This window comes from Pleurodeles waltl, chromosome 7 (genome assembly GCF_031143425.1).
Source record: "Pleurodeles waltl isolate 20211129_DDA chromosome 7, aPleWal1.hap1.20221129, whole genome shotgun sequence".
In the NCBI taxonomy this organism is placed as follows: domain Eukaryota; kingdom Metazoa; phylum Chordata; class Amphibia; order Caudata; family Salamandridae; genus Pleurodeles; species Pleurodeles waltl.
The window spans coordinates 34,923,830-35,068,008 of record NC_090446.1 but is presented as its reverse complement, the minus strand read 5'-3'; positions in this window follow the sequence as shown (position 1 = coordinate 35,068,008).

Below are 144,179 nucleotides of genomic sequence, written 5' to 3'. Positions count from 1 at the left end.
CAAATTTCCTTCCACCCAGCGTTCCCCCAAGTCTCCCAATAAAAATGATACCTGACTTGTGTGGGTAGGCCTAGTGCCCGCGACAGGAAACTCCCCAAAGCGCAACGTGGACACATCCAAAATCTTTGAAAGAAAACAGAGGTGTTTTTTGCAAAGTGCCTACCTGTAGATTTTGGCCTCTAGCTCAGCCGGCACCTAGGGAAAGCTACCAAACCTGTGCATTTCTGAAAACTAGAGACCTGAGGGAATCCAAGTTGGGGTGACTTGTGGGGCTCGGACCAGGTTCTGTTACCCAGAATCCTTTGCAAACCTCAAAATTTGGCTAAAAAAAACATGTTCCTCACATTTCTGTGTCAGAAAGTTCTGGAATCTGAGAGGAGCCACAAATTTTCGTTCCACCCAGCGTTCGCCCAAGTCTCCCGATAAAAATGATACCTCACTTGTGTGGGTAGGCCTAGCGCCTGCGACAGGAAACGCCCCAAAGCACATCGTGGGCACATCCAAATTTTTTAAAGAAAACAGAGGTGTTTTTTGCAAAGTGCCTACCTTTAGATTTTGGCCTCTAGCTCAGCCGGCACCTAGGGAAACCTACCAAACCTGTGCATTTCTGAAAACTAGAGACCTAGGGGAATCCAATTTGGGGTGACTTGTGGGGCTCGGACCAGGTTCTGTTACCCAGAATCCTTTGCAAACCTCAAAATTTGGCTAAAAAAGCACATGTTCCTCACATTTCTGTGGCAGAAAGTTCTGGAATCTGAGAGGAGCCACAAATTTCCTTCCACCCAGCGTTCCCCCAAGTCTCCCGATAAAAATGATACCTCACTTGTGTGGGTAGGCCTAGCGCCCGCGAAAGGAAACGCCCCAAAGCGCAACGTGGACACATCCAAATTTCTGAAAGAAAACAGAGGTGTTTTTTTGCAAAGTGCCTACCTGTAGATTTTGGCCTCTAGCTCAGCCGGCACCTAGGGAAACCTAGCAAACCTGTGCATTTCTGAAAACTAGAGACGCAGGGGAATCCAAGATTGGGTGACTTTGCGGGGCTCGGACCAGGTTCTGTTACCCAGAATCCTTTGCAAACCTCAAAATTTGGCTAAAAAAACACATGTTCCTCACATTTCTGTGGCAGAAAGTTCTGGAATCTGAGAGGAGCCACAAATTTCCTTCCACCCAGCGTTCTCCCAAGTCTCCCAATAAAAATGATACCTCACTTGTGTGGGTAGGCCTAGCGCCCGCGACAGGAAACTCCCCAAAGCGCAACGTGGACACATCCAAATTTTTTAAAGAAAGCAGAGGTGTTTTTTGCAAAGTGCCTACCTGTAGATTTTGGCCTCTAGCTCAGCCAGCACCTAGGGAAACCTACCAAACCTGTGCATTTCTGAAAACTAGAGACCTAGGGGAATCGAAGATGGGGTGACTTGTGGGGCTCGGACCAGGTTCTGTTACCCAGAATCCCTTTGCAAACCTCAAATTTTGGCTAAAAAAACACATGTTCCTCACATTTCTGTGGCAGAAAGTTCTGGAATCTGAGAGGAGCCACAAATTTCCTTCCACCCAGCGTTCCCCCAAGTCTCCCAATAAAAATGATACCTGACTTGTGTGGGTAGGCCTAGCGCCGAGACAGGAAAATCCCCAAAGCGCAACATGGACACATCCAAATTTTTTAAAGAAAACAGAGGTGTTTTTTGCAAAGTGCCTAACTGTAGATTTTGGCATCTAGCTCAGCCGGCACCTAGGGAAACCTACCAAACCTGTGCATTTCTGAAAACTAGAGACCTAGGGGAATCCAAGATGGGGTGACTTGTGGGGCTCGGACCAGGTTCTGTTACCCAGAATCCTTTGCAAACCTCAAAATTTGGCTAAAAAAACACATGTTCCTCACATTTCTGTGGCAGAAAGTTCTGGAATCTGAGAGGAGCCACAAATTTTCTTCCACCCAGCGTTCTCCTAAGTCTCCCGATAAATATGATACCTCACTTGTGTGGGTAGGCCTAGCGCCCGCGACAGGAAACGCCCCAAAGCGCAACGTGGACACATCCAAATTTCTGAAAGAAAACAGAGGTGTTTTTTTGCAAAGTGCCTACCTGTAGATTTTGGCCTCTAGTCAGCCGGCACCTAGGGAAACCTACCAATCCTGTGCATTTCTGAAAACTAGAGATGTAGGGGAATCCAAGATTGGGTGACTTTGCGGGGCTCGGACCAGGTTCTGTTACCCAGAATCCTTTGCAAACCTCAAAATTTGGCTAAAAAAACACATGTTCCTCACATTTCTGTGGTAGAAAGTTCTGGAATCTGAGAGGAGCCTCAAATTTCCTTCCACCCAGCGTTCCCCCAAGTCTCCCAATAAAAATGATACCTGACTTGTGTGGGTAGGCCTAGTGCCCGTGACAGGAAACTCCCCAAAGCGCAACGTGGACACATCCAAATTTTTGAAAGAAAACAGAGGTGTTTTTTGCAAAGTGCCTACCTGTAGATTTTGGCCTCTAGCTCAGCCAGCACCTAGGGAAAACTACCAAACCTGTGCATTTCTGAAAACTAGAGACCTAGGGGAATCCAAGATAGGGTGACTTGTGGGGCTCGGACCAGGTTCTGTTACCCAGAATCCCTTTGCAAACCTCAAATTTTGGCTAAAAAAACACATGTTCCTCACATTTCTGTGGCAGAAAGTTCTGGAATCTGAGAGGAGCCACAAATTTCCTTCCACCCAGCGTTCCCCCAAGTCTCCCAATAAAAATGATACCTGACTTGTGTGGGTAGGCCTAGCGCCCGCGACAGGAAACTCCCCAAAGCACAACGTGGACACATCCAAATTTTTGAAAGAAAACAGAGGTGTTTTTTGCAAAGTGCCTAACTGTAGATTTTGGCATCTAGCTCAGCCGGCACCTAGGGAAACCTACCAAACCTGTGCATTTCTGAAAACTAGAGACCTAGGGGAATCCAAGATGGGGTGACTTGTGGGGCTCGGACCAGGTTCTGTTACCCAGAATCCTTTGCAAACCTCAAAATTTGGCTAAAAAAACACATGTTCCTCACATTTCTGTGGCAGAAAGTTCTGGAATCTGAGAGGAGCCACACATTTTCTTCCACCCAGCGTTCCCCTAAGTCTCCCGATAAATATGATACCTCACTTGTGTGGGTAGGCCTAGCGCCCGCGACAGGAAGCGCCCCAAAGCGCAACGTGGACACATCCAAATTTCTGAAAGAAAACAGAGGTGTTTTTTTGCAAAGTGCCTACCTGTAGATTTTGGCCTCTAGTCAGCCGGCACCTAGGGAAACCTACCAATCCTGTGCATTTCTGAAAACTAGAGATGTAGGGGAATCCAAGATTAGGTGACTTTGCGGGGCTCGGACCAGGTTCTGTTACCCAGAATCCTTTGCAAACCTCAAAATTTGGCTAAAAAAACACATGTTCCTCACATTTCTGTGGCAGAAAGTTCTGGAATCTGAGAGGAGACACAAATTTCCTTCCACCCAGCGTTCCCCCAAGTCTCCCAATAAAAATGATACCTCACTTGTGTGGGTAGGCCTAGCGCCCGCGACAGGAAACTCCCCAAAGCGCAACGTGGACACATCAACATTTTTTAAAGAAAACAGAGGTTATTTTGCAAAGTGCCTACCTGTAGATTTTGGCCTCTAGCTCAGCCGGCACCTAGGGTAACCTACCAAACCTGTGCATTTCTGAAAACTAGAGACCTAGGGGAATCCAAGATAGGGTGACTTGTGGAGCTCGGACCAGGGTCTGTTACCCAGAATCCTTTGCAAACCTCAAAATTTGGCTAGAAAAACACATGGTGCTCACATTTCTGTGGCAGAAAGTTCTGGAATCTGAGAGGAGCCACAAATTTCCTTCCACCCAGCGCTCCCCCAAGTCTCCCGATATAAATGAAACCTCACTTGTTTGGGTAGGCCTAGCGCCCGCGACAGGAAATGCCCCAAAGCGCAACGTGGACACATCCAAATTTCTGAAAGAAAACAGAGGTGTTTTTTTGCAAAGTGCCTACCTGTAGATTTTGGCCTCTAGACAGCCGGCACCTAGGGAAACCTACCAATCCTGTGCATTTCTGAAAACTAGAGATGTAGGGGAATCCAAGATTGGGTGACTTTGCGGGGCTCGGACCAGGTTCTGTTACCCAGAATCCTTTGCAAACCTCAAAATTTGGCTAAAAAAACACATGTTCCTCACATTTCTGTGGTAGAAAGTTCTGGAATCTGAGAGGAGCCACAAATTTCCTTCCACCCAGCGTTCCCCCAAGTCTCCCAATAAAAATGATACCTGACTTGTGTGGGTAGGCCTAGTGCCCGTGACAGGAAACTCCCCAAAGCGCAACGTGGACACATCCAAATTTTTGAAAGAAAACAGAGGTGTTTTTTGCAAAGTGCCTACCTGTAGATTTTGGCCTCTAGCTCAGCCAGCAGCTAGGGAAACCTACCAAACCTGTGCATTTCTGAAAACTAGAGACCTAGGGGAATCCAAGATGGGGTGACTTGTGGGGCTCGGACCAGGTTCTGTTACCCAGAATCCCTTTGCAAACCTCAAATTTTGGCTAAATAAACACATGTTCCTCACATTTCTGTGGCAGAAAGTTCTGGAATCTGAGAGGAGCCACAAATTTCCTTCCACCCAGCGTTCCCCCAAGTCTCCCAATAAAAATGATACCTGACTTGTGTGGGTAGGCCTAGCGCCCGCGACAAGAAACTCCCCAAAGCTCAACGTGGACACATCCAAATTTTTTAAAGAAAACAGAGGTTATTTTGCAAAGTGCCTACCTGTAGATTTTGGCCTCTAGCTCAGCCGGCACCTAGGGTAACCTACCAAACCTGTGCATTTCTGAAAACTAGAGACCTAGGGGAATCCAAGATAGGATGACTTGTGGAGCTCGGACCAGGGTCTGTTACCCAGAATCCTTTGCAAACCTCAAAATTTGGCTAGAAAAACACATGGTGCTCACATTTCTGTGGCAGAAAGTTCTGGAATCTGAGAGGAGCCACAAATTTCCTTCCACCCAGCGCTCCCCCAAGTCTCCCGATATTAATGAAACCTCACTTGTTTGGGTAGGCCTAGCGCCCGCGACAGGAAATGCCCCAAAGCGCAACGTGGACACATCCAAATTTTTTAAAGAAAACAGAGGTGTTTTTTGCAAAGTGCCTAACTGTAGATTTTGGCCTCTAGCTCAGCCGGCACCTAGGGTAACCTACCAAACCTGTGCATTTCTGAAAACTAGAGACCTGGGGGAATCTAAGATGCGGTGACTTGTGGGGCTCAGACCAGGTTCTGTTACCCAGAATCCTTTGCAAACCTCAAAATTTGGCTAAAAAAACACATGTCCCTCATATTTCTATGGCAGAAAGTTCTGGAATCTGGGAGGAGCCACAAATTTCCTTCTACCCAGCGTTCCCCCAAGTCTCCCGATAAAAATGATACCTCACTTGTGTGGGTAGGCCTAGCGCCCGCGACAGGAAACGCTCCAGAGCACAACGTGGACACATCCAAATTTCTGAAAGAAAACAGAGGTGTTTTTTTGCAAAGTGCCTACCTGTAGATTTTGTCCTCTAGCTCAGCCGGCACCTAGGGAAACCTACCAAACCTGTGCATTTCTGAAAACTAGAGACGTAGGGGAATCCAAGATTGGGTGACTTGTGGGGCTCGGACCAGGTTCTGTTACCCACAATCCTTTGCAAACCTCAAAATTTGGCTAAAAAAACACATGTTCCTCACATTTCTGTGGCAGAAAGTTCTGGAATCTGAGAGGAGCCACAAATTTCCTTCCACCCAGCGTTCCCCCAAGTCTCCCGATATAAATGATACCTCACTTGTGTGGGTAGGCCTAGCGCCCGCGACAGGAAATGCCCCAAAGCGCAACGTGGACACATCCACATTTTTTAAAGAAAACAGAGGTGTTTCTTGCAAAGTGCCTACCTGTAGATTTTGGCCTCTAGCCAAGCCGGCACCTAGGGAAACCTACCAAACCTGTGCATTTCTGAAAACTAGAGACGTAGGGGAATCCAAGATGGGGTGACTTCTGGGGCTCGGACCAGGTTCTGTTACCCAGAATCCTTTGCAAACCTCAAAATTTGGCTAAAAAAGCACATGTTCCTCACATTTCTGTGGCAGAAAGTTCTGGAATCTGAGAGGAGCCACAAATTTTCTTCCACCCAGCATTCCCCTAAGTCTCCCGATAAAAATGATACCTCACTTGTGTGGGTAGGCCTAGAGCCCGCAACAAGAAACGCCCCAAAGCGCAACGTGGACACATCCAAATTTTTTAAAGAAAACAGAGGTTATTTTGCAAAGTGCCTACCTGTAGATTTTGGCCTCTAGCTCAGCCAGCACTTAGGGAAACCTACCAAACCTGTGCATTTCTGAAAACTAGAGACCTAGGGGAATCCAAGTTGGGGTGACTTGTGGGGCTCGGACCAGGTTCTGTTACCCAGAATCCTTTGCAAACCTCAAATTTTGGCTAAAAAAACACATGTTCCTCACATTTCTGTGGCAGAAAGTTCTGGAATCTGAGAGGAGCCACAAATTTCCTTCCACCCAGCGTTCCCCCAAGTCTCCCAATAAAAATGATTCCTGACTTGTTTGGGTAGGCCTAGTGCCCGCGACAGGAAACTCCCCAAAGCGCAACGTGGACACATCCAAATTTTTGAAAGAAAACAGAGGTGTTTTTTGCAAAGTGCCTAACTGTAGATTTTGGCCTCTAGCTCAGCCGGCACCTAGGGAAACCTACCATACCTGTGCATTTCTGAAAACTAGAGACCTGGGGGAATCCAAGTTGGGGTGACTTGTGGGGCTCGGACCAGGTTCTGTTACCCAGAATCCTTTGCAAACCTCAAAATTTGGCTAAAAAAAACATGTTCCTCACATTTCTGTGGCAGAAAGTTCTGGAATCTGAGAGGAGCCACAAATAATCGTTCCACCCAGCGTTCGCCCAAGTCTCCTGATAAAAATGATACCTCACTTCTGTGGGTAGGCCTAGCGCCTGCGACAGGAAACGCCCCAAAGCACAACGTGGGCACATCCAAATTTTTGAAAGAAAACAGAGGTGTTTTTTGCAAAGTGCCTACCTTTAGATTTTGGCCTCTAGCTCAGCCGGCACCTAGGGAAACCTACCAAACCTGTGCATTTCTGAAAACTAGAGACCTAGGGGAATCCAATTTGGGGTGACTTGTGGGGCTCGGACCAGGTTCTGTTACCCAGAATCCTTTGCAAACCTCAAAATTTGGCTAAAAAAACACATGTTCCTCACATTTCTGTGGCAGAAAGTTCTGGAATCTGAGAGGAGCCACAAATCTCCTTCCACCCAGCGTTCCCCCAAGTCTCCCGATAAAAATGATACCTCACTTGTGTGGGTAGGCCTAGCGCCCGCAACAGGAAACACCCCAAAGCGCAACGTGGACACATCCAAATTTCTGAGAGAAAACAGAGGTGTTTTTTTGCAAAGTGCCTACCTGTAGATTTTGGCCTCTAGCTCAGCCGGCACCTAGGGTAACCTACCAAACCTGTGCATTTCTGAAAACTAGAGACCTAGGGGAATCTAAGATGCGGTGACTTGTGGGGCTCAGACCAGGTTCTGTTACCCAGAATCCTTTGCAAACCTCAAAATTTGGCTAAAAAAACACATGTCCCTCATATTTCTATGGCAGAAAGTTCTGGAATCTGAGAGGAGCCACAAATTTCCTTCCACCCAGCGTTCCCCTAAGTCTCCCGATAAAAATGATACCTCACTTGTGTGGGTAGGCCTAGAGCCCGCAACAAGAAACGCCCCAAAGCGCAACGTGGACACATCCAAATTTTTGAAAGAAAACAGAGGTTATTTTGCAAAGTGCCTACCTGTAGATTTTGGCCTCTAGCTCAGCCAGCACCTAGGGAAACCTACCAAACCTGTGCATTTCTGAAAACTAGAGACCTAGGGGAATCCAAGTTGGGGTGACTTGTGGGGCTCGGACCAGGTTCTGTTACCCAGAATCCTTTGCAAACCTCAAATGTTGGCTAAAAAACACATGTTCCTCACATTTCTGTGGCAGAAAGTTCTGGAATCTGAGAGGAGCCACAAATTTCCTTCCACCCAGCGTTCCCCCAAGTCTCCCAATAAAAATGATTCCTGACTTGTGTGGGTAGGCCTAGTGCCCGCGACAGGAAACTCCCCAAAGCGCAACGTGGACACATCCAAATTTTTGAAAGAAAACAGAGGTGTTTTTTGCAAAGTGCCTACCTGTAGATTTTGGCCTCTAGCTCAGCCGGCACCTAGGGAAACCTACCAAACCTGTGCATTTCTGAAAACTAGAGACCTGGGGGAATCCAAGTTGGGGTGACTTGTGGGGCTCGGACCAGGTTCTGTTACCCAGAATCCTTTGCAAACCTCAAAATTTGGCTAAAAAAAACATGTTCCTCACATTTCTGTGGCAGAAAGTTCTGGAATCTGAGAGGAGCCACAAATTTTCGTTCCACCCAGCGTTCGCCCAAGTCTCCTGATAAAAATGATACCTCACTTGTGTGGGTAGGCCTAGCGCCTGCGACAGGAAACGCCCCAAAGCACAACGTGGGCACATCCAAATTTTTGAAAGAAAACAGAGGTGTTTTTTGCAAAGTGCCTACCTTTAGATTTTGGCCTCTAGCTCAGCCGGCACCTAGGGAAACCTACCAAACCTGTGCATTTCTGAAAACTAGAGACCTAGGGGAATCCAATTTGGGGTGACTTGTGGGGCTCGGACCAGGTTCTGTTACCCAGAATCCTTTGCAAACCTCAAAATTTGGCTAAAAAAACACATGTTCCTCACATTTCTGTGGCAGAAAGTTCTGGAATCTGAAAGGAGCCACAAATCTCCTTCCACCCAGCGTTCCCCCAAGTCTCCCGATAAAAATGATACCTCACTTGTGTGGGTAGGCCTAGCGCCCGCGACAGGAAACACCCCAAAGCGCAACGTGGACACATCCAAATTTCTGAGAGAAAACAGAGGTGTTTTTTTGCAAAGTGCCTACCTGTAGATTTTGGCCTCTAGCTCAGCCGGCACCTAGGGTAACCTACCAAACCTGTGCATTTCTGAAAACTAGAGACCTAGGGGAATCTAAGATGCGGTGACTTGTGGGGCTCAGACCAGGTTCTGTTACCCAGAATCCTTTGCAAACCTCAAAATTTGGCAAAAAAAACACATGTCCCTCATATTTCTATGGCAGAAAGTTCTGGAATCTGAGAGGAGCCACAAATTTCCTTCTACCCAGCGTTCCCCCAAGTCTCCCGATAAAAATGATACCTCACTTGTGTGGGTAGGCCTAGCGCCCGCGACAGGAAACGCTCCAGAGCGCAACGTGGACACATCCAAATTTCTGAAAGAAAACAGAGGTGTTTTTTTGCAAAGTGCCTACCTGTAGATTTTGGCCTCTAGCTCAGCCGGCACCTAGGGTAACCTACCAAACCTGTGCATTTCTGAAAACTAGAGACCTAGGGGAATCCAAGATAGGGTGACTTGTGGAGCTCGGACCAGGGTCTGTTACCCAGAATCCTTTGCAAACCTCAAAATTTGGCTAGAAAAACACATGGTGCTCACATTTCTGTGGCAGAAAGTTCTGGAATCTGAGAGGAGCCACAAATTTCCTTCCACCCAGCGCTCCCCCAAGTCTCCCGATATAAATGAAACCTCACTTGTTTGGGTAGGCCTAGCGCCCGCGACAGGAAATGCCCCAAAGCGCAACGTGGACACATCCACATTTTTTAAAGAAAACAGAGGTGTTTTTTGCAAAGTGCCTAACTGTAGATTTTGGCCTCTAGCTCAGCCGGCACCTAGGGTAACCTACCAAACCTGTGCATTTCTGAAAACTAGAGACCTAGGGGAATCTAAGATGCGGTGACTTGTGGGGCTCAGACCAGGTTCTGTTACCCAGAATCCTTTGCAAACCTCAAAATTTGCCTAAAAAAACACATGTCCCTCATATTTCTATGGCAGAAAGTTCTGGAATCTGAGAGGAGCCACAAATTTCCTTCTACCCAGCGTTCCCCCAAGTCTCCCGATAAAAATGATACCTCACTTGTGTGGGTAGGCCTAGCGCCCGCGACAGGAAACACTCCAGAGCGCAACGTGGACACATCCAAATTTCTGAAAGAAAACAGAGGTGTTTTTTTGCAAAGTGCCTACCTGTAGATTTTGGCCTCTAGCTCAGCCGGCACCTAGGGAAACCTACCAAACCTGTGCATTTCTGAAAACTAGAGACGTAGGGGAATCCAAGATTGGGTGACTTGTGGGGCTCGGACCAGGTTCTGTTACCCACAATCCTTTGCAAACCTCAAAATTTGGGTAAAAAAACACATGTTCCTCACATTTCTGTGGCAGAAAGTTCTGGAATCTGAGAGGTGCCACAAATTTCCTTCCACCCAGCGTTTCCCCAAGTCTCCCGATATAAATGATACCTCACTTGTGTGGGTAGGCCTAGCGCCCGCGACAGGAAATGCCCCAAAGCGCAACGTGGACACATCCACATTTTTTAAAGAAAACAGAGGTGTTTCTTGCAAAGTGCCTACCTGTAGATTTTGGCCTCTAGCCCAGCCGGCACCTAGGGAAACCTACCAAACCTGTGCATTTCTGAAAACTAGAGATCTAGGGGAATCCAAGATGGGGTGACTTGTGGGGCTCGGACCAGGTTCTGTTACCCAGAATCCTTTGCAAACCTCAAAATTTGGCTAAAAAAGCACATGTTCCTCACATTTCTGTGGCAGAAAGTTCTGGAATCTGAGAGGAGCCACAAATTTTCTTCCACCCAGCGTTCCCCTAAGTCTCCCGATAAAAATGATACCTCACTTGTGTGGGTAGGCCTAGAGCCCGCAACAAGAAACGCCCCAAAGCGCAACGTGGACACATCCAAATTTTTGAAAGAAAACAGAGGTTATGTTGCAAAGTGCCTACCTGTAGATTTTGGCCTCTAGCTCAGCCAGCACCTAGGGAAACCTACCAAACCTGAACATTTCTGAAAACTAGAGACCTAGGGGAATCCAAGTTGGGGTGACTTGTGGGGCTCGGACCAGGTTCTGTTACCCAGAATCCTTTGCAAACCTCAAATTTTGGCTAAAAAATCACATGTTCCTCACATTTCTGTGGCAGAAAGTTCTGGAATCTGAGAGGAGCCACAAATTTCCTTCCACCCAGCGTTCCCCCAAGTCTCCCAATAAAAATGATACCTGACTTGTGTGGGTAGGCCTAGCGCCCGCGACAGGAAACTCCCCAAAGCGCAACGTGGACACATCAAAAATTTTTCAAGAAAACAGAGGTTATTTTGCAAAGTGCCTACCTGTAGATTTTGGCCTCTAGCTCAGCCGGCACCTAGGGTAACCTACCAAACCTGTGCATTTCTGAAAACTAGAGACCTAGGGGAATCCAAGATAGGGTGACTTGTGGAGCTCGGACCAGGGTCTGTTACCCAGAATCCTTTGCAAACCTCAAAATTTGGCTAGAAAAACACATGGTGCTCACATTTCTGTGGCAGAAAGTTCTGGAATCTGAGAGGAGCCACAAATTTCCTTCCACCCAGCGCTCCCCCAAGTCTCCCGATATAAATGAAACCTCACTTGTTTGGGTAGGCCTAGCGCCCGCGACAGGAAATGCCCCAAAGCGCAACGTGGACACATCCACATTTTTTAAAGAAAACAGAGGTGTTTTTTGCAAAGTGCCTAACTGTAGATTTTGGCCTCTAGCTCAGCCGGCACCTAGGGTAACCTACCAAACCTGTGCATTTCTGAAAACTAGAGACCTAGGGGAATCTAAGATGCGGTGACTTGTGGGGCTCAGACCAGGTTCTGTTACCCAGAATCCTTTGCAAACCTCAAAATTTGCCTAAAAAAACACATGTCCCTCATATTTCTATGGCAGAAAGTTCTGGAATCTGAGAGGAGCCACAAATTTCCTTCTACCCAGCGTTCCCCCAAGTCTCCCGATAAAAATGATACCTCACTTGTGTGGGTAGGCCTAGCGCCCGCGACAGGAAACACTCCAGAGCGCAACGTGGACACATCCAAATTTCTGAAAGAAAACAGAGGTGTTTTTTTGCAAAGTGCCTACCTGTAGATTTTGGCCTCTAGCTCAGCCGGCACCTAGGGAAACCTACCAAACCTGTGCATTTCTGAAAACTAGAGACGTAGGGGAATCCAAGATTGGGTGACTTGTGGGGCTCGGACCAGGTTCTGTTACCCACAATCCTTTGCAAACCTCAAAATTTGGGTAAAAAAACACATGTTCCTCACATTTCTGTGGCAGAAAGTTCTGGAATCTGAGAGGTGCCACAAATTTCCTTCCACCCAGCGTTTCCCCAAGTCTCCCGATATAAATGATACCTCACTTGTGTGGGTAGGCCTAGCGCCCGCGACAGGAAATGCCCCAAAGCGCAACGTGGACACATCCACATTTTTTAAAGAAAACAGAGGTGTTTCTTGCAAAGTGCCTACCTGTAGATTTTGGCCTCTAGCCCAGCCGGCACCTAGGGAAACCTACCAAACCTGTGCATTTCTGAAAACTAGAGATCTAGGGGAATCCAAGATGGGGTGACTTGTGGGGCTCGGACCAGGTTCTGTTACCCAGAATCCTTTGCAAACCTCAAAATTTGGCTAAAAAAGCACATGTTCCTCACATTTCTGTGGCAGAAAGTTCTGGAATCTGAGAGGAGCCACAAATTTTCTTCCACCCAGCGTTCCCCTAAGTCTCCCGATAAAAATGATACCTCACTTGTGTGGGTAGGCCTAGAGCCCGCAACAAGAAACGCCCCAAAGCGCAACGTGGACACATCCAAATTTTTGAAAGAAAACAGAGGTTATGTTGCAAAGTGCCTACCTGTAGATTTTGGCCTCTAGCTCAGCCAGCACCTAGGGAAACCTACCAAACCTGAACATTTCTGAAAACTAGAGACCTAGGGGAATCCAAGTTGGGGTGACTTGTGGGGCTCGGACCAGGTTCTGTTACCCAGAATCCTTTGCAAACCTCAAATTTTGGCTAAAAAATCACATGTTCCTCACATTTCTGTGGCAGAAAGTTCTGGAATCTGAGAGGAGCCACAAATTTCCTTCCACCCAGCGTTCCCCCAAGTCTCCCAATAAAAATGATACCTGACTTGTGTGGGTAGGCCTAGCGCCCGCGACAGGAAACTCCCCAAAGCGCAACGTGGACACATCCAAATTTTTGAAAGAAAACAGAGGTGTTTTTTGCAAAGTGCCTACCTGTAGATTTTGGCCTCTAGCTCAGCCGGCACCTAGGGAAACCTTCCAAACCTGTGCATTTCTGAAAACTAGAGACCTGGGGGAATCCAAGTTGGGGTGACTTGTGGGGCTCGGACCAGGTTCTGTTACCCAGAATCCTTTGCAAACCTCAAAATTTGGCTAAAAAAACACATGTTCCTCACATTTCTGTGGCAGAAAGTTCTGGAATCTGAGAGGAGCCACAAATTTTCGTTCCACCCAGCGTTCGCCCAAGTCTCCTGATAAAAATGATACCTCACTTGTGTGGGTAGGCCTAGCGCCTGCGACAGGAAACGCCCCAAAGCACAACGTGGGCACATCCAAATTTTTGAAAGAAAACAGAGGTGTTTTTTGCAAAGTGCCTACCTTTAGATTTTGGCCTCTAGCTCAGCCGGCACCTAGGGAAACCTACCAAACCTGTGCATTTCTGAAAACTAGAGACCTAGGGGAATCCAATTTGGGGTGACTTGTGGGGCTCGGACCAGGTTCTGTTACCCAGAATCCTTTGCAAACCTCAAAATTTGGCTAAAAAAACACATGTTCCTCACATATCTGTGGCAGAAAGTTCTGTAATCTGAGAGGAGCCACAAATCTCCTTCCACCCAGCGTTCCCCCAAGTCTCCCGATAAAAATGATACCTCACTTGTGTGGGTAGGCCTAGCGCCCGCGACAGGAAACACCCCAAAGCGCAACGTGGACACATCCAAATTTCTGAAAGAAAACAGAGGTGTTTTTTTGCAAAGTGCCTACCTGTAGATTTTGGCCTCTAGCTCAGCCGGCACCTAGGGTAACCTACCAAACCTGTGCATTTCTGAAAACTAGAGACCTAGGGGAATCTAAGATGCGGTGACTTGTGGGGCTCAGACCAGGTTCTGTTACCCAGAATCCTTTGCAAACCTCAAAATTTGGCTAAAAAAACACATGTCCCTCATATTTCTATGGCAGAAAGTTCTGGAATCTGAGAGGAGCCACAAATTTCCTTCTACCCAGCGTTCCCCCAAGTCTCCCAATAAAACTGATACCTCACTTGTGTGGGTAGGCCTAGCGCCCGCGACAGGAAACGCTCCAGAGCGCAACGTGGACACATCCAAATTTCTGAAAGAAAACAGAGGTGTTTTTTTGCAAAGTGCCTACCTGTAGATTTTGGCCTCTAGCTCAGCCGGCACCTAGGGAAACCTACCAAACCTGTGCATTTCTGAAAACTAGAGACGTAGGGGAATCCAAGATTGGGTGACTTGTGGGGCTCGGACCAGGTTCTGTTACCCACAATCCTTTGCAAACCTCAAAATTTGGGTAAAAAAACACATGTTCCTCACATTTCTGTGGCAGAAAGTTCTGGAATCTGAGAGGAGCCACAAATTTCCTTCCACCCAGCGTTCCCCCAAGTCTCCCGATATAAATGATACCTCACTTGTGTGGGTAGGCCTAGCGCCCGCGACAGGAAATGCCCCAAAGCGCAACGTGGACACATCCACATTTTTTAAAGAAAACAGAGGTGTTTCTTGCAAAGTGCCTACCTGTAGATTTTGGCCTCTAGCCCAGCCGGCACCTAGGGAAACCTACCAAACCTGTGCATTTCTGAAAACTAGAGACCTAGGGGAATCCAAGATGGGGTGACTTGTGGGGCTCGGACCAGGTTCTGTTACCCAGAATCCTTTGCAAACCTCAACATTTGGCTAAAAAAGCACATGTTCCTCACATTTCTGTGGCAGAAAGTTCTGGAATCTGAGAGGAGCCACAAATTTTCTTCCACCCAGCGTTCCCCTAAGTCTCCCGATAAAAATGATACCTCACTTGTGTGGGTAGGCCTAGAGCCCGCAACAAGAAACGCCCCAAAGCGCAACGTGGACACATCCAAATTTTTGAAAGAAAACAGAGGTTATTTTGCAAAGTGCCTACCTGTAGATTTTGGCCTCTAGCTCAGCCAGCACCTAGGGAAACCTACCAAACCTGTGCATTTCTGAAAACTAGAGACCTAGGGGAATCCAAGTTGGGGTGACTTGTGGGGCTCGGACCAGGTTCTGTTACCCAGAATCCTTTGCAAACCTCAAATTTTGGCTAAAAAAACACATGTTCCTCACATTTCTGTGGCAGAAAGTTCTGGAATCTGAGAGGAGCCACAAATTTCCTTCCACCCAGCGTTCCCCCAAGTCTCCCAATAAAAATGATACCTGACTTGTGTGGGTAGGCCTAGCGCCCGCGACAGGAAACTCCCCAAAGCGCAACGTGGACACATCAAAATTTTTGAAAGAAAACAGAGGTGTTTTTTGCAAAGTGCCTACCTGTAGATTTTGGCCTCTAGCTCAGCCGGCACCTAGGGAAACCTTCCAAACCTGTGCATTTCTGAAAACTAGAGACCTGGGGGAATCCAAGTTGGGGTGACTTGTGGGTCTCGGACCAGGTTCTGTTACCCAGAATCCTTTGCAAACCTCAAAATTTGGTTAAAAAAACACATGTTCCTCACATTTCTGTGGCAGAAAGTTCTGGAATCTGAGAGGAGCCACAAATTTTCGTTCCTCCCAGCGATCGCCCAAGTCTCCTGATAAAAATGATACCTCACTTGTGTGGGTAGGCCTAGCGCCTGCGACAGGAAACGCCCCAAAGCACAACGTGGGCACATCCAAATTTTTGAAAGAAAACAGAGGTGTTTTTTGCAAAGTGCCTACCTTTAGATTTTGGCCTCTAGCTCAGCCGGCACCTAGGGAAACCTACCAAACCTGTGCATTTCTGAAAACTAGAGACCTAGGGGAATCCAATTTGGGGTGACTTGTGGGGCTCGGACCAGGTTCTGTTACCCAGAATCCTTTGCAAACCTCAAAATTTGGCTAAAAAAACACATGTTCCTCACATTTCTGTGGCAGAAAGTTCTGGAATCTGAGAGGAGCCACAAATCTCCTTCCACCCAGCGTTCCCCCAAGTCTCCCGATAAAAATGATACCTCACTTGTGTGGGTAGGCCTAGCGCCCGCGACAGGAAACACCCCAAAGCGCAACGTGGACACATCCAAATTTCTGAAAGAAAACAGAGGTGTTTTTTTGCAAAGTGCCTACCTGTAGATTTTGGCCTCTAGCTCAGCCGGCACCTAGGGTAACCTACCAAACCTGTGCATTTCTGAAAACTAGAGACCTAGGGGAATCCAAGATGTGGTGACTTGTGGGGCTCAGACCAGGTTCTGTTACCCAGAATCCTTTGCAAACCTCAAAATTTGGCTAAAAAAACACATGTTTCTCACATTTCTGTGGCAGAAAGTTCTGGAATCTGAGAGGAGCCACAAATTTCCTTCTACCCAGCGTTCCCCCAAGTCTCCCGATAAAAATGATACCTCACTTGTGTGAGTAGGCCTATCGCCCGCGTCAGGAAACGGCCCAAAGCGCAACGTGGACACATCCAAATTTTTGAAAGAAAACAGAGGAGTTTTTTGCAAAGTACCTACCTGTAGATTTTGGCCTCTAGCTCAGCCGGCACCTAGGGAAACCTACCAAACCTGTGCATTTCTGAAAACTAGAGACCTAGGGGAATCCAAGTTGGGGTGACTTGTGGGTTTCGGACCAGGTTCTGTTACCCAGAATCCTTTGCAAACCTCAAAATTTGGCTAAAAAAAACATGTTCCTCACATTTCTGTGGCAGAAAGTTCTGGAATCTGAGAGGAGCCACAAATTTTCGTTCCACCCAGCGTTCGCCCAAGTCTCCCGATAAAAATTATACCTCACTTGTGTGGGTAGGCCTAGCGCCTGCAACAGGAAACGCCCCAAAGCACAACGTGGGCACATCCAAATTTTTGAAAGAAAACAGAGGTGTTTTTTGCAAAGTGCCTACCTTTAGATTTTGGCCTCTAGCTCAGCCGGCACCTAGGGAAACCTACCAAACCTGTGCATTTCTGAAAACTAGAGACCTAGGGGAATCCAATTTGGGGTGACTTGTGGGGCTCGGACCAGGTTCTGTTACCCAGAATCCTTTGCAAACCTCAAAATTTGGCTAAAAAAACACATGTTCCTCACATTTCTGTGGCAGAAAGTTCTGGAATCTTAGAGGAGCCACAAATTTCCTTCTACCCAGCGTTCCCCCAAGTCTCCTGATAAAAATGATACCTCACTTGTGTGGGTAGGCCTAGCGCCCGCGACAGGAAACACCCCAAAGCGCAACGTGGACACATCCAAATTTCTGAAAGAAAACAGAGGTGTTTTTTGCAAAGTACCTACCTGTAGATTTTGGCCTCTAGCTCAGCCGGCACCTAGGGAAACCTACCAAACCTGTGCATTTCTGAAAACTAGAGACCTAGCGGAATCCAAGATGGGGTGACTTGTGGGGCTCGGACCAGGTTCTGTTACCCAGAATCCTTTGCAAACCTCAAAATTTGGCTAAAAAAACACATGTTTCTCACATTTCTGTGGCAGAAAGTTCTGGAATCTGAGAGGAGCCACAAATTTCCTTCTACCCAGCGTTCCCCCAAGTCTCCCGATAAAAATGATACCTCACTTGTGTGAGTAGGCCTATCGCCCGCGTCAGGAAACGGCCCAAAGCGCAACGTGGACACATCCAAATTTTTGAAAGAAAACAGAGGTGTTTTTTGCAAAGTACCTACCTGTAGATTTTGGCCTCTAGCTCAGCCGGCACCTAGGGAAACCTACCAAACCTGTGCATTTCTGAAAACTAGAGACCTAGGGGAATCCAAGTTGGGGTGACTTGTGGGGCTCGGACCAGGTTCTGTTACCCAGAATCCTTTGCAAACCTCAAAATTTGGCTAAAAAAAACATGTTCCTCACATTTCTGTGGCAGAAAGTTCTGGAATCTGAGAGGAGCCACACATTTTCGTTCCACCCAGCATTCGCCCAAGTCTCGCGATAAAAATGATACCTCACTTGTGTGGGTAGGCCTAGCGCCTGCGACAGGAAACGCCCCAAAGCACAACGTGGGGACATCCAAATTTTTGAAAGAAAACAGAGGTGTTTTTTGCAAAGTGCCTACCTTTAGATTTTGGCCTCTACCTCAGCCGGCACCTAGGGAAACCTACCAAACCTGTGCACTTCTGAAAACTAGAGACCTAGGGGAATCCAATTTGGGGTGACTTGTGGGGCTCGGACCAGGTTCTGTTACCCAGAATCCTTTGCAAACCTCACAATTTGGCTAAAAAAACACATGTTCCTCACATTTCTGTGGCAGAAAGTTCTGGAATCTTAGAGGAGCCACAAATTTCCTTCTACCCAGCGTTCCCCCAAGTCTCCCGATAAACATGATACCTCACTTGTGTGGGTAGGCCTAGCGCCCGCGACAGGAAACGCTCCAAAGTGCAACGTGGACACATCCAAATTTTTGAAAGAAAACAGAGGTGTTTTTTTGCAAAGTGCCTACCTGTAGATTTTGGCCTCTAGCTCAGCCGGCACCTAGGGAAACCTACCAAACCTGTGCATTTCTGAAAACTAGAGACGTAGGGGATTCCAAGATTGGGTGACTTGTGGGACTCGGACCAGGTTCTGTTACCCAGAATCCTTTGCAAACCTCAGAATTTGGCTAAAAAAACACATGTTCCTCACATTTCTGTGGCAGAAAGTTCTGGAATCTTAGAGGAGCCACAAATTTCCTTCTACCCAGCGTTCCCCCAAGTCTCCTGATAAAAATGATGCCTCACTTGTGTGGGTAGGCCTAGCGCCCGCGACAGGAAACGCTCCAAAGCGCAACGTGGACACATCCAAATTTTTGAAAGAAAACAGAGGTGTTTTTTTGCAAAGTGCCTACCTGTAGATTTTGGCCTCTAGCTGAGCCGGCACCTAGGGAAACCTACCAAACCTGTGCATTTCTGAAAACTAGAGACGTAGGGGAATCCAAGATTGGGTGACTTGTGGGACTCGGACCAGGTTCTGTTACCCAAAATCCTTTGCAAACCTCAAAATTTGGCTAAAAAAACACATGTTCCTCACATTTCTGTGGCAGAAAGTTCTGGAATCTGAGAGGAGCCACAAATCTCCTTCCACCCAGCGTTCCCCCAAGTCTCCCGATAAAAATGATACCTCACTTGTGTGGGTAGGCCTAGCGCCCGCAACAGGAAACACCCCAAAGCGCAACGTGGACACATCCAAATTTCTGAAAGAAAACAGAGGTGTTTTTTGCAAAGTACCTACCTGTAGATTTTGGCCTCTAGCTCAGCCGGCACCTATGGAAACCTACCAAACCTGTGCATTTCTGAAAACTAGAGACCTAGCGGAATCCAAGATGGGGTGACTTGTGGGGCTCGGACCAGGTTCTGTTACCCAGAATCCTTTGCAAACCTCAAAATTTGGCTAAAAAAACACATGTTTCTAACATTTCTGTGGCAGAAAGTTCTGGAATCTGGTAGGAGCCACAAATTTCCTTCTACCCAGCGTTCCCCCAAGTCTCCCGATAAAAATGATACCTCACTTCTGTGAGTAGGCCTATCGCCCGCGTCAGGAAACGGCCCAAAGCGCAACGTGGACACATCCAAATTTTTGAAAGAAAACAGAGGTGTTTTTTGCAAAGTACCTACCTGTAGATTTTGGCCTCTAGCTCAGCCGGCAGCTAGGGAAACCTACCAAACCTGTGCATTTCTGAAAACTAGAGACCTAGGGGAATCCAAGTTGGGGTGACTTGTGGGGCTCGGACCAGGTTCTGTTACCCAGAATCCTTTGCAAACCTCAAAATTTGGCTAAAAAAAACATGTTCCTCACATTTCTGTGGCAGAAAGTTCTGGAATCTGAGAGGAGCCACACATTTTCGTTCCACCCAGCGTTCGCCCAAGTCTCGCGATAAAAATGATACCTCACTTGTGTGGGTAGGCCTAGCGCCTGCGACAGGAAACGCCCCAAAGCACAACGTGGGCACATCCAAATTTTTGAAAGAAAACAGAGGTGTTTTTTGCAAAGTGCCTACCTTTAGATTTTGGCCTCTACCTCAGCCGGCACCTAGGGAAACCTACCAAACCTGTGCACTTCTGAAAACTAGAGACCTAGGGGAATCCAATTTGGGGTGACTTGTGGGGCTCGGACCAGGTTCTGTTACCCAGAATCCTTTGCAAACCTCACAATTTGGCTAAAAAAACACATGTTCCTCACATTTCTGTGGCAGAAAGTTCTGGAATCTTAGAGGAGCCACAAATTTCCTTCTACCCAGCGTTCCCCCAAGTCTCCCGATAAACATGATACCTCACTTGTGTGGGTAGGCCTAGCGCCCGCGACAGGAAACGCTCCAAAGCGCAACGTGGACACATCCAAATTTTTGAAAGAAAACAGAGGTGTTTTTTTGCAAAGTGCCTACCTGTAGATTTTGGCCTCTAGCTCAGCCGGCACCTAGGGAAACCTACCAAACCTGTGCATTTCTGAAAACTAGAGACGTAGGGGATTCCAAGATTGGGTGACTTGTGGGACTCGGACCAGGTTCTGTTACCCAGAATCCTTTGCAAACTTCAGAATTTGGCTAAAAAAACACATGTTCCTCACATTTCTGTGGCAGAAAGTTCTGGAATCTGAGAGGAGCCACAAATTTTCTTCCACCCAGCGTTCCCCCAAGTCTCCCGATAAAAATGATACCTCACTTGTGTGGGTAGGCCTAGCGCCCGCGACAGGAAACACCCCAAAGCGCAACGTGGACACATCCAAATTTCTGAAAGAAAACAGAGGTGTTTTTTGCAAAGTACCTACCTGTAGATTTTGGCCTCTAGCTCAGCCGGCACCTAGGGAAACCTACCAAACCTGTGCATTTCTGAAAACTAGAGACCTAGGGGAATCCAAGTTGGGGTGACTTGTGGGGCTCGGACCAGGTTCTGTTACCCAGAATCCTTTGCAAACCTCAAAATTTGGCTAAAAAAAACATGTTCCTCACATTTCTGTGGCAGAAAGTTCTGGAATCTGAGAGGAGCCACACATTTTCGTTCCACCCAGCGTTCGCCCAAGTCTCGCGATAAAAATGATACCTCACTTGTGTGGGTAGGCCTAGCGCCTGCGACAGGAAACGCCCCAAAGCACAACGTGGGCACATCCAAATTTTTGAAAGAAAACAGAGGTGTTTTTTGCAAAGTGCCTACCTTTAGATTTTGGCCTCTACCTCAGCCGGCACCTAGGGAAACCTACCAAACCTGTGCACTTCTGAAAACTAGAGACCTAGGGGAATCCAATTTGGGGTGACTTGTGGGGCTCGGACCAGGTTCTGTTACCCAGAATCCTTTGCAAACCTCACAATTTGGCTAAAAAAACACATGTTCCTCACATTTCTGTGGCAGAAAGTTCTGGAATCTTAGAGGAGCCACAAATTTCCTTCTACCCAGCGTTCCCCCAAGTCTCCCGATAAACATGATACCTCACTTGTGTGGGTAGGCCTAGCGCCCGCGACAGGAAACGCTCCAAAGCGCAACGTGGACACATCCAAATTTTTGAAAGAAAACAGAGGTGTTTTTTTGCAAAGTGCCTACCTGTAGATTTTGGCCTCTAGCTCAGCCGGCACCTAGGGAAACCTACCAAACCTGTGCATTTCTGAAAACTAGAGACGTAGGGGATTCCAAGATTGGGTGACTTGTGGGACTCGGACCAGGTTCTGTTACCCAGAATCCTTTGCAAACCTCAGAATTTGGCTAAAAAAACACATGTTCCTCACATTTCTGTGGCAGAAAGTTCTGGAATCTGAGAGGAGCCACAAATTTTCTTCCACCCAGCGTTCCCCCAAGTCTCCCGATAAAAATGATACCTCACTTGTGTGGGTAGGCCTAGCGCCCGCGACAGGAAACACCCCAAAGCGCAACGTGGACACATCCAAATTTCTGAAAGAAAACAGAGGTGTTTTTTGCAAAGTACCTACTTGTAGATTTTGGCCTCTAGCTCAGCCGGCACCTAGGGAAACCTACCAAACCTGTGCATTTCTGAAAACTAGAGACCTAGCGGAATCCAAGATGGGGTGACTTGTGGGGCTCGGACCAGGTTCTGTTACCCAGAATCCTTTGCAAACCTCAAAATTTGGCTAAAAAAACATATGTTCCTCATATTTCTGTGGCAGAAAGTTCTGGAATCTGAGAGGAGCCACAAATTTCCTTCCACCCAGCGTTCCCCCAAGTCTCCCAATAAAAATGATACCTGACTTGTGTGGGTAGGCCTAGCGCCCGCGACAGGAAACTCCCCAAAGCGCAACGTGGACACATCCAAATTTTTGAAAGAAAACAGAGGTGTTTTTTGTAAAGTGCCTACCTGTAGATTTTGGCCTCTAGCTCAGCCGGAACCTAGGGAACCCTACCAAACCTGTGCATTTCTGAAAACTAGAGACCTAGGGGAATCCAAGATGGGGTGACTTGTGGGGCTCGGACAAGGTTCTGTTACCCAGAATCCTTTGCAAACCTCAAAATTTGGCTAAAAAAACACATGTTCCTCATATTTCTGTGGCAGAAAGTTCTGGAATCTGAGAGGAGTCACAAATTTCCTTCCACCCAGCGTTCCCCCAAGTCTCCCGATAAAAATGATACCTCACTTGTGTGGGTAGGCCTAGATCCCGCGACAGGAAACGCCCCAAAGGGCAACGTGAAAACATCCAAATTTCTGAAAGAAAACAGAGGTGTTTTTTTGCAAAGTGCCTACCTGTAGATTTTGGCCTCTAGCTCAGCCGGCACCTAGGGAAACCTACCAAACCTGTGCATTTCTGAAAACTAGAGACGTAGGGGAATCCAATATTGGGTGATTTGCGGGGCTCGGACCAGGTTCTGTTAACCAGAATCCTTTGCAAACCTCAAAATTTGGCGAAAAAAGCACATGTTCCTTACATTTCTGTGGCAGAAAGTTCTGGAATCTGAGAGGAGCCACAAATTTTCTTCCACCCAGCGTTCCCCTAAGTCTCCCGATAAAAATGATACCTCACTTGTGTGGGTAGGCCTAGAGCCCGCAACAAGAAACGCCCCAAAGCGCAACGTGGACACATCCAAATTTTTGAAAGAAAACAGAGGTTATGTTGCAAAGTGCCTACCTGTAGATTTTGGCCTCTAGCTCAGCCAGCACCTAGGAAAACCTACCAAACCTGTACATTTCTGAAAACTAGAGACCTAGGGGAATCCAAGTTGGGGTGACTTGTGGGGCTCGGACCAGGTTCTGTTACCCAGAATCCTTTGCAAACCTCAAATTTTGGCTAAAAAAACACATGTTCCTCACATTTCTGTGGCAGAAAGTTCTGGAATCTGAGAGGAGCCACAAATTTCCTTCCACCCAGCGTTCCCCCAAGTCTCCCAATAAAAATGATACCTGACTTGTGTGGGTAGGCCTAGCGCCCGCGACAGGAAACTCCCCAAAGCGCAACGTGGACACATCCAAATTTTTGAAAGAAAACAGAGGTGTTTTTTGCAAAGTGCCTACCTGTAGATTTTGGCCTCTAGCTCAGCCGGCACCTAGGGAAACCTTCCAAACCTGTGCATTTCTGAAAACTAGAGACCTGGGGGAATCCAAGTTGGGGTGACTTGTGGGGCTCGGACCAGGTTCTGTTACCCAGAATCCTTTGCAAACCTCAAAATTTGGCTAAAAAAACACATGTTCCTCACATTTCTGTGGCAGAAAGTTCTGGAATCTGAGAGGAGCCACAAATTTTCGTTCCACCCAGCGTTCGCCCAAGTCTCCTGATAAAAATGATACCTCACTTGTGTGGGTAGGCCTAGCGCCTGCGACAGGAAACGCCCCAAAGCACAACGTGGGCACATCCAAATTTTTGAAAGAAAACAGAGGTGTTTTTTGCAAAGTGCCTACCTTTAGATTTTGGCCTCTAGCTCAGCCGGCACCTAGGGAAACCTACCAAACCTGTGCATTTCTGAAAACTAGAGACCTAGGGGAATCCAATTTGGGGTGACTTGTGGGGATCGGACCAGGTTCTGTTACCCAGAATCCTTTGCAAACCTCAAAATTTGGCTAAAAAAACACATGTTCCTCACATATCTGTGGCAGAAAGTTCTGTAATCTGAGAGGAGCCACAAATCTCCTTCCACCCAGCGTTCCCCCAAGTCTCCCGATAAAAATGATACCTCACTTGTGTGGGTAGGCCTAGCGCCCGCGACAGGAAACACCCCAAAGCGCAACGTGGACACATCCAAATTTCTGAAAGAAAACAGAGGTGTTTTTTTGCAAAGTGCCTACCTGTAGATTTTGGCCTCTAGCTCAGCCGGCACCTAGGGTAACCTACCAAACCTGTGCATTTCTGAAAACTAGAGACCTAGGGGAATCTAAGATGCGGTGACTTGTGGGGCTCAGACCAGGTTCTGTTACCCAGAATCCTTTGCAAACCTCAAAATTTGGCTAAAAAAACACATGTCCCTCATATTTCTATGGCAGAAAGTTCTGGAATCTGAGAGGAGCCACAAATTTCCTTCTACCCAGCGTTCCCCCAAGTCTCCCGATAAAACTGATACCTCACTTGTGTGGGTAGGCCTAGCGCCCGCGACAGGAAACGCTCCAGAGCGCAACGTGGACACATCCAAATTTCTGAAAGAAAACAGAGGTGTTTTTTTGCAAAGTGCCTAACTGTAGATTTTGGCCTCTAGTTCAGCCGGCACCTAGGGAAACCTACTAAACCTGTGCATTTCTGAAAACTAGAGACGTAGGGGAATCCAAGATTGGGTGACTTGTGGGGCTCGGACCAGGTTCTGTTACCCACAATCCTTTGCAAACCTCAAAATTTGGGTAAAAAAACACATGTTCCTCACATTTCTGTGGCAGAAAGTTCTGGAATCTGAGAGGAGCCACAAATTTCCTTCCACCCAGCGTTCCCCCAAGTCTCCCGATATAAATGATACCTCACTTGTGTGGGTAGGCCTAGCGCCCGCGACAGGAAATGCCCCAAAGCGCAACGTGTACACATCCACATTTTTTAAAGAAAACAGAGGTGTTTCTTGCAAAGTGCCTACCTGTAGATTTTGGCCTCTAGCCCAGCCGGCACCTAGGGAAACCTACCAAACCTGTGCATTTCTGAAAACTAGAGACCTAGGGGAATCCAAGATGGGGTGACTTGTGGGGCTCGGACCAGGTTCTGTTACCCAGAATCCTTTGCAAACCTCAACATTTGGCTAAAAAAGCACATGTTCCTCACATTTCTGTGGCAGAAAGTTCTGGAATCTGAGAGGAGCCACAAATTTTCTTCCACCCAGCGTTCCCCTAAGTCTCCCGATAAAAATGATACCTCACTTGTGTGGGTAGGCCTAGAGCCCGCAACAAGAAACGCCCCAAAGCGCAACGTGGACACATCCAAATTTTTGAAAGAAAACAGAGGTTATTTTGCAAAGTGCCTACCTGTAGATTTTGGCCTCTAGCTCAGCCAGCACCTAGGGAAACCTACCAAACCTGTGCATTTCTGAAAACTAGAGACCTAGGGGAATCCAAGTTGGGGTGACTTGTGGGGCTCGGACCAGGTTCTGTTACCCAGAATCCTTTGCAAACCTGAAATTTTGGCTAAAAAAACACATGTTCCTCACATTTCTGTGGCAGAAAGTTCTGGAATCTGAGAGGAGCCACAAATTTCCTTCCACCCAGCGTTCCCCCAAGTCTCCCAATAAAAATGATACCTGACTTGTGTGGGTAGGCCTAGCGCCCGCGACAGGAAACTCCCCAAAGCGCAACGTGGACACATCCAAATTTTTGAAAGAAAACAGAGGTGTTTTTTGCAAAGTGCCTACCTGTAGATTTTGGCCTCTAGCTCAGCCGGCACCTAGGGAAACCTTCCAAACCTGTGCATTTCTGAAAACTAGAGACCTGGGGGAATCCAAGTTGGGGTGACTTGTGGGGCTCGGACCAGGTTCTGTTACCCAGAATCCTTTGCAAACCTCAAAATTTGGCTAAAAAAACACATGTTCCTCACATTTCTGTGGCAGAAAGTTCTGGAATCTGAGAGGAGCCACAAATTTTCGTTCCACCCAGCGTTCGCCCAAGTCTCCTGATAAAAATGATACCTCACTTGTGTGGGTAGGCCTAGCGCCTGCGACAGGAAACGCCCCAAAGCACAACGTGGGCACATCCAAATTTTTGAAAGAAAACAGAGGTGTTTTTTGCTAAGTGCCTACCTTTAGATTTTGGCCTCTAGCTCAGCCGGTACCTAGGGAAACCTACCAAACCTGTGCATTTCTGAAAACTAGAGACCTAGGGGAATCCAATTTGGGGTGACTTGTGGGGCTCGGACCAGGTTCTGTTACCCAGAATCCTTTGCAAACCTCAAAATTTGGCTAAAAAAACACATGTTCCTCACATTTCTGTGGCAGAAAGTTCTGGAATCTGAGAGGAGCCACAAATCTCCTTCCACCCAGCGTTCCCCCAAGTCTCCCGATAAAAATGATACCTCACTTGTGTGGGTAGGCCTAGCGCCCGCGACAGGAAACACCCCAAAGCGCAACGTGGACACATCCAAATTTCTGAAAGAAAACAGAGGTGTTTTTTTGCAAAGTGCCTACCTATAGATTTTGGCCTCTAGCTCAGCCGGCACCTAGGGTAACCTACCAAACCTGTGCATTTCTGAAAACTAGAGACCTAGGGGAATCCAAGATGCGGTGACTTGTGGGGCTCAGACCAGGTTCTGTTACCCAGAATCCTTTGCAAACCTCAAAATTTGGCTAAAAAAACAAATGTTTCTCACATTTCTGTGGCAGAAAGTTCTGGAATCTGAGAGGAGCCACAAATTTCCTTCTACCCAGCGTTCCCCCAAGTCTCCCGATAAAAATGATACCTCACTTGTGTGAGTAGGCCTATCGCCCGCGTCAGGAAACGGCCCAAAGCGCAACGTGGACACATCCAAATTTTTGAAAGAAAACAGAGGTGTTTTTTGCAAAGTACCTACCTGTAGATTTTGGCCTCTAGCTCAGCCGGAACCTAGGGAAACCTACCAAACCTGTGCATTTCTGAAAACTAGAGACCTAGGGGAATCCAAGTTGGGGTGACTTGTGGGTTTCGGACCAGGTTCTGTTACCCAGAATCCTTTGCAAACCTCAAAATTTGGCTAAAAAAAACATGTTCCTCACATTTCTGTGGCAGAAAGTTCTGGAATCTGAGAGGAGCCACAAATTTTCGTTCCACCCAGCGTTCGCCCAAGTCTCCCGATAAAAATTATACCTCACTTGTGTGGGTAGGCCTAGCGCCTGCAACAGGAAACGCCCCAAAGCACAACGTGGGCACATCCAAATTTTTGAAAGAAAACAGAGGTGTTTTTTGCAAAGTGCCTACCTTTAGATTTTGGCCTCTAGCTCAGCCGGCACCTAGGGAAACCTACCAAACCTGTGCATTTCTGAAAACTAGAGACCTAGGGGAATCCAATTTGGGGTGACTTGTGGGGCTCGGACCAGGTTCTGTTACCCAGAATCCTTTGCAAACCTCAAAATTTGGCTAAAAAAACACATGTTCCTCACATTTCTGTGGCAGAAAGTTCTGGAATCTTAGAGGAGCCACAAATTTCCTTCTACCCAGCGTTCCCCCAAGTCTCCTGATAAAAATGATACCTCACTTGTGTGGGTAGGCCTAGCGCCCGCGACAGGAAACACCCCAAAGCGCAACGTGGACACATCCAAATTTCTGAAAGAAAACAGAGGTGTTTTTTGCAAAGTACCTACCTGTAGATTTTGGCCTCTAGCTCAGCCGGCACCTAGGGAAACCTACCAAACCTGTGCATTTCTGAAAACTAGAGACCTAGCGGAATCCAAGATGGGGTGACTTGTGGGGCTCGGACCAGGTTCTGTTACCCAGAATCCTTTGCAAACCTCAAAATTTGGCTAAAAAAACACATGTTTCTCACATTTCTGTGGCAGAAAGTTCTGGAATCTGAGAGGAGCCACAAATTTCCTTCTACCCAGCGTTCCCCCAAGTCTCCCGATAAAAATGATACCTCACTTGTGTGAGTAGGCCTATCGCCCGCGTCAGGAAACGGCCCAAAGCGCAACGTGGACACATCCAAATTTTTGAAAGAAAACAGAGGTGTTTTTTGCAAAGTACCTACCTGTAGATTTTGGCCTCTAGCTCAGCCGGCACCTAGGGAAACCTACCAAACCTGTGCATTTCTGAAAACTAGAGACCTAGGGGAATCCAAGTTGGGGTGACTTGTGGGGCTCGGACCAGGTTCTGTTACCCAGAATCCTTTGCAAACCTCAAAATTTGGCTAAAAAAAACATGTTCCTCACATTTCTGTGGCAGAAAGTTCTGGAATCTGAGAGGAGCCACACATTTTCGTTCCACCCAGCGTTCGCCCAAGTCTCGCGATAAAAATGATACCTCACTTGTGTGGGTAGGCCTAGCGCCTGCGACAGGAAACGCCCCAAAGCACAACGTGGGGACATCCAAATTTTTTAAAGAAAACAGAGGTGTTTTTTGCAAAGTGCCTACCTTTAGATTTTGGCCTCTACCTCAGCCGGCACCTAGGGAAACCTACCAAACCTGTGCACTTCTGAAAACTAGAGACCTAGGGGAATCCAATTTGGGGTGACTTGTGGGGCTCGGACCAGGTTCTGTTACCCAGAATCCTTTGCAAACCTCACAATTTGGCTAAAAAAACACATGTTCCTCACATTTCTGTGGCAGAAAGTTCTGGAATCTTAGAGGAGCCACAAATTTCCTTCTACCCAGCGTTCCCCCAAGTCTCCCGATAAACATGATACCTCACTTGTGTGGGTAGGCCTGGCGCCCGCGACAGGAAACGCTCCAAAGCGCAACGTGGACACATCCAAATTTTTGAAAGAAAACAGAGGTGTTTTTTTGCAAAGTGCCTACCTGTAGATTTTGGCCTCTAGCTCAGCTGGCACCTAGGGAAACCTACCAAACCTGTGCATTTCTGAAAACTAGAGACGTAGGGGATTCCAAGATTGGGTGACTTGTGGGACTCGGACCAGGTTCTGTTACCCAGAATCCTTTGCAAACCTCAGAATTTGGCTAAAAAAACACATGTTCCTCACATTTCTGTGGCAGAAAGTTCTGGAATCTTAGAGGAGCCACAAATTTCCTTCTACCCAGCGTTCCCCCAAGTCTCCTGATAAAAATGATGCCTCACTTGTGTGGGTAGGCCTAGCGCCCGCGACAGGAAACGCTCCAAAGCGCAACGTGGACACATCCAAATTTTTGAAAGAAAACAGAGGTGTTTTTTTGCAAAGTGCCTACCTGTATATTTTGGCCTCTAGCTCAGCCGGCACCTAGGGAAACCTACCAAACCTGTGCATTTCTGAAAACTAGAGACGTAGGGGAATCCAAGATTGGGTGACTTGTGGGACTCGGACCAGGTTCTGTTACCCAGAATCCTTTGCAAACCTCAAAATTTGGCTAAAAAAACACATGTTCCTCACATTTCTGTGGCAGAAAGTTCTGGAATCTGAGAGGAGCCACAAATCTCCTTCCACCCAGCGTTCCCCCAAGTCTCCCGATAAAAATGATACCTCACTTGTGTGGGTAGGCCTAGCGCCCGCGACAGGAAACACCCCAAAGCGCAACGTGGACACATCCAAATTTCTGAAAGAAAACAGAGGTGTTTTTTGCAAAGTACCTACCTGTAGATTTTGGCCTCTAGCTCAGCCGGCACCTATGGAAACCTACCAAACCTGTGCATTTCTGAAAACTAGAGACCTAGCGGAATCCAAGATGGGGTGACTTGTGGGGCTCGGACCAGGTTCTGTTACCCAGAATCCTTTGCAAACCTCAAAATTTGGCTAAAAAAACACATGTTTCTCACATTTCTGTGGCAGAAAGTTCTGGAATCTGAGAGGAGCCACAAATTTCCTTCTACCCAGCGTTCCCCCAAGTCTCCCGATAAAAATGATACCTCACTTGTGTGAGTAGGCCTATCGCCCGCGTCAGGAAACGGCCCAAAGCGCAACGTGGACACATCCAAATTTTTGAAAGAAAACAGAGGTGTTTTTTGCAAAGTACCTACCTGTAGATTTTGGCCTCTAGCTCAGCCGGCACCTAGGGAAACCTACCAAACCTGTGCATTTCTGAAAACTAGAGACCTAGGGGAATCCAAGTTGGGGTGACTTGTGGGGCTCGGACCAGGTTCTGTTACCCAGAATCCTTTGCAAACCTCAAAATTTGGCTAAAAAAAACATGTTCCTCACATTTCTGTGGCAGAAAGTTCTGGAATCTGAGAGGAGCCACACATTTTCGTTCCACCCAGCGTTCGCCCAAGTCTCGCGATAAAAATGATACCTCACTTGTGTGGGTAGGCCTAGCGCCTGCGACAGGAAACGCCCCAAAGCACAACGTGGGCACATCCAAATTTTTGAAAGAAAACAGAGGTGTTTTTTGCAAAGTGCCTACCTTTAGATTTTGGCCTCTACCTCAGCCGGCACCTAGGGAAACCTACCAAACCTGTGCACTTCTGAAAACTAGAGACCTAGAGGAATCCAATTTGGGGTGACTTGTGGGGCTCGGACCAGGTTCTGTTACCCAGAATCCTTTGCAAACCTCACAATTTGGCTAAAAAAACACATGTTCCTCACATTTCTGTGGCAGAAAGTTCTGGAATCTTAGAGGAGCCACAAATTTCCTTCTACCCAGCGTTCCCCCAAGTCTCCCGATAAACATGATACCTCACTTGTGTGGGTAGGCCTAGCGCCCGCGACAGGAAACGCTCCAAAGCGCAACGTGGACACATCCAAATTTTTGAAAGAAAACAGAGGTGTTTTTTTGCAAAGTACCTACCTGTAGATTTTGGCCTCTAGCTCAGCCGGCACCTAGGGAAACCTACCAAACCTGTGCATTTCTGAAAACTAGAGACGTAGGGGATTCCAAGATTGGGTGACTTGTGGGACTCGGACCAGGTTCTGTTACCCAGAATCCTTTGCAAACCTCAGAATTTGGCTAAAAAAACACATGTTCCTCACATTTCTGTGGCAGAAAGTTCTGGAATCTGAGAGGAGCCACAAATTTTCTTCCACCCAGCGTTCCCCCAAGTCTCCCGATAAAAATGATACCTCACTTGTGTGGGTAGGCCTAGCGCCCGCGACAGGAAACACCCCAAAGCGCAACGTGGACACATCCAAATTTCTGAAAGAAAACAGAGGTGTTTTTTGCAAAGTACCTACCTGTAGATTTTGGCCTCTAGCTCAGCCGGCACCTAGGGAAACCTACCAAACCTGTGCATTTCTGAAAACTAGAGACCTAGGGGAATCCAAGTTGGGGTGACTTGTGGGGCTCGGACCAGGTTCTGTTACCCAGAATCCTTTGCAAACCTCAAAATTTGGCTAAAAAAAACATGTTCCTCACATTTCTGTGGCAGAAAGTTCTGGAATCTGAGAGGAGCCACACATTTTCGTTCCACCCAGCGTTCGCCCAAGTCTCGCGATAAAAATGATACCTCACTTGTGTGGGTAGGCCTAGCGCCTGCGACAGGAAACGCCCCAAAGCACAACGTGGGCACATCCAAATTTTTGAAAGAAAACAGAGGTGTTTTTTTGCAAAGTGCCTACCTGTATATTTTGGCCTCTAGCTCAGCCGGCACCTAGGGAAACCTACCAAACCTGTGCACTTCTGAAAACTAGAGACCTAGGGGAATCCAATTTGGGGTGACTTGTGGGGCTCGGACCAGGTTCTGTTACCCAGAATCCTTTGCAAACCTCACAATTTGGCTAAAAAAACACATGTTCCTCACATTTCTGTGGCAGAAAGTTCTGGAATCTTAGAGGAGCCACAAATTTCCTTCTACCCAGCGTTCCCCCACGTCTCCCGATAAACATGATACCTCACTTGTGTGGGTAGGCCTGGCGCCCGCGACAGGAAACGCTCCAAAGCGCAACGTGGACACATCCAAATTTTTGAAAGAAAACAGAGGTGTTTTTTTGCAAAGTGCCTACCTGTAGATTTTGGCCTCTAGCTCAGCTGGCACCTAGGGAAACCTACCAAACCTGTGCATTTCTGAAAACTAGAGACGTAGGGGATTCCAAGATTGGGTGACTTGTGGGACTCGGACCAGGTTCTGTTACCCAGAATCCTTTGCAAACCTCAGAATTTGCCTAAAAAAACACATGTTCCTCACATTTCTGTGGCAGAAAGTTCTGGAATCTTAGAGGAGCCACAAATTTCCTTCTACCCAGCGTTCCCCCAAGTCTCCTGATAAAAATGATACCTCACTTGTGTGGGTAGGCCTAGCGCCCGCGACAGGAAACACCCCAAAGCGCAACGTGGACACATCCAAATTTCTGAAAGAAAACAGAGGTGTTTTTTGCAAAGTACCTACCTGTAGATTTTGGCCTCTAGCTCAGCCGGCACCTAGGGAAACCTACCAAACCTGTGCATTTCTGAAAACTAGAGACCTAGCGGAATCCAAGATGGGGTGACTTGTGGGGCTCGGACCAGGTTCTGTTACCCAGAATCCTTTGCAAACCTCAAAATTTGGCTAAAAAAACACATGTTTCTCACATTTCTGTGGCAGAAAGTTCTGGAATCTGAGAGGAGCCACAAATTTCCTTCTACCCAGCGTTCTCCCAAGTCTCCCGATAAAAATGATACCTCACTTGTGTGAGTAGGCCTATCGCCCGCGTCAGGAAACGGCCCAAAGCGCAACGTGGACACATCCAAATTTCTGAAAGAAAACAGAGGTGTTTTTTGCAAAGTACCTACCTGTAGATTTTGGCCTCTAGCTCAGCCGGCACCTAGGGAAACCTACCAAACCTGTGCATTTCTGAAAACTAGAGACCTAGGGGAATCCAAGATGGGGTGACTTGTGGGGCTCGGACCAGGTTCTGTTACCCAGAATCCTTTGCAAACCTCAAAATTTGGCTAAAAAATCACATGTTCCTCACATTTCTGTGGCAGAAAGTTCTGGAATCTGAGAGGAGCCACAAATTTTCTTCCACCCAGCGTTCCCCCAAGTCTCCCGATAAAAATGATACCTCACTTGTGTGGGTAGGCCTAGCGCCCGCGACAGGAAACACCCCAAAGCGCAACGTGGACACATCCAAATTTCTGAAAGAAAACAGAGGTGTTTTTTGCAAAGTACCTACCTGTAGATTTTGGCCTCTAGCTCAGCCGGCACCTAGGGAAACCTACCAAACCTGTGCATTTCTGAAAACTAGAGACCTAGGGGAATCCAAGTTGGGGTGACTTGTGGGGCTCGGACCAGGTTCTGTTACCCAGAATCCTTTGCAAACCTCAAAATTTGGCTAAAAAAAACATGTTCCTCACATTTCTGTGGCAGAAAGTTCTGGAATCTGAGAGGAGCCACACATTTTCGTTCCACCCAGCGTTCGCCCAAGTCTCGCGATAAAAATGATACCTCACTTGTGTGGGTAGGCCTAGCGCCTGCGACAGGAAACGCCCCAAAGCACAACGTGGGCACATCCAAATTTTTGAAAGAAAACAGAGGTGTTTTTTGCAAAGTGCCTACCTTTAGATTTTGGCCTCTACCTCAACCGGCACCTAGGGAAACCTACCAATCCTGTGCACTTCTGAAAACTAGAGACCTAGGGGAATCCAATTTGGGGTGACTTGTGGGGCTCGGACCAGGTTCTGTTACCCAGAATCCTTTGCAAACCTCACAATTTGGCTAAAAAAACACATGTTCCTCACATTTCTGTGGCAGAAAGTTCTGGAATCTGAGAGGAGCCACAAATTTTCGTTCCACCCAGCGTTCGCCCAAGTCTCCCGATAAAAATTATACCTCACTTGTGTGGGTAGGCCTAGCGCCTGCAACAGGAAACGCCCCAAAGCACAACGTGGGCACATCCAAATTTTTGAAAGAAAACAGAGGTGTTTTTTGCAAAGTGCCTACCTTTAGATTTTGGCCTCTAGCTCAGCCGGCACCTAGGGAAACCTACCAAACCTGTGCATTTCTGAAAACTAGAGACCTAGGGGAATCCAATTTGGGGTGACTTGTGGGGCTCGGACCAGGTTCTGTTACCCAGAATCCTTTGCAAACCTCAAAATTTGGCTAAAAAAACACATGTTCCTCACATTTCTGTGGCAGAAAGTTCTGGAATCTTAGAGGAGCCACAAATTTCCTTCTACCCAGCGTTCCCCCAAGTCTCCTGATAAAAATGATACCTCACTTGTGTGGGTAGGCCTAGCGGCCGCGACAGGAAACACCCCAAAGCGCAACGTGGACACATCCAAATTTCTGAAAGAAAACAGAGGTGTTTTTTGCAAAGTACCTACCTGTAGATTTTGGCCTCTAGCTCAGCCGGCACCTAGGGAAACCTACCAAACCTGTGCATTTCTGAAAACTAGAGACCTAGCGGAATCCAAGATGGGGTGACTTGTGGGGCTCGGACCAGGTTCTGTTACCCAGAATCCTTTGCAAACCTCAAAATTTGGCTAAAAAAACACATGTTTCTCACATTTCTGTGGCAGAAAGTTCTGGAATCTGAGAGGAGCCACAAATTTCCTTCTACCCAGCGTTCCCCCAAGTCTCCCGATAAAAATGATACCTCACTTGTGTGAGTAGGCCTATCGCCCGCGTCAGGAAACGGCCCAAAGCGCAACGTGGACACATCCAAATTTTTGAAAGAAAACAGAGGTGTTTTTTGCAAAGTACCTACCTGTAGATTTTGGCCTCTAGCTCAGCCGGCACCTAGGGAAACCTACCAAACCTGTGCATTTCTGAAAACTAGAGACCTAGGGGAATCCAAGTTGGGGTGACTTGTGGGGCTCGGACCAGGTTCTGTTACCCAGAATCCTTTGCAAACCTCAAAATTTGGCTAAAAAAAACATGTTCCTCACATTTCTGTGGCAGAAAGTTCTGGAATCTGAGAGGAGCCACACATTTTCGTTCCACCCAGCGTTCGCCCAAGTCTCGCGATAAAAATGATACCTCACTTGTGTGGGTAGGCCTAGCGCCTGCGACAGGAAACGCCCCAAAGCACAACGTGGGGACATCCAAATTTTTGAAAGAAAACAGAGGTGTTTTTTGCAAAGTGCCTACCTTTAGATTTTGGCCTCTACCTCAGCCGGCACCTAGGGAAACCTACCAAACCTGTGCACTTCTGAAAACTAGAGACCTAGGGGAATCCAATTTGGGGTGACTTGTGGGGCTCGGACCAGGTTCTGTTACCCAGAATCCTTTGCAAACCTCACAATTTGGCTAAAAAAACACATGTTCCTCACATTTCTGTGGCAGAAAGTTCTGGAATCTTAGAGGAGCCACAAATTTCCTTCTACCCAGCGTTCCCCCACGTCTCCCGATAAACATGATACCTCACTTGTGTGGGTAGGCCTGGCGCCCGCGACAGGAAACGCTCCAAAGCGCAACGTGGACACATCCAAATTTTTGAAAGAAAACAGAGGTGTTTTTTTGCAAAGTGCCTACCTGTAGATTTTGGCCTCTAGCTCAGCTGGCACCTAGGGAAACCTACCAAACCTGTGCATTTCTGAAAACTAGAGACGTAGGGGATTCCAAGATTGGGTGACTTGTGGGACTCGGACCAGGTTCTGTTACCCAGAATCCTTTGCAAACCTCAGAATTTGCCTAAAAAAACACATGTTCCTCACATTTCTGTGGCAGAAAGTTCTGGAATCTTAGAGGAGCCACAAATTTCCTTCTACCCAGCGTTCCCCCAAGTCTCCTGATAAAAATGATACCTCACTTGTGTGGGTAGGCCTAGCGCCCGCGACAGGAAACACCCCAAAGCGCAACGTGGACACATCCAAATTTCTGAAAGAAAACAGAGGTGTTTTTTGCAAAGTACCTACCTGTAGATTTTGGCCTCTAGCTCAGCCGGCACCTAGGGAAACCTACCAAACCTGTGCATTTCTGAAAACTAGAGACCTAGCGGAATCCAAGATGGGGTGACTTGTGGGGCTCGGACCAGGTTCTGTTACCCAGAATCCTTTGCAAACCTCAAAATTTGGCTAAAAAAACACATGTTTCTCACATTTCTGTGGCAGAAAGTTCTGGAATCTGAGAGGAGCCACAAATTTCCTTCTACCCAGCGTTCTCCCAAGTCTCCCGATAAAAATGATACCTCACTTGTGTGAGTAGGCCTATCGCCCGCGTCAGGAAACGGCCCAAAGCGCAACGTGGACACATCCAAATTTTTGAAAGAAAACAGAGGTGTTTTTTGCAAAGTACCTACCTGTAGATTTTGGCCTCTAGCTCAGCCGGCACCTAGGGAAACCTACCAAACCTGTGCATTTCTGAAAACTAGAGACCTAGGGGAATCCAAGTTGGGGTGACTTGTGGGGCTCGGACCAGGTTCTGTTACCCAGAATCCTTTGCAAACCTCAAAATTTGGCTAAAAAAAACATGTTCCTCACATTTCTGTGGCAGAAAGTTCTGGAATCTGAGAGGAGCCACACATTTTCGTTCCACCCAGCGTTCGCCCAAGTCTCGCGATAAAAATGATACCTCACTTGTGTGGGTAGGCCTAGCGCCTGCGACAGGAAACGCCCCAAAGCACAACGTGGGGACATCCAAATTTTTGAAAGAAAACAGAGGTGTTTTTTGCAAAGTGCCTACCTTTAGATTTTGGCCTCTACCTCAGCCGGCACCTAGGGAAACCTACCAAACCTGTGCACTTCTGAAAACTAGAGACCTAGGGGAATCCAATTTGGGGTGACTTGTGGGGCTCGGACCAGGTTCTGTTACCCAGAATCCTTTGCAAACCTCACAATTTGGCTAAAAAAACACATGTTCCTCACATTTCTGTGGCAGAAAGTTCTGGAATCTTAGAGGAGCCACAAATTTCCTTCTACCCAGCGTTCCCCCAAGTCTCCCGATAAACATGATACCTCACTTGTGTGGGTAGGCCTGGCGCCCGCGACAGGAAACGCTCCAAAGCGCAACGTGGACACATCCAAATTTTTGAAAGAAAACAGAGGTGTTTTTTTGCAAAGTGCCTACCTGTAGATTTTGGCCTCTAGCTCAGCTGGCACCTAGGGAAACCTACCAAACCTGTGCATTTCTGAAAACTAGAGACGTAGGGGATTCCAAGATTGGGTGACTTGTGGGACTCGGACCAGGTTCTGTTACCCAGAATCCTTTGCAAACCTCAGAATTTGGCTAAAAAAACACATGTTCCTCACATTTCTGTGGCAGAAAGTTCTGGAATCTTAGAGGAGCCACAAATTTCCTTCTACCCAGCGTTCCCCCAAGTCTCCTGATAAAAATGATGCCTCACTTGTGTGGGTAGGCCTAGCGCCCGCGACAGGAAACGCTCCAAAGCGCAACGTGGACACATCCAAATTTTTGAAAGAAAACAGAGGTGTTTTTTTGCAAAGTGCCTACCTGTATATTTTGGCCTCTAGCTCAGCCGGCACCTAGGGAAACCTACCAAACCTGTGCATTTCTGAAAACTAGAGACGTAGGGGAATCCAAGATTGGGTGACTTGTGGGACTCGGACCAGGTTCTGTTACCCAGAATCCTTTGCAAACCTCAAAATTTGGCTAAAAAAACACATGTTCCTCACATTTCTGTGGCAGAAAGTTCTGGAATCTGAGAGGAGCCACAAATCTCCTTCCACCCAGCGTTCCCCCAAGTCTCCCGATAAAAATGATACCTCACTTGTGTGGGTAGGCCTAGCGCCCGCGACAGGAAACACCCCAAAGCGCAACGTGGACACATCCAAATTTCTGAAAGAAAACAGAGGTGTTTTTTGCAAAGTACCTACCTGTAGATTTTGGCCTCTAGCTCAGCCGGCACCTATGGAAACCTACCAAACCTGTGCATTTCTGAAAACTAGAGACCTAGCGGAATCCAAGATGGGGTGACTTGTGGGGCTCGGACCAGGTTCTGTTACCCAGAATCCTTTGCAAACCTCAAAATTTGGCTAAAAAAACACATGTTTCTCACATTTCTGTGGCAGAAAGTTCTGGAATCTGAGAGGAGCCACAAATTTCCTTCTACCCAGCGTTCCCCCAAGTCTCCCGATAAAAATGATACCTCACTTGTGTGAGTAGGCCTATCGCCCGCGTCAGGAAACGGCCCAAAGCGCAACGTGGACACATCCAAATTTTTGAAAGAAAACAGAGGTGTTTTTTGCAAAGTACCTACCTGTAGATTTTGGCCTCTAGCTCAGCCGGCACCTAGGGAAACCTACCAAACCTGTGCATTTCTGAAAACTAGAGACCTAGGGGAATCCAAGTTGGGGTGACTTGTGGGGCTCGGACCAGGTTCTGTTACCCAGAATCCTTTGCAAACCTCAAAATTTGGCTAAAAAAAACATGTTCCTCACATTTCTGTGGCAGAAAGTTCTGGAATCTGAGAGGAGCCACACATTTTCGTTCCACCCAGCGTTCGCCCAAGTCTCGCGATAAAAATGATACCTCACTTGTGTGGGTAGGCCTAGCGCCTGCGACAGGAAACGCCCCAAAGCACAACGTGGGCACATCCAAATTTTTGAAAGAAAACAGAGGTGTTTTTTGCAAAGTGCCTACCTTTAGATTTTGGCCTCTACCTCAGCCGGCACCTAGGGAAACCTACCAAACCTGTGCACTTCTGAAAACTAGAGACCTAGGGGAATCCAATTTGGGGTGACTTGTGGGGCTCGGACCAGGTTCTGTTACCCAGAATCCTTTGCAAACCTCACAATTTGGCTAAAAAAACACATGTTCCTCACATTTCTGTGGCAGAAAGTTCTGGAATCTTAGAGGAGCCACAAATTTCCTTCTACCCAGCGTTCCCCCAAGTCTCCCGATAAACATGATACCTCACTTGTGTGGGTAGGCCTAGCGCCCGCGACAGGAAACGCTCCAAAGCGCAACGTGGACACATCCAAATTTTTGAAAGAAAACAGAGGTGTTTTTTTGCAAAGTACCTACCTGTAGATTTTGGCCTCTAGCTCAGCCGGCACCTAGGGAAACCTACCAAACCTGTGCATTTCTGAAAACTAGAGACGTAGGGGATTCCAAGATTGGGTGACTTGTGGGACTCGGACCAGGTTCTGTTACCCAGAATCCTTTGCAAACCTCAGAATTTGGCTAAAAAAACACATGTTCCTCACATTTCTGTGGCAGAAAGTTCTGGAATCTGAGAGGAGCCACAAATTTTCTTCCACCCAGCGTTCCCCCAAGTCTCCCGATAAAAATGATACCTCACTTGTGTGGGTAGGCCTAGCGCCCGCGACAGGAAACACCCCAAAGCGCAACGTGGACACATCCAAATTTCTGAAAGAAAACAGAGGTGTTTTTTGCAAAGTACCTACCTGTAGATTTTGGCCTCTAGCTCAGCCGGCACCTAGGGAAACCTACCAAACCTGTGCATTTCTGAAAACTAGAGACCTAGGGGAATCCAAGTTGGGGTGACTTGTGGGGCTCGGACCAGGTTCTGTTACCCAGAATCCTTTGCAAACCTCAAAATTTGGCTAAAAAAAACATGTTCCTCACATTTCTGTGGCAGAAAGTTCTGGAATCTGAGAGGAGCCACACATTTTCGTTCCACCCAGCGTTCGCCCAAGTCTCGCGATAAAAATGATACCTCACTTGTGTGGGTAGGCCTAGCGCCTGCGACAGGAAACGCCCCAAAGCACAACGTGGGCACATCCAAATTTTTGAAAGAAAACAGAGGTGTTTTTTGCAAAGTGCCTACCTTTAGATTTTGGCCTCTACCTCAACCGGCACCTAGGGAAACCTACCAAACCTGTGCACTTCTGAAAACTAGAGACCTAGGGGAATCCAATTTGGGGTGACTTGTGGGGCTCGGACCAGGTTCTGTTACCCAGAATCCTTTGCAAACCTCACAATTTGGCTAAAAAAACACATGTTCCTCACATTTCTGTGGCAGAAAGTTCTGGAATCTTAGAGGAGCCACAAATTTCCTTCTACCCAGCGTTCCCCCAAGTCTCCCGATAAACATGATACCTCACTTGTGTGGGTAGGCCTAGCGCCCGCGACAGGAAACGCTCAAAAGCGCAACGTGGACACATCCAAATTTTTGAAAGAAAACAGAGGTGTTTTTTTGCAAAGTGCCTACCTGTAGATTTTGGCCTCTAGCTCAGCCGGCACCTAGGGAAACCTACCAAACCTGTGCATTTCTGAAAACTAGAGACGTAGGGGATTCCAAGATTGGGTGACTTGTGGGACTCGGACCAGGTTCTGTTACCCAGAATCCTTTGCAAACCTCAGAATTTGGCTAAAAAAACACATGTTCCTCACATTTCTGTGGCAGAAAGTTCTGGAATCTGAGAGGAGCCACAAATTTTCTTCCACCCAGCGTTCCCCCAAGTCTACCGATAAAAATGATACCTCACTTGTGTGGGTAGGCCTAGCGCCCGCGACAGGAAACACCCCAAAGCGCAACGTGGACACATCCAAATTTCTGAAAGAAAACAGAGGTGTTTTTTGCAAAGTACCTACCTGTAGATTTTGGCCTCTAGCTCAGCCGGCACCTAGGGAAACCTACCAAACCTGTGCATTTCTGAAAACTAGAGACCTAGCGGAATCTAAGATGGGGTGACTTCTGGGGCTCGGACCAGGTTCTGTTACCCAGAATCCTTTGCAAACCTCAAAATTTGGCTAAAAAAACATATGTTCCTCATATTTCTGTGGCAGAAAGTTCTGGAATCTGAGAGGAGCCACAAATTTCCTTCCACCCAGCGTTCCCCCAAGTCTCCCAATAAAAATGATACCTGACTTGTGTGGGTAGGCCTAGCGCCCGCGACAGGAAACTCCCCAAAGCGCAACGTGGACACATCCAAATTTTTGAAAGAAAACAGAGGTGTTTTTTGTAAAGTGCCTACCTGTAGATTTTGGCCTCTAGCTCAGCCGGAACCTAGGGAACCCTACCAAACCTGTGCATTTCTGAAAACTAGAGACCTAGGGGAATCCAAGATGGGGTGACTTGTGGGGCTCGGACAAGGTTCTGTTACCCAGAATCCTTTGCAAACCTCAAAATTTGGCTAAAAAAACACATGTTCCTCATATTTCTGTGGCAGAAAGTTCTGGAATCTGAGAGGAGTCACAAATTTCCTTCCACCCAGCGTTCCCCCAAGTCTCCCGATAAAAATGATACCTCACTTGTGTGGGTAGGCCTAGATCCCGCGACAGGAAACGCCCCAAAGGGCAACGTGAAAACATCCAAATTTCTGAAAGAAAACAGAGGTGTTTTTTTGCAAAGTGCCTACCTGTAGATTTTGGCCTCTAGCTCAGCCGGCACCTAGGGAAACCTACCAAACCTGTGCATTTCTGAAAACTAGAGACGTAGGGGAATCCAATATTGGGTGATTTGCGGGGCTCGGACCAGGTTCTGTTACCCAGAATCCTTTGCAAACCTCAAAATTTGGCTACAAAAACACATGTTCCTCAAATTTCTGTGGCAGAAAGTTCTGGAATCTGAGAGGAGCCACAAATTTCCTTCCACCCAGCGTTCCCCCAAGTCTCCCAATAAAAATGATACCTCACTTGTGTGGGTAGGCCTAGCGCCCGCGACAGGAAACTCCCCAAAGCGCAATGTGGCACATCCAAATTTTTTAAAGAAAACAGAGGTTATTTTGCAAAGTGCCTACCTGTAGATTTTGGCCTCTAGCTCAGCCGGCACCTAGGGAAACCTACCAAACCTGTGCATTTCTGAAAACTAGAGACCTAGGGGAATCCAATTTGGGGTGACTTGTGGGGCTCGGACCAGGTTCTGTTACCCAGAATCCTTTGCAAACCTCAAAATTTGGCTAAAAAAACACATGTTCCTCACATTTCTGTGGCAGAAAGTTCTGGAATCTTAGAGGAGCCACAAATTTCCTTCTACCCAGCGTTCCCCCAAGTCTCCCGATAAAAATGATACCTCACTTGTGTGGGTAGGCCTAGCGCCCGCGACAGGAAACGCTCCAGAGCGCAACGTGGACACATCCAAATTTCTGAAAGAAAACAGAGGTGTTTTTTTGCACAGTGCCTACCTGTAGATTTTGGCCTCTAGCTCAGCCGGCACCTAGGGAAACCTACCAAACCTGTGCATTTCTGAAAACTAGAGACGTAGGGGAATCCAAGATTGGGTGACTTCTTGGGCTCGGACCAAGTTCTGTTACCCATAATCCTTTGCAAACCTCAAAATGTGGCTAAAAAAACACATGTTCCTCACATTTCTGTGGCAGAAAGTTCTGGAATCTGAGAGGAGCCACAAATTTCCTTCCACCCAGCGTTCCCCCAAGTCTCCCAATAAAAAATGATACCTTACTTGTGTGGGTAGGCCTAGCGCCCGCGACAGGAAACTCCCCAAAGCGCAACGTGGACACATCCAAATTTTTAAAAGAAAACAGAGGTGTTTTTTGCAAAGTGCCTACCTGTAGATTTTGGCCTCTAGCTCAGCCTGCACCTAGGGAAACCTACTAAACCTGTGCATTTCTGAAAACTAGAGACCTAGGGGAATCCAAGATGGGGTGACTTGTGGGGCTCGGACCAGGTTCTGTTACCCAGAATCCTTTGCAAACCTCAAAATTTGGCTAAAAAAACACATGTTCCTCACATTTCTGTGGCAGAAAGTTCTGGAATCTGAGAGGAGCCACAAATTTTCTTCCACCCAGCGTTCCCCTAAGTCTCCCGATAAAAATGATACCTCACTTGTGTGGGTAGGCCTAGAGCCCGCAACAAGAAACGCCCCAAAGCGCAACGTGGACACATCCAAATTTTTGAAAGAAAACAGAGGTTATTTTGCAAAGTGCCTACCTGTAGATTTTGGCCTCTAGCTCAGCCAGCACCTAGGGAAACCTACCAAACCTGTGCATTTCTGAAAACTAGAGACCTAGGGGAATCCAAGTTGGGGTGACTTGTGGGGCTCGGACCAGGTTCTGTTACCCAGAATCCTTTGCAAACCTCAAATTTTGGCTAAAAAAACACATGTTCCTCACATTTCTGTGGCAGAAAGTTCTGGAATCTGAGAGGAGCCACAAATTTCCTTCCACCCACAGGAAACTCCCCAAAGCGCAACGTGGACACATCCAAATTTTTGAAAGAAAACAGAGGTGTTTTTTGCAAGGTGCCTACCTGTAGATTTTGGCCTCTAGCTCAGCCGGCACCTAGGGAAACCTACCAATCCTGTGCATTTCTGAAAACTAGAGACCTAGGGGAATCCAAGTTGGGGTGACTTGTGGGGCTCGGACCAGGTTCTGTTACCCAGAATCCTTTGCAAACCTCAAAATTTGGCTAAAAAAAACATGTTTGTCACATTTCTGTGGCAGAAAGTTCTGGAATCTGAGAGGAGCCACAAATTTTCGTTCCACCCAGCGTTCGACCAAGTCTCCCGATAAAAATGATACCTCACTTGTGTGGGTAGGCCTAGCGCCTGCGACAGGAAACGCCCCAAAGCACAACGTGGGCACATCCAAATTTTTGAAAGAAAACATAGGTGTTTTTTGCAAAGTGCCTACCTGTAGATTTTGGCCTCTAGCTCAGCCGGAACCTAGGGAACCCTACCAAACCTGTGCATTTCTGAAAACTAGAGACGTAGGGGAATCCAAGATGGGGTGACTTGTGGGGCTCGGACAAGGTTCTGTTACCCAGAATCCTTTGCAAACCTCAAAATTTGGCTAAAAAAACACATGTTCCTCACATTTCTGTGGCAGAAAGTTCTGGAATCTGAGAGGAGCCACAAATTTCCTTCCACCCAGCGTTCCCCCAAGTCTCCCGATAAAAATGATACCTCACTTGTGTGGGTAGGCCTAGAGCCCGCGACAGGAAACGCCCCAAAGCGCAACATGGACACATCCAAATTTCTGAAAGAAAACAGAGGTGTTTTTTTGCAAAGTGCCTACCTGTAGATTTTGGCCTCTAGCTCAGCCGGCACCTAGGGAAACCTACCAAACCTGTGCATTTCTGAAAACTAGAGACGTAGGGGAATCCAATATTGGGTGATTTGCGGGGCTCGGACCAGGTTCTGTTACCCAGAATCCTTTGCAAACCTCAAAATTTGGCTAAAAAAACACATGTTCCTCACATTTCTGTTGCAGAAAGTTCTGGAATCTGAGAGGAGCCACAAATTTCCTTCCACCCAGCGTTCCCCCAAGTCTCCCAATAAAAATGATACCTCACTTGTGTGGGTAGGCCTAGCGCCCGCGACAGGAAACGCTCCAGAGTGCAACGTGGACACATCCAAATTTCTGAAAGAAAACAGAGGTGTTTTTTTGCAAAGTGCCTACCTGTAGATTTTGGCCTCTAGCTCAGCCGGCACCTAGGGAAACCTACCAAACCTGTGCATTTCTGAAAACTAGAGACGTAGGGGAATCCAAGATTGGGTGACTTGTGGGGCTCGGACCAGGTTCTGTTACCCAGAATCCTTTGCAAACCTCAAAATTTGGCTAAAAAAACACATGTTCCTCACATTTCTGTGGCAGAAAGTTCTGGAATCTGAGAGGAGCCACAAATTTCCTTCCACCCAGCGTTCCCCCAAGTCTCCCAATAAAAATGATACCTGACTTGTGTGGGTAGGCCTAGCGCCCGCGACAGGAAACTCCCAAAAGCGCAACGTGGACACATCCAAATTTTTGAAAGAAAACAGAGGTGTTTTTTGCAAAGTGCCTACCTGTAGATTTTGGCCTCTATCTCAGCCGGCACCTAGGGAAACCTACCAAACCTGTGCATTTCTGAAAACTAGAGACCTAGGGGAATCCAAGTTGGGGTGACTTGTGGGGCTCGGACCAGGTTCTGTTACCCAGAATCCTTTGCAAACCTCAAAATTTGGCTAAAAAAAACATGTTCCTCACATTTCTGTGGCAGAAAGTTCTGGAATCTGAGAGGAGCCACAAATTTTCATTCCACCCAGCGTTCGACCAAGTCTCCCGATAAAAATGATACCTCACTTGTGTGGGTAGGCCTAGCGCCTGCGACAGGAAACGCCCCAAAGCACAACGTGGGCACATCCAAATTTTTGAAAGAAAACAGAGGTGTTTTTTGCAAAGTGCCTACCTTTAGATTTTGGCCTCTAGCTCAGCCGGCACCTAGGGAAACCTACCAAACCTGTGCATTTCTGAAAACTAGAGACCTAGGGGAATCCAATTTGGGGTGACTTGTGGGGCTCGGACCAGGTTCTGTTACCCAGAATCCTTTGCAAACCTCAAAATTTGGCTAAAAAAACACATGTTCCTCACATTTCTGTGGCAGAAAGTTCTGGAATCTTAGAGGAGCCACAAATTTCCTTCTACCCAGTGTTCCACCAAGTCTCCCGATAAAAATGATACCTCACTTGTGTGGGTAGGCCTAGCGCCCGCGACAGGAAACGCTCCAAAGCGCAACGTGAACACATCCAAATTTTTGAAAGAAAACAGAGGTGTTTTTTTGCAAAGTGCCTACCTGTAGATTTTGCCCTCTAGCTCAGCCGGCACCTAGGGAAACCTACCAAACCTGTGCATTTCTGAAAACTAGAGACGTAGGGGAATCCAAGATTGGGTGACTTGTGGGACTCGGACCAGGTTCTGTTACCTAGAATCCTTTGCAAACCTCAAAATTTGGCTAAAAAAACACATGTTCCTCACATTTCTGTGGCAGAAAGTTCTGGAATCTGAGAGGAGCCACAAATCTCCTTCCACCCAGCATTCCCCCAAGTCTCCCGATAAAAATGATACCTCACTTGTGTGGGTAGGCCTAGCGCCCGCGACAGGAAACGCCCCAAAGCGCAACGTGGACACATCCAAATTTCTGAAAGAAAACAGAGGTGTTTTTTTGCAAAGTGCCTACCTGTAGATTTTGGCCTCTAGCTCAGCCGGCACCTAGGGTAACCTACCAAACCTGTGCATTTCTGAAAACTAGAGACCTAGGGGAATCCAAGATGCGGTGACTTGTGGGGCTCAGACCAGGTTCTGTTACCCAGAATCCTTTGCAAACCTCAAAATTTGGCTAAAAAAACACATGTTTCTCACATTTCTGTGGCAGAAAGTTCTGGAATCTGAGAGGAGCCACAAATTTCCTTCTACCCAGCGTTCCCCCAAGTCTCCCGATAAAAATGGTACCTCACTTGTGTGAGTAGGCCTATCGCCAGCGTCAGGAAACGGCCCAAAGCGCAACGTGGACACATCCAAATTTTAGAAAGAAAACAGAGGTGTTTTTTGCAAAGTACCTACCTGTAGATTTTGGCCTCTAGCTCAGCCGGCACCTAGGGAAACCTACCAAACCTGTGCATTTCTGAAAACTAGATACCTAGGGGAATCCAATTTGGGGTGACTTGTGGGGCTCGGACCAGGTTCTGTTACCCAGAATCCTTTGCAAACCTCAAAATTTGGCTAAAAAAAACATGTTCCTCACATTTCTGTGGCAGAAAGTTCTGGAATCTGAGAGGAGCCACAAATTTTCGTTCCACCCAGCGTTCGCCCAAGTCTCCCGATAAAAATGATACCTCACTTGTGTGGGTAGGCCTAGCGCCTGCGACAGGAAACGCCCCAAAGCACAACGTGGGCACATCCAAATTTTTGAAAGAAAACAGAGGTGTTTTTTGCAAAGTGCCTACCTTTAGATTTTGGCCTCTAGCTCAGCCGGCACCTAGGGAAACCTACCAAACCTGTGCATTTCTGAAAACTAGAGACCTAGGGGAATCCAATTTGGGGTGACTTGTGGGGCTCGGACCAGGTTCTGTTACCCAGAATCCTTTGCAAACCTCAAAATTTGGCTAAAAAAACACATGTTCCTCACATTTCTGTGGCAGAAAGTTCTGGAATCTTAGAGGAGCCACAAATTTCCTTCTACCCAGCGTTCCCCCAAGTCTCCCGATAAAAATGATACCTCACTTGTGTGGGTAGGCCTAGCGCCCGCGAAAGGAAACGCTCCAAAGCGCAACGTGGACACATCCACATTTTTGAAAGAAAACAGAGGTGTTTTTTTGCAAAGTGCCTACCTGTAGATTTTGGCCCCTAGCTCAGCCGGCACCTAGGGAAATCTACCAAACCTGTGCATTTCTGAAAACTGGAGACGTAGGGGAATCCAAGATTGGGTGACTTGTGGGACTCGGACCAGGTTCTGTTACCCAGAATCCTTTGCAAACCTCAAAATTTGGCTAAAAAAACACATGTTCCTCACATTTCTGTGGCAGAAAGTTCTGGAATCTGAGAGGAGCCACAAATCTCCTTCCACCCAGCGTTCCCCCAAGTCTCCCGATAAAAATGATACCTCACTTGTGTGGGTAGGCCTAGCGCCCGCGACAGGAAACACCCCAAAGCGCAACGTGGATACATCCAAATTTTTGAAAGAAAACAGAGGTTATTTTGCGAAGTGCCTACCTGTAGATTTTGGCCTCTTGCTCAGCCAGCACCTAGGGAAACCTACCAAACCTGTGCATTTCTGAAAACTAGAGACCTAGGGGAATCCAAGTTGGGGTGACTTGTGGGGCTCGGACCAGGTCCTGTTACCCAGAATCCTTTGCAAACCTCAAATTTTGGCTAAAAAAACACGTGTTCCTCACATTTCTGTGGCAGAAAGTTCTGGAATCTGAGAGGAGCCACAAATTTCCTTCCACCCAGCGTTCCCCCAAGTCTCCCAATAAAAATGATACCTGACTTGTGTGGGTAGGCCTAGCGCCCGCGACAGGAAACTCCCCAAAGCGCAACGTGGACACATCCAAATTTTTGAAAGAAAACAGAGGTGTTTTTTGCAAAGTGCCTACCTGTAGATTTTGGCCTCTAGCTCAGCCGGCACCTAGGGAAACCTACCAAACCTGTGCATTTCTGAAAACTAGAGACCTAGGGGAATCCAAGTTGGGGTGACTTGTGGGGCTCGGACCAGGTTCTGTTACCCAGAATCCTTTGCAAACCTCAAAATTTGGCTAAAAAAAACATGTTCCTCACATTTCTGTGGCAGAAAGTTCTGGAATCTGAGAGGAGCCACAAATTTTCGTTCCACCCAGCGTTCGACCAAGTCTCCCGATAAAAATGATACCTCACTTGTGTGGGTAGGCCTAGCGCCTGCGACAGGAAACGCCCCAAAGCACAACGTGGGCACATCCAATTTTTTTAAAGAAAACAGAGGTGTTTTTTGCAAAGTGCCTACCTTTAGATTTTGGCCTCTAGCTCAGCCGGCACCTAGGGAAACCTACCAAACCTGTGCATTTCTGAAAACTAGAGACCTAGGGGAATGCAATTTGGGGTGACTTGTGGGGCTCGGACCAGGTTCTGTTACCCAGAATCCTTTGCAAACCTCAAAATTTGGATAAAAAAACACATGTTCCTCACATTTCTGTGGCAGAAAGTTCTGGAATCTTAGATGAGCCACAAATTTCCTTCTACCCAGTGTTCCCCCAAGTCTCCCGATAAAAATGATACCTCACTTGTGTGGGTAGGCCTAGCGCCCGCGACAGGAAACGCTCCAAAGCGCAACGTGAACACATCCAAATTTTTGAAAGAAAACAGAGGTGTTTTTTTGCAAAGTGCCTACCTGTAGATTTTGGCCTCTAGCTCAGCCGGCACCTAGGGAAACCTACCAAACCTGTGCATTTCTGAAAACTAGAGACGTAGGGGAATCCAAGATTGGGTGACTTGTGGGACTCGGACCAGGTTCTGTTACCCAGAATCCTTTGCAAAGCTCAAAATTTGGCTAAAAAAACACATGTTCCTCACATTTCTGTGGCAGAAAGTTCTGGAATCTGAGAGGAGCCACAAAACTCTTTCCACCCAGCGTTCCCCCAAGTCTCCCGATAAAAATGATACCTCACTTGTGTGGGTAGGCCTAGCGCCCGCGACAGGAAACACCCCAAAGCGCAACGTGGACACATCCAAATTTCTGAAAGAAAACAGAGGTGTTTTTTTGCAAAGTGCCTACCTGTAGATTTTGGCCTCTAGCTCAGCCGGCACCTAGGGTAACCTACCAAACCTGTGAATTTCTGAAAACTAGTGACCTAGGGGAATCCAAGATGCGGTGACTTGTGGGACTCAGACCAGGTTCTGTTACCCAGAATCCTTTGCAAACCTCAAAATTTGGCTAAAAAAACACATGTTTCTCACATTTCTGTGGCAGAAAGTTCTGGAATCTGAGAGGAGCCACAAATTTCCTTCTACCCAGCGTTCCCCCAAGTCTCCCGATAAAAATGATACCTCACTTGTGTGAGTAGGCCTATCGCCCGCATCAGGAAACGGCCCAAAGCGCAACGTGGACACATCCAAATTTTTGAAAGAAAACAGAGGTGTTTTTTGCAAAGTGCCTACCTGTAGATTTTGGCCTCTAGCTCAGCCGGCACCTAGGGAAACCTACCAAACCTGTGCATTTCTGAAAACTAGAGACCTAGGGGAATCCAAGTTGGGGTGACTTGTGGGGCTCGGACCAGGTTCTGTTACCCAGAATCCTTTGCAAACCTCAAAATTTGGCTAAAAAAAACATGTTCCTCACATTTCTGTGGCAGAAAGTTCTGGAATCTGAGAGGAGCCACAAATTTTCGTTCCACCCAGCGTTCGCCCAAGTCTCCCGATACAAATGATACCTCACTTGTGTGGGTAGGCCTAGCGCCTGCGACAGGAAACGCCCCAAAGCACAACGTGGGCACATCCAAATTTTTGAAAGAAAACAGAGGTGTTTTTTGCAAAGTGCCTACCTTTAGATTTTGGCCTCTAGCTCAGCCGGCACCTAGGGAAACCTACCAAACCTGTGCATTTCTGAAAACTAGAGATCTAGGGGAATCCAATTTGGGGTGACTTGTGGGGCTCGGACCAGGTTCTGTTACCCAGAATCCTTTGCAAACCTCAAAATTTGTCTAAAAAAACACATGTTCCTCACATTTCTGTGGCAGAAAGTTCTGGAATCTTAGAGGAGCCACAAATTTCCTTCTACCCAGCGTTCCCCCAAGTCGCCCGATAAAAATTATACCTCACTTGTGTGGGTAGGCCTAGCGCCCGCGACAGGAAGCGCTCCAAAGCGCAACGTGGACACATCCAAATTTTTGAAAGAAAACAGAGGTGTTTTTTTGCAAAGTGCCTACCTGTAGATTTTGGCCCCTAGCTCAGCCGGCACCTAGGGAAACCTACCAAACCTGTGCATTTCTGAAAACTAGAGACGTAGGGGAATCCAAGATTGGGTGACTTGTGGGACTCGGACCAGGTTCTGTTACCCAGAATCCTTTGCAAACCTCAAAATTTGGCTAAAAAAACACATGTTCCTTACATTTCTGTGGCAGAAAGTTCTGGAATCTGAGAGGAGCCACAAATTTCCTTCCACCCAGCGTTCCCCCAAGTCTCCCGATAAAAATGACACCTCACTTGTGTGGGTAGGCCTAGCGCCCGCGACAGGAAACACCCCAAAGCGCAACGTGGACACATCCACATTTCTGAAAGAAAACAGAGGTGTTTTTTTGCAAAGTGCCTACCTGTAGATTTTGGCCTCTAGCTCAGCCGGCACCTAGGGTAACCTACCAAACCTATGCATTTCTGAAAACTAGAGACCTAGGGGAATCCAAGATGCGGTGACTTGTGGGGCTCAGACCAGGTTCTGTTACCCAGAATCCTTTGCAAACCTCAAAATGTGGCTAATAAAACACATGTTTCTCACATTTCTGTGACAGAAAGTTCTGGAATCTGAGAGGAGCCACAAATTTCCTTCTACCCAGCGTTCCCCCAAGTCTCCCGATAAAAATGATACCTCACTTGTGTGAGTAGGCCTATCGCCCGCGTCAGGAAACGGCCCAAAGCGCAACGTGGACACATCCAAATTATTGAAAGAAAACAGAGGTGTTTTTTGCAAAGTACCTACCTGTAGATTTTGGCCTCTAGCTCAGCCGGCACCTAGGGAAACCTACCAAACCTGTGCATTTCTGAAAACTAGAGACCTAGCGGAATCCAAGATGGGGTGACTTGTGGGGCTCGGACCAGGTTCAGTTACCCAGAATCCTTTGCAAACCTCAAAATTTGGCTAAAAAAACACATGTTCCTCACATTTCTGTGGCACAAAGTTCTGGAATCTGAGAGGAGCCACAAATCTCCTTCCACCCAGCATTCCCCCAAGTCTCCCGATAAAAATGATACCTCACTTGTGTGGGTAGGCCTAGCGCCCGCGACAGGAAACACCCCAAAGCGCAACGTGGACACATCCAAATTTCTGAAAGAAAACAGAGGTGTTTTTTGCAAAGTACCTACCTATAGATTTTTGGCCTCTAGCTCAGCCGGCACCTAGGGAAACCTACCAAACCTGTGCATTTCTGAAAACTAGAGACCTAGCGGAATCCAAGATGGGGTGACTTGTGGGGCTCGGACCAGGTTCTGTTACCCAGAATCCTTTGCATACCTCAAAATTTGGCTAAAAAAACATATGTTCCTCATATTTCTGTGGCAGAATGTTCTGGAATCTGAGAGGAGCCACAAATTTCCTTCCACCCAGCGTTCCCCCAAGTTTCCCAATAAAAATGATACCTGACTTGTGTGGGTAGGCCTAGCGCCCGCGACAGGAAACTCCCCAAAGCGCAACGTGGACACATCCAAATTTTTGAAAGAAAACAGAGGTGTTTTTTGCAAAGTGCCTACCTGTAGATTTTGGCCTCTAGCTCAGCCGGAACCTAGGGAACCCTACCAAACCTGTGCATTTCTGAAAACTAGAGACCTAGGGGAATCCAAGATGGGGTGACTTGTGGGGCTCGGACCAGGTTCTGTTACCCAGAATCCTTTGCAAACCTCAAAATTTGGCTAAAAAAACACATGTTCCTCATATTTCTGTGGCAGAAAGTTCTGGAATCTTAGAGGAGCCACAAATTTCCTTCCACCCAGCGTTCCCCCAAGTCTCCCGATAAAAATGATACCTCACTTGTGTGGGTAGGCCTAGAGCCCGCGACAGAAAACGCCCCAAAGCGCAACGTGGACACATCCACATTTCTGAAAGAAAACAGAGGTGTTTTTTTCCAAAGTGCCTACCTGTAGATTTTGGCCTCTAGCTCAGCCGGCACCTAGGGAAACCTACCAAACCTGTGCATTTCTGAAAACTAGAGACGTAGGGGAATCCAATATTGGGTGACTTGCGGGGCTCGGACCAGGTTCTGTTACCCAGAATCCTTTGCAAACCTCAAAATTTGGCTAAAAAAACACATGTTCCTCACATTTCTGTGGCAGAAAGTTCTGGAATCTGAGAGGAGCCACAAATTTCCTTCCACCCAGCGTTCCCCCAAGTCTCCCTATAAAAATGATACCTCACTTGTGTGGGTAGGCCTAGCGCCCGCGACAGGAAACTCCCCAAAGCGCAACGTGGACACATCCAAATTTTTTAAAGAAAACAGAGGTTATTTTGCAAAGTGCCTACCTGTAGATTTTGGCCTCTAGCTCAGCCGGCACCTAGGGAAACCTACCAAACCTGTGCATTTCTGAAAACTAGAGACCTAGGGGAATCAAATTTGGGGTGACTTGTGGGGCTCGGACCAGGTTCTGTTACCCAGAATCCTTTGCAAACCTCAAAATTTGGCTAAAAAAACACATGTTCCTCACATTTCTGTGGCAGAAAGTTCTGGAATCTGAGAGGAGCCACAAATTTCCTTCCACCCAGCGTTCCCCCAAGTCTCCCGATAAAAATGACACCTCACTTGTGTGGGTAGGCCTAGCGCCCGCGACAGGAAACACCCCAAAGCGCAACGTGGACACATCCACATTTCTGAAAGAAAACAGAGGTGTTTTTTTGCAAAGTGCCTACCTGTAGATTTTGGCCTCTAGCTCAGCCGGCACCTAGGGTAACCTACCAAACCTATGCATTTCTGAAAACTAGAGACCTAGGGGAATCCAAGATGCGGTGACTTGTGGGGCTCAGACCAGGTTCTGTTACCCAGAATCCTTTGCAAACCTCAAAATGTGGCTAATAAAACACATGTTTCTCACATTTCTGTGGCAGAAAGTTCTGGAATCTGAGAGGAGCCACAAATTTCCTTCTACCCAGCGTTCCCCCAAGTCTCCCGATAAAAATGATACCTCACTTGTGTGAGTAGGCCTATCGCCCGCGTCAGGAAACGGCCCAAAGCGCAACGTGGACACATCCAAATTATTGAAAGAAAACAGAGGTGTTTTTTGCAAAGTACCTACCTGTAGATTTTGGCCTCTAGCTCAGCCGGCACCTAGGGAAACCTACCAAACCTGTGCATTTCTGAAAACTAGAGACCTAGCGGAATCCAAGATGGGGTGACTTGTGGGGCTCGGACCAGGTTCTGTTACCCAGAATCCTTTGCAAACCTCAAAATTTGGCTAAAAAAACACATGTTCCTCACATTTCTGTGGCAGAAAGTTCTGGAATCTGAGAGGAGCCACAAATCTCCTTCCACCCAGCGTTCCCCCAAGTCTCCCGATAAAAATGATACCTCACTTGTGTGGGTAGGCCTAGCGCCCGCGACAGGAAACACCCCAAAGCGCAACGTGGACACATCCAAATTTCTGAAAGAAAACAGAGGTGTTTTTTGCAAAGTACCTACCTATGGATTTTGGCCTCTAGCTCAGCCGGCACCTAGGGAAACCTACCAAACCTGTGCATTTCTGAAAACTAGAGACCTAGCGGAATCCAAGATGGGGTGACTTGTGGGGCTCGGACCAGGTTCTGTTACCCAGAATCCTTTGCAAACCTCAAAATTTGGCTAAAAAAACATATGTTCCTCATATTTCTGTGGCAGAATGTTCTGGAATCTGAGAGGAGCGACAAATTTCCTTCCACCCAGCGTTCCCCCAAGTCTCCCAATAAAAATGATACCTGACTTGTGTGGGTAGGCCTAGCGCCCGCGACAGGAAACTCCCCAAAGCGCAACGTGGACACATCCAAATTTTTGAAAGAAAACAGAGGTGTTTTTTGCAAAGTGCCTACCTGTAGATTTTGGCCTCTAGCTCAGCCGGAACCTAGGGAACCCTACCAAACCTGTGCATTTCTGAAAACTAGAGACCTAGGGGAATCCAAGATGGGGTGACTTGTGGGGCTCGGACCAGGTTCTGTTACCCAGAATCCTTTGCAAACCTCAAAATTTGGCTAAAAAAACACATGTTCCTCACATTTCTGTGGCAGAAAGTTCTGGAATCTGAGAGGAGCCACAAATTTCCTTCCACCCAGCGTTCCCCCAAGTCTCCCGATAAAAATGATACCTCACTTGTGTGGGTAGGCCTAGAGCCCGCGACAGAAAACGCCCCAAAGCGCAACGTGGACACATCCAAATTTCTGAAAGAAAACAGAGGTGTTTTTTTCCAAAGTGCCTACCTGTAGATTTTGGCCTCTAGCTCAGCCGGGCACCTAGGGAAACCTACCAAACCTGTGCATTTCTGAAAACTAGAGACGTAGGGGAATCCAATATTGGGTGACTTGCGGGGCTCGGACCAGGTTCTGTTACCCAGAATCCTTTGCAAACCTCAAAATTTGGCTAAAAAAACACATGTTCCTCACATTTCTGTGGCAGAAAGTTCTGGAATCTGAGAGGAGCCACAAATTTCCTTCCAACCAGCGTTCCCCCAAGTCTCCCAATAAAAATGATACCTCACTTGTGTGGGTAGGCCTAGCGCCCGCGACAGGAAACTCCCCAAAGCGCAACGTGGACACATCCAAATTTTTTAAAGAAAACAGAGGTTATTTTGCAAAGTGCCTACCTGTAGATTTTGGCCTCTAGCTCAGCCGGCACCTAGGGAAACCTACCAAACATGTGCATTTCTGAAAACTAGAGACCTAGGGGAATCAAATTTGGGGTGACTTGTGGGGCTCGGACCAGGTTCTGTTACCCAGAATCCTTTGCAAACCTCAAAATTTGGCTAAAAAAACACATGTTCCTCACATTTCTGTGGCAGAAAGTTCTGGAATCTTAGAGGAGCCACAAATTTCCTTCTACCCAGCGTTCCCCCAAGTCTCCCGATAAAAATGATACCTCACTTGTGTGGGTAGGCCTAGCGCCCGCGACAGGAAACGCTCCAGAGCGCAACGTGGACACATCCAAATTTCTGACAGAAAACAGAGGTGTTTTTTTGCAAAGTGCCTACCTGTAGATTTTGGCCTCTAGCTCAGCCGGCACCTAGGGAAACCTACCAAACCTGTGCATTTCTGAAAACTAGAGACGTAGGGGAAACCAAGATTGGGTGACTTGTGGGGCTCGGACCAGGTTCTGTTACCCAGAATCCTTTGCAAACCTCAAAATTTGGCTAAAAAAACAAATGTTACTCACATTTCTGTGGCAGAAAGTTCTGGAATCTGAGAGGAGCCACAAATTTCCTTCCACCCAGCGTTCCCCCAAGTCTCCCAATAAAAATGATACCTTACTTGTGTGGGTAGGCCTAGCGCCCGCGACAGGAAACTCCCCAAAGCGCAACGTGGACACATCCAAATTTTTGAAAGAAAACAGAGGTGTTTTTTGCAAAGTGCCTACCTGTAGATTTTGGCCTCTAGCTCAGCCGGCACCTAGGGAAACCTACCAAACCTGTGCATTTCTGAAAACTAGAGACCTAGGGGAATCCAAGATGGGGTGACTTGTGGGGCTCGGACCAGGTTCTGTTACCCAGAATCCTTTGCAAACCTCAAAATTTGGCTAAAAAATCACATGTTCCTCACATTTCTGTGGCAGAAAGTTCTGGAATCTGAGAGGAGCCACAAATTTTCTTCCACCCAGCGTTCCCCTAAGTCTCCCGATAAAAATGATACCTCACTTGTGTGGGTAGGCCTAGAGCCCGCAACAAGAAACGCCACAAAGCGCAACGTGGACACATCCAAATTTTTGAAAGAAAACAGAGGTTATTTTGCAAAGTGCCTACCTGTAGATTTTGGCCTCTAGCTCAGCCGGCACCTAGGGAAACCTACCAAACCTGTGCATTTCTGAAAACTAGAGACCTAGGGGAATCCAAGTTGGGGTGACTTGTGGAGCTCGGACCAGGTTCTGTTACCCAGAATCCTTTGCAAACCTCAAATTTTGGCTAAAAAAACACATGTTCCTCACATTTCTGTGGTAGAAAGTTCTGGAATCTGAGAGGAGCCACAAATTTCCTTCCACCCAGCGTTCCCCCAAGTCTCCCAATAAAAATGATACCTGACTTGTGTGGGTAGGCCTAGCGCCTGCGACAGGAAACTCCCCAAAGCGCAACGTGGACACATCAAAATTTTTGAAAGAAAACAGTGGTGTTTTTTGCAAAGTGCCTACCTGTAGATTTTGGCCTCTAGCTCAGCCAGCACCTAGGGAAACCTACCAAACCTGTGCATTTCTGAAAACTAGAGACCTAGGGGAATCCAAGTTGGGGTGACTTGTGGGGCTCGGACCAGGTTCTGTTACCCAGAATCCTTTGCAAACCTCAAAATTTGGCTAAAAAAAACATGTTCCTCACATTTCTGTGGCAGAAAGTTCTGGAATCTGAGAGGAGCCACAAATTTTCGTTCCACCCAGCGTTCGCCCAAGTCTCCCGATAAAAATGATACCTCACTTGTGTGGGTAGGCCTAGCGCCTGCGACAGGAAACGCCCCAAAGCACAACGTGGGCACATCCAAATTTTTGAAAGAAAACAGAGGTGTTTTTTGCAAAGTGCCTACCTGTAGATTTTGGCCTCTAGCTCAGCCGGCACCTAGGGAAACCTACCAAACCTGTGCATTTCTGAAAACTAGAGACGTAGGGGAATCCAAGATTGGGTGACTTGTGGGACTCGGACCAGGTTCTGTTACCCAGAATCCTTTGCAAACCTCAAAATTTGGCTAAAAAAACACATGTTCCTCACATTTCTGTGGCAGAAAGTTCTGGAATCTGAGAGGAGCCACAAATCTCCTTCCACCCAGCGTTCCCCCAAGTCTCCCGATAAAAATGATACCTCACTTGTGTGGGTAGGCCTTGCGCCCGCGACAGGAAACACCCCAAAGCGCAACGTGGACACATACAAATTTCTGAAAGAAAACAGAGGTGTTTTTTTGCAAAGTGCCTACCTGTAGATTTTGGCCTCTAGCTCAGCCGGCACCTAGGGTAACCTACCAAACCTGTGCATTTCTGAAAACTAGAGACCTAGGGGAATCCAAGATGCGGTGACTTGTGGGGCTCAGACCAGGTTCTGTTACCCAGAATCCTTTGCAAACCTCAAAATTTGGCTAAAAAAAACATGTTCCTAACATTTCTGTGGCAGAAAGTTCTGGAATCTGAGAGGAGCCACAAATTTCCTTCTACCCAGCGTTCCCCCAAGTCTCCCGATAAAAATGATACCTCACTTGTGTGAGTAGGCCTATCGCCCGCGTCAGGAAACGGCCCAAAGCGCAACGTGGACACATCCAAATTTTTGAAAGAAAACAGAGGTGTTTTTTGCAAAGTGCCTACCTGTAGATTTTGGCCTCTAGCTCAGCCGGCACCTAGGGAAACCTACCAAACCTGTGCATTTCTGAAAACTAGAGACCTAGGGGAATGCAAGTTGGGGTGACTTGTGGGGCTCGGACCAGGTTATGTTACCCAGAATCCTTTGCAAACCTCAAAATTTGGCTAAAAAAAACATGTTCCTCACATTTCTGTGGCAGAAAGTTCTGGAATCTGAGAGGAGCCACAAATTTTCGTTCCACCCAGCGTTCGCCCAAGTCTCCCGATAAAAATGATACCTCACTTGAGTGGGTAGGCCTAGCGCCTGCGACAGGAAACGCCCCAAAGCACAACGTGGGCACATCCAAATTTTTGAAAGAAAACAGAGGTGTTTTTTGCAAAGTGCCTACCTTTAGATTTTGGCCTCTAGCTCAGCCGGCACCTAGGGAAACCTACCAAACCTGTGCATTTCTGAAAACTAGAGACCTAGGGGAATCCAATTTGGGGTGACTTGTGGGCTCGGACCAGGTTCTGTTACCCAGAATCCTTTGCAAACCTCAAAATTTGGCTAAAAAAACACATGTTCCTCACATTTCTGTGGCAGAAAGTTCTGGAATCTTAGAGGAGCCACAAATTTCCTTCTACCCAGCGTTCCCCCAAGTCTCCCGATAAAAATGATACCTCACTTGTGTGGGAAGGCCTAGCACCCGCGACAGGAAACGCTCCAAAGCGAAACGTGGACACATCCAAATTTTTGAAAGAAAACAGAGGTGTTTTTTTGCAAAGTGCCTACCTGTAGATTTTGGCCCCTAGCTCAGCCGGCACCTAGGGAAACCTACCAAACCTGTACATTTCTGAAAACTAGAGACCTAGGGGAATCCAAGTTGGGGTGACTTGTGGGGCTCGGACCAGGTTCTGTTACCCAGAATCCTTTGCAAACCTCAAATTTTGGCTAAAAAAACACATGTTCCTCACATTTCTGTGGCAGAAAGTTCTGGAATCTGAGAGGAGCCACAAATTTGCTTCCACCCAGCGTTCCCCCAAGTCTCCCAATAAAAATGATACCTGACTTGTGTGGGTAGGCCTAGCGCCCGCGACAGGAAACTCCCCAAAGCGCAACGTGGACACATCCAAATTTTTAAAAGAAAACAGAGGTGTTTTTTGCAAAGTGCCTACCTGTAGATTTTGGCCTCTAGCTCAGCCGGCACCTAGGGAAACCTTCCAAACCTGTGCATTTCTGAAAACTAGAGACCTGGGGGAATCCAAGTTGGGGTGACTTGTGGGGCTCGGACCAGGTTCTGTTACCCAGAATCCTTTGCAAACCTCAAAATTTGGCTAAAAAAACACATGTTCCTCACATTTCTGTGGCAGAAAGTTCTGGAATCTGAGAGGAGCCACAAATTTTCGTTCCACCCAGCGTTCGCCCAAGTCTCCTGATAAAAATGATACCTCACTTGTGTGGGTAGGCCTAGCGCCTGCGACAGGAAACGCTCCAAAGCACAACGTGGGCACATCCAAATTTTTGAAAGAAAACAGAGGTGTTTTTTGCAAAGTGCCTACCTTTAGATTTTGGCCTCTAGCTCAGCCGGCACCTAGGGAAACCTACCAAACCTGTGCATTTCTGAAAACTAGAGACCTAGGGGAATCCAATTTGGGGTGACTTGTGGGGCTCGGACCAGGTTCTGTTACCCAGAATCCTTTGCAAACCTCAAAATTTGGCTAAAAAAACACATGTTCCTCACATATCTGTGGCAGAAAGTTCTGTAATCTGAGAGGAGCCACAAATCTCCTTCCACCCAGCGTTCCCCCAAGTCTCCCGATAAAAATGATACCTCACTTGTGTGGGTAGGCCTAGCGCCCGCGACAGGAAACACCCCAAAGCGCAACGTGGACACATCCAAATTTCTGAAAGAAAACAGAGGTGTTTTTTTGCAAAGTGCCTACCTGTAGATTTTGGCCTCTAGCTCAGCCGGCACCTAGGGTAACCTACCAAACCTGTGCATTTCTGAAAACTAGAGACCTAGGGGAATCTAAGATGCGGTGACTTGTGGGGCTCAGACCAGGTTCTGTTACCCAGAATCCTTTGCAAACCTCAAAATTTGGCTAAAAAAACACATGTCCCTCATATTTCTATGGCAGAAAGTTCTGGAATCTGAGAGGAGCCACAAATTTCCTTCTACCCAGCGTTCCCCCAAGTCTCCCGATAAAACTGATACCTCACTTGTGTGGGTAGGCCTAGCGCCCGCGACAGGAAACGCTCCAGAGCGCAACGTGGACACATCCAAATTTCTGAAAGAAAACAGAGGTGTTTTTTTGCAAAGTGCCTACCTGTAGATTTTGGCCTCTAGCTCAGCCGGCACCTAGGGAAACCTACCAAACCTGTGCATTTCTGAAAACTAGAGACGTAGGGGAATCCAAGATTGGGTGACTTGTGGGGCTCGGACCAGGTTCTGTTACCCACAATCCTTTGCAAACCTCAAAATTTGGGTAAAAAAACACATGTTCCTCACATTTCTGTGGCAGAAAGTTCTGGAATCTGAGAGGAGCCACAAATTTCCTTCCACCCAGCGTTCCCCCAAGTCTCCCGATATAAATGATACCTCACTTGTGTGGGTAGGCCTAGCGCCCGCGACAGGAAATGCCCCAAAGCGCAACGTGGACACATCCACATTTTTTAAAGAAAACAGAGGTGTTTCTTGCAAAGTGCCTACCTGTAGATTTTGGCCTCTAGCCCAGCCGGCACCTAGGGAAACCTACCAAACCTGTGCATTTCTGAAAACTAGAGACCTAGGGGAATCCAAGATGGGGTGACTTGTGGGGCTCGGACCAGGTTCTGTTACCCAGAATCCTTTGCAAACCTCAACATTTGGCTAAAAAAGCACATGTTCCTCACATTTCTGTGGCAGAAAGTTCTGGAATCTGAGAGGAGCCACAAATTTTCTTCCACCCAGCGTTCCCCTAAGTCTCCCGATAAAAATGATACCTCACTTGTGTGGGTAGGCCTAGAGCCCGCAACAAGAAACGCCCCAAAGCGCAACGTGGACACATCCAAATTTTTGAAAGAAAACAGAGGTTATTTTGCAAAGTGCCTACCTGTAGATTTTGGCCTCTAGCTCAGCCAGCACCTAGGGAAACCTACCAAACCTGTGCATTTCTGAAAACTAGAGACCTAGGGGAATCCAAGTTGGGGTGACTTGTGGGGCTCGGACCAGGTTCTGTTACCCAGAATCCTTTGCAAACCTCAAATTTTGGCTAAAAAAACACATGTTCCTCACATTTCTGTGGCAGAAAGTTCTGGAATCTGAGAGGAGCCACAAATCTCCTTCCACCCAGCGTTCCCCCAAGTCTCCCGATAAAAATGATACCTCACTTGTGTGGGTAGGCCTAGCGCCCGCGACAGGAAACACCCCAAAGCGCAACGTGGACACATCCAAATTTCTGAAAGAAAACAGAGGTGTTTTTTTACAAAGTGCCTACCTGTAGATTTTGGCCTCTAGCTCAGCCGGCACCTAGGGTAACCTACCAAACCTGTGCATTTCTGAAAACTAGAGACCTAGGGGAATCCAAGATGCGGTGACTTGTGGGGCTCAGACCAGGTTCTGTTACCCAGAATCCTTTGCAAACCTCAAAATTTGGCTAAAAAAACACATGTTCCTCACATTTCTGTGGCAGAAAGTTCTGGAATCTGAGAGGAGCCACAAATTTTCGTTCCACCCAGCTTTCGCCCAAGTCTCCTGATAAAAATGATACCTCACTTGTGTGGGTAGGCCTAGCGCCTGCGACAGGAAACGCCCCAAAGCACAACGTGGGCACATCCAAATTTTTGAAAGAAAACTGAGGTGTTTTTTGCAAAGTGCCTACCTGTAGATTTTGGCCTCTAGCTCAGCCGGCACCTAGGGAAACCTTCCAAACCTGTGCATTTCTGAAAACTAGAGACCTGGGGGAATCCAAGTTGGGGTGACTTGTGGGGCTCGGACCAGGTTCTGTTACCCAGAATCCTTTGCAAACCTCAAAATTTGGCTAAAAAAACACATGTTCCTCACATTTCTGTGGCAGAAAGTTCTGGAATCTGAGAGGAGCCACAAATTTTCGTTCCACCCAGCGTTCGCCCAAGTCTCCTGATAAAAATGATACCTCACTTGTGTGGGTAGGCCTAGCGCCTGCGACAGGAAACGCCCCAAAGCACAACGTGGGCACATCCAAATTTTTGAAAGAAAACAGAGGTGTTTTTTGCAAAGTGCCTACCTTTAGATTTTGGCCTCTAGCTCAGCCGGCACCTAGGGAAACCTACCAAACCTGTGCATTTCTGAAAACTAGAGACCTAGGGGAATCCAATTTGGGGTGACTTGTGGGGCTCGGACCAGGTTCTGTTACCCAGAATCCTTTGCAAACCTCAAAATTTGGCTAAAAAAACACATGTTCCTCACATTTCTGTGGCAGAAAGTTCTGGAATCTGAGAGGAGCCACAAATCTCCTTCCACCCAGCGTTCCCCCAAGTCTCCCGATAAAAATGATACCTCACTTGTGTGGGTAGGCCTAGCGCCCGCGACAGGAAACACCCCAAAGCGCAACGTGGACACATCCAAATTTCTGAAATAAAACAGAGGTATTTTTTTGCAAAGTGCCTACCTGTAGATTTTGGCCTCTAGCTCAGCCGGCACCTAGGGTAACCTACCAAACCTGTGCATTTCTGAAAACTAGAGACCTAGGGGAATCCAAGATGCGGTGACTTGTGGGGCTCAGACCAGGTTCTGTTACCCAGAATCCTTTGCAAACCTCAAAATTTGGCTAAAAAAACACATGTTTCTCACATTTCTGTGGCAGAAAGTTCTGGAATCTGAGAGGAGCCACAAATTTCCTTCTACCCAGCGTTCCCCCAAGTCTCCCGATAAAAATGATACCTCACTTGTGTGAGTAGGCCTATCGCCCGCGTCAGGAAACGGCCCAAAGCGCAACGTGGACACATCCAAATTTTTGAAAGAAAACAGAGGTGTTTTTTGCAAAGTACCTACCTGTAGATTTTGGCCTCTAGCTCAGCCGGCACCTAGGGAAACCTACCAAACCTGTGCATTTCTGAAAACTAGAGACCTAGGGGAATCCAAGTTGGGGTGACTTGTGGGTTTCGGACCAGGTTCTGTTACCCAGAATCCTTTGCAAACCTCAAAATTTGGCTAAAAAAAACATGTTCCTCACATTTCTGTGGCAGAAAGTTCTGGAATCTGAGAGGAGCCACAAATTTTCGTTCCACCCAGCGTTCGCCCAAGTCTCCCGATAAAAATTATACCTCACTTGTGTGGGTAGGCCTAGCGCCTGCAACAGGAAACGCCCCAAAGCACAACGTGGGCACATCCAAATTTTTGAAAGAAAACAGAGGTGTTTTTTGCAAAGTGCCTACCTTTAGATTTTGGCCTCTAGCTCAGCCGGCACCTAGGGAAACCTACCAAACCTGTGCATTTCTGAAAACTAGAGACCTAGGGGAATCCAATTTGGGGTGACTTGTGGGGCTCGGACCATGTTCTGTTACCCAGAATCCTTTGCAAACCTCAAAATTTGGCTAAAAAAACACATGTTCCTCACATTTCTGTGGCAGAAAGTTCTGGAATCTTAGAGGAGCCACAAATTTCCTTCTACCCAGCGTTCCCCCAAGTCTCCTGATAAAAATGATACCTCACTTGTGTGGGTAGGCCTAGCGCCCGCGACAGGAAACGCTCCAAAGCGCAACGTGGACACATCCAAATTTTTGAAAGAAAACAGAGGTGTTTTTTTGCAAAGTGCCTACCTGTAGATTTTGGCCTCTAGCTCAGCCGGCACCTAGGGAAATCTACCAAACCTGTGCATTTCTGAAAACTAGAGACGTAGGGGAATCCAAGATTGGGTGACTTGTGGGACTCGGACCAGGTTCTGTTACCCAGAATCCTTTGCAAACCTCAAAATTTGGCTAAAAAAACACATGTTCCTCACATTTCTGTGGCAGAAAGTTCTGGAATCTGAGAGGAGCCACAAATCTCCTTCCACCCAGCGTTCCCCCAAGTCTCCCGATAAAAATGATACCTCACTTGTGTGGGTAGGCCTAGCGCCCGCGACAGGAAACACCCCAAAGCGCAACGTGGACACATCCAAATTTCTGAAAGAAAACAGAGGTGTTTTTTGCAAAGTACCTACCTGTAGATTTTGGCCTCTAGCTCAGCCGGCACCTAGGGAAACCTACCAAACCTGTGCATTTCTGAAAACTAGAGACCTAGCGGAATCCAAGATGGGGTGACTTGTGGGGCTCGGACCAGGTTCTGTTACCCAGAATCCTTTGCAAACCTCAAAATTTGGCTAAAAAAACACATGTTTCTCACATTTCTGTGGCAGAAAGTTCTGGAATCTGAGAGGAGCCACAAATTTCCTTCTACCCAGCGTTCCCCCAAGTCTCCCGATAAAAATGATACCTCACTTGTGTGAGTAGGCCTATCGCCCGCGTCAGGAAACGGCCCAAAGCGCAACGTGGACACATCCAAATTTTTGAAAGAAAACAGAGGTGTTTTTTGCAAAGTACCTACCTGTAGATTTTGGCCTCTAGCTCAGCCGGCACCTAGGGAAACCTACCAAACCTGTGCATTTCTGAAAACTAGAGACCTAGGGGAATCCAAGTTGGGGTGACTTGTGGGGCTCGGACCAGGTTCTGTTACCCAGAATCCTTTGCAAACCTCAAAATTTGGCTAAAAAAAACATGTTCCTCACATTTCTGTGGCAGAAAGTTCTGGAATCTGAGAGGAGCCACACATTTTCGTTCCACCCAGCGTTCGCCCAAGTCTCGCGATAAAAATGATACCTCACTTGTGTGGGTAGGCCTAGCGCCTGCGACAGGAAACGCCCCAAAGCACAACGTGGGCACATCCAAATTTTTGAAAGAAAACAGAGGTTTTTTTTGCAAAGTGCCTACCTTTAGATTTTGGCCTCTACCTCAGCCGGCACCTAGGGAAACCTACCAAACCTGTGCACTTCTGAAAACTAGAGACCTAGGGGAATCCAATTTGGGGTGACTTGTGGGGCTCGGACCAGGTTCTGTTACCCAGAATCCTTTGCAAACCTCACAATTTGGCTAAAAAAACACATGTTCCTCACATTTCTGTGGCAGAAAGTTCTGGAATCTTAGAGGAGCCACAAATTTCCTTCTACCCAGCGTTCTCCCAAGTCTCCCGATAAACATGATACCTCACTTGTGTGGGTAGGCCTAGCGCCCGCGACAGGAAACGCTCCAAAGCGCAACGTGGACACATCCAAATTTTTGAAAGAAAACAGAGGTGTTTTTTTGCAAAGTGCCTACCTGTAGATTTTGGCCTCTAGCTCAGCCGGCACCTAGGGAAACCTACCAAACCTGTGCATTTCTGAAAACTAGAGACGTAGGGGATTCCAAGATTGTGTGACTTGTGGGACTCGGTCCAGGTTCTGTTACCCAGAATCCTTTGCAAACCTCAGAATTTGGCTAAAAAAACACATGTTCCTCACATTTCTGTGGCAGAAAGTTCTGGAATCTTAGAGGAGCCACAAATTTCCTTCTACCCAGCGTTCCCCCAAGTCTCCTGATAAAAATGATGCCTCACTTGTGTGGGTAGGCCTAGCGCCCGCGACAGGAAACGCTCCAAAGAGCAACGTGGACACATCCAAATTTTTTAAAGAAAACAGAGGTGTTTTTTTGCAAAGTGCCTACCTGTAGATTTTGGCCTCTAGCTCAGCCGGCACCTAGGGAAACCTACCAAACCTGTGCATTTCTGAAAACTAGAGACGTAGGGGAATCCAAGATTGGGTGACTTGTGGGACTCGGACCAGGTTCTGTTACCCAGAATCCTTTGCAAACCTCAAAATTTGGCTAAAAAAACACATGTTCCTCACATTTCTGTGGCAGAAAGTTCTGGAATCTGAGAGGAGCCACAAATCTCCTTCCACCCAGCGTTCCCCCAAGTCTCCCGATAAAAATGATACCTCACTTGTGTGGGTAGGTCTAGCGCCCGCGACAGGAAACACCCCAAAGCGCAACGTGGACACATCCAAATTTCTGAAAGAAAACAGAGGTGTTTTTTGCAAAGTACCTACCTGTAGATTTTGGCCTCTAGCTCAGCCGGCACCTATGGAAACCTACCAAACCTGTGCATTTCTGAAAACTAGAGACCTAGCGGAATCCAAGATGGGGTGACTTGTGGGGCTCGGACCAGGTTCTGTTACCCAGAATCCTTTGCAAACCTCAAAATTTGGCTAAAAAAACACATGTCTCTCACATTTCTGTGGCAGAAAGTTCTGGAATCTGAGAGGAGCCACAAATTTCCTTCTACCCAGCGTTCCCCCAAGTCTCCCGATAAAAATGATACCTCACTTGTGTGAGTAGGCCTATCGCCCGCGTCAGGAAACGGCCCAAAGCGCAATGTGGACACATCCAAATTTTTGAAAGAAAACAGAGGTGTTTTTTGCAAAGTACCTACCTGTAGATTTTGGCCTGTAGCTCAGCCGGCACCTAGGGAAACCTACCAAACCTGTGCATTTCTGAAAACTAGAGACCTAGGGGAATCCAAGTTGGGGTGACTTGTGGGGCTCGGACCAGGTTCTGTTACCCAGAATCCTTTGCAAACCTCAAAATGTGGCTAAAAAAAACATGTTCCTCACATTTCTGTGGCAGAAAGTTCTGGAATCTGAGAGGAGCCACACATTTTCGTTCCACCCAGCGTTCGCCCAAGTCTCGCGATAAAAATGATACCTCACTTGTGTGGGTAGGCCTAGCGCCTGCGACAGGAAACGCCCCAAAGCACAACGTGGGCACATCCAAATTTTTGAAAGAAAACAGAGGTGTTTTTTGCAAAGTGCCTACCTTTAGATTTTGGCCTCTACCTCAGCCGGCACCTAGGGAAACCTACCAAACCTGTGCACTTCTGAAAACTAGAGACCTAGGGGAATCCAATTTGGAGTGACTTGTGGGGCTCGGACCAGGTTCTGTTACCCAGAATCCTTTGCAAACCTCACAATTTGGCTAAAAAAACACATGTTCCTCACATTTCTGTGGCAGAAAGTTCTGGAATCTTAGAGGAGCCACAAATTTCCTTCTACCCAGCGTTCCCCCAAGTCTCCCGATAAACATGATACCTCACTTGTGTGGGTAGGCCTAGCGCCCGCGACAGGAAACGCACCAAAGCGCAACGTGGACACATCCAAATTTTTGAAAGAAAACAGAGGTGTTTTTTTGCAAAGTGCCTACCTGTAGATTTTGGCCTCTAGCTCAGCCGGCACCTAGGGAAACCTACCAAACCTGTGCATTTCTGAAAACTAGAGACGTAGGGGATTCCAAGATTGGGTGACTTGTGGGACTCGGACCAGGTTCTGTTACCCAGAATCCTTTGCAAACCTCAGAATTTGGCTAAAAAAACACATGTTCCTCACATTTCTGTGGCAGAAAGTTCTGGAATCTGAGAGGAGCCACAAATTTTCTTCCACCCAGCGTTCCCCCAAGTCTCCCGATAAAAATGATACCTCACTTGTGTGGGTAGGCCTAGCGCCCGCGACAGGAAACACCCCAAAGCGCAACGTGGACACATCCAAATTTCTGAAAGAAAACAGAGGTGTTTTTTGCAACGTACCTACCTGTAGATTTTGGCCTCTAGCTCAGCCGGCACCTAGGGAAACCTACCAAACCTGTGCATTTCTGAAAACTAGAGACCTAGCGGAATCCAAGATGGGGTGACTTGTGGGGCTCGGACCAGGTTCTGTTACCCAGAATCCTTTGCAAACCTCAAAATTTGGCTAAAAAAACATATGTTCCTCATATTTCTGTGGCAGAAAGTTCTGGAATCTGAGAGGAGCCACAAATTTCCTTCCACCCAGCGTTCCCCCAAGTCTCCCAATAAAAATGATACCTGACTTGTGTGGGTAGGCCTAGCGCCCGCGACAGGAAACTCCCCAAAGCGCAACGTGGACACATCCAAATTTTTGAAAGAAAACAGAGGTGTTTTTTGCAAAGTGCCTACCTGTAGATTTTGGCCTCTAGCTCAGCCGGAACCTAGGGAACCCTACCAAACCTGTGCATTTCTGAAAACTAGAGACCTAGGGGAATCCAAGATGGGGTGACTTGTCGGGCTCGGACAAGGTTCTGTTACCCAGAATCCTTTGCAAACCTCAAAATTTGGCTAAAAAAACACATGTTCCTCATATTTCTGTGGCAGAAAGTTCTGGAATCTGAGAGGAGTCACAAATTTCCTTCCACCCAGCGTTCCCCCAAGTCTCCCGATAAAAATGATACCTCACTTGTGTGGGTAGGCCTAGATCCCGCGACAGGAAACGCCCCAAAGGGCAACGTGAAAACATCCAAATTTCTGAAAGAAAACAGAGGTGTTTTTTTGCAAAGTGCCTACCTGTAGATTTTGGCCTCTAGCTCAGCCGGCACCTAGGGAAACCTACCAAACCTGTGCATTTCTGAAAACTAGAGACGTAGGGGAATCCAATATTGGGTGATTTGCGGGGCTCGGACCAGGTTCTGTTACCCAGAATCCTTTGCAAACCTCAAAATTTGGCTAAAAAAACACATGTTCCTCAAATTTCTGTGGCAGAAAGTTCTGGAATCTGAGAGGAGCCACAAATTTCCTTCCACCCAGCGTTCCCCCAAGTCTCCCAATAAAAATGATACCTCACTTGTGTGGGTAGGCCTAGCGCCAGCTAAAGGAAATGCCCCAAAGCGCAACGTGGACACTTCCAAATTTCTGAAAGAAAACAGAGGTGTTTTTTTGCAAAGTGCCTACCTGTAGATTTTGGCCTCTAGCTCAGCCAGCACCTAGGGAAACCTACCAAACCTGTGCATTTCTGAAAACTAGAGACCTAGGGGAATCCAAGTTGGGGTGACTTGTGTGGCTCGGACCAGGTTCTGTTACCCAGAATCCTTTGCAAACCTCAAATTTTGGCTAAAAAAACACATGTTCCTCACATTTCTGTGGCAGAAAGTTCTGGAATCTGAGAGGAGCCACAAATTTCCTTCCACCCACAGGAAACTCCCCAAAGCGCAACGTGGACACATCCAAATTTTTGAAAGAAAACAGAGGTGTTTTTTGCAAGGTGCCTACCTGTAGATTTTGGCCTCTAGCTCAGCCGGCACCTAGGGAAACCTACCAATCCTGTGCATTTCTGAAAACTAGAGACCTAGGGGAATCCAAGTTGGGGTGACTTGTGGGGCTCGGACCAGGTTCTGTTACCCAGAATCCTTTGCAAACCTCAAAATTTGGCTAAAAAAAACATGTTTGTCACATTTCTGTGGCAGAAAGTTCTGGAATCTGAGAGGAGCCACAAATTTTCGTTCCACCCAGCGTTCGACCAAGTCTCCCGATAAAAATGATACCTCACTTGTGTGGGTAGGCCTAGCGCCTGCGACAGGAAACGCCCCAAAGCACAACGTGGGCACATCCAAATTTTTGAAAGAAAACAGAGGTGTTTTTTGCAAAGTGCCTACCTGTAGATTTTGGCCTCTAGCTCAGCCGGAACCTAGGGAACCCTACCAAACCTGTGCATTTCTGAAAACTAGAGACCTAGGGGAATCCAAGATGGGGTGACTTGTGGGGCTCGGACAAGGTTCTGTTACCCAGAATCCTTTGCAAACCTCAAAATTTGGCTAAAAAAACACATGTTCCTCACATTTCTGTGGCAGAAAGTTCTGGAATCTGAGAGGAGCCACAAATTTCCTTCCACCCAGCGTTCCCCCAAGTCTCCCGATAAAAATGATACCTCACTTGTGTGGGTAGGCCTAGAGCCCGCGACAGGAAACGCCCCAAAGCGCAACGTGGACACATCCAAATTTCTAAAAGAAAACAGAGGTGTTTTTTTGCAAAGTGCCTACCTGTAGATTTTGGCCTCTAGCTCAGCCGGCACCTAGGGAAACCTACCAAACCTGTGCATTTCTGAAAACTAGAGACGTAGGGGAATCCAATATTGGGTGATTTGCGGGGCTCGGACCAGGTTCTGTTACCCAGAATCCTTTGCAAACCTCAAAATTTGGCTAAAAAAACACATGTTCCTCACATTTCTGTTGCAGAAAGTTCTGGAATCTAAGAGGAGCCACAAATTTCCTTCCACCCAGCGTTCCCCCAAGTCTCCCAATAAAAATTATACCTCACTTGTGTGGGTAGGCCTAGCGCCCGCGACAGGAAACGCTCCAGAGCGCAACGTGGACACATCCAAATTTCTGAAAGAAAACAGAGGTGTTTTTTTGCAAAGTGCCTACCTGTAGATTTTGGCCTCTAGCTCAGCCAGCACCTAGGGAAACCTACCAAACCTGTGCATTTCTGAAAACTAGAGACGTAGGGGAATCCAAGATTGGGTGACTTGTGGGGCTCGGACCAGGTTCTGTTACCCAGAATCCTTTGCAAACCTCAAAATTTGGCTAAAAAAACACATGTTCCTCACATTTCTGTGGCAGAAAGTTCTGGAATCTGAGAGGAGCCACAAATTTCCTTCCACCCAGCGTTCCCCCAAGTCTCCCAATAAAAATGATACCTGACTTGTGTGGGTAGGCCTAGCGCCCGCGACAGGAAACTCCCAAAAGCGCAACGTGGACACATCCAAATTTTTGAAAGAAAACAGAGGTGTTTTTTGCAAAGTGCCTACCTGTAGATTTTGGCCTCTATCTCAGCCGGCACCTAGGGAAACCTACCAAACCTGTGCATTTCTGAAAACTAGAGACCTAGGGGAATCCAAGTTGGGGTGACTTGTGGGGCTCGGACCAGGTTCTGTTACCCAGAATCCTTTGCAAACCTCAAAATTTGGCTAAAAAAAACATGTTCCTCACATTTCTGTGGCAGAAAGTTCTGGAATCTGAGAGGAGCCACAAATTTTCGTTCCACCCAGCGTTCGACCAAGTCTCCCGATAAAAATGATACCTCACTTGTGTGGGTAGGCCTAGCGCCTGCGACAGGAAACGCCCCAAAGCACAACGTGGGCACATCCAAATTTTTGAAAGAAAACAGAGGTGTTTTTTGCAAAGTGCCTACCTTTAGATTTTGGCCTCTAGCTCAGCCGGCACCTAGGGAAACCTACCAAACCTGTGCATTTCTGAAAACTAGAGACCTAGGGGAATCCAATTTGGGGTGACTTGTGGGGCTCGGACCAGGTTCTGTTACCCAGAATCCTTTGCAAACCTCAAAATTTGGCTAAAAAAACACATGTTCCTCACATTTCTGTGGCAGAAAGTTCTGGAATCTTAGAGGAGCCACAAATTTCCTTCTACCCAGTGTTCCACCAAGTCTCCCGATAAAAATGATACCTCACTTGTGTGGGTAGGCCTAGCGCCCGCGACAGGAAACGCTCCAAAGCGCAACGTGAACACATCCAAATTTTTGAAAGAAAACAGAGGTGTTTTTTTGCAAAGTGCCTACCTGTAGATTTTGCCCTCTAGCTCAGCCGGCACCTAGGGAAACCTACCAAACCTGTGCATTTCTGAAAACTAGAGACGTAGGGGAATCCAAGATTGGGTGACTTGTGGGACTCGGACCAGGTTCTGTTACCTAGAATCCTTTGCAAACCTCAAAATTTGGCTAAAAAAACACATGTTCCTCACATTTCTGTGGCAGAAAGTTCTGGAATCTGAGAGGAGCCACAAATCTCCTTCCACCCAGCGTTCCCCCAAGTCTCCCGATAAAAATGATACCTCACTTGTGTGGGTAGGCCTAGCGCCCGCGACAGGAAATGCCCCAAAGCGCAACGTGGACACATCCAAATTTCTGAAAGAAAACAGAGGTGTTTTTTTGCAAAGTGCCTACCTGTAGATTTTGGCCTCTAGCTCAGCCGGCACCTAGGGTAACCTACCAAACCTGTGCATTTCTGAAAACTAGAGACCTAGGGGAATCCAAGATGCGGTGACTTGTGGGGCTCAGACCAGGTTCTGTTACCCAGAATCCTTTGCAAACCTCAAAATTTGGCTAAAAAAACACATGTTTCTCACATTTCTGTGGCAGAAAGTTCTGGAATCTGAGAGGAGCCACAAATTTCCTTCTACCCAGCGTTCCCCCAAGTCTCCCGATAAAAATGGTACCTCACTTGTGTGAGTAGGCCTATCGCCCGCGTCAGGAAACGGCCCAAAGCGCAACGTGGACACATCCAAATTTTTGAAAGAAAACAGAGGTGTTTTTTGCAAAGTACCTACCTGTAGATTTTGGCCTCTAGCTCAGCCGGCACCTAGGGAAACCTACCAAACCTGTGCATTTCTGAAAACTAGATACCTAGGGGAATCCAATTTGGGGTGACTTGTGGGGCTCGGACCAGGTTCTGTTACCCAGAATCCTTTGCAAACCTCAAAATTTGGCTAAAAAAAACATGTTCCTCACATTTCTGTGGCAGAAAGTTCTAGAATCTGAGAGGAGCCACAAATTTTCGTTCCACCCAGCGTTCGCCCAAGTCTCCCGATAAAAATGATACCTCACTTGTGTGGGTAGGCCTAGCGCCTGCGACAGGAAACGCCCCAAAGCACAACGTGGGCACATCCAAATTTTTGAAAGAAAACAGAGGTGTTTTTTGCAAAGTGCCTACCTTTAGATTTTGGCCTCTAGCTCAGCCGGCACCTAGGGAAACCTACCAAACCTGTGCATTTCTGAAAACTAGAGACCTAGGGGAATCCAATTTGGGGTGACTTGTGGGGCTCGGACCAGGTTCTGTTACCCAGAATCCTTTGCAAACCTCAAAATTTGGCTAAAAAAACACATGTTCCTCACATTTCTGTGGCAGAAAGTTCTGGAATCTTAGAGGAGCCACAAATTTCCTTCTACCCAGCGTTCCCCCAAGTCTCCCGATAAAAATGATACCTCACTTGTGTGGGTAGGCCTAGCGCCCGCGAAAGGAAACGCTCCAAAGCGCAACGTGGACACATCCAAATTTTTGAAAGAAAACAGAGGTGTTTTTTTGCAAAGTGCCTACCTGTAGATTTTGGCCCCTAGCTCAGCCGGCACCTAGTGAAATCTACCAAACCTGTGCATTTCTGAAAACTGGAGACGTAGGGGAATCCAAGATTGGGTGACTTGTGGGACTCGGACCAGGTTCTGTTACCCAGAATCCTTTGAAAACCTCAAAATTTGGCTAAAAAAACACATGTTCCTCACATTTCTGTGGCAGAAAGTTCTGGAATCTGAGAGGAGCCACAAATCTCCTTCCACCCAGCGTTCCCCCAAGTCTCCCGATAAAAATGATACCTCACTTGTGTGGGTAGGCCTAGCGCCCGCGACAGGAAACACCCCAAAGCGCAACGTGGACACATCCAAATTTTTGAAAGAAAACAGAGGTTATTTTGCAAAGTGCCTACCTGTAGATTTTGGCCTCTAGCTCAGCCAGCACCTAGGGAAACCTACCAAACCTGTGCATTTCTGAAAACTAGAGACCTAGGGGAATCCAAGTTGGGGTGACTTGTGGGGCTCGGACCAGGTTCTGTTACCCAGAATCCTTTGCAAACCTCAAATTTTGGCTAAAAAAACACGTGTTCCTCACATTTCTGTGGCAGAAAGTTCTGGAATCTGAGAGGAGCCACAAATTTCCTTCCACCCAGCGTTCCCCCAAGTCTCCCAATAAAAATGATACCTGACTTGTGTGGGTAGGCCTAGCGCCCGCGACAGGAAACTCCCCAAAGCGCAACGTGGACACATCCAAATTTTTGAAAGAAAACAGAGGTGTTTTTTGCAAAGTGCCTACCTGTAGACTTTGGCCTCTAGCTCAGCCGGCACCTAGGGAAACCTACCAAACCTGTGCATTTCTGAAAACTAGAGACCTAGGGGAATCCAAGTTGGGGTGACTTGTGGGGCTCGGACCAGGTTCTGTTACCCAGAATCCATTGCAAACCTCAAAATTTGGCTAAAAAAAACATGTTCCTCACATTTCTGTGGCAGAAAGTTCTGGAATCTGAGAGGAGCCACAAATTTTCGTTCCACCCAGCGTTTGACCAAGTCTCCCGATAAAAATGATACCTCACTTGTGTGGGTAGGCCTAGCGCCTGCGACAGGAAACGCCCCAAAGCACAACGTGGGCACATCCAATTTTTTTAAAGAAAACAGAGGTGTTTTTTGCAAAGTGCCTACCTTTAGATTTTGGACTCTAGCTCAGCCGGCACCTAGGGAAACCTACCAAACCTGTGCATTTCTGAAAACTAGAGACCTAGGGGAATGCAATTTGGGGTGACTTGTGGGGCTCGGACAAGGTTCTGTTACCCAGAATCCTTTGCAAACCTCAAAATTTGGCTAAAAAAACACATGTTCCTCACATTTCTGTGGCAGAAAGTTCTGGAATCTTAGAGGAGCCACAAATTTCCTTCTACCCAGTGTTCCCCCAAGTCTCCCGATAAAAATGATACCTCACTTGTGTGGGTAGGCCTAGCGCCCGCGACAGGAAACGCTCCAAAGCGCAACGTGAACACATCCAAATTTTTGAAAGAAAACAGAGGTGTTTTTTTGCAAAGTGCCTACCTGTAGATTTTGGCCTCTAGCTCAGCCGGCACCTAGGGAAACCTACCAAACCTGTGCATTTCTGAAAACTAGAGACGTAGGGGAATCCAAGATTGGGTGACTTGTGGGACTCGGACCAGGTTCTGTTACCCAGAATCCTTTGCAAACCTCAAAATTTGGCTAAAAAAACACATATTCCTCACATTTCTGTGGCAGAAAGTTCTGGAATCTGAGAGGAGCCACAAATCTCTTTCCACCCAGCGTTCCCCCAAGTCTCCCGATAAAAATGATACCTCACTTGTGTGGGTAGGCCTAGCGCCCGCGACAGGAAACACCCCAAAACGCAAAGTGGACACATCCAAATTTCTGAAAGAAAACAGAGGTGTTTTTTTGCAAAGTGCCTACCTGTAGATTTTGGCCTCTAGCTCAGCCGGCACCTAGGGTAACCTACCAAACCTGTGAATTTCTGAAAACTAGTGACCTAGGGGAATCCAAGATGCGGTGACTTGTGGGGCTCAGACCAGGTTCTGTTACCCAGAATCCTTTGCAAACCTCAAAATTTGGCTAAAAAAACACATGTTTCTCACATTTCTGTGGCAGAAAGTTCTGGAATCTGAGAGGAGCCACAAATTTCCTTCTACCCAGCGTTCCCCCAAGTCTCCCGATAAAAATGATACCTCACTTGTGTGAGTAGGCCTATCGCCCGCATCAGGAAACGGCCCAAAGCGCAACGTGGACACATCCAAATTTTTGAAAGAAAACAGAGGTGTTTTTTGCAAAGTGCCTACCTGTAGATATTGGCCTCTAGCTCAGCCGGCACCTAGGGAAACCTACCAAACCTGTGCATTTCTGAAAACTAGAGACCTAGGGGAATCCAAGTTGGGGTGACTTGTGGGGCTCGGACCAGGTTCTGTTACCCAGAATCCTTTGCAAACCTCAAAATTTGGCTAAAAAAAACATGTTCCTCACATTTCTGTGGCAGAAAGTTCTGGAATCTGAGAGGAGCCTCAAATTTTCGTTCCACCCAGCGTTCGCCCAAGTCTCCCGCTAAAAATGATACCTCACTTGTGTGGGTAGGCCTAGCGCCTGCGACAGGAAACGCCCCAAAGCACAACGTGGGCACATCCAAATTTTTGAAAGAAAACAGAGGTGTTTTTTGCAAAGTGCCTACCTTTAGATTTTGGCCTCTAGCTCAGCCGGCACCTAGGGAAACCTACCAAACCTGTGCATTTCTGAAAACTAGAGATCTAGGGGAATCCAATTTGGGGTGACTTGTGGGGCTCGGACCAGGTTCTGTTACCCAGAATCCTTTGCAAACCTCAAAATTTGTCTAAAAAAACACATGTTCCTCACATTTCTGTGGCAGAAAGTTCTGGAATCTTAGAGGAGCCACAAATTTCCTTCTACCCAGCGTTCCCCCAAGTCGCCCGATAAAAATTATACCTCACTTGTGTGGGTAGGCCTAGCGCCCGCGACAGGAAGCGCTCCAAAGCGCAACGTGGACACATCCAAATTTTTGAAAGAAAACAGAGGTGTTTTTTTGCAAAGTGCCTACCTGTAGATTTTGGCCCCTAGCACAGCCGGCACCTAGGGAAACCTACCAAACCTGTGCATTTCTGAAAACTAGAGACGTAGGGGAATCCAAGATTGGGTGACTTGTGGGACTCGGACCAGGTTCTGTTACCCAGAATCCTTTGCAAACCTCAAAATTTGGCTAAAAAAACACATGTTCCTCACATTTCTGTGGCAGAAAGTTCTGGAATCTGAGAGGAGCCACAAATTTCCTTCCACCCAGCGTTCCCCCAAGTCTCCCGATAAAAATTACACCTCACTTGTGTGGGTAGGCCTAGCGCCCGCGACAGGAAACACCCCAAAGCGCAACGTGGACACATCCACATTTCTGAAAGAAAACAGAGGTGTTTTTTTGCAAAGTGCCTACCTGTAGATTTTGGCCTCTAGCTCAGCCGGCACCTAGGGTAACCTACCAAACCTATGCATTTCTGAAAACTAGAGACCTAGGGGAATCCAAGATGCGGTGACTTGTGGGGCTCAGACCAGGTTCTGTTACCCAGAATCCTTTGCAAACCTCAAAATGTGGCTAATAAAACACATGTTTCTCACATTTCTGTGGCAGAAAGTTCTGGAATCTGAGAGGAGCCACAAATTTCCTTCTACCCAGCGTTCCCCCAAGTCTCCCGATAAAAATGATACCTCACATGTGTGAGTAGGCCTATCGCCCGCGTCAGGAAACGGCCCAAAGCGCAACGTGGACACATCCAAATTATTGAAAGAAAACAGAGGTGTTTTTTGCAAAGTACCTACCTGTAGATTTTGGCCTCTAGCTCAGCCGGCACCTAGGGAAACCTACCAAACCTGTGCATTTCTGAAAACTAGAGACCTAGCGAAATCCAAGATGGGGTGACTTGTGGGGCTCGGACCAGGTTCTGTTACCCAGAATCCTTTGCAAACCTCAAAATTTGGCTAAAAAAACATATGTTCCTCATATTTCTGTGGCAGAATGTTCTGGAATCTGAGAGGAGCCACAAATTTCCTTCCACCCAGCGTTCCCCCAAGTCTCCCAATAAAAATGATACCTGACTTGTGTGGGTAGGCCTAGCGCCCGCGACAGGAAACTCCCCAAAGCGCAACGTGGACACATCCAAATTTTTGAAAGAAAACAGAGGTGTTTTTTGCAAAGTGCCTACCTGTAGATTTTGGCCTCTAGCTCAGCCGGAACCTAGGGAACCCTACCAAACCTGTGCATTTCTGAAAACTAGAGACCTAGGGGAATCCAAGATGGGGTGACTTGTGGGGCTCGGACCAGGTTCTGTTACCCAGAATCCTTTGCAAACCTCAAAATTTGGCTAAAAAAACACATGTTCCTCACATTTCTGTGGCAGAAAGTTCTGGAATCTGAGAGGAGCCACAAATTTCCTTCCACCCAGCGTTCCCCCAAGTCTCCCAATAAAAATGATACCTTACTTGTGTGGGTAGGCCTAGCGCCCGCGACAGGAAACTCCCCAAAGCGCAACATGGACACATCCAAATTTTTGAAAGAAAACAGAGGTGTTTTTTGCAAAGTGCCTACCTGTAGATTTTGGCCTCTAGCTCAGCCGGCACCTAGGGAAACCTACCAAACCTGTGCATTTCTGAAAACTAGAGACCTAGGGGAAGACAAGATGGGGTGACTTGTGGGGCTCGGACCAGGTTCTGTTACCCAGAATCCTTTGCAAACCTCAAAATTTGGCTAAAAAAGCACATGTTCCTCACATTTCTGTGGCAGAAAGTTCTGGAATCTGAGAGGAGCCACAAATTTTCTTCCACCCAGCGTTCCCCTAAGTCTCCCGATAAAAATGATACCTCACTTGTGTGGGTAGGCCTAGAGCCCGCAACAAGAAACGCCACAAAGCGCAACGTGGACACATCCAAATTTTTGAAAGAAAACAGAGGTTATTTTGCAAAGTGCCTACCTGTAGATTTTGGCCTCTAGCTCAGCCGGCACCTAGGGAAACCTACCAAACCTGTGCATTTCTGAAAACTAGAGACCTAGGGGAATCCAAGTTGGGGTGACTTGTGGGGCTCGGACCAGGTTCTGTTACCCAGAATCCTTTGCAAACCTCAAATTTTGGCTAAAAAAACACATGTTCCTCACATTTCTGTGGTAGAAAGTTCTGGAATCTGAGAGGAGCCACAAATTTCCTTCCACCCAGCGTTCCCCCAAGTCTCCCAATAAAAATGATACCTGACTTGTGTGGGTAGGCCTAGCGCCTGCGACAGGAAACTCCCCAAAGCGCAACGTGGACACATCAAAATTTTTGAAAGAAAACAGAGGTGTTTTTTGCAAAGTGCCTACCTGTAGATTTTGGCCTCTAGCTCAGCCAGCACCTAGGGAAACCTACCAAACCTGTGCATTTCTGAAAACTAGAGAACTAGGGGAATCCAAGTTGGGGTGACTTGTGGGGCTCGGACCAGGTTCTGTTACCCAGAATCCTTTGCAAACCTCAAAATTTGGCTAAAAAAAACATGTTCCTCACATTTCTGTGGCAGAAAGTTCTGGAATCTGAGAGGAGCCACAAATTTTCGTTCCACCCAGCGTTCGCCCAAGTCTCCCGATAAAAATGATACCTCACTTGTGTGGGTAGGCCTAGCGCCTGCGACAGGAAACGCCCCAAAGCACAACGTGGGCACATCCAAATTTTTGAAAGAAAACAGAGGTGTTTTTTGCAAAGTGCCTACCTGTAGATTGTGGCCTCTAGCTCAGCCGGCACCTAGGGAAACCTACCAAACCTGTGCATTTCTGAAAACTAGAGACGTAGGGGAATCCAAGATTGGGTGACTTGTGGGACTCGGACCAGGTTCTGTTACCCAGAATCCTTTGCAAACCTCAAAATTTGGCTAAAAAAACACATGTTCCTCACATTTCTGTGGCAGAAAGTTCTGGAATCTGAGAGGAGCCACAAATCTCCTTCCACCCAGCGTTCCCCCAAGTCTCCCGATAAAAATGATACCTCACTTGTGTGGGTAGGCCTAGCGCCCGCGACAGGAAACACCCCAAAGCGCAACGTGGACACATCCAAATTTCTGAAAGAAAACAGAGGTGTTTTTTTGCAAAGTGCCTACCTGTAGATTTTGGCCTCTAGCTCAGCCGGCACCTAGGGTAACCTACCAAACCTGTGCATTTCTGAAAACTAGAGACCTAGGGGAATCCAAGATGCGGTGACTTGTGGGGCTCAGACCAGGTTCTGTTACCCAGAATCCTTTGCAAACCTCAAAATTTGGCTAAAAAAACACATGTTTCTCACATTTCTGTGGCAGAAAGTTCTGGAATCTGAGATGAGCCACAAATTTCCTTCTACCCAGCGTTCCCCCAAGTCTCCCGATAAAAATGATACCTCACTTGTGTGAGTAGGCCTATCGCCCGCGTCAGGAAACGGCCCAAAGCGCAACGTGGACACATCCAAATATTTGAAAGAAAACAGAGGTGTTTTTTGCAAAGTGCCTACCTGTAGATTTTGGCCTCCAGCTCAGCCGGCACCTAGGGAAACCTACCAAACCTGTGCATTTCTGAAAACTAGAGACCTAGGGGAATGCAAGTTGGGGTGACTTGTGGGGCTCGGACCAGGTTCTGTTACCCAGAATCCTTTGCAAACCTCAAAATTTGGCTAAAAAAAACATGTTCCTCACATTTCTGTGGCAGAAAGTTCTGGAATCTGAGAGGAGCCACAAATTTTCGTTCCACCCAGCGTTCGCCCAAGTCTCCCGATAAAAATGATACCTCACTTGAGTGGGTAGGCCTAGCGCCTGCGACAGGAAACGCCCCAAAGCACAACGTGGGCACATCCACATTTTTGAAAGAAAACAGAGGTGTTTTTTGCAAAGTGCCTACCTTTAGATTTTGGCCTCTAGCTCAGCCGGCACCTAGGGAAACCTACCAAACCTGTGCATTTCTGAAAACTAGAGACCTAGGGGAATCCAATTTGGGGTGACTTGTGGGGCTCGGACCAGGTTCTGTTACCCAGAATCCTTTGCAAACCTCAAAATTTGGCTAAAAAAACACATGTTCCTCATATTTCTGTGGCAGAAAGTTCTGGAATCTTAGAGGAGCAACAAATTTCCTTCTACCCAGCGTTCCCCCAAGTCTCCCAATAAAAATGATACCTCACATGTGTGAGTAGGCCTATCGCCCGCGTCAGGAAACGGCCCAAAGCGCAACGTGGACTCATCCAAATTATTGAAAGAAAACAGAGGTGTTTTTTGCAAAGTACCTACCTGTAGATTTTGGCCTCTAGCTCAGCCGGCACCTAGGGAAACCTACCAAACCTGTGCATTTCTGAAAACTAGAGACCTAGCGAAATCCAAGATGGGGTGACTTGTGGGGCTCGGACCAGGTTCTGTTACCCAGAATCCTTTGCAAACCTCAAAATTTGGCTAAAAAAACATATGTTCCTCATATTTCTGTGGCAGAATGTTCTGGAATCTGAGAGGAGCCACAAATTTCCTTCCACCCAGCGTTCCCCCAAGTCTCCCAATAAAAATGATACCTGACTTGTGTGGGTAGGCCTAGCGCCCGCGACAGGAAACTCCCCAAAGCGCAACGTGGACACATCCAAATTTTTGAAAGAAAACAGAGGTGTTTTTTGCAAAGTGCCTACCTGTAGATTTTGGCCTCTAGCTCAGCCGGAACCTAGGGAACCCTACCAAACCTGTGCATTTCTGAAAACTAGAGACCTAGGGGAATCCAAGATGGGGTGACTTGTGGGGCTCGGACCAGGTTCTGTTACCCAGAATCCTTTGCAAACCTCAAAATTTGGCTAAAAAAACACATGTTCCTCACATTTCTGTGGCAGAAAGTTCTGGAATCTGAGAGGAGCCACAAATTTCCTTCCACCCAGCGTTCCCCCAAGTCTCCCAATAAAAATGATACCTTACTTGTGTGGGTAGGCCTAGCGCCCGCGACAGGAAACTCCCCAAAGCGCAACATGGACACATCCAAATTTTTGAAAGAAAACAGAGGTGTTTTTTGCAAAGTGCCTACCTGTAGATTTTGGCCTCTAGCTCAGCCGGCACCTAGGGAAACCTACCAAACCTGTGCATTTCTGAAAACTAGAGACCTAGGGGAAGACAAGATGGGGTGACTTGTGGGGCTCGGACCAGGTTCTGTTACCCAGAATCCTTTGCAAACCTCAAAATTTGGCTAAAAAAGCACATGTTCCTCACATTTCTGTGGCAGAAAGTTCTGGAATCTGAGAGGAGCCACAAATTTTCTTCCACCCAGCGTTCCCCTAAGTCTCCCGATAAAAATGATACCTCACTTGTGTGGGTAGGCCTAGAGCCCGCAACAAGAAACGCCACAAAGCGCAACGTGGACACATCCAAATTTTTGAAAGAAAACAGAGGTTATTTTGCAAAGTGCCTACCTGTAGATTTTGGCCTCTAGCTCAGCCGGCACCTAGGGAAACCTACCAAACCTGTGCATTTCTGAAAACTAGAGACCTAGGGGAATCCAAGTTGGGGTGACTTGTGGGGCTCGGACCAGGTTCTGTTACCCAGAATCCTTTGCAAACCTCAAATTTTGGCTAAAAAAACACATGTTCCTCACATTTCTGTGGTAGAAAGTTCTGGAATCTGAGAGGAGCCACAAATTTCCTTCCACCCAGCGTTCCCCCAAGTCTCCCAATAAAAATGATACCTGACTTGTGTGGGTAGGCCTAGCGCCTGCGACAGGAAACTCCCCAAAGCGCAACGTGGACACATCAAAATTTTTGAAAGAAAACAGAGGTGTTTTTTGCAAAGTGCCTACCTGTAGATTTTGGCCTCTAGCTCAGCCAGCACCTAGGGAAACCTACCAAACCTGTGCATTTCTGAAAACTAGAGACCTAGGGGAATCCAAGTTGGGGTGACTTGTGGGGCTCGGACCAGGTTCTGTTACCCAGAATCCTTTGCAAACCTCAAAATTTGGCTAAAAAAAACATGTTCCTCACATTTCTGTGGCAGAAAGTTCTGGAATCTGAGAGGAGCCACAAATTTTCGTTCCACCCAGCGTTCGCCCAAGTCTCCCGATAAAAATGATACCTCACTTGTGTGGGTAGGCCTAGCGCCTGCGACAGGAAACGCCCCAAAGCACAACGTGGGCACATCCAAATTTTTGAAAGAAAACAGAGGTGTTTTTTGCAAAGTGCCTACCTGTAGATTGTGGCCTCTAGCTCAGCCGGCACCTAGGGAAACCTACCAAACCTGTGCATTTCTGAAAACTAGAGACGTAGGGGAATCCAAGATTGGGTGACTTGTGGGACTCGGACCAGGTTCTGTTACCCAGAATCCTTTGCAAACCTCAAAATTTGGCTAAAAAAACACATGTTCCTCACATTTCTGTGGCAGAAAGTTCTGGAATCTGAGAGGAGCCACAAATCTCCTTCCACCCAGCGTTCCCCCAAGTCTCCCGATAAAAATGATACCTCACTTGTGTGGGTAGGCCTAGCGCCCGCGACAGGAAACACCCCAAAGCGCAACGTGGACACATCCAAATTTCTGAAAGAAAACAGAGGTGTTTTTTTGCAAAGTGCCTACCTGTAGATTTTGGCCTCTAGCTCAGCCGGCACCTAGGGTAACCTACCAAACCTGTGCATTTCTGAAAACTAGAGACCTAGGGGAATCCAAGATGCGGTGACTTGTGGGGCTCAGACCAGGTTCTGTTACCCAGAATCCTTTGCAAACCTCAAAATTTGGCTAAAAAAACACATGTTTCTCACATTTCTGTGGCAGAAAGTTCTGGAATCTGAGATGAGCCACAAATTTCCTTCTACCCAGCGTTCCCCCAAGTCTCCCGATAAAAATGATACCTCACTTGTGTGAGTAGGCCTATCGCCCGCGTCAGGAAACGGCCCAAAGCGCAACGTGGACACATCCAAATATTTGAAAGAAAACAGAGGTGTTTTTTGCAAAGTGCCTACCTGTAGATTTTGGCCTCCAGCTCAGCCGGCACCTAGGGAAACCTACCAAACCTGTGCATTTCTGAAAACTAGAGACCTAGGGGAATGCAAGTTGGGGTGACTTGTGGGGCTCGGACCAGGTTCTGTTACCCAGAATCCTTTGCAAACCTCAAAATTTGGCTAAAAAAAACATGTTCCTCACATTTCTGTGGCAGAAAGTTCTGGAATCTGAGAGGAGCCACAAATTTTCGTTCCACCCAGCGTTCGCCCAAGTCTCCCGATAAAAATGATACCTCACTTGAGTGGGTAGGCCTAGCGCCTGCGACAGGAAACGCCCCAAAGCACAACGTGGGCACATCCAAATTTTTGAAAGAAAACAGAGGTGTTTTTTGCAAAGTGCCTACCTTTAGATTTTGGCCTCTAGCTCAGCCGGCACCTAGGGAAACCTACCAAACCTGTGCATTTCTGAAAACTAGAGACCTAGGGGAATCCAATTTGGGGTGACTTGTGGGGCTCGGACCAGGTTCTGTTACCCAGAATCCTTTGCAAACCTCAAAATTTGGCTAAAAAAACACATGTTCCTCATATTTCTGTGGCAGAAAGTTCTGGAATCTTAGAGGAGCAACAAATTTCCTTCTACCCAGCGTTCCCCCAAGTCTCCCGATAAAAATGATACCTCACTTGTGTGGGTAGGCCTAGCGCCCGCGACAGGAAACGCTCCAAAGCGCAACGTGGACACATCCAAATTTTTGAAAGAAAACAGAGGTGTTTTTTTGCAAAGTGCCTACCTGTAGATTTTGGCCCCTAGCTCAGCCGGCACCTAGGGAAACCTACCAAACCTGTGCATTTCTGAAAACTAGAGACGTAGGGGAATCCAAGATTGGGTGACTTGTGGGACTCGGAACAGGTTCTGTTACCCAGAATCCTTTGCAAACCTCAAAATTTGGCTAAAAAAACACATGTTCCTCACATTTCTGTGGCAGAAAGTTCTGGAATCTGAGAGGAGCCACAAATCTCCTTCCACCCAGCGTTCCCCCAAGTCTCCCGATAAAAATGATACCTCACTTGTGTGGGTAGCCTAGCGCCCGCGACAGGAAACACCCCAAAGCGCAACGTGGACACATCCACATTTCTGAAAGAAAACAGAGGTGTTTTTTTGCAAAGTGCCTACCTGTAGATTTTGGCCTCTAGCTCAGCCGGCACCTAGGGTAACCTATCAAACCTGTGCATTTCTGAAAACTAGAGACCTAGGGGAATCCAAGATGCGGTGACTTGTGGGGCTCAGACCAGGTTCTGTTACCCAGAATCCTTTGCAAACCTCAAAATTTGGTTAAAAAAACACATGTTTCTCACATTTCTGTGGCAGAAAGTTCTGGAATCTGAGAGGAGCCACAAATTTCCTTCTACCCAGCGTTCCCCCAAGTCTCCCGATAAAAATGATACCCCACTTGTGTGAGTAGGCCTATCGCCCGCGTCAGGAAACGGCCCAAAGCGCAACGTGGACACATCCAAATTTTTGAAAGAAAACAGAGGTGTTTTTTGCAAGGTACCTACCTGTAGATTTTTGCCTCTAGCTCAGCCGGCACCTAGGGAAACCTACCAAACCTGTGCATTTCTGAAAACTAGAGACCTAGCGGAATCCAAGATGGGGTGACTTGTGGGGCTCGGACCAGGTTCTGTTACCCAGAATCCTTTGCAAACCTCAAAATTTGGCTAAAAAAACATATGTTCCTCATATTTCTGTGGCAGAAAGTTCTGGAATCTGAGAGGAGCCACAAATTTCCTTCCACCCAGCGTTCCCCCAAGTCTCACAATAAAAATGATACCTGACTTGTGTGGGTAGGCCTAGCGCCCGCGACAGGAAACTCCCCAAAGCGCAACGTGGACACATCCAAATTTTTGAAAGAAAACAGAGGTGTTTTTTGCAAAGTGCCTACCTGTAGATTTTGGCCTCTAGCTCAGCCGGAACCTAGGGAACCCTACCAAACCTGTGCATTTCTGAAAACTAGAGACCTAGGGGAATCCAAGATGGGGTGACTTGTGGGGCTCGGACCAGGTTCTGTTACCCAGAATCCTTTGCAAACCTCAAAATTTGGCTAAAAAAACACATGTTCCTCACATTTCTGTGGCAGAAAGTTCTAGAATCTGAGAGGAGCCACAAATTTCCTTCCACTCAGCGTTCCCCCAAGTCTCCCGATAAAAATGATACCTCACTTGTGTGGGTAGGCCTAGAGCCCGCGACAGGAAACGCCCCAAAGCGCAACGTGGACACATCCAAATTTCTGAAAGAAAACAGAGGTGTTTTTTTGCAAGTGCCTACCTGTAGATTTTGGCCTCTAGCTCAGCCGGCACCTAGGGAAACCTACCAAACCTGTGCATTTCTGAAAACTAGAGACGTAGGGGAATCCAATATTGGGTGACTTGCGGGGCTCGGACCAGGTTCTGTTACCCAGAATCCTTTGCAAACCTCAAAATTTGGCTAAAAAAACACATGTTCCTCAGATTTCTGTGGCAGAAAGTTCTGGAATCTGAGAGGAGCCACAAATTTCCTTCCACCCAGCGTTCCCCCAAGTCTCCCAATAAAAATGATACCTCACTTGTGTGGGTAGGCCTAGCACCCACGACAGGAAACTCCCCAAAGCGCAACGTGGACACATCCACATTTTTTAAAGAAAACAGAGGTTATTTTGCAAAGTGCCTACCTGTAGATTTTGGCCTCTAGCTCAGCCGGCACCTAGGGAAACCTACCAAACCTGTGCATTTCTGAAAACTAGAGACCTAGGGGAATCCAAGATAGGGTGACTTGTGGAGCTCGTACCAGGTTCTGTTACCCAGAATCCATTGCAAACCTCAAAATTTGGCTAAAAAAACACATGTTCCTCATATTTCTGTGGCAGAAAGTTCTGGAATCTGAGAGGAGCCACAAATTTCCTTCCACCCAGCGTTCCCCCAAGTCTCCCAATAAAAATGATACCTCACTTGTGTGGGTAGGCCTAGCGCCCGCGACAGGAAACGCCCCAAAGCGCAACGTGGACACATCCAAATTTCTGAAAGAAAACAGAGGGTTTTTTTGCAAAGTGCCTACCTGTAGATTTTGGCCTCTAGCTCAGCCGGCACCTAGGGAAACCTACCAAACCTGTGCATTTCTGAAAACTAGAGACGTAGGGGAATCCAAGATTGGGTGACTTTGCGGGGCTCGGACTAGGTTCTGTTACCCAGAATCCTTTGAAAACCTCAAAATTTGGCTAAAAAAACACATGTTCCTCACATTTCTGTGGCAGAAAGTTCTGGAATCTGAGAGGAGCCACAAATTTCCTTCCACCCAGCGTTCCCCCAAGTCTCCCAATAAAAATGATACCTCACTTGTGTGGGTAGGCCTAGCGCCCGCGACAGGAAACTCCCCAAAGCGCAACGTGGACACATCCAAATTTTGTAAAGAAAACAGAGGTTATTTTGCAAAGTGCCTACCTGTAGATTTTGGCCTCTAGCTCAGCCGGCACCTAGGGTAACCTACCAAACCTGTGCATTTCTGAAAACTAGAGACCTAGGGGAATCCAAGATAGGGTGACTTGTGGAGCTCGGACCAGGTTCTGTTACCCAGAATCCTTTGCAAACCTCAAAATTTGGCTAAAAAAACACATGTTACTCACATTTCTGTGGCAGAAAGTTCTGGAATCTGAGAGGAGCCACAAATTTCCATCCACCCAGCGCTCCCCCAAGTCTCCCGATATAAATGAAACCTCACTAGTTTGGGTAGGCCTAGCGCCCGCGACAGAAAATGCCCCAAAGCGCAACGTGGACACATCCAAATTTTTTAAAGAAAACAGAGGTGTTTTTTGCAAAGTGCCTAACTGTAGATTTTGGCCTCTAGCGCAGCCGGCACCTAGGGTAACCTACCAAACCTGTGCATTTCTGAAAACTAGAGACGTAGGGCAAACCAAGATTGGGTGACTTGTGGGGCTCGGACCAGGTTCTGTTACCCAGAATCCTTTGCAAACCTCAAAATTTGGCTAAAAAAACACATGTTCTTCACATTTCTGTGGCAGAAAGTTCTGGAATCTGAGAGGAGCCACAAATCTCCTTCCACCCAGCGTTCCCCCAAGTCTCCCGATAAAAATGATACCTCACTTGTGTGGGTAGGCCTAGCGCTTGCGACAGGAAACGCCCCAAAGCGCAACGTGGACACATCCAAATTTCTGAAAGAAAACAGAGGTGTTTTTTTGCAAAGTGCCTACCTGTAGATTTTGGCCTCTAGCTCAGCCGGCACCTAGGGTAACCTACCAAACCTATGCATTTCTGAAAACTAGAGACCTAGGGGAATCCAAGATGCGGTGACTTGTGGGGCTCAGACCAGGTTCTGTTACCCAGAATCCTTTGCAAACCTCAAAATTTGGCTAAAAAAACACATGTTTCTCACATTTCTGTGGCAGAAAGTTCTGGAATCTGAGAGGAGCCACAAATTTCCTTCCACCCAGCGTTCCCCCAAGTCTCCCAATAAAAATGATACCTCACTTGTGTGGGTAGGCCTAGCGCCCGCGACAGGAAACTCCCCAAAGCGCAACGTGGACACATCCAAATTTTGTAAAGAAAACAGAGGTTATTTTGCAAAGTGCCTACCTGTAGATTTTGGCCTCTAGCTCAGCCGGCACCTAGGGTAACCTACCAAACCTGTGCATTTCTGAAAACTAGAGACCTAGGGGAATCCAAGATAGGGTGACTTGTGGAGCTCGGACCAGGTTCTGTTACCCAGAATCCTTTGCAAACCTCAAAATTTGGCTAAAAAAACACATGTTCCTCACATTTCTGTGGCAGAAAGTTCTGGAATCTGAGAGGAGCCACAAATTTCCATCCACCCAGCGCTCCCCCAAGTCTCCCGATATAAATGAAACCTCACTAGTTTGGGTAGGCCTAGCGCCCGCGACAGAAAATGCCCCAAAGCGCAACGTGGACACATCCAAATTTTTTAAAGAAAACAGAGGTGTTTTTTGCAAAGTGCCTAACTGTAGATTTTGGCCTCTAGCGCAGCCGGCACCTAGGGTAACCTACCAAACCTGTGCATTTCTGAAAACTAGAGACGTAGGGCAAACCAAGATTGGGTGACTTGTGGGGCTCGGACCAGGTTCTGTTACCCAGAATCCTTTGCAAACCTCAAAATTTGGCTAAAAAAACACATGTTCTTCACATTTCTGTGGCAGAAAGTTCTGGAATCTGAGAGGAGCCACAAATTTCCTTCCACCCAGCGTTCCCCCAAGTCTCCTGATAAAAATGATACCTCACTTGTGTGGGTAGGCCTAGAGCCCGCGACAGGAAACGCCCCAAAGCGCAACGTGGACACATCCAAATTTCTGAAAGAAAACAGAGGTGTTTTTTTGCAAAGTGCCTACCTGTAGATTTTGGCCCCTAGCTCAGCCGGCACCTAGGGAAACCTACCAAACCTGTGCATTTCTGAAAACTAGAGACGTAGGGGAATCCAATATTGGGTGACTTGCGGGGCTCGGACCAGGTTCTGTTACCCAGAATCCTTTGCAAACCTCAAAATTTGGCTAAAAAAACACATGTTCCTCACATTTCTGTGGCAGAAAGTTCTGGAATCTGAGAGGAGCCACAAATTTCCTTCCACCCAGCGTTCCCCCAAGTCTCCCAATAAAAATGATACCTCACTTGTGTGGGTAGGCCTAGCGCCCGCGACAGGAAACTCCCCAAAGCGCAACGTGGACACATCCAAATTTTTTAAATAAAACAGAGGTTATTTTGCAAAGTGCCTACCTGTAGATTTTGGCCTCTAGCTCAGCCGGCACCTAGGGAAACCTACCAAACCTGTGCATTTCTGAAAACTAGAGACCTAGGGGAATCCAATTTGGGGTGACTTGTGGGGCTCGGACCAGGTTCTGTTACCCAGAATCCTTTGCAAACCTCAAAATTTGGCTAAAAAAACACATGTTCCTCACATTTCTGTGGCAGAAAGTTCTGGAATCTTAGAGGAGCCACAAATTTCCTTCTACCCAGCGTTCCCCCAAGTCTCCTGATAAAAATGATACCTCACTTGTGTGGGTAGGCCTAGAGCCCGCGACAGGAAACGCCCCAAAGCGCAACGTGGACACATCCAAATTTCTGAAAGAAAACAGAGGTGTTTTTTTGCAAAGTGCCTACCTGTAGATTTTGGCCCCTAGCTCAGCCGGCACCTAGGGAAACCTACCAAACCTGTGCATTTCTGAAAACTAGAGACGTAGGGGAATCCAATATTGGGTGACTTGCGGGGCTCGGACCAGGTTCTGTTACCCAGAATCCTTTGCAAACCTCAAAATTTGGCTAAAAAAACACATGTTCCTCACATTTCTGTTTCAGAAAGTTCTGGAATCTGAGAGGAGCCACAAATTTCCTTCCACCCAGCGTTCCCCCAAGTCTCCCAATAAAAATGATACCTCACTTGTGTGGGTAGGCCTAGCGCCCGCGACAGGAAACTCCCCAAAGCGCAACGTGGACACATCCAAATTTTTTAAATAAAACAGAGGTTATTTTGCAAAGTGCCTACCTGTAGATTTTGGCCTCTAGCTCAGCCGGCACCTAGGGAAACCTACCAAACCTGTGCATTTCTGAAAACTAGAGACCTAGGGGAATCCAATTTGGGGTGACTTGTGGGGCTCGGACCAGGTTCTGTTACCCAGAATCCTTTGCAAACCTCAAAATTTGGCTAAAAAAACACATGTTCCTCACATTTCTGTGGCAGAAAGTTCTGGAATCTTAGAGGAGCCACAAATTTCCTTCTACCCAGCGTTCCCCCAAGTCTCCCGATAAAAATGATACCTCACTTGTGTGGGTAGGCCTAGCGCCCGCGACAGGAAAAGCTCCAGAGCGCAACGTGGGCACATCCAAATTTCTGAATGAAAACAGAGGTGTTTTCTTGCAAAGTGACTACCTGTAGATTTTGGCCTCTAGCTCAGCCGGCACCTAGGGAAACCTACCAAACCTGTGCATTTCTGAAAACTAGAGACGTAGGGGAAACCAAGATTGGGTGACTTGTGGGGCTCGGACCAGGTTCTGTTACCCAGAATCCTATGCAAACCTCAAAATTTGGCTAAAAAAACACATGTTCCTCACATTTCTGTGGCAGAAAGTTCTGGAATCTGAGGGGAGCCACAAATTTCCTTCCACCCAGCGTTCCCCCAAGTCTCCCAATAAAAATGATATCTTACTTGTGTGGGTAGGCCTAGCGCCCGCGACAGGAAACTCCCCAAAGCGCAAAGTGGACACATCCAAATTTTTGAAAGAAAACAGAGGTGTTTTTTGCAAAGTGCCTACCTGTAGATTTTGGCCTCTAGCTCAGCCGGCACCTAGGGAAACCTACCAAACCTGTGCATTTCTGAAAACTAGAGACCTAGGGGAATCCAAGATGGGGTGACTTGTGGGGCTCGGACCAGGTTCTGTTACCCAGAATCCTTTGCAAACCTCAAAATTTGGCTAAAAAAGCACATGTTCCTCACATTTCTGTGGCAGAAAGTTCTGGAATCTGAGAGGAGCCACAAATTTTCTTCCACCCAGCGTTCCCCTAAGTCTCCCGATAAAAATGATACCTCACTTGTGTGGGTAGGCCTAGAGCCCGCAACAAGAAACGCCACAAAGTGCAACGTGGACACATCCAAATTTTTGAAAGAAAACAGAGGTTATTTTGCAAAGTGCCTACCTGTAGATTTTGGCCTCTAACTCAGCCAGCACCTAGGGAAACCTACCAAACCTGTGCATTTCTGAAAACTAGAGACCTAGGGGAATCCAAGTTGGGGTGACTTGTGGGGCTCGGACCAGGTTCTGTTACCCAGAATCCTTTGCAAACCTCAAATTTTGGCTAAAAAAACACATGTTCCTCACATTTCTGTGGTAGAAAGTTCTGGAATCTGAGAGGAGCCACAAATTTCCTTCCACCCAGCGTTCCCCCAAGTCTCCCAATAAAAATGATACCTGACTTGTGTGGGTAGGCCTAGCGCCCGCGACAGGAAACTCCCCAAAGCGCAACGTGGACACATCCAAATTTTTGAAAGAAAACAGAGGTGTTTTTTGCAAAGTGCCTACCTGTAGATTTTGGCCTCTAGCTCAGCCAGCACCTAGGGAAACCTACCAAACCTGTGCATTTCTGAAAACTAGAGACCTAGGGGAATCCAAGTTGGGGTGACTTGTGGGGCTCGGACCAGGTTCTGTTACCCAGAATCCTTTGCAAACCTCAAAATTTGGCTAAAAAAAACATGTTCCTCACATTTCTGTGGCAGAAAGTTCTGGAATCTGAGAGGAGCCACAAATTTTCGTTCCACCCAGCGTTCGCCCAAGTCTCCCGATAAAAATGATACCTCACTTGTGTGGGTAGGCCTAGCGCCTGCGACAGGAAACGCCCCAAAGCACAACGTGGGCACATCCAAATTTTTGAATGAAAACAGAGGTGTTTTTTGCAAAGTGCCTACCTTTAGATTTTGGCCTCTAGCTCAGCCGGCACCTAGGGAAACCTACCAAACCTGTGCATTTCTGAAAACTAGAGACCTAGGGGAATCCAATTTGGGGTGACTTGTGGGGCTCGGACCAGGTTCTGTTACCCAGAATCCTTTGCAAACCTCAAAATTTGGCTAAAAAAACACATGTTCCTCACATTTCTGTGGCAGAAAGTTCTGAAATCTTAGAGGAGCCACAAATTTCCTTCTACCCAGTGTTCCCCCAAGTCTCCCGATAAAAATGATACCTCACTTGTGTGGGTAGGCCTAGCGCCCGCGACAGGAAACGCTCCAAAGCGCAACGTGAACACATCCACATTTTTGAAAGAAAACAGAGGTGTTTTTTTTCAAAGTGCCTACCTGTAGATTTTGGCCTCTAGCTCAGCCGGCACCTAGGGTAACCTACCAAACCTGTGCATTTCTGAAAACTAGAGACCTAGGGGAATCCAAGATGCGGTGACTTGTGGGGCTCAGACCAGGTTCTGTTACCCAGAATCCTTTGCAAACCTCAAAATTTGGCTAAAAAAACACATGTTTCTCACATTTCTGTGGCAGAAAGTTCTGGAATCTGAGAGGAGCCACAAATTTCCTTCTACCCAGCATTCCCCCAAGTCTCCCGATAAAAATGATACCTCACTTGTGTGGGTAGGCCTAGCGCCCGCGACAGGAAACACCCCAAAGCGCAACGTGGACACATCCAAATTTCTGAAAGAAAACAGAGGTGTTTTTTTGCAAAGTGCCTACCTGTAGATTTTGGCCTCTAGCTCAGCCGGCACCTAGGGTAACCTACCAAACCTGTGCATTTCTGAAAACTAGAGACCTAGGGGAATCCAATATGCGGTGACTTGTGGGGCTCAGACCAGGTTCTGTTACCCAGAATCCTTTGCAAACCTCAAAATTTGGCTAAAAAAACACATGTTTCTCACATTTCTGTGGCAGAAAGTTCTGGAATCTGAGAGGAGCCACAAATTTCCTTCTACCCAGCATTCCCCCAAGTCTCCCGATAAAAATGATACCTCACTTGTGTGAGTAGGCCTATCGCCCGCGTCAGGAAACGGCCCAAAGCGCAACGTGGACACATCCAAATTTTTTAAAGAAAACAGAGGTGTTTTTTGCAAAGTGCCTACCTGTAGATTTTGGCCTCTAGCTCAGCCGGCACCTAGGGAAACCTACCAAACCTGTGCATTTCTGAAAACTAGAGACCTAGGGGAATCCAAGTTGGGGTGACTTGTGGGGCTCGGACCAGGTTCTGTTACCCAGAATCCTTTGCAAACCTCAAAATTTGGCTAAAAAAAACATGTTCCTCACATTTCTGTGGCAGAAAGTTCTGGAATCTGAGAGGAGCCACAAATTTTCGTTCCACCCAGCGTTCGCCCAAGTCTCCCGATAAAAATGATACCTCACTTGAGTGGGTAGTCCTAGCGCCTGCGACAGGAAACGCCCCAAAGCACAACGTGGGCACATCCAAATTTTTGAAAGAAAACAGAGGTGTTTTTTGCAAAGTGCCTACCTTTAGATTTTGGCCTCTAGCTCAGCCGGCACCTAGGGAAACCTACCAAACCTGTGCATTTCTGAAAACTAGAGACCTAGGGGAATCCAATTTGGGGTGACTTGTGGGCTCGGACCAGGTTCTGTTACCCAGAATCCTTTGCAAACCTCATAATTTGGCTAAAAAAACACATGTTCCTCACATTTCTGTGGCAGAAAGTTCTGGAATCTTAGAGGAGCCACAAATTTCCTTCTACCCAGCGTTCCCCCAAGTCTCCCGATAAAAATGATACCTCACTTGTGTGGGAAGGCCTAGCGCCCGCGACAGGAAACGCTCCAAAGCGCAACGTGGACACATCCAAATTTTTGAAAGAAAACAGAGGTGTTTTTTTGCAAAGTGCCTACCTGTAGATTTTGGCCCCTAGCTCAGCCGGCACCTAGGGAAACCTACCAAACCTGTGCATTTCTGAAAACTAGAGACGTAGGGGAATCCAAGATTGGGTGACTTGTGGGACTCGGACCAGGTTCTGTTACCCAGAATCCTTTGCAAACCTCAAAATTTGGCTAAAAAAACACATGTTCCTCACATTTCTGTGGCAGAAAGTTCTGGAATCTGAGAGGAGCCACAAATCTCCTTCCACCCAGCGTTCCCCCAAGTCTCCCGATAAAAATGATACCTCACTTGTGTGGGTAGGCCTAGCGCCCGCGACATGAAACACCCCAAAGCGCAATGTGGACACATCCACATTTCTGAAAGAAAACAGAGGTGTTTTTTTGCAAAGTGCCTACCTGTAGATTTTGGCCTCTAGCTCAGCCGGCACCTAGGGAAACCTACCAAACCTGTGCATTTCTGAAAACTAGAGACGTAGGGGAATCCAAGATTGGGTGACTTGTGGGACTCGGACCAGGTTCTGTTACCCAGAATCCTTTGCAAACCTCAAAATTTGGCTAAAAAAACACATGTTCCTCACATTTCTGTGGCAGAAAGTTCTGGAATCTGAGAGGAGCCACAAATCTCCTTCCACCCAGCGTTCCCCCAAGTCTCCCGATAAAAATGATACCTCACTTGTGTGGGTAGGCCTAGCGCCCGCGACATGAAACACCCCAAAGCGCAATGTGGACACATCCACATTTCTGAAAGAAAACAGAGGTGTTTTTTTGCAAAGTGCCTACCTGTAGATTTTGGCCTCTAGCTCAGCCGGCACCTAGGGTAACCTATCAAACCTGTGCATTTCTGAAAACTAGAGACCTAGGGGAATCCAAGATGCAGTGACTTGTGGGGCTCAGACCAGGTTCTGTTACCCAGAATCCTTTGCAAACCTCAAAATTTGGTTAAAAAAACACATGTTTCTCACATTTCTGTGGCAGAAAGTTCTGGAATCTGAGAGGAGCCACAAATTTCCTTCTACCCAGCGTTCCCCCAAGTCTCCCGATAAAAATGATACCTCACTTGTGTGAGTAGGCCTATTGCCCGCGTCAGGAAACGGCCCAAAGCGCAACGTGGACACATCCAAATTTTTGAAAGAAAACAGAGGTGTTTTTTGCAAAGTACCTATCTGTAGATTTTTGCCTCTAGCTCAGCCGGCACCTAGGGAAACCTACCAAACCTGTGCATTTCTGAAAACTAGAGACCTAGCGGAATCCAAGATGGGGTGACTTGTGGGGCTCGGACCAGGTTCTGTTACCCAGAATCCTTTGCAAACCTCAAAATTTGGCTAAAAAAACATATGTTCCTCATATTTCTGTGGCAGAAAGTTCTGGAATCTGAGAGGAGCCACAAATTTCCTTCCACCCAGCGTTCCCCCAAGTCTCCCGATAAAAATGATACCTCACTTGTGTGGGTAGGCCTAGAGCCCGCGACAGGAAACGCCCCAAAGCGCAACGTGGACACATCCAAATTTCTGAAAGAAAACAGAGGTTATTTTGCAAAGTGCCTACCTGTAGATTTTGGCCTCTAGCTCAGCCGGCACCTAGGGAAACCTACCAAACCTGTGCATTTCTGAAAACTAGAGACCTAGGGGAATCCAAGATAGGGTGACTTGTGGAGCTCGTACCAGGTTCTGTTACCCAGAATCCATTGCAAACCTCAAAATTTGGCTAAAAAAACACATGTTCCTCATATTTCTGTGGCAGAAAGTTCTGGAATCTGAGAGGAGCCACAAATTTCCTTCCACCCAGCGTTCCCCCAAGTCTCCCGATAAAAATGATACCTCACTTGTGTGGGTAGGCCTAGCGCCCGCGACAGGAAACGCCCCAAAGCGCAACGTAGACACATCCAAATTTCTGAAAGAAAACAGAGGTTTTTTTTGCAAAGTGCCTACCTGTAGATTTTGGCCTCTAGCTCAGCCGGCACCTAGGGAAACCTACCAAACCTGTGCATTTCTGAAAACTAGAGACGTAGGGGAATCCAAGATTGGGTGACTTGTGGGACTCGGACCAGGTTCTGTTACCCAGAATCCTTTGCAAACCTCAAAATTTGGCTAAAAAAACACATGTTCCTCACATTTCTGTGGCAGAAAGTTCTGGAATCTGAGAGGAGCCACAAATCTCCTTCCACCCAGCGTTCCCCCAAGTCTCCCGATAAAAATGATACCTCACTTGTGTGGGTAGGCCTAGCGCCCGCGACATGAAACACCCCAAAGCGCAATGTGGACACATCCACATTTCTGAAAGAAAACAGAGGTGTTTTTTTGCAAAGTGCCTACCTGTAGATTTTGGCCTCTAGCTCAGCCGGCACCTAGGGAAACCTACCAAACCTGTGCATTTCTGAAAACTAGAGACGTAGGGGAATCCAAGATTGGGTGACTTGTGGGACTCGGACCAGGTTCTGTTACCCAGAATCCTTTGCAAACCTCAAAATTTGGCTAAAAAAACACATGTTCCTCACATTTCTGTGGCAGAAAGTTCTGGAATCTGAGAGGAGCCACAAATCTCCTTCCACCCAGCGTTCCCCCAAGTCTCCCGATAAAAATGATACCTCACTTGTGTGGGTAGGCCTAGCGCCCGCGACATGAAACACCCCAAAGCGCAATGTGGACACATCCACATTTCTGAAAGAAAACAGAGGTGTTTTTTTGCAAAGTGCCTACCTGTAGATTTTGGCCTCTAGCTCAGCCGGCACCTAGGGTAACCTATCAAACCTGTGCATTTCTGAAAACTAGAGACCTAGGGGAATCCAAGATGCAGTGACTTGTGGGGCTCAGACCAGGTTCTGTTACCCAGAATCCTTTGCAAACCTCAAAATTTGGTTAAAAAAACACATGTTTCTCACATTTCTGTGGCAGAAAGTTCTGGAATCTGAGAGGAGCCACAAATTTCCTTCTACCCAGCGTTCCCCCAAGTCTCCCGATAAAAATGATACCTCACTTGTGTGAGTAGGCCTATTGCCCGCGTCAGGAAACGGCCCAAAGCGCAACGTGGACACATCCAAATTTTTGAAAGAAAACAGAGGTGTTTTTTGCAAAGTACCTATCTGTAGATTTTTGCCTCTAGCTCAGCCGGCACCTAGGGAAACCTACCAAACCTGTGCATTTCTGAAAACTAGAGACCTAGCGGAATCCAAGATGGGGTGACTTGTGGGGCTCGGACCAGGTTCTGTTACCCAGAATCCTTTGCAAACCTCAAAATTTGGCTAAAAAAACATATGTTCCTCATATTTCTGTGGCAGAAAGTTCTGGAATCTGAGAGGAGCCACAAATTTCCTTCCACCCAGCGTTCCCCCAAGTCTCCCGATAAAAATGATACCTCACTTGTGTGGGTAGGCCTAGAGCCCGCGACAGGAAACGCCCCAAAGCGCAACGTGGACACATCCAAATTTCTGAAAGAAAACAGAGGTTATTTTGCAAAGTGCCTACCTGTAGATTTTGGCCTCTAGCTCAGCCGGCACCTAGGGAAACCTACCAAACCTGTGCATTTCTGAAAACTAGAGACCTAGGGGAATCCAAGATAGGGTGACTTGTGGAGCTCGTACCAGGTTCTGTTACCCAGAATCCATTGCAAACCTCAAAATTTGGCTAAAAAAACACATGTTCCTCATATTTCTGTGGCAGAAAGTTCTGGAATCTGAGAGGAGCCACAAATTTCCTTCCACCCAGCGTTCCCCCAAGTCTCCCGATAAAAATGATACCTCACTTGTGTGGGTAGGCCTAGCGCCCGCGACAGGAAACGCCCCAAAGCGCAACGTAGACACATCCAAATTTCTGAAAGAAAACAGAGGTTTTTTTTGCAAAGTGCCTACCTGTAGATTTTGGCCTCTAGCTCAGCCGGCACCTAGGGAAACCTACCAAACCTGTGCATTTCTGAAAACTAGAGACGTAGGGGAATCCAAGATTGGGTGACTTTGTGGGGCTCGGACTAGGTTCTGTTACCCAGAATCCTTTGCAAACCTCAAAATTTGGCTAAAAAAACACATGTTCCTCACATTTCTGTGGCAGAAAGTTCTGGAATCTGAGAGGAGCCACAAATTTCCTTCCACCCAGCGTTCCCCCAAGTCTCCCAATAAAAATGATACCTCACTTGTGTGGGTAGGCCTAGCGCCCGCGACAGGAAACTCCCCAAAGCGCAACGTGGACACATCTAAATTTTTGAAAGAAAACAGAGGTTATTTTGCAAAGTGCCTACCTGTAGATTTTGGCCTCTAGCTCAGCCGGCACCTAGGGTAACCTACCAAACCTGTGCATTTCTGAAAACTAGAGACCTAGGGGAATCCAAGATTGGGTGACTTGTGGGACTCGGACCAGGTTCTGTTACCCAGAATGCTTTGCAAACCTCAAAATTTGGCTAAAAACACACATGTTCCTCACATTTCTGTGGCAGAAAGTTCTGGAATCTGAGAGGAGCCACAAATCTACTTCCACCCAGCGTTCCCCCACGTCTCCCGATAAAAATGATACCTCACTTGTGTGGGTAGGCCTAGCGCCCACGACAGGAAACACCCCAAAGCGCAACGTGGACACATCCAAATTTCTGAAAGAAAACAGAGGTGTTTTTTTGCAAAGTGCCTACCTTAGATTTTGGCCTCTAGCTCAGCCGGCACCTAGGGTAACCTACCAAACCTGTGCATTTCTGAAAACTAGAGACCTAGGGGAATCCAAGATGCGGTGACTTGTGGGGCTCAGACCAGGTTCTGTTACCCAGAATCCTTTGCAAACCTCAAAATTTGGCTAAAAAGACACATGTTTCTCACATTTCTGTGGCAGAAAGTTCTGGAATCTGAGAGGAGCCACAAATTTCCTTCTACCCAGCGTTCCCCCAAGTCTCCCGATAAAAATGATACCTCACTTGTGTGAGTAGGCCTATCGCCCGCGTCAGGAAACGGCCCAAAGCGCAACGTGCACACATCCAAATTTTTGAAAGAAAACAGAGGTGTTTTTTGCAAAGTACCTACCTGTAGATTTTTGCCTCTAGCTCAGCCGGCACCTAGGGAAACCTACCAAACCTGTGCATTTCTGAAAACTAGAGACCTAGCGGAATCCAAGATGGGGTGACTTGTGGGGCTCGGACCAGGTTCTGTTACCCAGAATCCTTTGCAAACCTCAAAATTTGGCTAAAAAAACATATGTTCCTCATATTTCTGTGGCAGAAAGTTCTGGAATCTGAGAGGAGCCACAAATTTCCTTCCACCCAGCGTTCCCCCAAGTCTCCCAATAAAAATGATACCTGACTTGTGTGGGTAGGCCTAGCGCCCGCGACAGGAAACTCCCCAAAGCGCAACGTGGACACATCCAAATTTTTGAAAGAAAACAGAGGTGTTTTTTGCAAAGTGCCTACCTGTAGATTATGGCCTCTAGCTCAGCCGGAACCTAGGGAACCCTACCAAACCTGTGCATTTCTGAAAACTAGAGACCTAGGGGAATCCAAGATGGGGTGACTTGTTTGGCTCGGACCAGGTTCTGTTACCCAGAATCCTTTGCAAACCTCAAAATTTGGCTAAAAAAACACATGTTCCTCACATTTCTGTGGCAGAAAGTTCTGGAATCTGAGAGGAGCCACAAATTTCCTTCCACCCAGCGTTCCCCCAAGTCTCCCAATAAAAATGATACCTCACTTGTGTGGGTAGGCCTAGCGCCCGCGACAGGAAACTCCCCACAGCGCAACGTGGACACATCCAAATTTTTTAAAGAAAACAGAGGTTATTTTGCAAAGTGCCTACCTGTAGATTTTGGCCTCTAGCTCAGCCGGCACCTAGGGAAACCTACCAAACCTGTGCATTTCTGAAAACTAGAGACCTAGGGGAATCCAAGATAGGGTGACTTGTGGAGCTCGTACCAGGTTCTGTTACCCAGAATCCATGTCAAACCTCAAAATTTGGCTAAAAAAACACATGTTCCTCATATTTCTGTGGCAGAAAGTTCTGGAATCTGAGAGGAGCCACAAATTTCCTTCCACCCAGCGTTCCCCCAAGTCTCCCGATAAAAATGATACCTCACTTGTGTGGGTAGGCCTAGCGCCCGCGACAGGAAACGCCCCAAAGCGCAACGTGGACACATCCAAATTTCTGAAAGAAAACAGAGGTTTTTTTTGCAAAGTGCCTACCTGTAGATTTTGGCCTCTAGCTCAGCCGGCACCTGGGGAAACCTACCAAACCTGTGCATTTCTGAAAACTAGAGACGTAGGGGAATCCAAGATTGGGTGACTTTGCGGGGCTCGGACTAGGTTCTGTTACCCAGAATCCTTTGCAAACCTCAAAATTTGGCTAAAAAAACACATGTTCCTCACATTTCTGTGGCAGAAAGTTCTGGAATCTGAGAGGAGCCACAAATTTCCTTCTACCCAGCGTTCCCCCAAGTCTCCCGATAAAAATGATACCACACTTGTGTGGGTAGGCCTAGCGCCCGTGACAGGAAACTCCCCAAAGCGCAACGTGGACACATCCAAATTTTTGAAAGAAAACAGAGGTTATTTTGCAAAGTGCCTACCTGTAGATTTTGGCCTCTAGCTCAGCCGGCAACTAGGGTAACCTACCAAACCTGTGCATTTCTGAAAACTAGAGACCTAGGGGAATCCAAGATAGGGTGACTTGTGGAGCTCGGACCAGGTTCTGTTACCCAGAATCCTTTGCAAACCTCAAAATTTGGCTAAAAAAACACATGTTCCTCACATTTCTGTGGCAGAAAGTTCTGGAATCTGAGAGGAGCCACAAATTTCCTTCCACCCAGCGCTCCCCCAAGTCTCCCGATATAAATGAAACCTCACTTGTTTGGGTAGGCCTAGCGCCCGCGACAGAAAATGCCCCAAAGCGCAACGTGGACACATCCAAATTTTTTAAAGAAAACAGAGGTGTTTTTTGCAAAGTGCCTAACTGTAGATTTTGGCCTCTAGCGCAGCTGGCACCTAGGGTAACCTACCAAACCTGTGCATTTCTGAAAACTAGAGACGTAGGGGAATCCAAGATTGGGTGACTTGTGGGGCTCGGACCAGGTCATTTTACCCAGAATCCTTTGCAAACCTCAAAATTTGGCTAAAAAAACACATGTTCCTCACATTTCTGTGGCAGAAAGTTCTGGAATCTGAGAGGAGCCACAAATCTCCTTCCACCCAGCGTTCCCCAAGTCTCCTGATAAAAATGATACCTCACTTGTGTGGGTAGGCCTATCGCCTGCGACAGGAAACGCCCCAAAGCACATCGTGGGCACATCCAAATTTTTGAAAGAAAACAGAGGTGTTTTTTGCAAAGTGCCTACCTTTAGATTTTGGCCTCTAGCTCAGCCAGCACCTAGGGAAACCTACCAAACCTGTGCATTTCTGAAAACTAGAGACCTAGCGGAATCCAAGATGGGGTGACTTGTGGGGCTCGGACCAGGTTCTGTTACCCAGAATCCTTTGCAAACCTCAAAATTTGGCTAAAAAAACACATGTTCCTCACATTTCTGTGGCAGAAAGTTCTGGAATCTGAGAGGAGCCACAAATTTTCTTCCACCCAGCGTTCCCCTAAGTCTCCCGATAAAAATGATACCTCACTTGTGTGGGTAGGCCTAGAGCCCGCAACAAGAAACGCCCCAAAGCACAAGGTCTACACATCCAAACTTTTGAAAGAAAACAGAGGTGTTTTTTGCAAAGTGCCTACCTTTAGATTTTGGCCTCTAGCTCAGCCAGCACCTAGGGAAACCTACCAAACCTGTGCATTTCTGAAAACTAGAGACCTAGGGGAATCCAATTTGGGGTGACTTGTGGGGCTCGGACCAGGTTCTGTTACCCAGAATCCTTTGCAAACCTCAAATTTTGGCTAAAAAAACACATGTTCCTCACATTTCTGTGGCAGAAAGTTCTGGAATCTGAGAGGAGCCACAAATTTCCTTCCACCCAGCGTTCCCCCAAGTCTCCCAATAAAAATGATACCTCACTTGTGTGGGTAGGCCTAGCGCCCGCGACAGGAAACTCCCCAAAGTGCAACGTGGACACATCCAAATTTTTGAAAGAAAACAGAGGTGTTTTTTGCAAAGTGCCTACCTGTAGATTTTGGCCTCTAGCTCAGCCGGCACCTAGGGAAACCTACCAAACCTGTGCATTTCTGAAAACTAGAGACCTAGCGGAATCCAAGATGGGGTGACTTGTGGGGCTCGGACCAGGTTCTGTTACCCAGAATCCTTTGCAAACCTCAAAATTTGGCTAAAAAAACACATGTTCCTCACATTTCTGTGGCAGAAAGTTCTGGAATCTTAGAGGAGCCACAAATTTCCTTCTACCCAGCGTTCCCCCAAGTCTCCCGATAAAAATGATACCTCACTTGTGTGGGTAGGCCTAGCGCTTGCGACAGGAAACGCCCCAAAGCGCAACGTGGACACATCCAAATTTCTGAAAGAAAACAGAAGTGTTTTTTTGCAAAGTGCCTACCTGTAGATTTTGGCCTCTAGCTCAGCCGGCACCTAGGGAAACCTACCAAACCTGTGCATTTCTGAAAACTAGAGACGTAGGGCAAACCAAGATTGGGTGACTTGTGGGGCTCGGACCAGGTTCTGTTACCCAGAATCCTTTGCAAACCTCAAAATTTGGCTAAAAAAACACATGTTCCACACATTTCTGTGGCAGAAAGTTCTGGAATCTGAGAGGAGCCACAAATCTCCTTCCACCCAGCGTTCCCCCAAGTCTCCCGATAAAAATGATACCTCACTTGTGTGGGTAGGCCTAGCGCTTGCGACAGGAAACGCCCCAAAGCGCAACGTGGACACATCCAAATTTCTGAAAGAAAACAGAGGTGTTTTTTTGCAAAGTGCCTACCTGTAGATTTTGGCCTCTAGCTCAGCCGGCACCTAGGGTAACCTACCAAACCTGTGCATTTCTGAAAACTAGAGACCTAGGGGAATCCAAGATTGGGTGACTTGCGGGGCTCGGACCAGGTTCTGTTACCCAGAATCCTTTGCAAACCTCAAAATGTGGCTAAAAAAACACATGTTCCTCACATTTCTGTGGCAGAAAGTTGTGGAATCTTAGAGGAGCCACAAATTTCCTTCTACCCAGCGTTCCCCCCAGTCTCCCGATAAAAATGATACCACACTTGTGTGGGTAGGCCTAGCGCCCGCGACAGGAAACGCTCCAAAGCGCAACGTGGACACATCCAAATTTCAGAAAGAAAACAGAGGTGTTTTTTTGCAAAGTGCCTACCTGTAGTTTTTGGCCTCTAGCTCAGCCGGCACCCAGGGAAACCTACCAAACCTGTGCATTTCTGAAAACTAGAGACGTAGGGGAATCCAAGATTGGGTGACTTGTGGGGCTCGGACCAGGTTCTGTTACCCAGAATCCTTTGCAAACCTCAAAATTTGGCTAAAAAAACACATGTTCCTCACATTTCTGTGGCAGAAAGTTCTGGAATCTGAGAGGAGCCACAAATCTCCTTCCACCCAGCGTTCCCCCAAGTCTCCCGATAAAAATGATACCTCACTTGTGTGGGTAGGCCTAGCGCCCGCGACAGGAAACGCCCCAAAGCGCAACGTGAACACATCCAAATTTCTGAAAGAAAACAGAGGTGTTTTTTTGCAAAGTGCCTACCTGTAGATTTTGGCCTCTAGCTCAGCCGGCACCTAGTGTAACCTACCAAACCTGTGCATTTCTGAAAACTAGAGACCTAGGGGAATCCAAGATGGGGTGACTTGTGGGGCTCGGACCAGGTTCTGTTACCCAGAATCCTTTGCAAACCTCAAAATTTGGCTAAAAAACAGATGTTCCTCACATTTCTGTGGCAGAAAGTTCTGGAATCTGAGAGGAGCCACAAATTTCCTTCCACCCAGAGTTCCCCCAAGTGTCCCAATAAAAATGATACCTGACTTGTGTGGGTAGGCCTAGCGCCCGCGACAGGAAACTCCCCGAAGCGCAACGTGGACACATCCAAATTTTTGAAAGAAAACAGAGGTGTTTTTTGCAAAGTGCCTACCTGTAGATTTTGGCCTCTAGCTCAGCCGGCACCTAGGTAAACCTACCAAACCTGTGCATTTCTGAAAACTAGAAACCTAGGGGAATCCAAGATAGGGGGACTTGTGGGGCTCGGACCAGGTTCTGTTACCCAGAATCCTTTGCAAACCTCAAAATTTGGCTAAAAAAACACATGTTCCTCACATTTCTGTGGCAGAAAGTTCTGGAATCTGAGAGGAGCCACAAATCTCCTTCCACCCAGCGTTCCCCCAACTCTCCCGATAAAAATGATACCTCACTTGTGTGGGTAGGCCTATCGCCCGCGTCAGGAAACGGCCCAAAGCGCAACGTGCACACATCCAAATTTTTGAAAGAAAACAGAGGTGTTTTTTGCAAAGTACCTACCTGTAGATTTTTGCCTCTAGCTCAGCCGGCACCTAGGGAAACCTACCAAACCTGTGCATTTCTGAAAACTAGAGACCTAGCGGAATCCAAGATGGGGTGACTTGTGGGGCTCGGACCAGGTTCTGTTACCCAGAATCCTTTGCAAACCTCAAAATTTGGCTAAAAAAACATATGTTCCTCATATTTCTGTGGCAGAAAGTTCTGGAATCTGAGAGGAGCCACAAATTTCCTTCCACCCAGCGTTCCCCCAAGTCTCCCAATAAAAATGATACCTGACTTGTGTGGGTAGGCCTAGCGCCCGCGACAGGAAACTCCCCAAAGCGCAACGTGGACGCATCCAAATTTTTTAAAGAAAACAGAGGTTATTGTGCAAAGTGCCTACCTGTAGATTTTGGCCTCTAGCTCAGCCGGCACCTAGGGAAACCTACCAAACCTGTGCATTTCTGAAAACTAGAGACCTAGGGGAATCCAAGATAGGGTGACTTGTGGAGCTCGTACCAGGTTCTGTTACCCAGAATCCATTGCAAACCTCAAAATTTGGCTAAAAAAACACATGTTCCTCATATTTCTGTGGCAGAAAGTTCTGGAATCTGAGAGGAGCCACAAATTTCCTTCCACCCAGCGTTCCCCCAAGTCTCCCGATAAAAATGATACCTCACTTGTGTGGGTAGGCCTAGCGCCCGCGACAGGAAACGCCCCAAAGCGCAACGTGGACACATCCAAATTTCTGAAAGAAAACAGAGGTTTTTTTTGCAAAGTGCCTACCTGTAGATTTTGGCCTCTAGCTCAGCCGGCACCTAGGGAAACCTACCAAACCTGTGCATTTCTGAAAACTAGAGACGTAGGGGAATCCAAGATTGGGTGACTTTGCGGGGCTCGGACTAGGTTCTGTTACCCAGAATCCTTTGCAAACCTCAAAATTTGGCTAAAAAAACACATGTTCCTCACATTTCTGTGGCAGAAAGTTCTGGAATCTGAGAGGAGCCACAAATTTCCTTCCACCCAGCGTTCCCCCAAGTCTCCCAATAAAAATGATACCTCACTTGTGTGGGTAGGCCTAGCGCCCGTGACAGGAAACTCCCCAAAGCGCAACGTGGACACATCCAAATTTTTGAAAGAAAACAGAGGTTATTTTGCAAAGTGCCTACCTGTAGATTTTGGCCTCTAGCTCAGCCGGCAACTAGGGTAACCTACCAAACCTGTGCATTTCTGAAAACTAGAGACCTAGGGGAATCCAAGATAGGGTGACTTGTGGAGCTCGGACCAGGTTCTGTTACCCAGAATCCTTTGCAAACTTCAAAATTTGGCTAAAAAAACACATGTTCCTCACATTTCTGTGGCAGAAAGTTCTGGAATCTGAGAGGAGCCACAAATTTCCTTCCACCCAGCGCTCCCCCAAGTCTCCCGATATAAATGAAACCTCACTTGTTTGGGTAGGCCTAGCGCCCGCGACAGAAAATGCCCCAAAGCGCAACGTGGACACATCCAAATTTTTTAAAGAAAACAGAGGTGTTTTTTGCAAAGTGCCTAACTGTAGATTTTGGCCTCTAGCGCAGCTGGCACCTAGGGTAACCTACCAAACCTGTGCATTTCTGAAAACTAGAGACGTAGGGGAATCCAAGATTGGGTGACTTGTGGGGCTCGGACCAGGTTCTGTTACCCAGAATCCTTTGCAAACCTCAAAATTTGGCTAAAAAAACACATGTTCCTCACATTTCTGTGGCAGAAAGTTCTGGAATCTGAGAGGAGCCACAAATCTCCTTCCACCCAGCGTTCTCCCAAGTCTCCTGATAAAAATGATACCTCACTTGTGTGAGTAGGCCTATCGCCTGCGACAGGAAACGCCCCAAAGCACATCGTGGGCACATCCAAATTTTTGAAAGAAAACAGAGGTGTTTTTTGCAAAGTGCCTACCTTTAGATTTTGGCCTCTAGCTCAGCCGGCACCTAGGGAAACCTACCAAACCTGTGCATTTCTGAAAACTAGAGACGTAGCGGAATCCAAGATGGGGTGACTTGTGGGGCTCGGACCAGGTTCTGTTACCCAGAATCCTTTGCAAACCTCAAAATTTGGCTAAAAAAACACATGTTCCTCTCATTTCTGTGGCAGAAAGTTCTGGAATCTGAGAGGAGCCACAAATTTTCTTCCACCCAGCGTTCCCCTACGTCTCCCGATAAAAATGATTCCTCACTTGTGTGGGTAGGCCTAGAGCCCGCAACAAGAAACGCCCCAAAGCACAACGTCTACACATCCAAACTTTTGAAAGAAAACAGAGGTGTTTTTTGCAAAGTGCCTACCTTTAGATTTTGGCCTCTAGCTCAGCCGGCACCTAGGGAAACCTACCAAACCTGTGCATTTCTGAAAACTAGAGACCTAGGGGAATCCAATTTGGGGTGACTTGTGGGGCTCGGACCAGGTTCTGTTACCCAGAATCCTTTGCAAACCTCAAATTTTGGCTAAAAAAACACATGTTCCTCACATTTCTGTGGCAGAAAGTTCTGGAATCTGAGAGGAGCCACAAATTTCCTTCCACCCAGCGTTCCCCCAAGTCTCCCAATAAAAATGATGCCTCACTTGTGTGGGTAGGCCTAGCGCCCGCGACAGGAAACTCCCCAAAGTGCAACGTGGACACATCCAAATTTTTGAAAGAAAACAGAGGTGTTTTTTGCAAAGTGCCTACCTGTAGATTTTGGCCTCTAGCTCAGCCGGCACCTAGGGAAACCTACCAAACCTGTGCATTTCTGAAAACTAGAGACGTAGGGGAATCCAATATTGGGTGACTTGCGGGGCTCGGACCAGTTTCTGTTACCCAGAATCCTTTGCAAACCTCAAAATTTGGCTAAAAAAACACATGTTCCTCACATTTCTGTGGCAGAAAGTTCTGGAATCTTAGAGGAGCCACAAATTTCCTTCTACCCAGCGTTCCCCCAAGTCTCCCGATAAAAATGATACCTCACTTGTGTGGGTAGGCCTAGCGCTTGCGACAGGAAACGCCCCAAAGCGCAACGTGGACACATCCAAATTTCTGAAAGAAAACAGAGGTGTTTTTTTGCAAAGTGCCTACCTGTAGATTTTGGCCTCTAGCTCAGCCGGCACCTAGGGAAACCTTCCAAACCTGTGCATTTCTGAAAACTAGAGACGTAGGGCAAACCAAGATTGGGTGACTTTTGGGGCTCGGACCAGGTTCTGTTACCCAGAATCCTTTGCAAACCTCAAAATTTGGCTAAAAAAACACATGTTCCTCACATTTCTGTTGCAGAAAGTTCTGGAATCTGAGAGGAGCCACAAATTTCCTTCTACCCAGCGTTCCCCCCAGTCTCCCGATAAAAATGATACCTCACTTGTGTGGGTAGGCCTAGCGCCCGCGACAGGAAACGCTCCAAAGCGCAACGTGGACACATCCAAATTTCAGAAAGAAAACAGAGGTGTTTTTTTGCAAAGTGCCTACCTGTAGATTTTGGCCTCTAGCTCAGCCGGCACCTAGGGAAACCTACCAAACCTGTGCATTTCTGAAAACTAGAGACGTAGGGGAATCCAAGATTGGGTGACTTGTGGGGCTCGGACCAGGTTCTGTTACCCAGAATCCTTTGCAAACCTCAAAATTTGGCTAAAAAAACACATGTTCCTCACATTTCTGTGGCAGAAAGTTCTGGAATCTGGGAGGAGCCACAAATCTCCTTCCACCCAGCGTTCCCCCAAGTCTCCCGATAAAAATGATACCTCACTTGTGTGGGTAGGCCTAGCGCCCGCGACAGGATACGCCCCAAAGCGCAACGTGGACACATCCAAATTTCTGAAAGAAAACAGAGGTGTTTTTTTGCAAAGTGCCTACCTGTAGATTTTGGCCTCTAGCTCAGCCGGCACCTAGGGTAACCTACCAAACCTGTGCATTTCTGAAAACTAGAGACCTAGGGGAATCCAAGATGGGGTGACTTGTGGGGCTCGGACCAGGTTCTGTTACCCAGAATCCTTTGCAAACCTCAAAATTTGGCTAAAAAAACACATGTTCCTCACATTTCTGTGGCAGAAAGTTCTGGAATCTGAGAGGAGCCACAAATTTCCTTCCACCCAGAGTTCCCCCAAGTGTCCCAATAAAAATGATACCTGACTTGTGTGGGTAGGCCTAGCGCCCGCGACAGGAAACTCCCCGAAGCGCAACGTGGACACATCCAAATTTTTGAAAGAAAACAGAGGTGTTTTTTGCAAAGTGCCTACCTGTAGATTTTGGCCTCTAGCTCAGCCGGCACCTAGGTAAACCTACCAAACCTGTGCATTTCTGAAAACTAGAAACCTAGGGGAATCCAAGATAGGGGGACTTGTGGGGCTCGGACCAGGTTCTGTTACCCAGAATCCTTTGCAAACCTCAAAATTTGGCTAAAAAAACACATGTTCCTCACATTTCTGTGGCAGAAAGTTCTGGAATCTGAGAGGAGCCACAAATCTCCTTCCACCCAGCGTTCCCCCAACTCTCCCGATAAAAATGATACCTCACTTGTGTGGGTAGGCTTATCGCCTGCGTCAGGAAACGGCCCAAAGCGCAACGTGGACACATCCAAATTTTTGAAAGAAAACAGAGGTGTTTTTTGCAAAGTACCTACCTGTAGATTTTGGCCTCTAGCCCAGCCGGCACCTAGGGAAACCTACCAAACCTGTGCATTTCTGAAAACTAGAGACCTCGCGGAATCCAAGATGGGGTGACTTGTGGGGCTCGGACCAGGTTCTGTTACCCAGAATCCTTTGCAAACCTCAAAATTTGGCTAAAAAAACACATGTTCCTCACATTTCTGTGGCAGAAAGTTCTGGAATCTGAAAGGAGCCACAAATTTCCTTCCACCCAGCGTTCCCCAAGTCTCCCGATAAAAATGATACCTCACTCGTCTGGGTAGGCCTAGCGCTTGCGACAGGAAACGCCCCAAAGCGCAACGTGGACACATCCAAATTTCTGAAAGAAAACAGAGGTGTTTTTTTGCAAAGTGCCTACCTGTAGATTTCGGCCTCTAGCTCAGCCGGCACCTAGGGAAACCTACCAAACCTGTGCATTTCTGAAAACTAGAGACCTAGGGGAATCCAAGATTGGGTGACTTGCGGGGCTCGGACCAGGTTCTGTTACCCAGAATCCTTTGCAAACCTCAAAATTTGGCTAAAAAAACACAAGTTCCTCACATTTCTGTGGCAGAAAGTTGTGGAATCTTAGAGGAGCCACAAATTGCCTTCTACCCAGCGTTCCCCCAAGTCTCCCGATAAAAATGATACCTCACTTGTGTGGGTAGGCCTAGCGCCCGCGACAGGAAACGCCCCAAAGCGCAACGTGGACACATCCAAATTTCTGAAAGAAAACAGAGGTGTTTTTTTGCAAAGTGCCTACCTGTAGATTTTGGCCTCTAGCTCAGCCGGCACCTAGGGTAACCTACCAAACCTGTGCATTTCTGAAAACTAGAGACCTAGGGGAATCCAAGATGGGGTGACTTGTGGGGCTCGGACCAGGTTCTGTTACCCAGAATCCTTTGCAAACCTCAAAATTTGGCTAAAAAAACACATGTTCCTCACATTTCTGTGGCAGAAAGTTCTGGAATCTGAGAGGAGCCACAAATTTCCTTCCACCCAGAGTTCCCCCAAGTGTCCCAATAAAAATGATACCTGACTTGTGTGGGTAGGCTTAGCGCCCGCGACAGGAAACTCCCCGAAGCGCAACGTGGACACATCCAAATTTTTGAAAGAAAACAGAGGTGTTTTTTGCAAAGTGCCTACCTGTAGATTTTGGCCTCTAGCTCAGCCGGCACCTAGGTAAACCTACCAAACCTGTGCATTTCTGAAAACTAGAAACCTAGGGGAATCCAAGATAGGGGGTCTTGTGGGGCTCGGACCAGGTTCTGTTACCCAGAATCCTTTGCAAACCTCAAAATTTGGCTAAAAAAACACATGTTCCTCACATTTCTGTGGCAGAAAGTTCTGGAATCTGAGAGGAGCCACAAATCTCCTTCCACCCAGCGTTCCCCCAAGTCTCCCGATAAAAATGATACCTCACTTGTGTGGGTAGGCCAATCGCCCGCGTCAGGAAACGGCCCAAAGCGCAACGTGGACACATCCAAATTTTTGAAAGAAAACAGAGGTGTTTTTTGCAAAGTACCTACCTGTAGATTTTGGCCTCTAGCTCAGCCGGCACCTAGGGAAACCTACCAAACCTGTGCATTTCTGAAAACTAGAGACCTAGGGGAATCTAAGATGGGGTGACTTGTGGGGCTCGGACCAGGTTCTGTTACCCAGAATCCTTTGCAAACCTCAAAATTTGGCTAAAAAAGCACATGTTCCTCACATTTCTGTGGCAGAAAGTTCTGGAATCTGAGAGGAGCCACAAATTTTCTTCCACCCAGCGTTCCCCTAAGTCTCCAGATAAAAATGATACCTCACTTGTGTGGGTAGGCCTAGAGCCCGCAACAAGAAACGCCCCAAAGCGCAACGAGGACACATCCAAATTTTTGAAAGAAAACAGAGGTTATTTTGCAAAGTGCCTACCTGTAGATTTTGGCCTCTAGCTCAGCCGGCACCTAGGGAAACCTACCAAACCTGTGCATTTCTGAAAACTAGAGACCTAGGGAATCCAAGATGGGGTGACTTGTGGGGCTCGGACCAGGTTCTGTTACCCAGAATCCTTTGCAAACCTCAAAATTTGGCTAAAAAAACACATGTTCCTCACATTTCTGTGGCAGAAAGTTCTGGAATCTGAGAGGAGCCACAAATTTCCTTCCACCCAGAGTTCCCCCAAGTGTCCCAATAAAAATGATACCTGACTTGTGTGGGTAGGCCTAGCGCCCGCGACAGGAAACTCCCCGAAGCGCAACGTGGACACATCCAAATTTTTGAAAGAAAACAGAGTTGTTTTTTGCAAAGTGCCTACCTGTAGATTTTGGCCTCTCGCTCAGCCGGCACCTAGGGAAACCTACCAAACCTGTGCATTTCTGAAAACTAGAAACCTAGGGGAATCCAAGATAGGGGGACTTGTGGGGCTCGGACCAGGTTCTGTTACCCAGAATCCTTTGCAAACCTCAAAATTTGGCTAAAAAAACACATGTTCCTCACATTTCTGTGGCAGAAAGTTCTGGAATCTGAGAGGAGCCACAAATCTCCTTCCACCCAGCGTTCCCCCAAGTCTCCCGATAAAAATGATACCTCACTTGTGTGGGTAGGCCTATCGCCCGCGTCAGGAAACGGCCCAAAGCGCAACGTGGACACATCCAAATTTTTGAAAGAAAACAGAGGTGTTTTTTGCAAAGTACCTACCTGTAGATTTTGGCCTCTAGCCCAGCCGGCACCTAGGGAAACCTACCAAACCTGTGCATTTCTGAAAACTAGAGACCTAGCGGAATCCAAGATGGGGTGACTTGTGGGGCTCGGACCAGGTTCTGTTACCCAGAATCCTTTGCAAACCTCAAAATTTGGCTAAAAAAACACATGTTCCTCACATTTCTGTGGCAGAAAGTTCTGGAATCTGAAAGGAGCCACAAATTTCCTTCCACCCAGCGTTCCCCCAAGTCTCCCAATAAAAATGATACCTGACTTGTGTGGGTAGGCCTAGCGCCCGCGACAGGAAACTCCCCAAAGCGCAACGTGGACACATCCAAATTTTTGAAAGAAAACAGAGGTGTTTTTTGCAAAGTGCCTACCTGTAGATTTTGGCCTCTAGCTCAGCCGGCACCTAGGGAAACCTACCAAACCTGTGCATTTCTGAAAACTAGAGACCTAGGGGAATCTAAGATGGGGTGACTTGTGGGGCTCGGACCAGGTTCTGTTACCCAGAATCCTTTGCAAACCTCAAAATTTGGCTAAAAAAGCACATGTTCCTCACATTTCTGTGGCAGAAAGTTCTGGAATCTGAGAGGAGCCACAAATTTTCTTCCACCCAGCGTTCCCCTAAGTCTCCCGATAAAAATGATACCTCACTTGTGTGGGTAGGCCTAGAGCCCGCAACAAGAAACGCCCCAAAGCGCAACGTGGACACATCCAAATTTTTGAAAGAAAACAGAGGTTATTTTGCAAAGTGCCTACCTGTAGATTTTGGCCTCTAGCTCAGCCAGCACCTAGGGAAACCTACCAAACCTGTGCATTTCTGAAAACTAGAGACCTAGGGGAATCCAAGTTGGGGTGACTTGTGGGGCTCGGACCAGGTTCTGTTACCCAGAATCCTTTGCAAACCTCAAATTTTGGCTAAAAAAACACATGTTCCTCACATTTCTGTGGCAGAAAGTTCTGGAATCTGAGAGGAGCCACAAATTTCCTTCCACCCAGCGTTCCCCCAAGTCTCCCAATAAAAATGATAACTGACTTGTGTGGGTAGGCCTAGCGCCCGCAACAGGAAACTCCCCAAAGCGCAACGTGGACACATCCAAATTTTTGAAAGAAAACAGAGGTGTTTTTTGCAAAGTGCCTAACTGTAGATTTTGGCCTCTAGCTCAGCCGGCACCTAGGGAAACCTACCAAACCTGTGCATTTCTGAAAACTAGAGACCATGGGGAATCCAAGATGGGGTGACTTGTGGGGCTCGGACCAGGTTCTGTTACCCAGAATCCTTTGCAAACCTCAAAATTTGGCTAAAAAAACACATGTTCCTCACATTTCTGTGGCAGAAAGTTCTGGAATCTGAGAGGAGCCACAAATTTTCTTCCACCCAGCGTTCCCCTAAGTCTCCCGATAAATATGATACCTCACTTGTGTGGGTAGGCCTAGAGCCCGCAACAGGAAACGCCCCAAAGCGCAACGTGGACACATCCAAATTTTTGAAAGAAAACAGAGGTGTTTTTTGCAAAGTACCTACCTGTAGATTTTGGCCTCTAGCTCAGCCGGCACCTAGGGAAACCTACCAAACCTGTGCATTTCTGAAAACTAGAGACCTAGCGGAATCCAAGATGGGGTGACTTGTGGGGCTCGGACCAGGTTCTGTTACCCAGAATCCTTTGCAAACCTCAAAATTTGGCTAAAAAAACACATGTTCCTCACATTTCTGTGGCAGAAAGTTCTGGAATCTGAGAGGAGCCACAAATTTCCTTCCACCCAGCGTTCCCCCAAGTGTCCCAATAAAAATGATACCTGACTTGTGTGGGTAGGCCTAGCGCACGCGACAGGAAACTCCCCGAAGTGCAACGTGGACACATCCAAATTTTTGAAAGAAAACAGAGGTGTTTTTTGCAAAGTGCCTACCTGTAGATTTTGGCCTCTAGCTCAGCCGGCACCTAGGGAAACCTACCAAACCTGTGCATTTCTGAAAACTAGAAACCTTGGGGAATCCAAGATAGGGTGACTTGTGGGGCTCGGACCAGGTTCTGTTACCCAGAATCCTTTGCAAACCTCAAAATTTGGCTAAACAAACACATGTTCCTCACATTTCTGTGGCAGAAAGTTCTGGAATCTGAGAGGAGCCACAAATCTCCTTCCACCCAGCGTTCCCCCAAGTCTCCCGATAAAACTGATACCTCACTTGTGTGGGTAGGCCTATCGCCCGCGTCAGGAAACGGCCCAAAGCGCAACGTGGACACATCCAAATTTTTTAAAGAAAACAGAGGTGTTTTTTGCAAAGTACCTACCTGTAGATTTTGGCCTCTAGCTCAGCCGGCACCTAGGGAAACCTACCAAACCTGTGCATTTCTGAAAACTAGAGACCTAGCGGAATCCAAGATGGGGTGACTTGTGGGGCTCGGACCAGGTTCTGTTACCCAGAACCCTTTGCAAACCTCAAAATTTGGCTAAAAAAACACATGTTCCTCACATTTCTGTGGCAGAAAGTTCTGGAATCTGAAAGGAGCCACAAATTTCCTTCCACCCAGCGTTCCCCCAAGTCTCCCAATAAAAATGATACCTGACTTGTGTGGGTAGGCCTAGCGCCCGCGACAGGAAACTCCCCAAAGCGCAACGTGGACACATCCAAATTTTTGAAAGAAAACAGAGGTGTTTTTTGCAAAGTGCCTAACTGTAGATTTTGGCCTCTAGCTCAGCCGGCACCTAGGGAAACCTACCAAACCTGTGCATTTCTGAAAACTAGAGACCTAGGGGAATCCAAGATGGGGTGACTTGTGGGGCTCGGACCAGGTTCTGTTACCCAGAATCCTTTGCAAACCTCAAAATTTGGCTAAAAAAACACATGTTCCTCACATTTCTGTGGCAGAAAGTTCTGGAATCTGAGAGGAGCCACAAATTTTCTTCCACCCAGTGTTCCCCTAAGTCTCCCGATAAATATGATACCTCACTTGTGTGGGTAGGCCTAGAGCCCGCAACAGGAAAGGCCCCAAAGCGCAACGTGGACACATCCAAATTTTTGAAAGAAAACAGAGGTTATTTTGCAAAGTGCCTACCTGTAGATTTTGGCCTCTAGCTCAGCCGGCACCTAGGGAAACCTACCAAACCTGTGCATTTCTGAAAACTAGAGACCTAGGGGAATCCAAGATAGGGTGACTTGTGGGGCTCGGACCAGGTTCTGTTACCCAGAATCCTTTGCAAACCTCAAAATGTGGCTAAAAAAACACATGGTGCTCACATTTCTGTGGCAGGAAGTTCTGGAATCTGAGAGGAGCCACAAATTTCCTTCCACCCAGATTTCGCCCAAGTCTCCCGATAAAAATGATACCTCACTTGTGTGGGTAGGCCTAGCGCCCACGACAGGAAACGCCCCAAAGCGCAACGTGGACACATCCAAATTTTTGAAAGAAAACAGAGGTGTTTTTTGCAAAGTGTCTACCTGTAGATTTTGGCCTCTAGCTCAGCCGGCACCTAGGGAAACGTACCAAACCTGTGCATTTCTGAAAACTAGAGACGTAGGGGAATCCAAGATGCGGTGACTTGTGGGGCTCGGACCAGGTTCTGTTACCCAGAATCCTTTGCAAACCTCAAAATTTGGCTAAAAAAACACATGTTCCTCACATTTCTGTGGCAGAAACTTCTGGAATCTTAGAGGAGCCACAAATTTCCTTCTACCCAGCGTTCCCCCAAGTCTCTCGATAAAAATGATACCTCACTTGTGTGGGTAGGCCTAGCGCCCGCGACAGGAAACGCTCCAAAGCGCAACGTGGACACATCCAAATTTCGGAATGAAAACAGATGTGTTTTTTTGCAAAGTGCCTACCTGTAGATTTTGGCCTCTAGCTCAGCCGGCACCTAGGGAAACCTACCAAACCTTTGCATTTCTGAAAACTAGAGACGTAGGGGAATCCAAGATTGGGTGACTTGTGGGGCTCGGACCAGGTTCTGTTACCCAGAATCCTTTGCAAACCTCAAAATGTGGCTAAAAAAACACATGTTCCTCACATTTCTGTGGCAGAAAGTTCTGGAATCTGAGAGGAGCCACAAATCTCCTTCCACCCAGCGTTCCCCCAAGTCTCCCGATAAAAATGATACCTCACTTGTGTGGGTAGGCCTATCGCCCGCGACAGGAAACGCCCCAAAGCGCAACGAGGACACATCCAAATTTCTGAAAGAAAACAGGTGTTTTTTTGCAAAGTGCCTACCTGTAGATTTTGGCCTCTAGCTCAGCCGGCACCTAGGGTAACCTACCAAACCTGTGCATTTCTGAAAACTAGAGACCTAGGGGAATCCAAGATGCGGTGACTTGTGGGGCTCAGACCAGGTTCTGTTACCCAGAATCCTTTGCAAACCTCAAAATTTGGCTAATAAAACACATGTTCCTCACATTTCTGTGGCAGAAAGTTCTGGAATCTGAGAGGAGCCACAAATTTTCTTCCACACAGCGTTCCCCAAGTCTCCCAATAAAAATGATACCTGACTTGTGTGGGTAGGCCTAGCGCCCGCGACAGGAAACTCCCCAAAGCGCAACGTGGACACATCCACATTTTTGAAAGAAAACAGAGGTGTTTTTTGCAAAGTGCCTACCTGTAGATTTTGGCCTCTAGCTCAGCCGGAACCTAGGGAACCCTACCAAACCTGTGCATTTCTGAAAACTAGAGACCTAGGGGAATCCAAGATGGGGTGACTTGTGGGGCTCGGACCAGGTTCTGTTACCCAGAATCCTTTGCAAACCTCAAATTTTGGCTAATAAAACACATGTTCCTCACATTTCTGTGGCAGAAAGTTCTGGAATCTGAGAGGAGCCACAAATTTCCTTCCACCCAGCGTTCCCCCAAGTGTCCCAATAAAAATGATACCTGACTTGTGTGGGTAGGCCTAACGCACGCGACAGGAAACTCCCCGAAGCGCAACGTGGACACATCCAAATTTTTGAAAGAAAACAGAGGTGTTTTTTGCAAAGTGCCTACCTGTAGATTTTGGCCTCTAGCTCAGCCGGCACCTAGGGAAACCTACCAAACCTGTGCATTTCTGAAAACTAGAAACCTAGGGGAATCCAAGATAGGGTGACTTGTGGGGCTCGGACCAGGTTCTGTTACCCAGAATCCTTTGCAAACCTCAAAATTTGGCTAAAAAAACACATGTTCCTCACATTTCTGTGGCAGAAAGTTCTGGAATCTGAGAGGAGCCACAAATCTCCTTCCACCCAGCGTTCCCCCAAGTCTCCCGATAAAAATGATACCTCACTTGTGTGGGTAGGCCTATCGCCCGCGTCAGGAAACGGCCCAAAGCGCAACGTAGACACATCCAAATTTTTTAAAGAAAACAGAGGTGTTTTTTGCAAAGTACCTACCTGTAGATTTTGGCCTCTAGCTCAGCCGGCACCTAGGGAAACCTACCAAACCTGTGCATTTCTGAAAACTAGAGACCTAGCGGAATCCAAGATGGGGTGACTTGTGGGGCTCGGACCAGGTTCTGTTACCCAGAACCCTTTGCAAACCTCAAAATTTGGCTAAAAAAACACATGTTCCTCACATTTCTGTGGCAGAAAGTTCTGGAATCTGAAAGGAGCCACAAATTTCCTTCCACCCAGCGTTCCCCCAAGTCTCCCAAGAAAAATGATACCTGACTTGTGTGGGTAGGCCTAGCGCCCGCGACAGGAAACTCCCCAAAGCGCAACGTGGACACATCCAAATTTTTGAAAGAAAACAGAGGTGTTTTTTGCAAAGTGCCTAACTGTAGATTTTGGCCTCTAGCTCAGCCGGCACCTAGGGAAACCTACCAAACCTGTGCATTTCTGAAAACTAGAGACCTAGGGGAATCCAAGATGGGGTGACTTGTGGGGCTCGGACCAGGTTCTGTTACCCAGAATCCTTTGCAAACCTCAAAATTTGGCTAAAAAAACACATGTTCCTCACATTTCTGTGGCAGAAAGTTCTGGAATCTGAGAGGAGCCACAAATTTTCTTCCACCCAGTGTTCCCCTAAGTCTCCCGATAAATATGATACCTCACTTGTGTGGGTAGGCCTAGAGCCCGCAACAGGAAAGGCCCCAAAGCGCAACGTGGACACATCCAAATTTTTGAAAGAAAACAGAGGTTATTTTGCAAAGTGCCTACCTGTAGATTTTGGCCTCTAGCTCAGCCGGCACCTAGGGAAACCTACCAAACCTGTGCATTTCTGAAAACTAGAGACCTAGGGGAATCCAAGATAGGGTGACTTGTGGGGCTCGGACCAGGTTCTGTTACCCAGAATCCTTTGCAAACCTCAAAATGTGGCTAAAAAAACACATGGTGCTCACATTTCTGTGGCAGGAAGTTCTGGAATCTGAGAAGAGCCACAAATTTCCTTCCACCCAGATTTCGCCCAAGTCTCCCGATAAAAATGATACCTCACTTGTGTGGGTAGGCCTAGCGCCCACGACAGGAAACGCCCCAAAGCGCAACGTGGACACATCCAAATTTTTGAAAGAAAACAGAGGTGTTTTTTGCAAAGTGTCTACCTGTAGATTTTGGCCTCTAGCTCAGCCGGCACCTAGGGAAACGTACCAAACCTGTGCATTTCTGAAAACTAGAGACGTAGGGGAATCCAAGATGCGGTGACTTGTGGGGCTCGTACCAGGTTCTGTTACCCAGAATCCTTTGCAAACCTCAAAATTTGGCTAAAAAAACACATGTTCCTCACATTTCTGTGGCAGAAACTTCTGGAATCTTGGAGGAGCCACAAATTTCCTTCTACCCAGCGTTCCCCCAAGTCTCTCGATAAAAATGATACCTCACTTGTGTGGGTAGGCCTAGCGCCCGCGACAGGAAACGCTCCAAAGCGCAACGTGGACACATCCAAATTTCGGAATGAAAACAGATGTGTTTTTTTGCAAAGTGCCTACCTGTAGATTTTGGCCTCTAGCTCAGCCGGCACCTAGGGAAACCTACCAAACCTTTGCATTTCTGAAAACTAGAGACGTAGGGGAATCCAAGATTGGGTGACTTGTGGGGCTCGGACCAGGTTCTGTTACCCAGAATCCTTTGCAAACCTCAAAATGTGGCTAAAAAAACACATGTTCCTCACATTTCTGTGGCAGAAAGTTCTGGAATCTGAGAGGAGCCACAAATCTCCTTCCACCCAGCGTTCCCCCAAGTCTCCCGATAAAAATGATACCTCACTTGTGTGGGTAGGCCTATCGCCCGCGACAGGAAACGCCCCAAAGCGCAACGAGGACACATCCAAATTTCTGAAAGAAAACAGGTGTTTTTTTGCAAAGTGCCTACCTGTAGATTTTGGCCTCTAGCTCAGCCGGCACCTAGGGTAACCTACCAAACCTGTGCATTTCTGAAAACTAGAGACCTAGGGGAATCCAAGATGCGGTGACTTGTGGGGCTCAGACCAGGTTCTGTTACCCAGAATCCTTTGCAAACCTCAAAATTTGGCTAACAAAACACATGTTCCTCACATTTCTGTGGCAGAAAGTTCTGGAATCTGAGAGGAGCCACAAATTTTCTTCCACACAGCGTTCCCCCAAGTCTCCCAATAAAAATGATACCTGACTTGTGTGGGTAGGCCTAGCGCCCGCGACAGGAAACTCCCCAAAGCGCAACGTGGACACATCCACATTTTTGAAAGAAAACAGAGGTGTTTTTTGCAAAGTGCCTACCTGTAGATTTTGGCCTCTAGCTCAGCCGGAACCTAGGGAACCCTACCAAACCTGTGCATTTCTGAAAACTAGAGACCTAGGGGAATCCAAGATGGGGTGACTTGTGGGGCTCGGACCAGGTTCTGTTACCCAGAATCCTTTGCAAACCTCAAATTTTGGCTAATAAAACACATGTTCCTCACATTTCTGTGGCAGAAAGTTCTGGAATCTGAGAGGAGCCACAAATTTCCTTCCACCCAGCGTTCCCCCAAGTGTCCCAATAAAAATGATACCTGACTTGTGTGGGTAGGCCTAGCGCACGCGACAGGAAACTCCCCGAAGCGCAACGTGGACACATCCAAATTTTTGAAAGAAAACAGAGGTGTTTTTTGCAAAGTGCCTACCTGTAGATTTTGGCCTCTAGCTCAGCCGGCACCTAGGGAAACCTACCAAACCTGTGCATTTCTGAAAACTAGAAACCTAGGGGAATCCAAGATAGGGTGACTTGTGGGGCTCGGACCAGGTTCTGTTACCCAGAATCCTTTGCAAACCTCAAATTTTGGCTAAAAAAACACATGTTCCTCACATTTCTGTGGCAGAAAGTTCTGGAATCTGAGAGGAGCCACAAATCTCCTTCCACCCAGCGTTCCCCCAAGTCTCCCGATAAAAATGATACCTCCCTTGTGTGGGTAGGCCTATCGCCCGCGTCAGGAAACGGCCCAAAGCGCAACGTAGACACATCCAAATTTTTTAAAGAAAACAGAGGTGTTTTTTGCAAAGTACCTACCTGTAGATTTTGGCCTCTAGCTCAGCCGGCACCTAGGGAAACCTACCAAACCTGTGCATTTCTGAAAACTAGAGACCTAGCGGAATCCAAGATAGGGTGACTTGTGGGGCTCGGACCAGGTTCTGTTACCCAGAACCCTTTGCAAACCTCAAAATTTGGCTAAAAAAACACATGTTCCTCACATTTCTGTGGCAGAAAGTTCTGGAATCTGAAAGGAGCCACAAATTTCCTTCCACCCAGCGTTCCCCCAAGTCTCCCAAGAAAAATGATACCTGACTTGTGTGGGTAGGCCTAGCGCCCGCGACAGGAAACTCCCCAAAGCGCAACGTGGACACATCCAAATTTTTGAAAGAAAACAGAGGTGTTTTTTGCAAAGTGCCTAACTGTAGATTTTGGCCTCTAGCTCAGCCGGCACCTAGGGAAACCTACCAAACCTGTGCATTTCTGAAAACTAGAGACCTAGGGGAATCCAAGATGGGGTGACTTGTGGGGCTCGGACCAGGTTCTGTTACCCAGAATCCTTTGCAAACCTCAAAATTTGGCTAAAAAAACACATGTTCCTCACATTTCTGTGGCAGAAAGTTCTGGAATCTGAGAGGAGCCACAAATTTTCTTCCACCCAGTGTTCCCCTAAGTCTCCCGATAAATATGATACCTCACTTGTGTGGGTAGGCCTAGAGCCCGCAACAGGAAAGGCCCCAAAGCGCAACGTGGACACATCCAAATTTTTGAAAGAAAACAGAGGTTATTTTGCAAAGTGCCTACCTGTAGATTTTGGCCTCTAGCTCAGCCGGCACCTAGGGAAACCTACCAAACCTGTGCATTTCTGAAAACTAGAGACCTAGGGGAATCCAAGATAGGGTGACTTGTGGGGCTCGGACCAGGTTCTGTTACCCAGAATCCTTTGCAAACCTCAAAATGTGGCTAAAAAAACACATGGTGCTCACATTTCTGTGGCAGGAAGTTCAGGAATCTGAGAGGAGCCACAAATTTCCTTCCACCCAGATTTCGCCCAAGTCTCCCGATAAAAATGATACCTCACTTGTGTGGGTAGGCCTAGCGCCCACGACAGGAAACGCCCCAAAGCGCAACGTGGACACATCCAAATTTTTGAAAGAAAACAGAGGTGTTTTTTGCAAAGTGTCTACCTGTAGATTTTGGCCTCTAGCTCAGCCGGCACCTAGGGAAACGTACCAAACCTGTGCATTTCTGAAAACTAGAGACGTAGGGGAATCCAAGATGCGGTGACTTGTGGGGCTCGGACCAGGTTCTGTTACCCAGAATCCTTTGCAAACCTCAAAATTTGGCTAAAAAAACACATGTTCCTCATATTTCTGTGGCAGAAACTTCTGGAATCTTAGAGGAGCCACAAATTTCCTTCTACCCAGCGTTCCCCCAAGTCTCCTGATAAAAATGATACCTCACTTGTGTGGGTAGGCCTAGCGCCCGCGACAGGAAACGCTCCAAAGCGCAACGTGGACACATCCAAATTTCGGAATGAAAACAGATGTGTTTTTTTGCAAAGTGCCTACCTGTAGATTTTGGCCTCTAGCTCAGCCGGCACCTAGGGAAACCTACCAAACCTTTGCATTTCTGAAAACTAGAGACGTAGGGGAATCCAAGATTGGGTGACTTGTGGGGCTCGGACCAGGTTCTGTTACCCAGAATCCTTTGCAAACCTCAAAATGTGGCTAAAAAAACACATGTTCCTCACATTTCTGTGGCAGAAAGTTCTGGAATCTGAGAGGAGCCACAAATCTCCTTCCACCCAGCGTTCCCCCAAGTCTCCCGATAAAAATGATACCTCACTTGTGTGGGTAGGCCTATCGCCCGCGACAGGAAACGCCCCAAAGCGCAACGAGGACACATCCAAATTTCTGAAAGAAAACAGGTGTTTTTTTGCAAAGTGCCTACCTGTAGATTTTGGCCTCTAGCTCAGCCGGCACCTAGGGTAACCTACCAAACCTGTGCATTTCTGAAAACTAGAGACCTAGGGGAATCCAAGATGCGGTGACTTGTGGGGCTCAGACCAGGTTCTGTTACCCAGAATCCTTTGCAAACCTCAAAATTTGGCTAACAAAACACATGTTCCTCACATTTCTGTGGCAGAAAGTTCTGGAATCTGAGAGGAGCCACAAATTTTCTTCCACCCAGCGTTCCCCCAAGTCTCCCAATAAAAATGATACCTGACTTGTGTGGGTAGGCCTAGCGCCCACGACAGGAAACTCCCCAAAGCGCAACGTGGACACATCCACATTTTTGAAAGAAAACAGAGGTGTTTTTTGCAAAGTGCCTACCTGTAGATTTTGGCCTCTAGCTCAGCCGGAACCTAGGGAACCCTACCAAACCTGTGCATTTCTGAAAACTAGAGACCTAGGGGAATCCAAGATGGGGTGACTTGTGGGGCTCGGACCAGGTTCTGTTACCCAGAATCCTTTGCAAACCTCAAATTTTGGCTAATAAAACACATGTTCCTCACATTTCTGTGGCAGAAAGTTCTGGAATCTGAGAGGAGCCACAAATTTCCTTCCACCCAGCGTTCCCCCAAGTGTCCCAATAAAAATGATACCTGACTTGTGTGGGTAGGCCTAGCGCACGCGACAGGAAACTCCCCGAAGCGCAACGTGGACACATCCAAATTTTTGAAAGAAAACAGAGGTGTTTTTTGCAAAGTGCCTACCTGTAGATTTTGGCCTCTAGCTCAGCCGGCACCTAGGGAAACCTACCAAACCTGTGCATTTCTGAAAACTAGAAACCTAGGGGAATCCAAGATAGGGTGACTTGTGGGGCTCGGACCAGGTTCTGTTACCCAGAATCCTTTGCAAACCTCAAAATTTGGCTAAAAAAACACATGTTCCTCACATTTCTGTGGCAGAAAGTTCTGGAATCTGAGAGGAGCTCAAATCTCCTTCCACCCAGCGTTCCCCCAAGTCTCCCGATAAAAATGATACCTCACTTGTGTGGGTAGGCCTATCGCCCGCGTCAGGAAACGGCCCAAAGCGCAACGTAGACACATCCAAATTTTTTAAAGAAAACAGAGGTGTTTTTTGCAAAGTACCTACCTGTAGATTTTGGCCTCTAGCTCAGCCGGCACCTAGGGAAACCTACCAAACCTGTGCATTTCTGAAAACTAGAGACCTAGCGGAATCCAAGATGGGGTGACTTGTGGGGCTCGGACCAGGTTCTGTTACCCAGAACCCTTTGCAAACCTCAAAATTTGGCTAAAAAAACACATGTTCCTCACATTTCTGTGGCAGAAAGTTCTGGAATCTGAAAGGAGCCACAAATTTCCTTCCACCCAGCGTTCCCCCAAGTCTCCCAAGAAAAATGATACCTGACTTGTGTGGGTAGGCCTAGCGCCCGCGACAGGAAACTCCCCAAAGCGCAACGTGGACACATCCAAATTTTTGAAAGAAAACAGAGGTGTTTTTTGCAAAGTGCCTAACTGTAGATTTTGGCCTCTAGCTCAGCCGGCACCTAGGGAAACCTACCAAACCTGTGCATTTCTGAAAACTAGAGACCTAGGGGAATCCAAGATGGGGTGACTTGTGGGGCTCGGACCAGGTTCTGTTACCCAGAATCCTTTGCAAACCTCAAAATTTGGCTAAAAAAACACATGTTCCTCACATTTCTGTGGCAGAAAGTTCTGGAATCTGAGAGGAGCCACAAATTTTCTTCCACCCAGTGTTCCCCTAAGTCTCCCGATAAATATGATACCTCACTTGTGTGGGTAGGCCTAGAGCCCGCAACAGGAAAGGCCCCAAAGCGCAACGTGGACACATCCAAATTTTTGAAAGAAAACAGAGGTTATTTTGCAAAGTGCCTACCTGTAGATTTTGGCCTCTAGCTCAGCCGGCACCTAGGGAAACCTACCAAACCTGTGCATTTCTGAAAACTAGAGACCTAGGGGAATCCAAGATAGGGTGACTTGTGGGGCTCGGACCAGGTTCTGTTACCCAGAATCCTTTGCAAACCTCAAAATGTGGCTAAAAAAACACATGGTGCTCACATTTCTGTGGCAGGAAGTTCTGGAATCTGAGAGGAGCCACAAATTTCCTTCCACCCAGATTTCGCCCAAGTCTCCCGATAAAAATGATACCTCACTTGTGTGGGTAGGCCTAGCGCCCACGACAGGAAACGCCCCAAAGCGCAACGTGGACACATCCAAATTTTTGAAAGAAAACAGAGGTGTTTTTTGCAAAGTGTCTACCTGTAGATTTTGGCCTCTAGCTCAGCCGGCACCTAGGGAAACGTACCAAACCTGTGCATTTCTGAAAACTAGAGACGTAGGGGAATCCAAGATGCGGTGACTTGTGGGGCTCGTACCAGGTTCTGTTACCCAGAATCCTTTGCAAACCTCAAAATTTGGCTAAAAAAACACATGTTCCTCACATTTCTGTGGCAGAAACTTCTGGAATCTTGGAGGAGCCACAAATTTCCTTCTACCCAGCGTTCCCCCAAGTCTCCCGATAAAAATGATACCTCACTTGTGTGGGTAGGCCTAGCGCCCGCGACAGGAAACGCTCCAAAGCGCAACGTGGACACATCCAAATTTCTGAAAGAAAACAGATGTGTTTTTTTGCAAAGTGCCTACCTGTAGATTTTGGCCTCTAGCTCAGCCGGCACCTAGGGAAACCTACCAAACCTTTTCATTTCTGAAAACTAGAGACGTAGGGGAATCCAAGATTGGGTGACTTGTGGGGCTCGGACCAGGTTCTGTTACCCAGAATCCTTTGCAAACCTCAAAATGTGGCTAAAAAAACACATGTTCCTCACATTTCTGTGGCAGAAAGTTCTGGAATCTGAGAGGAGACACAAATCTCCTTCCACCCACCGTTCCCCCAAGTCTCCCGATAAAAATGATACCTCACTTGTGTGGGTAGGCCTATCGCCCGCGACAGGAAACGCCCCAAAGCGCAACGAGGACACATCCAAATTTCTGAAAGAAAACAGGTGTTTTTTTGCAAAGTGCCTACCTGTAGATTTTGGCCTCTAGCTCAGCCGGCACCTAGGGTAACCTACCAAACCTGTGCATTTCTGAAAACTAGAGACCTAGGGGAATCCAAGATGCGGTGACTTGTGGGGCTCAGACCAGGTTCTGTTACCCAGAATCCTTTGCAAACCTCAAAATTTGGCTAACAAAACACATGTTCCTCTCATTTCTGTGGCAGAAAGTTCTGGAATCTGAGAGGAGCCACAAATTTTCTTCCACCCAGCGTTCCCCCAAGTCTCCCAATAAAAATGATACCTGACTTGTGTGGGTAGGCCTAGCGCCCGCGACAGGAAACTCCCCAAAGCGCAACGTGGACACATCCACATTTTTGAAAGAAAATAGAGGTGTTTTTTGCAAAGTGCCTACCTGTAGATTTTGGCCTCTAGCTCAGCCGGAACCTAGGGAACCCTACCAAACCTGTGCATTTCTGAAAACTAGAGACCTAGGGGAATCCAAGATGGGGTGACTTGTGGGGCTCGGACCAGGTTCTGTTACCCAGAATCCTTTGCAAACCTCAAATTTTGGCTAATAAAACACATGTTCCTCACATTTCTGTGGCAGAAAGTTCTGGAATCTGAGAGGAGCCACAAATTTCCTTCCACCCAGCGTTCCCCCAAGTCTCCCAATAAAAATGATACCTGACTTGTGTGGGTAGGCCTAGCGCCCGCGACAGGAAACTCCCCAAAGCGCAACGTGGACACATCCACATTTTTTAAAGAAAACAGAGGTGTTTTTTGCAAAGTGCCTACCTGTAGATTTTGGCCTCTAGCTCAGCCGGAACCTAGGGAACCCTACCAAACCTGTGCATTTCTGAAAACTAGAGACCTAGGGGAATCCAAGATGGGGTGACTTGTGGGGCTCGGACCAGGTTCTGTTACCCAGAATCCTTTGCAAACCTCAAATTTTGGCTAATAAAACACATGTTCCTCACATTTCTGTGGCAGAAAGTTCTGGAATCTGAGAGGAGCCACAAATTTCCTTCCACCCAGCGTTCCCCCAAGTCTCCCAATAAAAATGATACCTCACTTGTGTGGGTAGGCCTAGCGCCCGCGACAGGAAACTCCCCAAAGCGCAACGTGGACACATCCAAATTTTTGAAAGAAAACAGAGGTGTTTTTTGCAAAGTGCCTACCTGTAGATTTTGGCCTCTAGCTCAGCCGGCACCTAGGGAAACCTACCAAACCTGTGCATTTCTGAAAACTAGAGACCTAGGGGAATCCAAGATGGGGTGACTTGTGGGGCTCGGACCAGGTTCTGTTACCCAGAATCCTTTGCAAACCTCAAAATGTGGCTAAAAAAAACACATGTTCCTCACATTTCTGTGGCAGAAAGTTCTGGAATCTTAGAGTAGCCACAAATTTCCTTCCACCCAGCGTTCCCCCAAGTCTCCTGATAAAAATGATACCTCACTTGTGTGGGTAGGCTTAGCGCCCGCGACAGGAAACGCCCCAAAGCGCAACGTGGACACATCCAAATTTTTGAAAGAAAACAGAGGTGTTTTTTGCAAAGTACCTACCTGTAGATTTTGGCCTCTAGCTCAGGCGGCACCTAGGGATACCTACCAAACCTGTGCATTTCTAAAAACTAGAGACCTAGGGGAATCCAAGATGGGGTGACTTGTGGGGCTCGGACCAGGTTCTGTTACCCAGAATCCTTTGCAAACCTCAAAATTTGGCTAAAAAAACACATGTTCCTCACATTTCTGTGGCAGAAAGTTCTGGAATCTGAGAGGAGCCACAAATTTCCTTCCACCCAGAGTTCCCCCAAGTCTCCCAATAAAAATGAATCCTCACTTGTGTGAGTAGGCCTATCGCCCGCGTCAGGAAACGGCCCAAAGCGCAACTTGGACACATCCAAATTTTTGAAAGAAAACAGAGGTGTTTCTTGCAAAGTGCCTACCTGTAGATTTTGGCCTCTAGCCCAGCCGGCACCTAGGGAAACCTACCAAACCTGTGCATTTCTGAAAACTAGAGACCTAGGGGAATCCAAGATGGGGTGACTTGTGGGGCTCGGACCAGGTTCTGTTACCCAGAATCCTTTGCAAACCTCAAAATTTGGCTAAAAAAAACACATGTTCCTCACATTTCTGTGGCAGAAAGTTCTGGAATCTGAGAGGAGCCCAAAATTTCCTTCCACCCAGCGTTCCCCCAAGTCTCCTGATATAAATGAAACCTCACATGTGTGGGTAGGCCTAGCGCCAGCGACAGGAAATGCCCCAAAGCGCAACGTGGACACATCCAAATTTTTTAAAGAAAACAGAGGTGTTTTTTGCAAAGTGCCTACCTTTAGATTTTGGCCTCTAGCTCAGCCGGCACCTAGGGAAACCTACCAAACCTGTGCATTTCTAAAAACTAGAGACCTAGGGGAATCCAAGATGGGATGACTTGTAGGCTCGGACCAGGTTCTGTTACCCAGAATCCTTTGCAAACCTCAAAATTTGGCTAAAAAAGCACATGTTCCTCACATTTCTGTGGCAGCAAGTTCTGGAATCTGAGAGGAGCCACAAATTTTCGTCCACCCAGCGTTCCCCTAAGTCTCCCGATAAAAATGATACCTCACTTGTGTGGGTAGGCCTAGAGCCCGCAACAAGAAACGCCCCAAAGCGCAACGTGGACACATCCAAATTTTTGAAAGAAAACAGAGCTTATTTTGCAAAGTGCTTACCTGTAGATTTTGGCCTCTAGCTCAGCCAGCACCTAGGGAAACCTACCAAACCTGTGCATTTCTGAAAACTAGAGACCTAGGGGAATCCAAGTTGGGGTGACTTGTGGGGCTCGGACCAGGTTCTGTTACCCAGAATCCTTTGCAAACCTCAAATTTTGGCTAAAAAAACACATGTTCCTCACATTTCTGTGGCAGAAAGTTCTGGAATCTGAGAGGAGCCACAAATTTCCTTCCACCCAGCGTTCCCCCAAGTCTCCCAATAAAAATGATACCTGACTTGTGTGGGTAGGCCTAGCGCCCGCGACAGGAAACTCCCCAAAGCGCAACGTGGACACATCCAAATTTTTGAAAGAAAACACAGGTGTTTTTTTGCAAAGTGCCTAACTTTAGATTTTGGCCTCTAGCTCAGCCGGCACCTAGGGAAACCTACCAAACCTGTGCATTTCTGAAAACTAGAGACCTAGGGGAATCCAAGATGGGGTGACTTGTGGGGCTCGGACCAGGTTCTGTTACCCAGAATCCTTTGCAAACCTCAAAATTTGGCTAAAAAAACACATGTTCCTCACATTTCTGTGGCAGAAAGTTCTGGAATCTGAGAGGAGGCACAAATTTTCTTCCACCCAGCGTTCCCCTAAGTCTCCCGATAAATATGATACCTCACTTGTGTGGGTAGGCCTAGAGCCCGCAACAGGAAACGCCCCAAAGCGCAACGAGGACACATCCAAATTTTTTAAAGAAAACAGAGGTTATTTTGCAAAGTGCCTACCTGTAGATTTTGGCCTCTAGCTCAGCCGGCACCTAGGGAAACCTACCAAACCTGTGCCTTTCTGAAAACTAGAGACCTAGGGGAATCCAAGATAGGGTGACTTGTGGGGCTCGGACCAGGTTCTGTTACCCAGAATCCTTTGCAAACCTCAACATTTGGCTAAAAAAACACATGGTGCTCACATTTCTGTGGCAGAAAGTTCTGGAATCTGAGAGGAGCCACAAATTTTCTTCCACCCAGCGTTCCCCTAAGTCTCCCGATAAAAATGATACCTCACTTGTGTGGGTAGGCCTAGAGCCCGCAACAGGAAACGCCCCAAAGCGCAACGTGGACACATCCAAATTTTTGAAAGAAAACAGAGGTTATTTTGCAAAGTGCCTACGTGTAGATTTTGGCCTTTAGCTCAGCCAGCACCTAGGGAAACCTACCAAACCTGTGCATTTCTGAAAACTAGAGACCTAGGGGAATCCAAGTTGGGGTGACTTGTGGGGCTCGGACCAGGTTCTGTTACCCAGAATCCTTTGCAAACCTTACATTTTGGCTAAAAAAACACATGTTCCTCACATTTCTGTGGCAGAAAGTTCTGGAATCTGAGAGGAGCCACAAATTTCCTTCCACCCAGCGTTCCCCCAAGTCTCCAAATAAAAATGATACCTGACTTGTGTGGGTAGGCCTAGCGCCCGCGACAGGAAACTCCCCAAAGCGCAACGTGGACACATCCAAATTTTTGAAAGAAAACAGAGGTGTTTTTTTGCAAAGTGCCTAACTGTAGATTTTGGCCTCTAGCTCAGCCGGCACCTAGGGAAACCTACCAAACCTGTGCATTTCTGAAAACTAGAGACCTAGGGGAATCCAAGATGGGGTGACTTGTGGGGCTCGGACCAGGTTCTGTTACCCAGAATCCTTTGCAAACCTCAAATTTTGGCTAAAAAAACACATGTTCCTCACATTTCTGTGGCAGAAAGTTCTGGAATCTGAGAGGAGCCACAAATTTCCTTTCACCCAGCGTTCCCCCAAGTCTCCCAATAAAAATGATACCTGACTTGTGTGGGTAGGCCTAGCGCCCGCGACAGGAAACTCCCCAAAGCGCAACGTGGACACATCCAAATTTTTTAAAGAAAACAGAGGTTATTTTGCAAAGTGCCTACCTGTAGATTTTGGCCTCTAGCTCAGCCGGCACCTAGGGTAACCTACCAAACCTACCAAACCTGTGCATTTCTGAAAACTAGAGACCTAGGGGAATCCAAGATATGGTGACTTGTGGAGCGCGGACCAGGGTCTGTTACCCAGAATCCTTTGCAAACCTCAAAATTTGGCTAGAAAAACACTTGGTGCTCACATTTCTGTGGCAGAAAGTTCTGGAATCTGAGAGGAGTTCAAATTTCCTTCCACCCAGCGCTCCCCCAAGTCTCCCGATATAAATGAAACCTCACTTGTTTGGGTAGGCCTAGCGCCCGCGACAGGAAATGCCCCAAAGCGCAATGTGGACACATCCAAATTTTTTAAAGAAAACAGAGGTGTTTTTTGCAAAGTGCCTACCTGTAGATTTTGGCCTCTAGCTCAGCCGGCACCTAGGGAAACCTACCAAACCCGTGCATTTCTGAAAACTAGAGACCTAGCGGAATCCAAGATGGGGTGACTTGTGGGGCTCGGACCAGGTTCTGTTACCCAGAATCCTTTGCAAACCTCAAAATTTGGCTAAAAAAACACATGTTCCTCACATTTCTGTGGCAGAAAGTTCTGGAATCTGAGAGGAGCCACAAATTTCCTTCCACCCAGCGTTCCCCCAAGTCTCCCAATAAAAATGATACCTGACTTGTGTGGGTAGGCCTAGCGCCCGTGACAGGAAACTACCCAAAGCGCAACGTGGACACATCCAAATTTTTGAAAGAAAACAGAGGTGTTTTTTGCAAAGTGCCTACCTGTAGATTTTGGCCTCTAGCTCAGCCGGCACCTAGGGAAACCTACCAAACCTGTGGATTTCTGAAAACTAGAGACCTAGGGGAATCCAAGATGGGGTGACTTGTGGGGCTCGGACCAGGTTCTGTTACCCAGAATCCTTTGCAAACCTCAAAATTTGGCTAAAAAAGCACATGTTCCTCACATTTCTGTGGCAGAAAGTTCTGGAATCTGAGAGGAGCCACAAATTTTCTTCCACCCAGCGTTCCCCTAAGTCTCCCGATAAAAATGATACCTCACTTGTGTGGGTAGGCCTAGAGCCCGCAACACGAAACGCCCCAAAGCGCAACGTGGACACATCTAAATTTTTTAAAGAAAACAGAGGTTATTTTGCAAAGTGCCTACCTGTAGATTTTGGCCTCTAGCTCAGCCAGCACCTAGGGAAACCTACCAAACCTGTGCATTTCTGAAAACTAGAGACCTAGGGGAATCCAAGTTGCGGTGACTTGTGGGGCTCGGACCAGGTTCTGTTACACAGAATCCTTTGCAAACCTCAAATTTTGGCTAAAAAAACACATGTTCCTCACATTTCTGTGGCAGAAAGTTCTGGAATCTGAGAGGAGCCACAAATTTCCTTCCACCCCGCGTTCCCCCAAGTCTCCCAATAAAAATGATACCTGACTTGTGTGGGTAGGCCTAGCGCCCGGGACAGGAAACTCCCCAAAGCGCAACGTGGACACATCCAAATTTTTGAAAGAAAACAGAGGTGTTTTTTTGCAAAGAGCCTAACTTTAGATTTTGGCCTCTAGCTCAGCCGGCACCTAGGGAAACCTACCAAACCTGTGCATTTCTGAAAACTAGAGACCTAGGGGAATCCAAGATGGGGTGACTTGTGGGGCTCGGACCAGGTTCTGTTACCCAGAATCCTTTGCAAACCTCAAAATTTGGCTAAAAAAACACATGTTCCTCACATTTCTGTGGCAGAAAGTTCTGGAATCTGAGAGGAGCCACAAATTTTCTTCCACCCAGCGTTCCCCCAAGTCTCCCAATTAAAATGATACCTGACTTGTGTGGGTAGGCCTAGCGCCCGCGACAGGAAACTCCCCAAAGTGCAACGTGGACACATCCAAATTTTTGAAAGAAAACAGAGGTGTTTTTTGTAAAGTGCCTACCTGTAGATTTTGGCCGCTAGCTCAGCCGGCACCTAGGGAAACCTACCAAACCTGTGCATTTCTGAAAACTAGAGACCTAGGGGAATCCAAGATAGGGTGACTTGTGGAGCGCGGACCAGGGTCTGTTACCCAGAATCCTTTGCAAACCTCAAAATTTGGCTAGAAAAACACATGGTGCTCACATTTCTGTGGCAGAAAGTTCTGGAATCTGAGAGGAGCCACAAATTTCCTTCCACCCAGCGCTCCCCCAAGTCTCCCGATATAAATGAAACCTCACTTGTTTGGGTAGGCCTAGCGCCCGCGACAGGAAATGCCCCAAAGCGCAACGTGGACACATCCAAATTTTTTAAAGAAAACAGAGGTGTTTTTTGCAAAGTGCCTACCTGTAGATTTTGGCCTCTAGCTCAGCCGGCACCTAGGGAAACCTACCAAACCCGTGCATTTCTGAAAACTAGAGACCTAGCGGAATCCAAGATGGGGTGACTTGTGGGGCACGGACCAGGTTCTGTTACCCAGAATCCTTTGCAAACCTCAAAATTTGGCTAAAAAAACACATGTTCCCCACATTTCTGTGGCAGAAAGTTCTGGAATCTGAGAGGAGCCACAAATTTCCTTCCACCTAGCGTTCCCCTAAGTCTCCCGATAAAAATGATACCTCACTTGTGTGGGTAGGCCTAGAGCCCGCAACAAGAAACGCCCCCAAAGCGCAACGTGGACACATCCAAATTTTTGAAAGAAAACAGAGCTTATTTTGCAAAGTGCTTACCTGTAGATTTTGGCCTCTAGCTCAGCCAGCACCTAGGGAAACCTACCAAACCTGTGCATTTCTGAAAACTAGAGACCTAGGGGAATCCAAGTTGGGGTGACTTGTGGGGCTCGGACCAGGTTCTGTTACCCAGAATCCTTTGCAAACCTCAAATTTTGGCTAAAAAAACACATGTTCCTCACATTTCTGTGGCAGAAAGTTCTGGAATCTGAGAGGAGCCACAAATTTCCTTCCACCCAGCGTTCCCCCAAGTCTCCCAATAAAAATGATACCTGACTTGTGTGGGTAGGCCTAGCGCCCGCGACAGGAAACTCCCCAAAGCGCAACGTGGACACATCCAAATTTTTGAAAGAAAACACAGGTGTTTTTTTGCAAAGTGCCTAACTTTAGATTTTGGCCTCTAGCTCAGCCGGCACCTAGGGAAACCTACCAAACCTGTGCATTTCTGAAAACTAGAGACCTAGGGGAATCCAAGATGGGGTGACTTGTTGGGCTCGGACCAGGTTCTGTTACCCAGAATCCTTTGCAAACCTCAAAATTTGGCTAAAAAAACACATGTTCCTCACATTTCTGTGGCAGAAAGTTCTGGAATCTGAGAGGAGGCACAAATTTTCTTCCACCCAGCGTTCCCCTAAGTCTCCCGATAAATATGATACCTCACTTGTGTGGGTAGGCCTAGAGCCCGCGACAGGAAACGCCCCAAAGCGCAACGAGGACACATCCAAATTTTTTAAAGAAAACAGAGGTTATTTTGCAAAGTGCCTACCTGTAGATTTTGGCCTCTAGCTCAGCCGGCACCTAGGGAAACCTACCAAACCTGTGCCTTTCTGAAAACTAGAGACCTAGGGGAATCCAAGATAGGGTGACTTGTGGGGCTCGGACCAGGTTCTGTTACCCAGAATCCTTTGCAAACCTCAACATTTGGCTAAAAAAACACATGGTGCTCACATTTCTGTGGCAGAAAGTTCTGGAATCTGAGAGGAGCCACAAATTTTCTTCCACCCAGCGTTCCCCTAAGTCTCCCGATAAAAATGATACCTCACTTGTGTGGGTAGGCCTAGAGCCCGCAACAGGAAACGCCCCAAAGCGCAACGTGGACACATCCAAATTTTTGAAAGAAAACAGAGGTTATTTTGCAAAGTGCCTACGTGTAGATTTTGGCCTTTAGCTCAGCCAGCACCTAGGGAAACCTACCAAACCTGTGCATTTCTGAAAACTAGAGACCTAGGGGAATCCAAGTTGGGGTGACTTGTGGGGCTCGGACCAGGTTCTGTTACCCAGAATCCTTTGCAAACCTTACATTTTGGCTAAAAAAACACATGTTCCTCACATTTCTGTGGCAGAAAGTTCTGGAATCTGAGAGGAGCCACAAATTTCCTTCCACCCAGCGTTCCCCCAAGTCTCCAAATAAAAATGATACCTGACTTGTGTGGGTAGGCCTAGCGCCCGCGACAGGAAACTCCCCAAAGCGCAACGTGGACACATCCAAATTTTTGAAAGAAAACAGAGGTGTTTTTTTGCAAAGTGCCTAACTGTAGATTTTGGCCTCTAGCTCAGCCGGCACCTAGGGAAACCTACCAAACCTGTGCATTTCTGAAAACTAGAGACCTAGGGGAATCCAAGATGGGGTGACTTGTGGGGCTCGGACCAGGTTCTGTTACCCAGAATCCTTTGCAAACCTCAAATTTTGGCTAAAAAAACACATGTTCCTCACATTTCTGTGGCAGAAAGTTCTGGAATCTGAGAGGAGCCACAAATTTCCTTTCACCCAGCGTTCCCCCAAGTCTCCCAATAAAAATGATACCTGACTTGTGTGGGTAGGCCTAGCGCCCGCGACAGGAAACTCCCCAAAGCGCAACGTGGACACATCCAAATTTTTTAAAGAAAACAGAGGTTATTTTGCAAAGTGCCTACCTGTAGATTTTGGCCTCTAGCTCAGCCGGCACCTAGGGTAACCTACCAAACCTACCAAACCTGTGCATTTCTGAAAACTAGAGACCTAGGGGAATCCAAGATATGGTGACTTGTGGAGCGCGGACCAGGGTCTGTTACCCAGAATCCTTTGCAAACCTCAAAATTTGGCTAGAAAAACACTTGGTGCTCACATTTCTGTGGCAGAAAGTTCTGGAATCTGAGAGGAGCTCAAATTTCCTTCCACCCAGCGCTCCCCCAAGTCTCCCGATATAAATGAAACCTCACTTGTTTGGGTAGGCCTAGCGCCCGCGACAGGAAATGCCCCAAAGCGCAACGTGGACACATCCAAATTTTTTAAAGAAAACAGAGGTGTTTTTTGCAAAGTGCCTACCTGTAGATTTTGGCCTCTAGCTCAGCCGGCACCTAGGGAAACCTACCAAACCCGTGCATTTCTGAAAACTAGAGACCTAGCGGAATCCAAGATGGGGTGACTTGTGGGGCTCGGACCAGGTTCTGTTACCCAGAATCCTTTGCAAACCTCAAAATTTGGCTAAAAAAACACATGTTCCTCACATTTCTGTGGCAGAAAGTTCTGGAATCTGAGAGGAGCCACAAATTTCCTTCCACCCAGCGTTCCCCCCAAGTCTCCCAATAAAAATGATACCTGACTTGTGTGGGTAGGCCTAGCGCCCGTGACAGGAAACTACCCAAAGCGCAACGTGGACACATCCAAATTTTTGAAAGAAAACAGAGGTGTTTTTTGCAAAGTGCCTACCTGTAGATTTTGGCCTCTAGCTCAGCCGGCACCTAGGGAAACCTACCAAACCTATGGATTTCTGAAAACTAGAGACCTAGGGGAATCCAAGATGGGGTGACTTGTGGGGCTCGGACCAGGTTCTGTTACCCAGAATCCTTTGCAAACCTCAAAATTTGGCTAAAAAAGCACATGTTCCTCACATTTCTGTGGCAGAAAGTTCTGGAATCTGAGAGGAGCCACAAATTTTCTTCCACCCAGCGTTCCCCTAAGTCTCCCGATAAAAATGATACCTCACTTGTGTGGGTAGGCCTAGAGCCCGCAACACGAAACGCCCCAAAGCGCAACGTGGACACATCTAAATTTTTTAAAGAAAACAGAGGTTATTTTGCAAAGTGCCTACCTGTAGATTTTGGCCTCTAGCTCAGCCAGCACCTAGGGAAACCTACCAAACCTGTGCATTTCTGAAAACTAGAGACCTAGGGGAATCCAAGTTGCGGTGACTTGTGGGGCTCGGACCAGGTTCTGTTACACAGAATCCTTTGCAAACCTCAAATTTTGGCTAAAAAAACACATGTTCCTCACATTTCTGTGGCAGAAAGTTCTGGAATCTGAGAGGAGCCACAAATTTCCTTCCACCCCGCGTTCCCCCAAGTCTCCCAATAAAAATGATACCTGACTTGTGTGGGTAGGCCTAGCGCCCGGGACAGGAAACTCCCCAAAGCGCAACGTGGACACATCCAAATTTTTGAAAGAAAACAGAGGTGTTTTTTTGCAAAGTGCCTAACTTTAGATTTTGGCCTCTAGCTCAGCCGGCACCTAGGGAAACCTACCAAACCTGTGCATTTCTGAAAACTAGAGACCTAGGGGAATCCAAGATGGGGTGACTTGTGGGGCTCGGACCAGGTTCTGTTACCCAGAATCCTTTGCAAACCTCAAAATTTGGCTAAAAAAACACATGTTCCTCACATTTCTGTGGCAGAAAGTTCTGGAATCTGAGAGGAGCCACAAATTTTCTTCCACCCAGCGTTCCCCCAAGTCTCCCAATTAAAATGATACCTGACTTGTGTGGGTAGGCCTAGCGCCCGCGACAGGAAACTCCCCAAAGTGCAACGTGGACACATCCAAATTTTTGAAAGAAAACAGAGGTGTTTTTTGTAAAGTGCCTACCTGTAGATTTTGGCCGCTAGCTCAGCCGGCACCTAGGGAAACCTACCAAACCTGTGCATTTCTGAAAACTAGAGACCTAGGGGAATCCAAGATAGGGTGACTTGTGGAGCGCGGACCAGGGTCTGTTACCCAGAATCCTTTGCAAACCACAAAATTTGGCTAGAAAAACACATGGTGCTCACATTTCTGTGGCAGAAAGTTCTGGAATCTGAGAGGAGCCACAAATTTCCTTCCACCCAGCGCTCCCCCAAGTCTCCCGATATAAATGAAACCTCACTTGTTTGGGTAGGCCTAGCGCCCGCGACAGGAAATGCCCCAAAGCGCAACGTGGACACATCCAAATTTTTTAAAGAAAACAGAGGTGTTTTTTGCAAAGTGCCTACCTGTAGATTTTGGCCTCTAGCTCAGCCGGCACCTAGGGAAACCTACCAAACCCGTGCATTTCTGAAAACTAGAGACCTAGCGGAATCCAAGATGGGGTGACTTGTGGGGCTCGGACCAGGTTCTGTTACCCAGAATCCTTTGCAAACCTCAAAATTTGGCTAAAAAAACACATGTTCCCCACATTTCTGTGGCAGAAAGTTCTGGAATCTGAGAGGAGCCACAAATTTCCTTCCACCCAGCGTTCCCCTAAGTCTCCCGATAAAAATGATACCTCACTTGTGTGGGTAGGCCTAGAGCCCGCAACAAGAAACGCCCCAAAGTGCAACGTGGACACATCCAAATTTTTGAAAGAACACAGAGCTTATTTTGCAAAGTGCCTACCTGTAGATTTTGGCCTCTAGCTCAGCCGGCACCTAGGGAAACCTACCAAACCCGTGCATTTCTGAAAACTAGAGACCTAGCGTAATCCAAGTTGGGGTGACTTGTGGGGCTCGGACCAGGTTCTGTTACCCAGAATCCTTTGCAAACCTCAAAATTTGGCTAAAAAAACACATGTTCCTCACATTTCTGTGGCAGAAAGTTCTGGAATCTGAGAGGAGCCACAAATTTCCTTCCACCCAGCGTTCCCCCAAGTCTCCCAATAAAAATGATACCTGACTTGTGTGGGTAGGCCTAGCGCCCGTGACAGGAAACTACCCAAAGCGCAACGTGGACACATCCAAATTTTTGAAAGAAAACAGAGGTGTTTTTTGCAAAGTGCCTACCTGTAGATTTTGGCCTCTAGCTCAGCCGGCACCTAGGGAAACCTACCAAACCTGTGGATTTCTGAAAACTAGAGACCTAGGGGAATCCAAGATGGGGTGACTTGTGGGGCTCGGACCAGGTTCTGTTACCCAGAATCCTTTGCAAACCTCAAAATTTGGCTAAAAAAACACATGTTCCTCACATTTCTGTGGCAGAAAGTTCTGGAATCTGAGAGGAGCCAAACATTTTCTTCCACCCAGCGTTCCCCTAAGTCTCCCGATAAAAATGATACCTCACTTGTGTGGGTAGGCCTAGAGCCCGCAACACGAAACGCCCCAAAGCGCAACGTGGACACATCCAAATTTTTGAAAGAAAACAGAGGTTATTTTGCAAAGTGCCTACCTGTAGATTTTGGCCTCTAGCTCAGCTAGCACCTAGGGAAACCTACCAAACCTGTGCATTTCTGAAAACTAGAGACCTAGGGGAATCCAAGTTGCGGTGACTTGTGGGGCTCGGACCAGGTTCTGTTACACAGAATCCTTTGCAAACCTCAAATTTTGGCTAAAAAAACACATGTTCCTCACATTTCTGTGGCAGAAAGTTCTGGAATCTGAGAGGAGCCACAAATTTCCTTCCACCACGCGTTCCCCCAAGTCTCCCAATAAAAATGATACCTGACTTGTGTGGGTAGGCCTAGCGCCCGGGACAGGAAACTCCCCAAAGCGCAACGTGGACACATCCAAATTTTTGAAAGAAAACAGAGGTGTTTTTTTGCAAAGTGCCTAACTTTAGATTTTGGCCTCTAGCTCAGCCGGCACCTAGGGAAACCTACCAAACCTGTGCATTTCTGAAAACTAGAGACCTAGGGGAATCCAAGATGGGGTGACTTGTGGGGTTCGGACCAGGTTCTGTTACCCAGAATCCTTTGCAAACCTCAAAATTTGGCTAAAAAAACACATGTTCCTCACATTTCTGTGGCAGAAAGTTCTGGAATCTGAGAGGAGCCACAAATTTTCTTCCACCCAGCGTTCCCCCAAGTCTCCCAATAAAAATGATACCTGACTTGTGTGGGTAGGCCTAGCGCCCGCGACAGGAAACTCCCCAAAGCGCAACGTGGACACATCCAAATTTTTGAAAGAAAACAGAGGTGTTTTTTGCAAAGTGCCTACCTGTAGATTTTGGCCGCTAGCTCAGCCGGCACCTAGGGAAACCTACCAAACCTGTGCATTTCTGAAAACTAGAGACCTAGGGGAATCCAAGATAGGGTGACTTGTGGAGCGTGGACCAGGGTCTGTTACCCAGAATCCTTTGCAAACCTCAAAATTTGGCTAGAAAAACACATGGTGCTCACATTTCTGTGGCAGAAAGTTCTGGAATCTGAGAGGAGCCACAAATTTCCTTCCACCCAGCGCTCCCCCAAGTCTCCCGATATAAATGAAACCTCACTTGTTTGGGTAGGCCTAGCGCCCGCGACAGGAAATGCCCCAAAGCGCAACGTGGACACATCCAAATTTTTTAAAGAAAACAGAGGTGTTTTTTGCAAAGTGCCTACCTGTAGATTTCGGCCTCTAGCTCAGCCGGCACCTAGGGAAACCTACCAAACCCGTGCATTTCTGAAAACTAGAGACCTAGCGGAATCCAAGATGGGGTGACTTGTGGGGCTCGGACCAGGTTCTGTTACCCAGAATCCTTTGCAAACCTCAAAATTTGGCTAAAAAAACACATGTTCCTCACATTTCTGTGGCAGAAAGTTCTGGAATCTGAGAGGAGCCACAAATTTCCTTCCACCCAGCGTTCCCCTAAGTCTCCCGATAAAAATGATACCTCACTTGTGTGGGTAGGCCTAGAGCCCGCAACAAGAAACGCCCCAAAGCGCAACGTGGACACATCCAAATTTTTGAAAGAACACAGAGCTTATTTTGCAAAGTGCCTACCTGTAGATTTTGGCCTCTAGCTCAGCCAGCACCTAGGGAAACCTACCAAACCTGTGCATTTCTGAAAACTAGAGACTTAGGGGAATCCAAGTTGGGGTGACTTGTGGGGCTCGGACCAGGTTCTGTTACCCAGAATCCTTTGCAAACCTCAAAATTTGGCTAAAAAAACACATGTTCCTCACATTTCTGTGGCAGAAAGTTCTGGAATCTGAGAGGAGCCACAAATTTCCTTCCACCCAGCGTTCCCCTAAGTCTCCCGATAAAAATGATACCTCACTTGTGTGGGTAGGCCTAGAGCCCGCAACACGAAACGCCCCAAAGCGCAACGTGGACACATCCAAATTTTTGAAAGAAAACAGAGGTTATTTTGCAAAGTGCCTACCTGTAGATTTTGGCCTCTAGCTCAGCCAGCACCTAGGGAAACCTACCAAACCTGTGCATTTCTGAAAACTAGAGACCTAGGGGAATCCAAGTTGCGGTGACTTGTGGGGCTCGGACTAGGTTCTGTTACACAGAATCCTTTGCAAACCTCAAATTTTGGCTAAAAAAACACATGTTCCTCACATTTCTGTGGCAGAAAGTTCTGGAATCTGAGAGGAGCCACAAATTTCCTTCCAACCTCAAAATGATACCTGACTTGGTGTTAGAATTGGAGGGTTTCTGGTTGTGACAGTATGCACCCTGTACAAACAGGAACCACCAATCTAGGCAGGGTATGTCAAATGAACACTTTAAATTAACCTTTGTCCACTCTGTGGTAGCTTGGCAAAGAACAGGCAGGCTTAACTTAAGAGGCAATGTGTAAAATATTTGTGCAACACACAAACACACATACACATACACACACACCCACACACCCACACACACCCGCACACACCTACACATGCACACAAACACACATATACACACACACAATGACAACACCACAAAGATTCAACACAGATTTAGACAAATAGAGAATATTTTTCTGAGTAAACCAAGACCAAAGGAGCAAAAATCCTGCAAGTAGAATTCAAGTTATGAGCGTTTTCAATAATAACACAGAGTTTCACGGTCTCCAGTGTTGAAGGGTCACTCACGTTTAGTAGCTCAGCCAGCACCTAGGGAAACCTACCAAACCTGTGCATTTCTGAAAACTAGAGACCTAGTTGCGGTGACTTGTGGGGCTCGGACCAGGTTCTGTTACACAGAATCCTTTGCAAACCTCAAATTTTGGCTAAAAAAACACATGTTCCTCACATTTCTGTGGCAGAAAGTTCTGGAATCTGAGAGGAGCCACAAATTTCCTTCCACCCCGCGTTCCCCCAAGTCTCCCAATAAAAATGATACCTGACTTGTGTGGGTAGGCCTAGCGCCCGCGACAGGAAACTCCCCAAAGCGCAACGTGGACACATCCAAATTTTTGAAAGAAAACAGAGGTGTTTTTTGCAAAGTGCCTACCTGTAGATTTTGGCCTCTAGCTCAGCCAGCACCTAGGGAAACCTACCAAACCTGTGCATTTCTGAAAACTAGAGACCTAGGGGAATCCAAGATGGGGTGACTGGTGGGGCTCGGACCAGGTTCTGTTACCCAGAATCCATTGCAAACCTCAAAATTTGGCTAAAAAAGCACATGTTCCTCACATTTCTGTGGCAGAAAGTTCTGGAATCTGAGAGGAGCCACAAATTTTCTTCCACCCAGCGTTTCCCTAAGTCTCCCTATAAAAATGATACCTCACTTGTGTGGGTAGGCCTAGAGCCCGCAACAAGAAACGCCCCAAAGCGCAACGTGGACACATCCAAATTTTTGAAAGAAAACAGAGCTTATTTTGCAAAGTGCCTACCTGTAGATTTTGGCCTCTAGCTCAGCTAGCACCTAGGGAAACCTACCAAACCTGTGCATTTCTGAAAACTAGAGACCTAGGGGAATCCAAGATGGGGTGACTGGTGGGGCTCGGACCAGGTTCTGTTACCCAGAATCCATTGCAAACCTCAAAATTTGGCTAAAAAAGCACATGTTCCTCACATTTCTGTGGCAGAAAGTTCTGGAATCTGAGAGGAGCCACAAATTTTCTTCCACCCAGCGTTCCCCTAAGTCTCCCGATAAAAATGATACCTCACTTGTGTGGGTAGGCCTAGAGCCCGCAACACGAAACGCCCCAAAGCGCAACGTGGACACATCCAAATTTTTGAAAGAAAACAGAGGTTATTTTGCAAAGTGCCTACCTGTAGATTTTGGCCTCTAGCTCAGCTAGCACCTAGGGAAACCTACCAAACCTGTGCATTTCTGAAAACTAGAGACCTAGGGGAATCCAAGTTGCGGTGACTTGTGGGGCTCGGACCAGGTTCTGTTACACAGAATCCTTTGCAAACCTAAAATTTTGGCTAAAAAAACACATGTTCCTCACATTTCTGTGGCAGAAAGTTCTGGAATCTGAGAGGAGCCACAAATTTCCTTCCACCCCGCGTTCCCCCAAGTCTCCCAATAAAAATGATACCTGACTTGTGTGGGTAGGCCTAGCGCCCGGGACAGGAAACTCCCCAAAGCGCAACGTGGACACATCCAAATTTTTGAAAGAAAACAGAGGTGTTTTTTTGCAAAGTGCCTAACTTTAGATTTTGGCCTCTAGCTCAGCCGGCACCTAGGGAAACCTACCAAACCTGTGCATTTCTGAAAACTAGAGACCTAGGGGAATCCAAGATGGGGTGACTTGTGGGGTTCGGACCAGGTTCTGTTACCCAGAATCCTTTGCAAACCTCAAAATTTGGCTAAAAAAACACATGTTCCTCACATTTCTGTGGCAGAAAGTTCTGGAATCTGAGAGGAGCCACAAATTTTATTCCACCCAGCGTTCCCCCAAGTCTCCCAATAAAAATGATACCTGACTTGTGTGGGTAGGCCTAGCGCCCGCGACAGGAAACTCCCCAAAGCGCAACGTGGACACATCCAAATTTTTGAAAGAAAACAGAGGTGTTTTTTGCAAAGTGCCTACCTGTAGATTTTGGCCGCTAGCTCAGCCGGCACCTAGGGAAACCTACCAAACCTGTGCATTTCTGAAAACTAGAGACCTAGGGGAATCCAAGATAGGGTGACTTGTGGAGCGTGGACCAGGGTCTGTTACCCAGAATCCTTTGCAAACCTCAAAATTTGGCTAGAAAAACACATGGTGCTCACATTTCTGTGGCAGAAAGTTCTGGAATCGGAGAGGAGCCACAAATTTCCTTCCACCCAGCGTTCCCCTAAGTCTCCCGATAAAAATGATACCTCACTTGTGTGGGTAGGCCTAGAGCCCGCAACAAGAAACGCCCCAAAGTGCAACGTGGACACATCCAAATTTTTGAAAGAACACAGAGCTTATTTTGCAAAGTGCCTACCTGTAGATTTTGGCCTCTAGCTCAGCCGGCACCTAGGGAAACCTACCAAACCCGTGCATTTCTGAAAACTAGAGACCTAGCGTAATCCAAGTTGGGGTGACTTGTGGGGCTCGGACCAGGTTCTGTTACCCAGAATCCTTTGCAAACCTCAAAATTTGGTTAAAAAAACACATGTTCCTCACATTTCTGTGGCAGAAAGTTCTGGAATCTGAGAGGAGCCACAAATTTCCTTCCACCCAGCGTTCCCCCAAGTCTCCCAATAAAAATGATACCTGACTTGTGTGGGTAGGCCTAGCGCCCGTGACAGGAAACTCCCCAAAGCGCAACGTGGACACATCCAAATTTTTGAAAGAAAACAGAGGTGTTTTTTGCAAAGTGCCTACCTGTAGATTTTGGCCTCTAGCTCAGCCGGCACCTAGGGAAACCTACCAAACCTGTGGATTTCTGAAAACTAGAGACCTAGGGGAATCCAAGATGGGGTGACTTGTGGGGCTCGGACCAGGTTCTGTTACCCAGAATCCTTTGCAAACCTCAAAATTTGGCTAAAAAAGCACATGTTCCTCACATTTCTGTGGCAGAAAGTTCTGGAATCTGAGAGGAGCCACAAATTTTCTTCCACCCAGCGTTCCCCTAAGTCTCCCGATAAAAATGATACCTCACTTGTGTGGGTAGGCCTAGAGCCCGCAACACGAAACGCCCCAAAGCGCAACGTGGACACATCCAAATTTTTGAAAGAAAACAGAGGTTATTTTGCAAAGTGCCTACCTGTAGATTTTGGCCTCTAGCTCAGCTAGCACCTAGGGAAACCTACCAAACCTGTGCATTTCTGAAAACTAGAGACCTAGGGGAATCCAAGTTGCGGTGACTTGTGGGGCTCGGACCAGGTTCTGTTACACAGAATCCTTTGCAAACCTCAAATTTTGGCTAAAAAAACACATGTTCCTCACATTTCTGTGGCAGAAAGTTCTGGAATCTGAGAGGAGCCACAAATTTCCTTCCACCACGCGTTCCCCCAAGTCTCCCAATAAAAATGATACCTGACTTGTGTGGGTAGGCCTAGCGCCCGGGACAGGAAACTCCCCAAAGCGCAACGTGGACACATCCAAATTTTTGAAAGAAAACAGAGGTGTTTTTTTGCAAAGTGCCTAACTTTAGATTTTGGCCTCTAGCTCAGCCGGCACCTAGGGAAACCTACCAAACCTGTGCATTTCTGAAAACTAGAGACCTAGGGGAATCCATGATGGGGTGACTTGTGGGGTTCGGACCAGGTTCTGTTACCCAGAATCCTTTGCAAACCTCAAAATTTGGCTAAAAAAACACATGTTCCTCACATTTCTGTGGCAGAAAGTTCTGGAATCTGAGAGGAGCCACAAATTTTCTTCCACCCAGCGTTCCCCCAAGTCTCCCAATAAAAATGATACCTGACTTGTGTGGGTAGGCCTAGCGCCCGCGACAGGAAACTCCCCAAAGCGCAACGTGGACACATCCAAATTTTTGAAAGAAAACAGAGGTGTTTTTTGCAAAGTGCCTACCTGTAGATTTTGGCCGCTAGCTCAGCCGGCACCTAGGGAAACCTACCAAACCTGTGCATTTCTGAAAACTAGAGACCTAGGGGAATCCAAGATAGGGTGACTTGTGGAGCGTGGACCAGGGTCTGTTACCCAGAATCCTTTGCAAACCTCAAAATTTGGCTAGAAAAACACATGGTGTTCACATTTCTGTGGCAGAAAGTTCTGGAATCTGAGAGGAGCCACAAATTTCCTTCCACCCAGCGCTCCCCCAAGTCTCCCGATATAAATGAAACCTCACTTGTTTGGGTAGGCCTAGCGCCCGCGACAGGAAATGCCCCAAAGCGCAACGTGGACACATCCAAATTTTTTAAAGAAAACAGAGGTGTTTTTTGCAAAGTGCCTACCTGTAGATTTCGGCCTCTAGCTCAGCCGGCACCTAGGGAAACCTACCAAACCCGTGCATTTCTGAAAACTAGAGACCTAGCGGAATCCAAGATGGGGTGACTTGTGGGGCTCGGACCAGGTTCTGTTACCCAGAATCCTTTGCAAACCTCAAAATTTGGCTAAAAAAACACATGTTCCTCACATTTCTGTGGCAGAAAGTTCTGGAATCTGAGAGGAGCCACAAATTTCCTTCCACCCAGCGTTCCCCTAAGTCTCCCGATAAAAATGATACCTCACTTGTGTGGGTAGGCCTAGAGCCCGCAACAAGAAACGCCCCAAAGCGCAACGTGGACACATCCAAATTTTTGAAAGAACACAGAGCTTATTTTGCAAAGTGCCTACCTGTAGATTTTGGCCTCTAGCTCAGCCAGCACCTAGGGAAACCTACCAAACCTGTGCATTTCTGAAAACTAGAGACTTAGGGGAATCCAAGTTGGGGTGACTTGTGGGGCTCGGACCAGGTTCTGTTACCCAGAATCCTTTGCAAACCTCAAAATTTGGCTAAAAAAACACATGTTCCTCACATTTCTGTGGCAGAAAGTTCTGGAATCTGAGAGGAGCCACAAATTTCCTTCCACCCAGCGTTCCCCCAAGTCTCCCAATAAAAATGATACCTGACTTGTGTGGGTAGGCCTAGCGCCCGTGACAGGAAACTACCCAAAGCGCAACGTGGACACATCCAAATTTTTGAAAGAAAACAGAGGTGTTTTTTGCAAAGTGCCTACCTGTAGATTTTGGCCTCTAGCTCAGCCGGCACCTAGGGAAACCTACCAAACCTGTGCATTTCTGAAAACTAGAGACCTAGGGGAATCCAAGATGGGGTGACTTGTGGGGCTCGGACCAGGTTCTGTTACCCAGAATCCTTTGCAAACCTCAAAATTTGGCAAAAAAGCACATGTTCCTCACATTTCTGTGGCAGAAAGTTCTGGAATCTGAGAGGAGCCACAAATTTTCTTCCACCCAGCGTTCCCCTAAGTCTCCCGATAAAAATGATACCTCGCTTGTGTGGGTAGGCCTAGAGCCCGCAACACGAAACGCCCCAAAGCGCAACGTGGACACATCCAAATTTTTGAAAGAAAACAGAGGTTATTTTGCAAAGTGCCTACCTGTAGATTTTGGCCTCTAGCTCAGCCAGCACCTAGGGAAACCTACCAAACCTGTGCATTTCTGAAAACTAGAGACCTAGGGGAATCCAAGTTGCGGTGACTTGTGGGGCTCGGACCAGGTTCTGTTACACAGAATCCTTTGCAAACCTCAAATTTTGGCTAAA